This window comes from Fringilla coelebs (genome assembly GCF_963513975.1).
Source record: "Fringilla coelebs genome assembly, chromosome: 7".
Taxonomy (NCBI): domain Eukaryota; kingdom Metazoa; phylum Chordata; class Aves; order Passeriformes; family Fringillidae; genus Fringilla; species Fringilla coelebs.
The window spans coordinates 23,681,342-23,825,520 of record NC_140035.1 but is presented as its reverse complement, the minus strand read 5'-3'; the positions used below and the strand labels follow the sequence as shown (position 1 = coordinate 23,825,520).

The following is a 144,179-nucleotide window of genomic DNA, read 5'->3' as shown; positions in this document are numbered from 1 at the left end:
ATTAGGAGTCAGTGTGGATCCCAACATCCTGCTGCTTCTGAAGAGGTCAGTACTCTAAAAAACCCCAAACCCAAACCCCTGCACGTCTCAAAGAGCTCAGCAATCAATTAAAATTATGGAAAGCAACTGTTACTGCCTAGCATGTGCTAGAACAATTGTTTCCCAACGCTCTCAATCTGTTTTTCCAAGACCAGCACATGAAGTATGGAGACATCTGGATAGCTCCAGGTCAGTATGGTTGTGGATACAAATCCAACAGCAAAACCACCTTCTGCTCTGCAAAAGGACAGGCCTCTGGGCACAACCTGAAGCAACCAGACCAGAAGCCTTGCACATTTCTCCCACTCCTGTAGTTTTCATTCTCTTCCCATCCCTTCCTTATCTCCTTTTTGGTTCTTCTTCCTAACTCTGATACAGACATAAAGCAAAGAGTAAGGGTAAATCAGATGCTTCTGGATGTGGTGAAAATTTTGAAAATGCTCAGCCTCTGTCAATGTTGTCATTATGTAAGTATTGGATGTCATGTGCAGAGAAGAGTTTTCACAAGTAGAAATACCAAGAAACAGGGGGAAAAAAGCCCCACAAATAAAACTGAAGGGCGTGAGTGTGTCTGGAACAACAAAGTGCCTGACATTTTGGGGCTGTGCCCTTCCTGTGGCTTACTGTACCTCCAGCAGCTCTTTCATTCCAGACCTGTAGTTGTAGCATCCATCACAGGAGACTGGTCACAGGGTTGAGGGGACTTTAATTCAGATATATTAACTACCCGTTTTAAAGACTGGTCGAGTTACACAGAACAAGAGAGATAAAAACTGCAGAGGAACATCCAAACAGATTATCATGACCATCCAAGGTGACACACTGATTTTTTATACAAGTTTTCAAATTACCACATTTCTCCTTTATTCTTTCTACATGAACATCATGTTGCTACAAAATTTGTTGAAACATCATGTTGAAACAAAATTTTTAAATGAGAGTTAAATCTGGGTCTAGTAAAAGGAGGAGTTTCGTTAACCACGGGATCTTTTTCATTGCTTGTTTTGTCTTTGAATTATTTATGACCTTTAAAAATGTCTATTTCTCAGTTGACTCAATTTACTTACCCTCTAAATGGCTATGGACCTTATTACGCCTAAGAATGTTTTTGTAGCCAGTTTGAGCTGTGCAGGGCTATTGAAATTTTGAACCCACATTTCAGATCCTCAAGTGTTTTCAAGAAGAAATGCTAAGGAATAGTTTAGGTAGAATAGAAGGTGAACAGGTAGACTATTAAAATTTGGTAGGGCTTCATTAGAGATGAGGGAGAAGATATAGAGTAAAACTCAAGAAAGAGCAGGGAAGAAGAAAAATTCATTATATTGTGCTTTAAAGAGCAGTGATATGAAGGGGTACCCACAGCTACACACGTGCACCAGGATGGGGCTTGGTTTATTTTTCAGTGACAAGGATTATCTGAAATGAGCAGCCCAAAGGATCTCCTGCTGCTCAGCTGTAGCACAGCTACAACTGCCCTGTTTCATTAGGCAGCTGCTGAATTAGAAATTGTTCTACCCAAGGGTGGCCGTGGTTTCTACACACTGCACTGGATGTAAAGCAGCCTTCCAAGCAGCCCTTCCAAACCTCCTTTTAAATTTGCATTGTTTTGTACAATTCTTTGTTTTGTTTCTCCCTACAATGGAAAGAGGGTTAAAGAACCCCCTCCTTGATAAAACTAACATTTTTAATAAGGTAAATGAAAAGGAAAAAATAAATCCCACCAACCAAAAAACAAAAGCCACACCCCTTTTCTCTGCTTTTTCCAATCAAAAAGACAAGTGTGATGTTAGCTGGATTTAAATAAAAGTACTGCTGTGGTTTCCCCCCCATAGCTCATCTTCATCTAAATGAAGAGATGGTTTGCAGTCAGACATCCCAAAAGGAGCATTAAGGCAAATGCAGTACGTTAGATTTAGATTTTAAAAGGTGTGTCCAAGGCAGAGTGGCACAGCAGTGCACACCAACAGGGACTTCCAGAGGGCCCTGGGGACAGGACAGACACTGCTCTCACCCCCTGGCAGGCCCCCTGTTCAAATCCTGGGCCAGCAGTGACTGACTGACAGGGCACTGACCACCCAGGCTCTTTCTTAAGGGTGCTGATGCCTTTCCCTGGTTCGTGGGATCAGTAGCAAAGCTTTGATCAGCAGAAAGCTTGGCCCATCCTTCACCCCTGGAGAGGCAGGGCTGGAGCAGGTTGGGAAGGCAGGATGCAGGAGCAGGCTGTCAGGGCTGCTGTTTGGGAAAAGGGAAGTGCAATGCCACGGGAAGGAGCTCACTTCTTTCATGCTGTAGTAGAGAAGTTCGAATTCCTGACCTTTGAAGAGACATCCATCTGGAGACGTTTTATTTTCACACGGATGAAACAACCCCAAGGAATAACCTTGCCTTTTATCCCTCAAGAAAATTTCAAGCTTAGTTAGCAACAGTTATTTCTATGGTAACAGACAGATATAAACACAGGATTATAATTTTCAACAAAGGATCAAGAAAAGGAAGAAATAGGACTTGAAAAGGGAAGTGTCTGGAAGACCTGAAAAAGAAGGTAGAAAGTTACTAATTTTCTTAAAATGCATATTTCTTTTTGCTCTCAGCAGGACTCTTTTTGGTAGAAAATTTGAATTAGAAAGGGAAAATGGCACAGGTCTGTACGCTGTTTTTTGCTGCAGGCATAAAGGAGTCCAATAGCTGCAGTCACTGGTACTTGGGACAGAGCATGACAGAGTGCCTTGCTTGGAGGGCACTCCTGCTCACAAACTTGACTCTATGCTAGAGAGCACATAGATAGAGATGGAATCTAAAGCACACACACATGGAAATTTAGAATTCTCACAGACACTTCTGCACACTAAATGCAGATGAGCAGGTAACTCTAGTGTTGTCCATCCAAAACTGGTGTTTGAGGAAGAGCACAGATGATACCTTCTGGAGTTTACTTTGCTGTGAGCAAAGCCACCACTCCCAAATGTGACCACTAATAACACAACAGCAGCAATTCTTTGGCTGCTTGTCCCAGCCTACAGAGCTGCAAAAAGCATCACCCAGTGCTGAACCCAATTCTGTACAAGAAGCAGGTGTTCCTCTCTTGTTTCTCCCTCCCTTTTCATCAGCAGGGTCAGCCAAGGAGCAGCTGCCCCAAAGGGTGCCCAAGGGCCCATCTCCATCCCAGCCTGCCTGGGAGTGCACCAGGGGCTGTTTCAGGAGAGCTGACCCCCAGCTGCAGAGGCTGTGTCAAACACACAGGGCCAGGGCTCAGCTGCTACTCAGGCAGATTAATTAATTTTGTGCAGGTACACCCACACCATTCAAGCTGCAGTCACTTCTTTGGCTTGCTCTGCAGCAGACATCTCACAGGAACATCTGCCTCCTTGGGGCCCAGCCGGAGGAAGAAATGTTCCTTTGGTGGTTTGGGGTTTTTTAAATCACCACCCTCCTTTATCCTAGACACATAGTTCTGCAAGAGGCAGGGAAAGACGGAAGGGAAAGGCCAGCCTGCACAGCCTGGCAGCGGATCTGAGGCACAGGGTGATTAGCAGAGGGCGCTGGGAAGAGATGGGTACCTGGGAAGCTCCAGGCAAGCAAAACATGAGCCAGGCCATAAAGAGAACTTGGAGCACTCATAGCTAATCCAGGGCATGCCAAGGGAGTGAAGGTCATTCCTCCTGAGACACGAGCAATGAGGTCAGAAAACCTTTTCATTTGTAGAGCCAGGAGGGCAGAGATGCCCAGCCCTCTGAAGAACAGTGCAGGAACATCTGCTGCAGGCAGAGGGCTGACCAGCCCTGGACAGCTTGTCAGAAAGCCAACCACAATGATAGCCATGAAATAATTGAATAATACTGCCTGGAATCAAAGTGGAAAAACCATTTAGCATCTTCTGAAGCTTAAAGTAACTATTTCTTCTCAAAGCCAAGGAGGATTGAACGAAGCACATAGAGAAGACAGGCCTAAAGGCAGGAAGGTCTCTGCATCCTTCAGCACCTTTGCCAAGAGAGATGCTGTGCCTCATTATTCGCTGGTAATATCCCAGGACTTGGAGCACCTTTTTGCTTTAAAAAACCCCAGTGAAAGTTCTCATTTTGCTATCCAGGCACAACAAGTTGCCTTTTGAAAGTCAGGTGTAGAAACCCTGCAATATCTTGCTCACAAGTCAGTGTCAGCAAAGAGCCAGGCAGAAGAGAATGACAGAGCCCAGAGTCATCTCTAACTTAACAATTCCCTGTGTGCCTGGAGTTACTCTCCTCACTTCTAAAACTTTAGAAACTAATCTGTCTCCTTGCACATGAATAATGCACCCAGAGACTGATTTACTGTACCACTGTCAATGGATCCACAGTGCTTTGCCTATTAAAACAATTCCAGTTGCTGTGAAGGGCATAAGAAAGGATGACTATTTCCAAATTGCTTTCCAAAGAAGTGGAATCTGTCATAATATTTAACCTTTCCTCTATTCTCCCACCGACAGGCACCCCTCCCCGCCCCACCCCGCCCTGGTTCCCACACCCCAGATATGAAGGCAGATAAGGAACCCCCCCCTCGCTGCTTCCTGATGGTGAGTCACGCTCTGAGTCAGCCTTTGTGTTCCAGGGAACCTGGAAGGCTTTGAAACCTGCTGTTGATTTTGGCAAAACTACCTCTCCTCACTTTGAGGGTGAAACGATTTACACTCCTCGGTTTGGGTCTGAAAATAGCTGCTGAGATGCAAACAGCGAGAGTATGGCCAAATATTTTCTTGTCCTTGCACTGCAGACGCAGAACCCTCCCTGCCCTGGGCCACAGCCACACTAAAGTGAGCCACAAAATAGCAGCTCAAGCCCTGGTGGTTCGAGGAGGATGCACCCACAGCTCCTCTTTGAGCACAGAAGGTGCCACTGCCCGTGACTCTGGACACAACCACCCCTACAGTGACTGGGCACCTTTCAGAGATGACCAGGAAAGGCATGGGATCCCTGCCTGCTGCTGCCCACAGCCAGGTGAGCTGATGCCAGTCCTGACACAGTGATCCTGACTCCTTCCTCCTCTGTGTTCTGGGTGCATCCCCAGCAGGGTCAGCCACTCTTCTGCAGCTCGTGTGGAGGGCTCTTGCTCCAGGAGATGCAGACAGAAGTGTCTTTTTATAGATGAGAGTTTGCCCCAGCTCAGTTGAGACACACCAGTAATGAGGGAAATTCTGGCAAAGACGCCTCTCAAGAATCCCTGTGTGTCTCTGCCTAGCCCTTCTCTGTCTCCACAGATCAGCACTTTGTAGTTATATTTCTCTTGTTCTTGGCAGAGAAAAGCTGCCATATTTTTATTAACATGTTTGAACATTGCATCAGCTGCTCGTCTCAAACATTCTTCCACTTCTGTGCCTACTTCTGTATCTGTGTTACAAAGCCTTTAATTAAATTAATTACACTTTAACATACATATTTTAATTTCCTTTTGCAATCTTATTTCAGACATCTTTTGATCTCTCATTGTAATTCCAAGCTACATTCCTTTCCTTCATGTTTGGTAAACACCTTTGCTTGAGCCAGATTTATTAGCATTTAAATTATTTTCTCACTCCAGGACTTGTCTGCTGTCCCTTCTTCCCACAGTATGGCAAGTCAGGCCATTTCTAGGTTAAACCCTAAATTCACTGGGAAGTCTTAAAGCATAAGTATGACTGCATAAAGAAAACAGAAAAAAAAATAATCTGTAAAAAGTACAAGAAGTTGCTACACTTCCTCTCCGAGTATAGCTATCGCTAAAGAAATTATTTCAAGGAAATTAGATCTAATATTCTTTAAGAGGGGTTTTGCATGATAAGGCAAAGAAACTTGAAACATGCCAAAGCACATGAGTACAGTTAAAATATCAGTTGTCACAGCAGTTTAAGTTTGCTTCAGTGAATGTTAAGAAAGGGTAATCCTTATGTGCTAAAACATAGGACAGGTTTTAACCTTAATTTTTAATTTGAGCATGAGAAACAGCAGCAGTACTATACTCTCTACACATCTCTGTGAAATAGTTTATTTTAAAATAATCTACCAAAAAACACAGCACTACAAAGCACTTTTAACTGATTTTTAAATTCTACATGTGTTTATTCAAAAATTTGACTACTTTTAAAAAATGACTGCCCACTTTAATAACCAAAGTGAAATATTTCAGCTAACCAGAGACGTCCTTTCCTCTTCCACAAGTCTGGTCCACCAAGTTAAGCACAAAAAAACCAAAAAAAACCCCAAAACCAACCAAAACTGTTAGCTCAGCTCTGCACATAAACAACTCCAACAAGTTATCAGGCATCAGAGCCTAAAAATTCAGGTACATGTTTCTTTGTTGGGACATTCAGATAAAAGTACCTTTGCAATACTTTGAAGTTTAATTTTCATTGGGTAAAGGACATATTTCACCACAATGAATAAAAAAAGGGTGTTCAAATTCCAGCTCTTCTGTAAGACTGCAGAGAAAGTCCTTGGTTTTCACATCAGGTGAATTCAAAGCTACCTGAGGGATAAGGGTCAGACCTACTGATGGCAGGCTAAAAGCTTCACTTGCTTTTACTTATCTCTGTATTTATTAAGGAAAGTCTACATGCAATAACGTCCTCATGGAGGGTAGAAGTAACAGCAGTTCACACCTTCACCTGGCTAGAAACAGCTCCATGAAACCACTTCACTGCCTCTGCTGACAAATTCTTGACTTAGAACTCAAGTGGATATTTTAGCTGAATTCATTTCCCAGCCCAAGACAGGCCACTTATGCTCACATTAATCAAAGTTAGCTCCCATTGGGCATTATATAAGCAACATTCAAACACACATTGTACAACTGGCTTTCCCAGGCAGACAAGTTCTTTTCTTGCTAAAGTTTTTATCTTGCTAACTTGTTTCTTATCCAAGAGGACAGTATTTTAGCAGGAACCTCACCTACATTCCTTCAAAATGCACCTGCTTTCCTCACTGCTGGTACTGTGTGAGTGCTGAGAACGTTGCACCACGCCTGGACTCTCTCCTGATACCAGCAGGGATCACAGACTGGTCCAGCTGAACCCCTCGAGGATAAACAAACAGAGCAGGATCTGCTGTTACAGGTCTGGGCTGCAATCACTCCCAAACCTGATTGCAAGCAGAAATCCTGTTCTTCTGCACTGCTTTTCCAATTTGTACCTCTAAAACCCCTCAAGTAATTCCCCATATGACGCTGATGCAGGGCAGCAAACAGCACATAAGACAATCCTTTGGGAGCCTCATAGCCATTTGTAGACTGAAATAGGATGGAGAAGCAACGCAGGAGCGACCAGAAGAAATACAACATCACTTCCCACAACAAACAAGCTCTTTCCTGTTTGGCCTGCTGCATCCAGTCCTATTTTCCTTATCCTCTGTGCAGGTTGCAAAAGCGTTCTCGAGACCCAGCGTATCTGATTTCACACAGGCACCTGTAAATGTAGGGCACTGATACTGGGTATCTGTTCTACTTCAGCAGTTCCAACTAACTCCAGAAAACCTTTCATTATAGAGACAGGACAAAAACAAACTTAGCAGGGCACTGGTGCTTCTATTTATGAAAGTGAACCACCATGGACTAGTATATGGTCCAACACATCATCGTATAAATCCAGATTTCATCTGAAAACAATGACATGCTTTTAAATTACTGGGCTCCTAAAGTCTAACTGCAATGATTCTGATGTTAACTTTTGATACAGAAAGTGGAGAAACAAATGGAAAAAATAATTGGAAGACTATTCAAGAATAGAAAAAAAGAACCACAAATAGTGAATAAAAATTTACAGTGAAAGGGAAGAATGGCAAAACTGGAAGCTGTCACAACAGGGAATTTCCCTAATGACAATGAATGCAAGAATGAGCTAGTAAGCAAGATCAACAAAAGTCAAGGTGACTCCTGTGAGTTTGAGGTTTTCACACTTCTGCCCAATGAAAGATTTTGGTCCTCGGAGCCCCAGGGCCACCTCAGAGGTTTTACCAAAACTCCTGCTGAGTACTTGCACATAACTACAGAGCAAAAAACTACCCCAAAACTGAAGGTCTTCTCAGTTACCCTGAGGAAATGTGCCTCAGCCCTATCCCTTGAAATACTGCACATTTTACCTGAGATATATCTAAAGTGAAGTGCTTAGGTGGGCGCACTTAAATCACTTGGAAAAGACAAGGAGAGTTCCCTACACTGCAGGCAGAGAGGAGAGGTGCTATTGCAAGAGGTTCCCTTACCCCAGAATATCTGTGACCCTCTCAGCCTGGCTGTTGGGATCCCTTCAGCACAGAGGGGAGCCAACTCATGGATAAGTAAAAAAGGTAATAAAATACAGATGTGGTTTTCCCAGCCCTCACTTCTCCTGCAGGAAAAAACACGAGTGGTATGGAAAGTGCCATAGTTCATACTGCTACATGCCCAAAGTGATTGTGCAGACTGTGGCTAGCATTGTCTGAAGATGCTGTTTACTGCATATTTCACAGGATTGTCAACAAGCATCTCTTCCAAGCTGAAAAAGCATCTGTGTCTAGAGAGTTCCCCAGTGCTGATGAGCAGCACTTCGTGTCATTGCATACTACTGATGTAAAACTGGCACCCATAAGCTTCTCAAACCTTTTGCACCAAAACATCAGAAATCCTCTTTTGGGGCCAGAGTCCATAAGCTCTGGGTGTCATTAAAACACAGCAATTATACTAATAGGCTCTGGCATAGATTCTTAATTTGCTGTGGGAAGGTAAGTCCTAACAAAAACCCCCATTCTTTGCTGCCATATGCAAGTTTCATATCTTTAAAAAAAAAACCAAAATTTGAGCAGAAGAAAGACCGACACCCATTCTTTCAGAACTTTCCCTCCATTATTTGCTGTATTCCATTGTTCAGAAACAATAGAGATGCTTACAAATATATTTTTATGCAAGCTCTTTGTGATAAAAATAACTCCTTTCACAATTCACACTGAAGGGCAGCAGGGTTCTTGCTTACCCTTCCAAACAAACCTGATGTATTTGAGCAGCTCTTGCTGCCCCACTGTCTTCCTCCCTCTCAACACTGACACAGAGGGAGATAACAGAGCTCAGGCAGTGAGCTTGCTGCCTCGTGTGCACACAGAGCAAACATGAAAAGTAGGTTGGTTGATGTTGAGGGTGAATTGAACCGATCCAGGCACTCCTTTCCAACGCCATTATTCATGACAAGCAGTACACATTATTGACCAGTGAACATACACTAATAATGTAATTAGCTTTCACCTAAACAATTAGCTCCTTGTCACTTCCCATCCAAGTTCAGGAGGTGGCACAGACTCAGGAGGACAAAGGGTTGCAAATAACAGGCACGGCTCTCTGCTGGAACTGCATTAACCCTCTGCAGGTGCATTTCTGGATGCAGCAAGCAGCCAAGCCCAGCCCACAGCAGTACCCAGAAGAAGACTACATTTCTACATTCATTAACATTTGCAAAGTTACTCATTAAATCCTGAGTCAAGCGCTGTGAACCAGTCTCATGCTTCAGCAGACAGATGATTTGTCAGCTCCTGTTCACTGGGATCCTAACACCACACAGAAAGCGAGCCACAGGTTTTGTATTCAGTGAAGGACTTTGCTCACCTTGCCAATTCCAGCTTTGCACTGGAGAAGGAGCCATCCTCCAGACTACTCTAATGCAAGTGGAGCACAACCTGGGACTCCTGGGCAGCTATCTCTAACTGGCATCGTGCAGGCCAATTCAGCTCCAAGGCCAAAAATTCCTGCTAAGTTTTCTATTAACAATTTAATTAGCATTTTTGAGTATGCTTCTCATGGAAATGTTTTATCAGAAAGTTATTCTGCCTTGATATAGCTGGGGGGAAAAAGCCACATCCTTAATTGGTAGAGCCATATCAATCACATCTCAGTGTATTCAGTCCAGATACTGTTACACTAGCTACACAGAACCTAGTTTGATCAGAGAACAGATTAAAATTGTTCTGAGAAAATGATTACTTGAGACTGACTCAAGAGAAGCTTTAGTAACATCCAGTAAATAAAAATCATCCTAGGCCATAGCACACCTTTTATTTACAGGCATTGTGTTATGAGACTGAGAGAGCCAGAAACCAACAGGTTTGGCACAAAAGAAACTCTATGCCTTAACCACAGAAGACAGGATGGGGAAGGCTCTTTGTTGCTCCTTGTTCAGCACTGACAGCACTCACACAGGAAATCCAGAGTCCAAAAAAATCCTTCCAGATTCAGAAAGGACACTGTCCCTCTCACCAGGGAGAACACACTGCAGAAAGGTACCCAGAGGCACATTCCTCAGTCTGCATGTGTTCCCTCACAGATGCTTTCATCCAGCAGCTGGGTACTCGGGTTCCTGGGCAGGTTGCACACAAAGGCGGTTTCTAATCCCACATGAATCACATCATCGCATCCTCGCCAATTCTTTTTGTTTTTTGAAACAGCAACAAAAAAAAGTCCTCCCAGACCCTTTCCTAAATCCCTGTTTCCCCACCTATAATCAGTTACTTGGAAGAGTACACTAGTGACAGCTCTTTGGCAACTCAAAGGATGGTTGAGCTGAAGAATTACAGTTTCTAACTTCCCCCTTTTCTACTGTAGACCCAAAGTCCTCATTGTTTTAATTTAGAGGAGAGATTAGTACCAACTGTGTTTTGCCTCTTATCTTTGCTAAACAAAAAGGTTATATAATGTTTCAGGAAATGAGTTCAAGTGAATACAACCATCTTTTTCACAGTACTAAATGCTTAAAAAAGAATCTGGTTTGTCCATTCTGGCGGCTTATGTTTATTCAAGACAGACAAGGCACAGGCAGTAAAAAAGCAAAAAAATCCCTGAGCTGTGCTACAAAAAGACCAGTTAAAAGTAATTTTCTGGTGTAAAATGGCTATAGCTCCGTAAAACTGCAAAAGCAGGTGTCACTTGGGCTAGTAACAATTTTTGTGATAGTGCTAGTCTACTGGCATGTCTGAGATGTTCACAAATTCATATTTTAGAGACAGAATTATTATTTCACAGGCATATTAAGGACAATGTTAAGAACACAAGTAACCTAAAAAGAATACTGATACACATGGCACAAATAGATCCTGCCATAGGGAAGATCTCAGGGTGTTTCAGGATGTATGACTAAGAGGCAAGATAGAAGTAAAGGCAGCACAATGAGAGCATTCCATACCATTGTTTTGAAATTAATGTTTATCAGTTTTCCATGAATCACCAACTGCACTTTAAATATCAGTGCTTGTATTCTTCAAGAGACTATAAATACACCCAGCTTTATTTGCCTGTTGCAGAGAAAGCTGTCAAAAGTGTGACTTCTGTTCCTAATATACAGCAACAATTGAGAGTTGACACAGGACTGCAAGAACGGGTTTTGCTTTTTTGAGATGTGAATGACAAAATACTGCTGTACACTGTCACATCCCTTTATGATGGACAAAAGCCTTAACAATCTGTTTGATAATAACTCACTTGATGGTTTTTTGACTAGACTTCTTTCCCTCTAATGACTCCAGTTCTACAAAAGGTCGCTGGTTATATTGGTTTGTGTTTTGTAACACTTGGTTACCTTGGAAGTTTAAATCTGCATGACTCCATTTCAGCTGGTGGGGCTTTAAACCCTTTTGTTGGCTTTTAACAAAGCTCAGCTGTCTTGTGCTTAGAGCTGCACTCAGGTGTTTCCTCCAAGTGAGCAGAGTGCACAGTTACACAGCAGAACCAAGCAAGTGACCGAGCCTTTCCTACACAATTTCTCACAGGGTGAAGAAGTGGGAAGAGTCAAACTGCTGAGAGCATAAACACACAGAGGAGCTGCTGAACAGCAGACTTCTGTCTCAAACACCAGGACCACTCACTTCCAGACTTCAAAGAAAACACAGAAACCCACGGTTTGGTCTTCACTAAGAAGGTTTTCCCTTGCAGTGTGATGAACCTGCAACCCACACAGCAACTATCTCATTCAAAGTTATCCAAGGATTTGGATTAATGTTTCTTTGTCAAACTTTTAAGCAGAAAGCAAACAATTCTGTGCACAAAAGAGCACAGTTATGGAACCTTTACATCCCAGCCCTAACAACAGGAAAAATTAAGAGCAGGGGAAATAGACATGGGGTTACATTTCTGGTGTTATCTGAGGTCTGCTGATAAATTTGTCTATTTTCTCAGCACTCTGAAGTGGCCCTTAACATGTTTCCCCAGTCAACCTGGCACACTGTAGAGCAAATCAATAACACCACTGCACTGCAATTGTTTGATGTAGGTCAGATCTTCAAAAACCTGGAGGATACTTTGAACAGTGATGAGAGAATACTGTGCCAGCCTGTGCCAGGGACAGGCACTGGAATCTAGGTGGAAATCAGGAAGGAGCTACAAGAAAACCCTACTGGATTGCAGATGTTTCTCTTCAGTGGATCAATACAATTTCCAAGGGATCAATTATTTTGAAGAAAAAGCAAAACACTGCATGCATACCACTGAGAAGAATGAGGTGGTAGTTGTATAATGCACATACCTAAAAGGCTTAAAGGAAAAAAGAAATTCAAAGGAAATATTTGCTCATTTTCTTTTAGATTACTTTATGGGGAAAATAGGTTATTAAACATTTTACAGCTGTGTTCTGTACCAAACTCTGTTTAGAGTTATATCAAGTCTATGTTTTGTGGAGACTGGTTGTATGTGTAATAAGAATGGCAGTTTGACAGTACAACTGCTTTTCATGGAATCCTGTGTGGATTAAGGTGGACTTTCTGAGCACTGACCAAGTGCCAACACTTCCAGGCTGCAGCTATCCCTGTTCCAGGAGATAAAGTACACAGATACCTTTCCTGCCCACTGTGGCTGCTGGAAAGTTGTGGGGTTTCTGCATTAGTCAGCACAAGCAGAACTTGTTTTTCTCATTAATTGCACCAGCAGGGTATGTAATAAGCAGCTGCCTCAGAGGAAATAGGAATGAGAAGGGATAATACAGAGGAAGAGTCCAGTGTAAAGAATACAGGGGTTCTGCTCCACCACCTTCATTCTCTTGCTGGCATTTGTGACCAGAAATAAAAATGTCAGTATGCCGACAGCCACGAACAGACTGGTGGGCTCCAGGACTCCCCAGGCACATTATTTAGCCCACAGATGAATAGTGAATGTGTGTTCCTGTCCCACAACTTTGCAGTCTCAGTGTAAAATCTGAGGCTATTGTTCAAGCACAGCCTTTGAGGAGGAGTTGCTAAGCTTAAGACAAGGACACAGATTCTGCCCAGAGAGATGCTTGAGCAGGGCAGTGCAGTCATGGTCCCCAAAGAGAAACACCCAAATGCAGACACAGGGGAGAGGGAAATATCTTCTCTCAGGGTTACCTGCTTTAACAGGAATTTGGTTTTCCCATTTCAGAAAAGAGAACATTTAGTATCTAGAACAGCCTAGTGAATAAGGGAACTGAAATTACCTCCTGCCTTGGTTGTTTTCTCCCCTTTCCTTCAGCTGCCCTACTATAGGAACTGCAGGAAATGGAAGGTTCTGCTTCATATGCATATATACTTCTATAAACAGTGCTATAAAATCCAGGCCCCTCACCCACATGCAAGAAATTTTTCCTTTATTTGAAATTAAAGCTTTTAAAAGAAATGTTAATGGGGAAAAAAAAAAACCATAACTTTCTCCTGGGAACCACAGAGTCTACTTATATATGAAAGTCAAGCACTAAATGCATTTTGTTGATGGTGTTAAGGTAAAAGTTTCAAAGAGAACTATCCAAATTAATTCAAGTGCATTAGACATCCAAATTCTAATGCAAGCCAGATGTGCTTTAGCTGTTTCAAATAAAAGAGCATAAGTATACTATTTAAGACCTAAAGTGCAAACTTTGTACCCATAAAGAAAGGGCATTTACTTGGGAAACAAAATTGTGAAGCTGTTCTCTACCTTACCATTTCTTTCCAAAACATTAGAGAGGTTTAACTTTCCTCCTTGGTAGGACAGCAGACGGTGCAAAGGCAGAAAACCATCAGGGCTGAGAGCAGCATTCTACAGCATCACCTCAGAAAGGGGCAATGATCTCTGGCTGTGCTTAAATAGGGCCCAGGCAGGGGGTGTGGGGTCACAGATGAGGCTGAGCAAGGTTGTTAAGCTGGAGCAAGGCACACACAGTTTGTGCTTGAAAAATCACACTCCACCTTTCCAGTTTTTCAGGGCATTTTCCCTGCTAATGTAGATGAGGATGCTGCTTTCCTTACCCTGGCAATAAAAGTCACTAGGAGGGAAATTTCCAAAGAGGCCAGAATGTTTTAGAAGTGTGAATCTTGATACTTGTCAGTGAAAGTTATATACCTTGATATATCACTTGTGTACATCCATAAATCTCATCTGGAGTGGAAAAGTTTTCCAGAAAGGAGGATGAGAGGAAGGAGCCTTAAGGCTATTTCTTTTCCCAGTGAAATCCCTCTGTCCTCTGTTGAGAACTCCAGATCCTATGCCAGTGGAACGAGCCCAGCTGAGCGCATCCGAGCAGGGCACACGCGCATCAGTGCGGCCACGGCAGCCAGGAGGAGTGAGGGTGAAGTGGCAGAAGGATTGGGAGGGAGAAGGAGTGAGGGTGAAGTGGCAGAAGGACTGGGAGGGAGCCAAGCAGGGAGGAAGAGGCACACTGTCCCCATGGGCAGTGCTGTGCACTACAGGGCAGCCTTGTGCCCCCTCACTGCTGGTTTTGCCCTGGCTTTGCTGGGCACAGTGCAGGGCTCCTGTGAGCAGGGGGTCCTGGGGCTGCCTCTGGAGTGTGGGGCATTCCTGGCCATAATGTCCTTTGCACTGCTAAAATAACACGTGCTGTTTCTTTTTAAAACTGCCCCTCTCTCACTGTGTTATTAAAATTATACCCGTGTCCCTTCAGTCTGTGGGTCAGTGGGTGAATCTGCTGTCAATTACCAAAGTGTGAATGAAATGAAGAACAAATGGTCTAACTTCATCAGCGTTGTTTTTCTCTTCTTCCCCCAGATAATAATACCTTAAAATAGAATGCCTTATTAACCACAGACCTGAAGGTTAATAAGTACATCAACAAAACAAATGTAGTAAATTAAAACAATGCATTAACATTCATTAGTATTTCACTGTTGATTCCCAAACATGCTGCTATTGCTATTGTGCTATTATCAGGCAATAATTGTTATGTCAAAAGATAGGACCCATATGGTTCAACCAGATCCTCTGGGAGCTTCTGCTGTATGAAAGTCAATCAAAAATACAATTCTATAAGGAAAGATGTGGACACGGGAGAGTTGCTGTCAGTATATGCAACCCATGTGAGAGGCCCTAGTGACTGTTTTAAATAAAAGTTTTTAAATCTAGGGAAAAAGAAGTGAGAGTTAGAAAACTATCAGTAAAATCAATAGGTTTGTTTAAAGTGTCTAAAACTCAAATGCCAGTCTTTGCCACACTGGATCCTGTTATGCCATCAGTAGAAAATACCCTCTAACACCTCAGAAAAATTCAAACTTTATATATATTTTTCTGCACAGAATAACCAGGCTGCTTTGAACAGCACTTATCCTCTGAAATACCCAAAATTTTTAGGTGAGACCTGAATAGAGAGAAGGTGGTGAACATAATGCACTGAAGATCCCAGGTGAAGTTGTCTGCCATCCAGCATTAAATCCTGCCTTATGACTCAGGTCCTTGTGCTAAACAATTATTCCACATAATTAATTTGTAACATGTCATAACATAGGAGATGGACAAATATCTGGGCTGCCTCTTCTCCTCCAGCTGCCCTCATCCTCAGGAATCTCCTGCCCATCCTGCTGAAGGAGTCAGGCCAAGCCAAAGCTGTTGTGCCTTGGGTTTCAGTGCCTTCTGACGCCCACCTGCGACCAGCGTGTCCAAAAGAGCTCCTGTGCCTTGTTCCCTGCACAGTGCTGTGGCACCTGCCTGTGGCCATCCCATCCTCACAGGGTTATTTGCCTCCTGCTCTCTGCAGCCTCACCATCTTCCTCTTCACCCTCAGCTTTGCCTCCTGACCTCTCCCTCTGCGGTTTCTCCCTGTGCCCAGAGCAGAGCCAGGCGGGGCTGCCCCGCTCTCTCCTCCCACGCCTCCAGCCCAGCCGCAGCCCGTGCAGCTTCCAGCAGCCCCCAGTGTCACCTCTGGCTGCCTTGTGCTGCCACAGAGGGCTTCTTCACATCCCTGCTGGGGATTCACAGCCTTTGGGGGGCCCTGCAAATGAACAGAAGCGATAACTGTAGCCTCTTGGAACAGCCCTCAGATTACATCACCGCACCGTGTTTGCACTTTCATGTCTCCTTCACGAGTTCATTATGAATTTCTGTGTGCTCCTGGGGTCAGTGTTTAATAGCAGGGGCTGCTGTGCCCAGCTCTATCTGGCTGTTCTATCTGGCAGTTTGTATTTACCAGGCACACACGGGCTGGGGAGGGTTGCGTAAGCTGGTTGCTATGGCAGGTTTCTATTCACCATCTGCTTGACTGAAAAAATATCTTTTTCAGTTAGCACGCTGGGTCTGGTGTTTGCATCTTTTGTTTCCTTCCAGATGCAATCTCAGAAACACAGGAGGGGCTGTGAGGCATTGGAGGGGAGGAAAGGCCTTTTGAAACAGCTCTTTTACCCAGCTAAAAAACACATTGTCCCCGCTTGGACACTGCAGGAAACTTAACGTCCTGAAAAGCCACTTTCCCTGTGCCCAGCTACTTTCCATGGCACTGCTTTATCCTAAAGGAGATAAAACTGCAAGTCTCTTTTTATATATACCTTCATCCTGTTTCTGGGCTGTTTTCCTAAGGAAATCAGGATCTGTGCTCACCATCACCTTTCTCTTCTCCTTCCCGAGCTGCTCTTGAGCCTCTGACTTATTTCTACCCTGTTTAGAAGAGAAGACATAAAATTAAGTTCCTGCATTTCATAGGAAAGGGGAGAGGCCTATTAATGACTCAATGAGAGATGTGATGCAAGAGTCCACCCCTTGCTGGAGACTCAAGAGGCCACTCTGGACTAGCATCTGTTCTGAATGCCCTGTTCACAAAAAATTGTTTTAAACGGAATTTGCAACTCAGCAGACACAAACACACACAAGTAAATCCATAGGAAACTGCTCATGGAACTGTTCTTTTCCAGAAGGTGTCTCTGGCTAGGAATACCAAGCAGAGGCAGAGACTGGACAAGCAGAACCTCCCTAGAAGGGCCAGGATGTGCAGCAGCAGCAGCAGCAGCCCGGGTGATGTGTGGTGAGATGTGTATCTCTGGAGGACACAAACCCAGAGTCCTCAGGGGTAAAGCTTTGGTTTTGCGCAGCAGCTTGAGGAAAGGCACGCTGGAAAATCCCAGGTGACCAGCCAGAGGAGCTGAGGTCAGGCTCACATCATGTAAGCCCCTGAAGCAGCCCCAGAACTGGGACTCACCCAACACCACAGACCCTGCACACAGAGGGGAGCAGCAGCAGTCAGGGCTGCTGATTGACTCCAGGGAGAGTTCCTGAGAGCAGCTTCCAGATGGCCAGGCTGCCTGAGACAGGGTGTACACACTGCCCCAGCCCCCTGCTCCAGCAGCACTGGGTGTTCCCCACACACCACCTCTTCCTCCCATTCAGCCTGGGAAAGGCAGTGCCACTGGTGCCTGGCAGCCTGCTGCTGGCTCAGGGGACTTGGCAGCTGTGCCAGCCCAGCCCCGGGAGGATGAAGCTAAACCAGCTCAGATGTGTTTTCTGGGAGAGAGCGGGACAGCTGTGGGGAGGAGAGATGCACACAATTCCCATGGTGGCCCAGGTGTTGGCCACATGACATCTGGTGAGATATCACCTGGAAGGTGCCCACCAAGGTGATGCACAAAAGGCTCCTGAGAGCCAGGCTGTGCTCTGCAGGAAGGAACCTTGGGCTGCCCACGGGGTGTAAGGCAGCCTCAGCTGTTCTTGAGCACATCCCACTGGCAGCTGTAATTCACTGCCACAAGTCCAGAAGGACAGACCAAATTGTGGTTTCTTCTCATGGGCTGTTCCCTCAGTCATGGCTCACTGTTATCTTGTTTTGTTGGGAGAAATATTGCATGCTTCAAGCACGGCACAGATAAAAGACTGAAACTTTTATTTTTAAGCTATAATAAACTAAATGTTTGGAGGAGGAAAGCCAAAGGTATTTGGCTTTACTCTCAGAGTGTATTGTTTTAAAGCAGAGCAGGCATACACCTCCTGCAGGATGCATAACCCAAAATTTGCTTTGAGGGTTGTAGCTTGTTTACAAGGTTCAGCCTGAGCCCAAAGCACAGAGAAAGCATCTGGCCACAATCCCTTTGTGCACTTTAGCAGCCTGCAAATGAGATCTAGCATTTATATGCATTTATAAAGAAAAATAATCAAAACAGCTTTCAAAGGAAAGTTTTCTCTCAAAAGCTTCTGGAAGCTCCTCAGCAGCACTCAGACTGTGCTCTGTGTCTCACAGGCTCCACTGACTGAAGCTGTAATATTACCTACCTCAGGAAGTCAGGTTTTAGCTTATAGGAGCACAGATAAGACAAAAGAAGGGTTTTTTACAAAAGTGAAATGGGAAAAGAATGGTGCTGCAGTTACTAGAGTAATGCTCTGTAGAGATTCCCATCTGCCTTGGCACGGTCTGGAGGAGGCAAACACTGTCATCTGAGCCTTCTGCACTTTAGTCAAGTACATTGCTTTACTTCCAGCTCTGGTTAGGAGCATTGTATTCAAGTAAGAGTGAAGTCTAGAGGAGCAGGACATTTTAACAGCACATTTCTCCTATTTATGTGGAATACTTTATTAAAATCAGTTCAGTCATTGATAGTGCTGAGGTTGTTGACCATGGTATGATCCATGGGGCTAGGCCAGAAATTACATTTAAGGGAAAAAACCTCAATAACAACCAGCAACATGAAAAAAAGACCTTATATCCCACAGGAATTCATTTTGCAGGAGGAAGAGGCTAGACCTTCAATCACAGTGAGGGTCTGTCAGCCAGCAGCTGCCAGAGCTGCTCCAACAGCTGAGGGTCTCTCTGACACACCCATACAGGCACAGGACCCCCACAGCATTTTCTTACACCTTCCATGGAAAGCTTGGAATGAAGTGGAATCTTAAACTTTGGCAGGGGGATCACAACCTAGAGATGTTTCTGGGCCACAGTGCCCAGGTATGCAGAAGGTCTAGAAAGGAGGATTTGGACACAGCTCTGCTTCCTGGGAGGATCATGCCACTGTATGCATCATCTGCCAGCCAGCAAAGCTTCCTCAGGGAGTGTTCATTTTGGCTCAGAATGGGATTATCCAATCCCCACTGTCTCCTTAATACAGTCTATATACTAGAGCATCTGACGTGGAAGAAGATTTTGTTCTTCCCTGTCAGTTTCTTCTTGTGAGTTAGCTGGGTGCTAACGCCAGCTTTTAATTCTGCAAGAAGACTTGCACCATAATAATACTGAATTTTTTTGTGTATAGAATATCACTGTGAGGTTCATGCTGAGGTCCTTCTCAAGCTCTTTCTTGGTCATCTTTATTTAAAGCTGAGAGCATACATTTTCTATTCAATAACTACTAAGTGGTGGTTTAAGGAAAGTTTTTCTTCACCCACAATGAATCATACATTTCAAAATGGGTTGAATCATTTTGGTTTTGCTATCTCAATTCTTTGTTCTCCAATAAAGACATATTTTTAATATATCTTTATATATACCTTCTCAAATCTAAAAGCATGCAATCTTTCCCAAAGATTACTTTGGGAAATGACCTACAAGTTACTGGTTTCATTGTGGACCGAAATAAGGGCTCAGGAAATGTTTGATGTTGGTTTTAAAGCAGATTTAAAATTAAAAAAATGTGTCACAGGTCTGAAGAAGAGTTCAGAAAAACCATTTCAATGTCAGACAGACTACATTTTATTCTCTCCATTCCCAGAAGAGTGAGGGTTTCTCTATAATTTTCAGGAGAAAATCACACGTAATATAATCCCTTGGTAAAAAGGACAGACAACATAGTGCAAAGGAAAACAAGCTTTATTCCCCAGGTGAAGATTAAACAATTTTTTTTTTCTCTTAGAAAACATATCCAATCTTCAAATATTAAGAAAAATAGGGAATAATAGCTACAACAAAAGTAAACCAAGAAAACAAATAAAGGTGCAAATATATTTTTCTTCTGAGGAAAAAAAAGTAAAATTCTGTTCAAATCATGAAGGGATTTTCCAGCCTTTTTCCTTCCTTTTTTTTTTTCTTTTGAGAGCTGGAGTATATGGTGTATGGCGGTATATGTTCCAATTTCTCCCATTCTTAGCTAGACAATGGCATCTCCTTCCTTTTTTTTTCCTTTTGGCACATTATTTCCTCCTTCTGCCCCAAATCCAAAGTCAGCACATAACACGAGCCTTTGTGGAGCAGCACGTTGTGACAAGCAAACTCACTTTTACCTGTCAAGACCAATGATGTAGGAAGCTCACATGTTAAAAAGCAATAAAATGTGTCCAAAACTGATCCCATATGTTTTGAGGCTTCCTCCATGCAGAACCACCAAACAAGAACATATTTTCCTGCCTAAGCAGACAATTTTTCCACATCAGCTTAGTGTCCCTGTTGTTTCAGCAGGACCACATTCATTGTGCTCTTATTTCTTCCGTCTGTGTATGTTCACTGCAATTTGTCAGCTGCAGAATTGGTTTTTTGGAGCCTGAAACCTGAGCACCTCCCAGGAAGCCTGTAATAGCAGTCAGGCTCTGGGTCATGCTTATCATGTGTGGACCACCATTGCTTGGGGTCTTTAATACTGATTAACCAACCAAATAATAAATTGGATTGAGAGGGAAATCTTCGGGGAAGGAAAGAACAGATTCAATTTAATTACAACAACGTATCTTGATTATTTCTTGTATTAATGCTAAGATTCTGCCCTTAAACAAGTAATCTTTGTCCTAATAATTAAGGTCATTTGTCCCTATGGGTTATTTCCTGTCTGAAACAGAGTCTAGAGCTGTGCAAAGGTGGTGGCCTGAGCCTGTGGCAGTGGGAGCAGAGACAGCTTTTCATCACAGCCATGCAGGAATTCACCTCCTTCCCAAGAGAAAACCCTTGCTGGGATCATGCCAGGATGACCAGCAGTGCCTTCTTTAATGCCACAAACACCTGTGAGGAGTCTCAGGGGAATGGCAGTGGCATGCCAAGTTTCTCCAGGAAAACCTGGAGAGCCTCAGAGTAAAGCAGTGCAGTCCTGCAGTTCCCCTGGCAGCCATGGACTTGCAGATGAACCCCAGAAAAGGCTGGAACAAGCCAAAGTCCAGCTGCACTGTCCTCTGGTGTGTTTGACTATTCTGGTCTCTCAGGCTGAAACACCCAACAACACCAGCCTCCCCTCTGCCTTCCCTGGGACGAGGATCCGCATGGGCCAGCGCCTGGAAAACACATCCCAGGTTTGGGGGGCTCCCATAGAGCCTGCATGCTGCTCCATAGATAGCTGGGCACACCTCAGCTGTCCTCGCTCCTTCATGGTCCTTTTTGGAGCTTCCCCTCCGTGCTGATGCTGATAATCACAGGACCTTGCCTGTGTTTGCACTTCACTTGAATGATGCTGATGCATTCTGAAAGGAAACTGCGCCATAAATGCAGTCGTGTTGCTGCTGTTATTCCAGTTCTTATTATTCACTTAAGAACTGCTGAGAAATGGGTTGTAGCTCCTCAGGAATGTGAATAAAGTTTTTTCTCTGGGACCTCGACGGCGGCCCAAGCATATCGGCAAATGGAGGAGAGGAGTAAACGAGTCGCAGCAGAAAAATATAAACCTGTTGGCTGCAGCACCACCAAGTGTCAGCGTTGAAAACACCACATGTCGGGAAAGTGTCCAATTTCTACAGGAACGCAGGGGCAAATATTTTTAACCAGCTCCTTGGCATCTAAATGAAAACAGTTTAATTTTGAAAATTTTTGAAAATCAATTTTGAAAACTGTCAGTGTCAAAGAAACCTCTAAGGCTTCTTCCAGGTGCCCAGATCCATTATGATCTGCCAAGGTAATAGCAGTATTTTCAGAAAATAAAATATATTTCCAATTAACAAGGGAATCGTTTAAATAGAAATTTAGATTTAAAACTTCTCAACAATTTAAACGGGTGGGTGTTTGTTAACCATATACACACAAGCACACCTCCAAGTTCTCAGCTGTTGCCATAAGCTGCAAGGTGTGCAGGAGTCACTGCCTTCAGCACGGGTGGTGGTCTGCTTTGTGTTACAGGGACAGACACAGCACATGGCCAGTGGAGGCCCCTTCAGAGAAAATCCTTCTCTTTTCTGAGGGTGTTGTGTTATCCTACTCGTGTCAGGGATGCAGCTTGTAGCTGTAACTCCCCCCTCGGCTGGAGAGAGCCTGAATGCACCTGCTGGTCGTGCATCACCTCCTCCGGCCACACGCTGACCTGCCGGGGTGTTCCCTCCGGGCTCTGGGTCACAGGAGATGGAGCACGGCCAGTGGCTCCAGGGGAGAGGTACCTGCCTCTGCCCTGTCAGCAGCTCTCAGGGACTGCAGATTGGTGACACCACTGCTTTGATTTTTCAGGGTATAGTAAGCAAAAAATATAACTGATGAGTTTTTTTTATTTCCAAGCATTGTTAGATTCTCAGTCCCTTACTGCTAGCATTTATCTAAGGTGCCTTATCATAACCATCCTTCCCAAACAAACCAAAGTATCCTTCTACTCCTTTGAGCTTGTTAAATTGAAATCTTCAGCAGGAATGAAGAGACATGCTAAAACAAAGAAACTTTCACAGCCCATCTATTTCCATGGCACGTTTTGGAAGCAAAGCACAGTCTATTGTTTCATGATTTTCATTTCCTAATTTGTCTTGCCTGGCTGCAGCTTCACACTGCTGTTCATGCCAGCGCCAGTCCTGCACACTCCCCTGCTGAGCATCTCTTACTTGGCAGAGTGGGAGAAGGCAGAGCATCATGTTACCACAGCCAGTGCTGGGCTGGGGACTGCTCTGCCTGCCACAGGGGACACCCCTGTCCTTCTGATTAATTATGTCACCTTCTGAAACGGGACAGAGCCTCCCGAGTCTCTTGTCCAAGTCTGAAAACATTATCGTAGCTCATGGCAATGGAAAGGAGAGCATTGAGGGCAAACCCATCTCAAAATGCTGTGGCCAAGCAAGATGAGCTGGAAACCGCTGCAGTCAGCACTTTTCTTGGGGTGTCCGCCCCTTGGATGGCCACAGGAGCCTGGAAATCCCCAGCACCCGCTGATCTTTGTGCGTGTGTGCTTTCTGGATGTGGATTCCCCGTCCTGCTTTTCAGAGACAGGTTCAGGCTGGATGTGTCAGCAGCTTCCTGGCTGAGAGGCGGGGGGAGAGTTCTCTCTCCTTTAACTTCTGATACTCCTTATCATACCCATCCCGATCGTGATTTGCTTCAAACACAACCCCATTCGCGTTCCCTCCTCCAACAGACGCCAGCGTTCTCGGTGATTCGCACCAGGACCAGCCCCCGCAGCCGCAGCAGCCGCCCCGCGGGGCGCGGAGTCACAGCGAGCCCTGCGGCTCACGGCCACTGCGGCGTCCTGGGGACCGGGCACCACCTGCTGCCCGAAACATCACAACCATCATTAAAACCATCATTACAGATCCCCAGCTAACTGCAACAGGCGTCGTCTAATCGTCTGAAGTAACCTGCAAATCTTAACTTGCTTCTGCAGAATTTCAAACCTTTGCACTAGCCCTTACCAAAGCCCAGAAGCTCATGGCTACTTCGAAGTATATCACATCTATCAGCACTAGCCCTGTGTGCACTTTGAAATGTGTGGTACTGCTCTCTACTTTGGAATAGAGCCTTTAAATTGATAAAATAGACTGTTGCTAAAATTACTCCAAAACTAAAAATATCACATAAGCTTCTCCTAACTTCCTAACTGGGTATTTATTTGTATGGCTACCCAAAACCAAATCTTGACCCTAACTTCCAGGAGAGCTATCCAAAATTTCAGGTGAAACCTTCATTTTGTACTACACTTTCTCCTCTCTGAAGAGACCTTGCAAGAACACACAAACCTGATCCTGCAGTCCTAGCTGTCTCATATTCCCCTAAAGCCTTCACAAAAGCAAAGTGACGCCACTCCTGCCTGAAAATTAAGAATAAGGCACCAGGTTCATGAGGCCAGTCCCAAATGATCTCACGCAACTTTGCCCAACACTGCAGGGGAGATCCATCTATAAGCCCTACTGCCCTAACTTGTGCTACACTTACTTTTGGACTTCTAGAAAACTCAAGATCATCTACAAGTCCTACAAAATAGAAATACAACATTCAAAGCCAGCCTTGGACTTGCCTCAGAGTATCCTACAGACTGTAAAGAGAAATGTGCTTGTCAGTATTTCAAGTCCCCTTAATTCTACCTGTAAGTGCAAGCCCATAAAAGGGAAGACGAGGCTTAGGTGGAAATTAATAATAAAGGTATTCAATTATTTTCCTATGTGACTGTTTGGGGGGAACATCTCAAGTCACCACAGGAAACTGCTACTGATTTTCCAGAACTTGTCCTGAACTGCTCTGTTGCTCAGGTAATTTGAATGAGACCACTATATATTTCCACACCTATTTTCCCCTCGCTACAGGCAGCCTTACCTTACATATAACGGGTAAGATGTCTCCAAAATACATTTTCCTAAACCTAAACTGAGTGTTAACTGTCAGCCTACGGGTGCCCAAAAACTTATGGCTGCTCCGAGTTTGACAAGACATTAACACAGGGCTATATCAATCCCATGGTTTTGCAAATCCAGCAGAAATCCTGCTGCTGCAACTCTTGCTTTCCCAGATCCTAAACTGAATCTTAACCTCAAACTCTCCTTTTGTTTTATGAAACCTCAAATTTTACAAATAAATTGCTTCTCAGGGCCAGTTTCCTGCTTAACTCCGAGAAAGTTGCAGAGGGAAAAAAAACCCCTGTCCCAAACTTGAGCTTTCCAATTCTCTCCGTGCTCAAATTTACAGGTTAAACGCGTCCCAAACCCGGTTCTTCGGATCTTCTCTGACGTGGTCCAGCCGCCAGGCAGTGAGCTGGCAGGAAGGGAAGGGCTCGGAGACCCGAAAGGCGGAGGGGGCCGGCCGGAGGAGCCTCCCCCGGGGCGGCGAGTCCGCCCAGCCCGGGAGGGGGAGCTGCGCGTCCGTTCTGCCCCGCTCCCCGCCCGTTCTGCCCCGGCTCCTCTCCCGTTCTGCCCCGGCTCCTCTCCCGTTCTGCCCCGCTCCCCTCCCTCCTTTCTCCGGCTCCCCTCCCGTCCTTTCCCCGGCTCCTCTCTCGTTCTGCCCCGGCTCCTCTCCCGTTCTGCCCCGGCTCCTCTCCCGTTCTGCCCAGCTCCGCGCCCGTTCTGCTCCGGCTCCTCTCCCGTTCTGCCCAGCTCCCCTCCCGTTCTGCCCCGCTCCCCGCCCGTTCTGCCCCGGCTCCTCTCCCGTCCTTTCCCCGGCTCCTCTCCCGTTCCTGCCCCGGCTCTGCGCCCGTTCTGCCCCGGCTCCTCTCCCGTTCCTGCCCTGCCTCCTCTCCCGTTTCTGCCCCGGCTCCTCTCCCGTTCTGCCCCGGCTCCTCTCCCGTTCTGCCCCGGCTCCTCTCCCGTTCTGCCCAGCTCCCCTCCCGTTCTGCCCCGCTCCCCGCCCGTTCTGCTCCGGCTCCTCTCCCGTTCTGCCCCGCTCCCCGCCCGTTCTGCCCCGGCTCCTCTCCCGTCCTTTCCCCGGCTCCTCTCCCGTTCCTGCCCTGGCTCCGCGCCCGTTCTGCCCCGGCTCCTCTCCCGTTCCTGCCCCGGCTCCGCGCCCGTTCCTGCCCCGGCTCCTCTCCCGTTCCTGCCCTGCCTCCTCTCCCGTTTCTGCCCTGCCTCCTCTCCCGTTTCTGTCCCGGCTCCTCTCCCGTTCTGCCTCGGCTCCTCTCCCGTTCCTGCCCCGGCTCCCCTCCCTCCTTTCCCCGGCTCCTCTCCCATTCCTGCCCGGCTCCTCTCCCATTCCTGCCCGACTCCGCGCCCCTTCTGCCCCGGCTCCTCTCCCGTCCTTTCCCCGGCTCCTCTCCCGTCCTTTCCCCGGCTCCTCTCCCGTCTCTTCCCCGGCTCCTCTCCCTCTCCTGTCCCGGCTCCCCTCCCTCCTTTCTCCGGCTCCTCTCCCGTCCTTTCCCCGGCTCCTCTCCCGTCCCTTCCCCGGCTCCTCTCCCTCTCCTGTCCCGGCTCCGCGCCCGCCGGCCCCGCATCGCTCCCGGCAGGCGGCTGCAGCAGCCGGAGCCCCAGTTCAAGCACACCGCAATTATCTAAATCCTGTTCTCACCGCTCCATGTCGGTTCATGCCTCTGCAGTAATTAGCTGCGGTGCACGAAGCGCTGCGGGCCGAGGGTTAGAGATCAGCAGCCTGTCCCTGTCCCTGCGCAGTCAGCCAGTGGCACAGCTGAGTGCGACCAGGAGTAAAGCAGCAGGTGAATAATACCGAAAATAAAAATTTCAGTTTAGAACTACCCGAAAAATGAAGGGAAATATAGAGAGGGAAACGGAAACCTATGCAATTTGCACACAATGATAGCAAAGATACAAACTGTGATATTGAAATGTGAGGAAAACACAAATTCTTTTAAAAATATGACACTGATCATTTTCAAGATGCACACTATATGAAATACAAAATGCCGAAGTGATTTACTAAGCTCTACATTCAGGTCCAACACCATAACTAAATACTAAAACCACAGGCAAAAATAATATTTTAAAAATCCTAGAAAATGAAAACTGAATTTGAAATGTGTTTAAGTATTTCATCGAGGCATACATAAATTAACATATTTTAAATAAAGCCAAGAAGAAAGCTAGAAGATATCTTCCCGGAGCACAGAGAAAACCCCAAACAATAATAGGTAGCACAGAAAAAATGAGTAACAGATGGACCAACTGGAGGATTGTGCTTAATGTAATTAACATTAGCACTTACTGGTAACGGTTAATGGTCCTGTACCATCACACCTCCCAAAACAAAGCCTGATCAGGGACGCATCAAAAGACACGAAGTGAACCCTGGGGCGTAAGTGCCATTTAGATCGTGTTGAAGACATTTTCATCAATCTTCACGCGAAGTAACAGCTACTGGAGAGAAAGAGATTGTGAGCAAGTTTCCCTCTTGTATTCTCTACATTTCCTTAAGCAATTAGACTTTTCCCCAAAAACTTTATATATGGCTAATTTCTTCTCATGTCTGTGCTGCTAAATCTGAAAGATTTACACCTCTTGAGCTGTCATTCAATAGTGGGAACCTATCTGAAAGCGCTGTTCTGCATTTTGAGAGAGGAGTATGAATTCACTGAAATTCTTCAAGAATCCAAAGAAAGATTTAGTATGTACCAGCTAAGTGTTTAAAAGGTGGAAATGGTCATGTCACTAGAAAATCCTTTGCAATTTTTTATTAAAGTTTGAAAAAAGTTCCCACATTAAGTTGCTAAAGTGCCTTTTTTTCAGTCACAATTATAGTTCTATTCAAAATAACTTCTAATGAACTGATTGATCATTCAGAAAACAGGTGTTATAAATAATAATTATATGAGAAAGACCCTTTTTGCTCATAGGACCTTGTATTTGAAAGCTTATCAGTGTTGTAGGACTTAGAACTGCAATGAGCTTCGCTAGGCAAACCCAGATGGCATTCACTAGGTACTGTGGTTGGTTTCCTTTTCTTCCTCTTCTTCATCATGTTTGAGAAAAAATTGAAGAAAACCAAAGTCTGAAGTCCTTCCTTAAAGCAAATACTACGGAGGAGGGATACCTTTCGAAGTATTTCGCGCTCACAAGCGCAGAGCCGGTTTGTGAATGCGCGTTTTTGCCTTCTCGGGTCTGTCTGCAGGACAGGTTCTTCAGTGCCATCTTCTGGCGGGCACGGCCGGCGGGAGGACCGGCTGCGGAGCCGAACCGCACGCAGGGCTGAGATGAAATGTCAAAATAGAGATTTATTTCTGCCAACTTATTCAACAGAATGACACAGCCTAGCGGCAGATAATTTTTTTTTTTGTCTATTAATGATATAATTTGTATCTTGCTTTCAAATCCTCCTGTACACACATATATACTTATATATGAAATATATATTATATATATATATATATATATATATATATATATATATGAAATTACTTATATGAAAATAAATGGAGCATACAGAACATTACTGCTTCATGTCTAGAATATGGGAGAAGGATTTTTTTTTTCCAAATAAATGCAAATGTGAAGATAGGGGTTTGTTTGTTTGTTTGTTTGTTTGTTTGTTTTGAGGTTGTTTTGTTGGGTTTTTTTTGGAGGGAAGTTAGCTTTCTTATTTTCATCATCTAATATTGAGTACACAATAAAAGGACATCCCCATCTTCTCTCCCACAAAAACCAGGCAATTTTTGCAAAGGAGAAGAGGGTCACTGTCATTATCATGACTTTATTGCTGACTTTACAGCAACCCCTCTGCGCCATTTTCAATTATATATGTGCTGAGCTGGACTGAGGGCAGAGGTGGAGAAAAACAAATTTGTGCTCAGACATTTCTGCAATTCCAGAGCAGGACAGGGCACCCCCAGACAGAACCCTGCAGCTGTGTGAGCGTGGCATTGTGTCTGGAAGACAGGCAGAGGGGCCTGTTGAGGATACAGCAGTAACTGCTGTCAGTTTCCACGGCCCCTGCAGATCATGGAGCACAGCAGTACCTCTCTGCACATTTTAATTGTGCAAGGCAATTGGCAGCTGGTGTAAGTTGGAGATATTCCTCATCTTCTCTAATTTATTTTGCAAGTTGATTGGGAATGCAGGAGGCAAATGAGCACAGAAATGGCTCTAAGTTACCTTGTTCCACGTCCTCCCCCACTCCTCCCACTCATCTGCACAGCACTGCCCCCATGGCCATCCATCTCTCCCCCACAGCAGTGATACACACAAATGAACTTCTAGCAGGTGCTCCATTTCTTCTCTGTTGCCTGTAGAAAGCAAAATATCCAATCAATTATTTTTTGCTTCCTTTAATATTCTAATGTCTGTATGTCACTAAAGGCTTGTTCTCAATCTCTTGCAAACTACCTCGCTGTAATGGTCAAGAATATTATCTCTGGTTTGCATTTCAATGCAAAGAAATGAAGATATGTTCTCTTTTCTCTAACTGGAAATGAAACAAAGCAAAGTCTTGCTTAAGTTGCCTTTAGCATAAAGTCCATTTAACAATTTCAATCCTTTGTAAAAAGAATTCATATAAAATCCAAAATCTTTTTCTCAAACAAATGTTAGCCCTAAGGTTGTTAGAAGAAACTTCTGATGGTTGATGCATGAAGTCCTGTGCCACTAGAGATGGACACTGAATGCCTCCTTCTCTGAGTCTGATGTGGACTCTTGTCTGTTTCTTCCCAAATATTGCTGTGAATCCTTTTACAGAATTCCCTCCAACCTGATCTTAGAGAACATAAGTATTTGGCTGGATATTTTCTTGCTAGTTTGGTGGCTGACTTAAACAGTTCTATTGGCCAGATAAACAAAAGCTGCCATCTCTTCAAACTGAAAATGTAGATCTAAGGAGGATTGTGTGTCTGCTCTTCAGAGTGAACGAGCACAGGTGACTCACTGGGGTTAACTTGGAGTGACAATGAAACATGTTGCAGATGGACAGTGCTATGGGAAGGATGGGCTTAAGCCACCCAGGGAGACTTCAGCTTCACTGAAAACCTCTCAGAGATCATTTTTTCAGAGATCCAAACTAGGATAGGCAGGACTTCTCTTCTGCCATTCCTCCAAAACTAAAAATGAGGAAAAGGACCAAGTACTGTAAATGTAATGTGACCCCATACTGGGCCAGATCAAAGGTTCATCTAGCCTGGTAATGATGTTTTCAGCAGATCCATCCCAGATAGTTTAACCAGGAGCAGAAAACAGGGCAGTGTCACCAGTCTTGATGGCTCAATGCAGAACCAACCACATTGCAGCAGAAAAAGTGTGGGTCTCCATCTACTCCTTTTCCCCCTCTCTCTCTGTCCTTTTTCTCTCCTGCTGTGCGCTTCTGCTTCTTATCCTGCATGTGTGAAGGTGTTTGTCAGGTCTTCTATCAGCCAATGTAGCCAGTTCAGTGACAAAAGAGTTTCCTAGACTGAGCCTCAGGGACACCAGATCTGTTTCAGAGGATGGAGCAGATTACACCAAGAGCAAAGGGAAGAGAGAAATAGAAAAGCAGGCAGAGGGAGCGAGCCTTCCCCTGCTGAGCAGCATCAGGCTGTTACATTTCCCCAGCTGCACAGGTGACACACTGCCCTGCAGTGATCACTGAGCCCTCGAGGGCTGCATGCACCGACACTGCCACACTGGGGTTCATTTCCTCAGTCCTTGTCCCGAGGGAGGGAATACAGCAGGGCTGCCAGCCACTGGCCAGGCTGACTCCTCACTACTGCTCCCTCCTGTTCACAGCACCTACTGAATGAGCTGTCCCAAACTTTCAACAGAAAATTTGAAATCAAGGTGATCCAGGAAACTTATAAATACTTGTGGATCTATAGTAGAGGAAATAGACTATAAATTACTTGAGATAGAGTAAACTTGACTCCAACTGAAACTGCCAACCCTTTTCAATAATAAATCATTTTAGAGGTACAAATCTATCAGAGGTAGAGATCATGTGAACCTTGACACCCCACCCCCCCCCCCCCCCAGTTTAAAAAAAAAACAAACAAAAACAAATAACCTGCTGACAGTTGCTTCTCAATTCTGGACAACTGCAACCTTTAAATTAATTTTGGAAAGAATATGTAGGCATTCCCTTTACTGATAGTTTTACAGAGCATCAGTCTATCTTGGGATGACATGGATACAGAAGAACAACATAGGATGCTTTGAAATAGATCTTTAAAAAATACATCTTAATGTTCTACTCTGTTTTTCTGCTTCCACTAACACTTTTTAAAAGTTGGTTTTAAAAATGCTAGATCTTATTCTCCAGTGTCTTGTCATTAGTTTTGAGGTTTTTTGTGTTGCCAAAAAGATTCTGTAAATACCACAGCATGAAGTCTGAGGATAAACATACAGAAATACAAAAATCATAGATTTCTTCTCCACTGTTTCACTTAGGAAAGTGTCAACTACAGATCTGCAAGACACCTGAAGAGTGACCAGGTGAGAATTCCCCACTCCTGTTGGAAGGAGAGGTTTAACACTCTCTTTCAGCAGTGACCCCACTCTGCAAAGCAGTGGAGAGCAGGGTTATTTCTCTTGTTCAAGTGAACATAAACAACTGGATGCTCTAGCAAACTGACAATAGACTACTAAGAAAGGGCCAGATGCAGATGTGTCCATTTGCAAGGGTGAAGAGGGACAAAAAGAGTAAATATTTATATTATCATAGTGGTATGTAACTGGAGCTCAGCTGCAGAGAAAACAGTGATTTACAAGCGTGTTCCTCCTCTCTTGGGAATCCACATAAACCAAGCAAAGGTTCAGCACTGAGAAAAAAACCTCTGACAGAAGGACTAAGCCAGATGAGAGAGCTACAGGTTTTTAGGACATACTGGGCATGCATCTCGGCTCAGATGATGATTTGCAAAGAGAAATGTTTCCCTGGGCATGAGTCATCACAAATTAACAGGAAAGATCTACCTGGTACACAAGAGAAGTGAGTGTGCACTGTGGCACACAACTTCAGCCCCAGCACTCCAGAAACAGTCCCACCCAGAGCTTTGGGCTACAGCTCATCATTAAGGACGTCTCTCTGCAAGATTGCTCCAGCCAGAACATCCCTAAGTGTTGCATCACTGCCTGCCCATGCCAGAACTCCACTGCAGCCAGCCTTTTTCCAAAAGGTGCCTGACAGGCTGCAGTTTGGAGACCATTCCTCACCTACTGCTTTTTTTATCCACACTCCTCCCAGAGTCACTTAGAGTCACAGCCATCAGTTCTCTGACACTGAGCACCTCAACAAGGCCTGCATCTTCCCTCCTGAAAGATCACAGGAAGTTCATTTTGCACAAGAACTTGCAATAAAATATTTTGGGGTTTGGACATATTTTTGATCCTCGTGGACGTTTGAAAGCCCTTGGAATATGATTGCAGTTTATTTATGTCTAGGTTATGCTTGGTTTCAGCCCTAGAGCCTTGATATAACCATACCTCCTGTAGGTGAATTTTAAGATTGCCCCCAGACAATGAAGGGCAATAAAATCACACTCTGCAGGAAGTGATATAAGAACAAAAATGCTTTTTTGGATGACAAGATACCATCTTTTCTGTGAAACTTTGCAGTGACAGAGGTCAAACAAAGCGTGCTATCTAACGCTTATCCTGTCCTTTGTGGATTAGAGGTTGAGACACCTCCTCAAGAAACAAAGAAGAACATCATGTCAGTGTAGTTTTGGGATAATCACACTCATAGCTGGGATAGTTAATGTCCCAGGAGCATCTCTGAAAAGCAGTCACATGTGGTGACACACACTCTTAGACATTTGACGCAATGTTGTGAGCTAACAGTGACAGTCATGGGGGTAAAAGGGAGCGGTAACAGGAACGGCAATCTCTTAAAATGTGGTGATGTGTATAACTCAGAATATCCTCATATACACCTAAAGTGCTTAGCAAGAGTTTCAGCTGTGGAAGTTGCACTGTACTGTGATGGGAAATGATTCTCCATCGTGCCCAGCTCACTGAGGAGCGCTTAAAGCACAGATCCAGGTGTGAACTCAGTCCAAGAGGTAAAAACAAAGCCGCATTACGTAATAAGATTTAATGATTATTTGAATCTCTTTTTCCATCCCTGTGGATCATTGATTTAACCTTTCTTGTTTTGTTCTCAGGATATTGCTTAAACAAGTAACCGTGTTCTGAGATTAATCAGGACCCTTTTTGTGCATAACCCTTTAAGAGCGTTTTGGATTTAACTTTCTTCAATAAAGGAACACTAACAGAAGCAATAGCTTTGCTAGAAAGTGCAAAATGTTAGCAAAATGTTCAGATTGGATGGCCATAGGGAACAAACACATAAGCTTTTATGTGCACAGCCTGGGGTTCAACTGCTATTTTCTCTCAGAGGAAAACAAAAGCAGACCTTTTAAAGCCACCACTAAGGAGATTTCTATTTAGAGAATATGCAATAACTCATATTGAGACAAGATTTTAATCTCAGCAAAGCTTTGGATAATCTGCTGGCACCTGTGTTTGATGCTCTTCCACCCCATTGCACTGCTTAGACTGAGGCCAAAGGCCAGATCCTGCAAGTGTGTTTGTGGCAACAGTACTGCTTATGTGAGGGAGAGTTTTAGCAGAAAAGAAACAAAGACTGGTCAGGATCCGCCCTTGAAAGTATCACCTGCAAGGAAATGACACCAGTGCCATCATCTTTTATATTCCTCTGGAGCCTCGTATTCTTTTTAACAAGCACTGCACCAACTGACATTGTTTGTTGTGGCAAATATCATACCAATGCCTTGTGCTGCCTTGCTTGAGGGCACAGAGTACAGACCACTCAGTCTGAGGGAACCAGGAGAAAGGTAATATCTAGGATGATTTTAGAAAGAATTGGGAAAGATTTTTTACAGGTAGATCTCAGCTGCTGGAGGCTGTGCATCAGCCTGTGTGTGATCTAGGGAGAAAATTATGGGGTTTCAGGATACAAGCAAGAGGGGATGGGTTTGGTACTGTGTAGATACCATTAGAGATGCTGTGGAGTCCTGTTGCTGCAGAGGCCTCTGTATCCAACTGAGATGTGAGTTCCAGTTAACAAGTGTGATGTTTGTACAGATTCAGCCTCTGCAGCTCAAGGAAAGAGAAAGAAATGTACAAAATAAAAATGGGCTTGAGTTTAATAATTTGGGCACACAGTGAATGATGCTGTTAAGGAGGATAATGTGGCTGGGCATAGGAAAGAAAAGAAAAAAATCTACATTGATGTGTCTTACATAGATACATGTATCTTTCATTCCATTAAAAATGAGCATTATTCATTTGAAAGGGTTAAAAATAACATCAGATTTCTCTCCTTCTTTGATTCTGTGATTCATGTGTCCCATTTTAAAGTCTACACCCTGTGAAGAGGAGTGCATTATCAAGGAAAGAGCCTTGCCAGGGACAGAAGGTAATTTCCCGTAGCAGGTGCGTACAGCAGGTGGTACACAGTGTACCTGCAACGAAAAGGTAGATTTAGGCTAAGATTTTATTTAATATGGAAAACTTATTGCATCCTGAGCCACTACTGGGGATGTGCCAAAAATCGTGTCTGCAGCATGATTTATTACGTGAAAATACCACCGAACTAATCAGTGGAGTTACTAATTAATACAAATCTGCATTTTTGCATAAGCAATTAGTGCAAAGAGAGTGCAATGAAAGAGGAAGTTTGACTCATTTAATCTCAGTGTCTATTCAAGCGGAAAGACCCACTAGGGCAAGGCACTAGGATCTACGTTTGGATTTTTTTTTCCTTTTGATTAGTTAAAGGAACTAAAAGGTCAAATTATCAATATTTAATTCAAATGGAAATGCATTTGTTCAAGAGGAAAGAAAACACTTTATTTAAACAAGGTGGGACTCTGGGGGTAAATGCCTGGATCAAAAATAATTAGGTTTTGCAGTTACAACAGCATCTAAATCCCTTCTGATAAGAATCCTTTTTCCTAATAACAGAGGTGGTTTGACACCGATAGCAGAGTGCTGACGCTATTTAAACTGTAGCTCAGGAGGTAGCCGGCCTACCAATACAATTTAGACATTTGCTTTAATGGTACGTACTTCTCTGATTTGGTTTTTATTTTTAATCAATTTGAATTATATTTTAAATCTATTGTGATTTCATAATTGTGTGCACTTGACTAAAAGAGCAATTTAAAAAGCTGATAATTAAACCTTGGTGGTGATGTATTTTCCATTAACTAAATAGAAGTTTACATTTATAGTATTAAAATAACAACAGCATTTATCTAGCAGGGGAAGGCTCAATAAAATTAATACACTGAGTTTTAGGGGGGGAAAGAGCCGGAAAGGCACCTTAATCAGCAGTACCAATTTTGGAGCCCAGATGTACATTGTATCCTAGAGAGACGCTGCGAAGTGCGGAGCGGTCTCACCCCGCACCGAACCGAACCGAACCGAACCGGCGCGGCTCTTCGGGGCGTTGTTCTCCCGCGGTGATTCCCGAGCCACGGCAGCCGGGGCAGGCTGGCCACAGCTCGGGGGGATCCGGGCGCTGGGGCTGCCCTGTCCTCCCGTCCCCTCCTCTCGCCGCAGCCTCCGGAGATGAGCGAGCGGGGCAGCACCGCGGGCAAACCCAAGCCGGCCCTTCCCGAGCCCGATCCCCGCGCTGGCGGCGGATCCAGCCCCGCGCTGCGATGCGGTGGGGTGGGACAGAAGGACAGGGACAGCGGGGAGAGACGTTTTCCTTTCTCTGTTTTTTATTCAGGATAACCTTCTTGTTTTGTGCCGGTGCCTCTCTGGAGAGGGAGAACGGGAAACCTGGCAGCGAAAGGAGAGAGCCCGAGCGGCCCGGGCTACCCGGGCAGTAAATCACTCGCTCAATTATAAGCGCGGCTTCCTCTCTCCAATAGCTCCAAGCTATTTGGGGAGGCATCTTTTCCCCGCACTCTCGCAGGTGCAATATGAATCAATTATCTTAATTAAGATAATGCCGCAAACCCAAGAGATTTCATCGGGAGCGGATTTCGCGCTCCGGACAACTGTAAGGCGTTTCCGCAGCGCTGCCTCCCCCGCAACAAACCCCCCCTCCCGCCCGGCTGGGACAGGGTTCGGCCCCAGCGGCGACCCGCGGAGGGGCCGCGCTCGCCGCCGCCGCAGCGGGGCCCCGGCGGCCCCGGGAGCACCGCCCGCCAGGGCCGGGAGGCGGCAGCTGAGGCGGGAGCGGGGACGGCCGGGCCGGACGGAGCTTTGTTGGGACGCGTGCGGTTCGCGTGCCGCGCCGCGGGAGGAGGGGAGGGGGGCGGGAAGCCAGCTAGGGAGGGAGGGAGGGAGGGCAGAAAGGAAAAAGAAAAGGAAAAGGGAAGGAAAAGAAAAAAAAAATAAAGAAAATAAAGAAAAAGAAAAAGAAAGGGAAAAGGAAAAGACAAAAGGAAAAATAATTAAAAATCATTAAAAAACAATAGAGAGAGAAAAGAAAATCAAAGGATTCGGGAGGAAAAATAAACAGAAGCTGAATTAGAAGCCAGATGGAGAAGGAGGAGTCTGTAGGTCAGGGAGAAAAAAACAGGCACGCTTGGAGCGATAAAATCAAGCGGCTGGGGGAAGAGGAGAAACAGGGAAGGTGGGAAACTGGAGCCGTTGAGCCAGGGGACGGCCCGAGTAGGGGAGGCAGAGCCGGCTGCCTGCGAGACCGGGAGGAGAAGCAGTGCCGAAGCAGCGGGAAGAGCGGGAAGAATGAAGGAGGAGCGGCAGAGAGCCCCAGGCGTCCCCTGAGCGCAGCGCTCGTCCCCGGCCCCGACGGCGGCGCCGGAGCAGCGCCTCGTACCTGTGGGCCCGGCTCCTCCACGGCCACCGGGTACCCTCGCCAATCTCCGACTGGGACGGGACGAGTCGGGCCCGGAGGGCTTAAGCCCCTCTGTCCGACTGCCTGCTTCTTTATTTGTCCCTCTAGCTACCTGCCAATCGCCAACGTGTTGATTTTATCTTGCTCCCAGGGAAGATGACTGTGTTCATCACACTCAGAAGCACACGAGCACCCCAAAGTTGTCACCACTCCCCGAGATCCAGTTTTCTGCCAATGTCCTTCTGCCAATATTTTTGCCAAGTGTTTCCCTAGTACCCCACATTCCCGGGTGTATTCCCAGACAGACCCATTCAAAGGGACATTTTCCAGCAACCGAGACAGGGTTAGACCAGACCCATCTCTCTCCCGCGCTCTCTGAGCCTGTTCGAACCCCCAAAACGCGTCCGTTCCAGCAGCGCGGCCGCGCCAGCAGCTCCCGTTAATGGGGTCGCGCTCTCTCGGGGGCTGCCGGCCCGGCGGGAAGCCCGGCCCAGACGCGCAGGGTACGAGCATGGTCCGGACCCTGGCCCGGGGCGCCTCTGTGACCGGAGAAGGCTCGCCAGGGCAGGGGCTATCCATCGGTGAGTCGGCGCCGGCGCTTCCCTCCACTCTGTGCCCCAGGGAAGGGCCGCAGCCGCCGGTGACCGGAGGGTGCCCCGCTCCAGCCCCACCCGCCGGACCTGGTGGCACACACCGCGCTGCTGGCCCTCGCTTCCCACAGAGAACCGGCCAGATTTGGCATAACAAAAAGTAGCCGGTTGCCCTCTGTATTTGATTACCGGGGAGGCGAACATCCCCGGAGTCCCCTCCTGCTGCCCCGGGCTATGTAGGTCACCAACAGGAGAGAAACATTTTAGAAATAACCCGACCTGGAAAATTATCTTCCAAATCCATCTCCTCAGGGAGGAATGATTTGTTCCGCATTTAAAGCCTCAAGAGGTAAAAATAATTTTATTTTTATTGAATAAATATCCGGATAATGCGTGCCGGTAGCATAGCCGTCTTGCGAGGGGGCTATCTCCCTCCTTAAAGCGCATCCCTAAGGTTTGGCGGCGTTTGCAAACTCCGCCGAGACGTTCAAAGACTCTAAAGCCGCCCCACTCGGCGTCTTTCTTCCAAACTTTCCGTTAACCGGCAGCGTTCCCACCGAAAACCCGGGAAAAGCGAGCCGGCCTTTACTCCAGGCGTTAGGACAGAGCGGCAGGTGTGTGTGTGTGTATGTATGTGTGTGTATGTGTGTGTGTGTGTGTGCGTGTGCGTGTGCCACAACAGCTCCGGGACGTCCGTTTTCCCCAGCACCGCCGAAAACCGGGGAAAGAGGAGGGGGCCTGTGGCGGCCAGAGAGCGGCAAGGACTGGGACCGGGAGTCTCGGGGGGCCGGAGGCTCGCGTTAGGAGATGTAAGGGGGGGGGCTGCGGGGACCCTCGGTGGCCGCACCCCAGAACAATGGGAACAATGCGGCTCCGCGGGCCGGCGGCTCGGCGGTGGCGGGCGCGGTGCGGCGCGGTGGCAGCGGCCGGCGCTGGCGGTGGCGCTGGCGGTGGCGGTGCGGTGACAGATGGCGCGGCCCGCGGGTCAGCGCGGGCGTGGCGGCTCCGCGGGCGGGCGCGCGGCCGCATACAAATAAGGGGCGTCACGTGGGGGGGGCGCCGCGCGCCTGACGTGGGCGGCCATATGGCGCGTGCCACCGGGCGGGGCGGGGCGCGGGGCGGGGCGCAGGCGCGCGGGGCGCGGGGCGCGGCGGCCGCGCGGTGCCCGGGTCCCGGTGCCGGCCCCCCGCCGCGCATCCTCCGTCCCGCTATATAACGGGGGGAGCCCGGCGCTGGGCAACCTCGGGAAAAAAACACCACACGCACACACGCGCGGCGCCCTCGCACGGAGAGCTGTGCCGGGGTTATGAGACCGTCACCGCGCAGGAGAGGCTGAGCGACGGAGGTAACGGGAAACCGTGTTTTACCTCCGCGGGAAAAGGGTTCGCGGCGGCTGCCGGGGTGGGAGAGGACCCTGCGACGTCGGGGCGGACGGGATATGCCGGGACGGCTTCAGGTTTTATTGTCGCTTGCGGTCGTTCCTGCTGGTGTGTGCGGGCGCACCTGTATCCATCTATACACACGTACGTGTGTGTATACATATATAGATGTATATACAGATGTAAATGTGTATGTGCGTCCGTGCACACATTAAATATGTATATGTGCGTCCGTTTGTACAGACGCATATTATATATGTTAGTGTGCTTCCACCGATGCACCTCCGAACTTTCGGCTCCCTTTCCTCCTCGGAGCGCGATCGCCGCGGTTCCAGCGCAGGCTGTGCCTCGGCGGCCGTGGGGCATTGTTTCTTCCCGGTGTGTCCGACACTAGCGGGGAGCGGTCGCAACCCCACACGGGAAGCGGGGAACCGATGCTCTTTGCAACAGAGGGGACGACGGAGACGGGAAGCCGGGGCCAGTCCCGCACCTGTTACCGCAGAGGCAGGGGCAGGGCAGGGGCCTCGCAGCCCCGCCGCGGGCACCCAGTGACAGTCCTGCGGACCAAGGCGGCACCGGGGAGCAGGTGCTCGGCGCCCGCTGGGGCGGCACAAACCCCACGCAAGGAGGCAGCAAGGGGGAACCGCGAAGAGCGAAGAGCGGTGGGGACAGGCGTCACAGGCGCCATCCGTCCCTGCAGGTGCCCTGTGTGTGCGTGTGTCCTCCTTCCCTTTTCCACTATTCGTTAAAAATGTTTGAGGATTTTTTCGAAGCAAAACAAAACAAAACAACCCACGCTTGGTCCACTTGCGTCGTGCCGCCCGGGCTGGCTCCCGCACGCATAATCTGCTTATATTCCCCGCTAATATCGGCGAGTTACATAATGGTATTTGAACATATGTCAACTTAATTACAAGGCAGAAACGCGGAGACAATTAAAAGTTTGCCCTGGCACGGTGGGGAATCCAGGGCTTCCCTCGGGAGGGGGCGGCGGGACCGGGGAGCGAAGCGCGGGCAACTTCTCCCCGCGGGTGGCCACGGTCGCTGCTCCTGGTGCTGACACGTCTCTTTTCTGTCTCCTCCGCCATGCAGAGGCTCACCATGACCAAGTCGTACAGCGAGAGCGGGCTGATGGGCGAGCCCCAGCCGCAGGGCCCCCCGAGCTGGACGGACGAGTGCCTCAGCTCCCAGGACGAGGAGCACGAGGTGGACAAGAAGGAGGAAGACCTGGAGGGTCTGCACGCCGAGGCCGAGGAGGACTCCCTGCGGAACGGAGAGGAGGAGGACGAGGAGGACGACTTGGACGAAGAGGAGGAGGAAGAGGAGGAGGAGGAAGACGACGACCAGAAGCCCAAGAGGCGGGGCCCCAAGAAGAAGAAGATGACCAAGGCGCGCATGGAGCGGTTCAAGCTGCGGCGCATGAAGGCCAACGCCCGGGAGCGCAACCGCATGCACGGGCTGAACGCGGCCCTGGACAACCTGCGCAAGGTGGTGCCCTGCTACTCCAAGACGCAGAAGCTCTCCAAGATCGAGACCCTGCGCCTGGCCAAGAACTACATCTGGGCGCTCTCCGAGATCCTCCGCTCGGGCAAGAGCCCGGACCTGGTGTCCTTCGTGCAGACCCTCTGCAAGGGCCTGTCGCAGCCCACCACCAACTTGGTGGCCGGCTGCCTGCAGCTCAACCCGCGGACTTTCCTCCCCGAGCAGAGCCAGGAGGTGCCGCCGCACGTGGCGGCGGCGGCGGCGGCGGCGGGCGCGCCCTTCCCGGCGCATCCCTACCCCTACCAGTCGCCGGGCCTGCCCAGCCCGCCCTACGGCACCATGGACAGCTCCCACCTCTTCCACCTCAAGCCGCCGCACGCCTACGGCGCCGCGCTGGAGCCCTTCTTCGAGAGCGGGCTGGCGGAGGGCGCCAGCCCCGCCTTCGACGGGCCGCTCAGCCCGCCCCTCAGCGTGAACGGCAACTTCTCCTTCAAGCACGAGCCGGCCGCCGACTTCGACAAGAGCTACGCCTTCTCCATGCACTACCCCGCCGCCGCCGCCGCCGCGCTGGCCGCCGCGCCCGCCCACGCCGCCATCTTCCCGCCCGCCGCCTCCCGCTGCGAGATCCCGGTGGACGGGCTGGCGCCCTACGAGGGCCACCCGCACCACGAGCGCGTCCTCAGCGCCCAGCTCAACGCCATCTTCCACGACTGAGCCTCCCCGCGCCGCAGGCAGGGCCGGGGAGCCGCGCCCCGCCGCCCGCCACCGCCTTGTTTACAGCGGGCGGCCCGGCGGGTCCCGCCGCCGCCTCGGGGCCCCGCGGCCCCCGCTCACCCGCTGTCTTTGCTTCCGCTCCTCGGAGCGACGCTGTAAATTGGGGTAGGGGCATTGGGATCGCGTCAATTACCTGATCGGGATAACAAAATCACAAGCAATAATTAGGATCTATGCAATTTTTAAACTAGCGATGGGCCAATTACAAAATATATATGAAATCTATATTTTTCAACCAACGTTTTACTACTTGTTACCTTTCCCATGCTGAATTATTTTGTTGTGATTTTGTACAGAATTTTTAATGACTTTTTATAACGTGAATTTCCTATTTTAAACCATGCAGCTTCATCAATTTTTATACATATTGGAAAGGTAGAATTATATCTAATTTATACAAAATGATTTAACTAATTTAAACCAGCAGAAAAGTGCTTAGAGAAGTTATGTTGCCTTAGCACTTCTTTCCTTTTCAAATAGATGAAGAAGAAAAAAAAATGCACAATCCAGGCAATTTCTTTCCTATCCAAGTATCTTTTTTCATTCTTTTTCTTTTTTCTTTATTTCTTTTTCCTTTACCCCGTACAATAAGAACCAGATCCCCTAGGTCTTGAGAAGATATTAAGAACGATAGAATTATTTTCTATTAAAACATATCATTTCAACACATTACTTGCACAAACTTGTATATAAAGATTATAAGCAAATGCCAACACCCTTTTTAAATCGAAAGCTGCTTGACTATCACATACAATTTGCACTGTTTCTTTTTAGTCTTTGAACCCCTTGGCATTCCGTGGTTTTTGGTTTGTTGGATTTTTTTGTTTGTTTTGGTTTTTTTTGGTTTTTTTTTTAAGATAACTTGAAGATGTTAATGTTTCCAGGCGCTATAAATGCATGATTTTATACATGTTCACACAATCCGTGGTTGTCATATGCTCATCTTATAAATCTGAACCGAAATCTAATCAGGTTGTTAAAGTCGGGCTATATACCTATTGTAGTCGATTAGTACGGTAGCTTGAAACAAATTCAAACCATTTAATCCGTAATTAGAACAATAGCTATTGCATGTACAATGCAGTCCAGAATAAGTGCTGTTTGAAATGTAACGCTGGTTCAACTGGAATCAATCTGTACTGTAATTTTGTTTGTAATCCTGTATATTATGGTGTAATGCACACTGGGATTTTAGGAAAAAACATCCATCCTTTGGCAACAACATAGTATTGAACATTTGGTCGAATGTTGCATTTTTCCTTAAATGTGATTTTTTTTTTTTCTTAGTGTAAGTAATTCCTATGGGATTATTGTTTTATTCGGATAGCTCATGAAAGGTGCAACACTTATTATTTGTAGAATAAAATTGGTCTAAAAAAAGGACACGGACTCTTTACTTACCTTGAGAAGTACTCGGGCCGGGAGGGCGGGGGCGTTCGTTTGTTTGCAGCGAACCCGGCTATTTGCAATGCTGATTTGTTGAACGAGGGGAACGGGGTCGAACCGCAGCTCGCCTGGGAGCTGCGGCTGCCGGCGCGGGCAGTGCCGGGCTCCCGCACCCGCCCGGGCAGCTCAGCCCGGCCAGCCCCGGCCCGCGGGGTGTCCCCGGCCCGCGGGGTGTCCCCGGCCAGCCCCGGCCCGCGGGGTGTCCCCGGCCAGCCCCGGCCCGCGGGGTGTCCCCGGCCAGCCCCGGCCGGGAGCCGCACCCCGGGAGCGGGCGCTTCGGCCCCGGCGCGGCGGCAGCAGGTGCGCCTTCCCCCCGCAAGGCAAACCTGGACCCGCGTTATCGATTCATCGTCCTTTCCTCTTCCCAGAAGGGAAACGTATTCCTTTAATCTTCACTGATTATTCTGAGGCTTAAGAAACCCGGAGACACAGCCTGCAGGAGAGCAATTCCCCTAATGACCAGGAACAATTATCAACAGGTCTTTGCCTCCGACCATCAGAAACAGATTTAAGACGTTACCTGAAATACTTTACATGAAGCCTGTCACAAAGCGGAGGTATTTCATAAATATTTCAGCTAAACCCAGCAGAAAGTAAACAAGCTTTCCTATGGATGAGGGCATTTTTTTCCCCAGGAGAAATCAAGCTTCTGGCGTCTATTTTAAAGGTGTTTGTAGCTACGGAAATCCAACGTGTAAGCATGGCAAACCTTTCCTAGCAGTTCAGCAGCCCCTGCTGCCAGGCTTCCCCGTTAAAAACATGCTAAAATTTAATTGTGATGCCGGCTGACGCATTTTGCAGCATCTCCCTGCATTTCGCCAGAGCCTGCAGCTCCATACTCGAAAACTGTTGCTGAATCTGAAATGAAAGAACGCAAAAGGCAACTTTTCAAGTACCCATTAACCTTTCCCAGTCAGTGGCAATACAGGTAAGTGTGCCCTAGGTAACCAGAGGGAGATAAATGAATGATGATTTTTCAGATAAAATTGAAAAAGCTGACCCAGGCTTGCTTGCCTTTTGGTTATGCACCTTCTTCCTAAATACAAGGATTCTTCTAGTCAGTCAAGGGGCAACTCACATGCCACCATCTTTTATTCAAAGGCAGGCACAGATGTTCCTTCTGCAGGGGAGGTTTTAATTTATGAAAATGATATTGTTTATGCATGAATGCACTCTGCATAACACACAGTACTTCCATCTGATGAGAGAAATACCACAGAACCAGTGCCAATGTCAGGAACATATTCTGCAAATTTAGTCGCTTAAATGTTTAATGAATATTTGGAAGGCATTTCCAAAGCACAAGAAACCTTTTCAATTACCTTTTCTCTTTCCACTGTTGACAACAAAACTCAACTCTTCCAGCCAATGCAACCTACTTAAAAGGTCTATCTAGGCTATCTCAATACTTGCTACTGTGATACTTCAGAGAAAATAATGTTTTAATGCTATGAGCAATCTAATAAGGAAAATTAATTAGGCATTTTGGTAACTAGAGGCTCTAATTTACAAATCACTGGCGAGTTTTCTTATTTCAATTAGTTTTGGGTGTTTTTTTCCCTATCACCACCCTTATAAAATACTGGAGACCTTCCCCCCTCCCCCGCTTTGCTGATGCTTCTGATGTCTCCATGATATTTCTTTCATATTATTAACATCAAGCCAAATGTTGAAATTTCTGCTCATGACTCCCACAGGAAGGTCTATCAAGGTCTCTTTTAATGGAAAGAATTACTCACTCTGTTCCTGTCCTATGAACATATCTCTAATTAACTAAGGCTGTAGTGGGATTATCCAACTTCCGCATGCACAGAAAACTCTGGGGTTGGTTTGTACCCACACTCACACTGGGTCAGCCAGCACAGGCCTAAAACTCTATTTTTAGGGCTGATTGTTACCAATGGCCTTTCCCTTCTTCTTTATGACATACTTCTGACAGCAGAAATTGCTCTGCCACCATGCAGGCTTGAAGTTAAATCTGCAGCTACAGTACACAAGAAACAGTCACGACTTGCAGCTGATCCCTTCTTGGTGTTCTGGAACAACAGAAGGGGATCTGTGGAGGTTGTGGACCCATTGTTGGCTGTGACAGACACAGCTGAGGAGTCTGAAATGGTGGAATTCCAGGTTACATCCACAAGATGCCTGGCAGACTGAACCCTCTGGTTTTACCCAGCCCAAATGAAAAATGTGCCTGAACAACATCAGACCTTGGCCCAGTGCACTCAGGAGGAGTCTCCAGGTGAAGGGAAATCGATTCAAGGAGAATCAAGATTCCTGAATTCACCAGAAAAAAACAGTGAGCTTCTTTCTCCAAAAGATACTGTTACAGAATATTAATAAACTAATATGGAAAAGCAACATGCAATTCCAGGGGTAATAAGGATTAATAGAAATAATTCTAAACTAAGTACTGAGGGCAAGAAAAACAATTCTATCTTCCGTAACAGTAAAGAAATCTCACAATTATTTCAATATTGTAACTGACTAAAACTAGATCCACCATGACCTTATCAATTGCTTTTAACATATTAAAAACATGAGTCTCTTTTTTAAAAAATGCAATACTTCTGGTCAGAGAACCATCCTGTTAAATAGTTTTAAAAATTACAGAGTTACATTTCATTCTCTTTTATATAAATAAAAGGTACCTTAAGATTAAAAAAATCAAACAAACCCACTCATTTCTCACTGATTTCTATTGAGGAAGAACAGAAATGAAACTTGGAGTTCTGCCTGGTGCTGTATCAGGGAAAATATGCAGAAATTGGTCTTTGTTTTCATTGACCAAGATGGGTTGTATGGTAATTATTTCAGAAATTATAAATGGTCTACACTCTTTCCTTAGCTGAAAATCCCACATTGTAAAAAATCCTTGAAAAACATAGTACGTAAATACATACAGAAACAGTGAGCTGAAGATCTACAAATACACTAATATCTACATAAGTGTTTTTTAAATAATTCATATATGTATTTAACAAACTGTCAGAAGCTATGCAATACAAAATTAAAACTGACAATGCTCTCAAAGCATTCTCTTAAGTATTTAGGTTGCCTACAGGGTATGTAAAACATAGAATATCAGCCCTAGTTTTCAGTTCCCTAGCTTGTAGTAGTTTGCAGCATAGAGTTCACTGAATTCTGCATGCAATAAAATAGAAACAACTAGTATTTACATGTTTACCAACACTGTGACAGAGCAATAGATTCAGAGGGAAAAAAATTACCTTAAAAAATAGCATACCAACCTTCATGCAAAGAAAAGACAGTATACTCTGATCAACACATTCTCATTTCATACTCTTCCTATTATCACATTTTTCTCTATTATTCTGATTAAGATTAATTTCAATTCATGGGGGTATCAGCAATGGCTGCAACTTCAGACTGCATTTCTGCAGTTTCTTTTTCCTGCATAATAATTTCACTGTTCTCTTTGCAAAGGTTTGTCCATTTCCTTACCTACTTTTCTTTCTCTGTTCTTTAAGGCTTTCCTTCTTTTGAAAATTTGAAGATGTTTAGCAATAGTAATGCTCTCTTCTACTGACCATTTATACCATTTTCCTTCAGAATAATTTGTGGCTTTGCTTATGGTACAAAAAATTTGGTGCTCTGCTTAATGCCACTTTTTCATGGTAGACAGAAAACAGAGCTGAATTAATATTAAGAGTTACAAAAGGTTATTTTCTAAAGTAGAAATGTAAGAAGGGAACATACTTAGGAGAGCTAATATCTGTGAATGAACAGCTGAAGTATAACTGACTATACACAAAACCCCCATTTTATAAACACACACTGTAGCCAGAAAAACATACAAGCCAAGGGTATGCTGCCAACTTCAGGTTTCTCCAGAAAGAAATCTCCATTAGCTACAGAAAACAAGTTAGCTACCAGAAATATTCAGTCAAAAGCTCTGGAATGGGGATAAGATATTTTCCTCAGTGTCCCCTCATTGCTTCTGGTCTAAATTCCTGTTCCTTAACTTGAACACCACACTTCTTATGAATACAAGTCTGGCCTACTTACCTCATTGCATTTTTACAGACACCTTTTTTGAGGTGTGAGGACATATTTTCCAATAGCAAGCTTTACCTGCTTGCTGTACTTCAGTTAACACTAGCTGTACTTCCCTCACTCACTATTTCTGTCACAGGTCTACCTCTTTTTTCACTTCACAAGGTTCTTCTGGAAAAGAGTTCTGAGGCTCTCACTACTTCTAAGCATCTAGAGAGCAAGGGATGAGTTCCAGAAGCACTGTTAGTTAAGGAGAGCTTAGCTCCTTTCCTTGTGTCCTACTACCTCTTCTCTTGGTCCATAGGATGCTTCCCTCTCCTAGGCCATCTGTGCTCAAGGCCAGCATCCTGACCTGGGACAAAACCTCCCCTGGGTCCAGACTGCTGAGAACAAACTCTAAGACACCACAAGGGAGATGTCCCCTCCCTCATGCAAGATCTGTGATTTGGAAGAGGCTCTTAAGTGTGGTGTCTGCCTTCATCTTATTGCAGCCCTGTCTGTGCCATATCCAGGTCCTGACCCACAAACTCGATATTCTTGTCTGACTTTGGACCTGCCTTGATAACACAAGCCTCCCTGGTGGTGGCTGGGCTGGTGCTGACACTTGCTACTGTCACCTGACCTGACCCAGTGACTCTGCTTTTCAGCTTGATGCTGCACCTACCTTGATACAAGGGGTTTCTCTGGCTATCTGGGCTCTTGTTGAACTTTGCTACACACAGTTCTGTTTACCTTGGTCAGGTATATGGGATCCTACCTGACTTGAATCACTCTAAACCTCATTTCCTTTTTGAAGCAGCCTGCTTCTACTGTTCTTCAGAATTCCTCCTCTTGTTCTTCTGGCTGCCAGGCCCATGGAGCCACTACTGAGTCTTAAAAACCTTGAGCATCCCCACCTACAACCCCCTCACCGACCCTACACATGAGCCTGGAGCTCTCTTCAAGTTCCTTCTGGGACTACAACTTTTTCAATTCCAGATGCTGTGTGATGCTGGTCTGCAGCTCAGCCACAATCCAAATCTGGCTCTGAACCCTGCTGATGCAGACCTGCCTCATCATTGTAAACCTGGCTGATGATTTGGGTCTTTGATGGAGTCTAACACCCTCCCCAGGTTTCCTTTCTCAGGTACAGTTGCATGTAGGCTCAGTGCTCCATGCTGCTTGAATGCCTACAATTCCTACTGATTGTCTTGCATTTTCTTTCTCTGACACAAGAACAGAAGATACCATATTAGATCATCAATACACACAACCATGTCTTACAAGAAAGTTAAAGGGAGTTTTATGTGTGAGAATTCCAGACACAGCCTAGAAAAATTGATAAAATTATACTGTTGGACTATTCATGCATTTCCAAATTCAATGTGCAAATCTGAAATTTGAGATAACTAAAAAAAAGAGGCTGTTAGAATAGACTTGTTTGGATAGATTTGTTTGGAATCTTTCCCCCCAGGAAAAAAGTGTCTGTCTCAGATTTACAAAGAATTGTGGGCATTGAGGATTTGTGAACAGCAGCAAAACACAATGAACAGACTTTTACGGTTTTTGTTACTATGTAGAGTTCTCTTACTATTTTATGTTTTTTATCTAATTCATTTAGTACCTTAACTGTTACTGATTTAATAGACTTTTCAAGTAATGCCTATAAGAAGGTGTTAGAAGTTTTAATTACATCAGTCAAAGGATATTACAAGTCTCTTAGGAACTGCAGTAGTTTTCTACTGGTGGTACTGAAAACACTAATATTTTAGGATTCTAAGCCAGTTATCAATTTACCCTTTCCTCTACCTTAGGAGAAATTATCTGGTGATAATATATAATGTACACTATGCGGTATAGGCTAATAAATTGCCCCAGAAACAAATACAAATGACTGCAGGGAATTATAGAGGGCATATGGCCTCAAAAGAGATTTGACTGTATCTAGCTTCATATTATGCTCTATCTTCCAGTTAATGATTTAGCTTCCCTTTTGAATGACATCAGTGCAAACACATTAAAGATCACTGACACCCAATAACAGGCACAAATTGAATTGTTTCATCTACTGCTGTATCAGAATGGTGAATGTTAAGGTAAGGTTGTTTGGCTCACAGTTTTTCCTGCCTCATCTTTTTTTTTTTTTTTGCTTAAAGATATTTTGCACAAAACTTCTATACTCTACACATAAAGTCTCTCATTCACAGAGCAAATGTAAAGTAGTCTTCCTCCCTTGCATTCAAGCTTTGAGGATGAGGGATGACTACGCAATCCTTCTGGGTATTCCTTCCGCACTGGCCCACTTGATAGCGGATCTGTTCTGTACGAGTCAGTAGCAAACTCCGAGTCACTGTTCTGCTTGAATGCAATGTTTTGCATTCTTATGAATAAAGGGTACAGCTGGATGATGCCTCCACCTGGGTTTATGGCAATAATCTGTTTTGCAGCAGGAATGCCAACGTGGTATTTACATTAAGGTTATGTCAGAGTCACAACTTGTGAAAGACTCAGCCTTTTTTGTATGGAAGGGCTATTAGAACTTTACGTTGTAGTTTCCTGAAGCTAAGTAATAGCAATATTGTTAATGATAACAGAAAAGTGGAAGACGTGGGACTCTGACGAGGAAAAATTAATTTCTGTAGTGGGAGCGTTCCTTTCTTGGAGAAGTAACCGAGGAGAGCACAGCGCTCAGATGCCCGAGCGCCTTCGGGCCGCGGTTCCCCGCGGGCAGCGCACCTGAGGCGGGTCCGGCCGATGCCGCCCTGCGCAGCCGAGCCCCCCTGTCCCGCCGCTGCACGGGCGCTGTCCCGGCCCCGGCCGAGGACGCGGCCCCGGCTCCGGCCCGGGCCGGGCGCCCTCCCGCCGGCCCCCGGGCGGTCCAGCCCCGCCTGCGGGGCGGGGCGGGCGCTGCTCGGCCCGGCGGGCCGCGGGCGGTGCGGCGGGGCCGGAGCGGAGCGGGGGTGCTGCTGCCGCCATGCCGGGCGCTGCCGCCCCGCTCCCCCGCCCGCAGGGCCGCGCCCGGGCCGCGCCCCAGGAGCGGCGGCGGAGGGTGGCCCCGCTGGCCGCGGCCCCGCCGGCCCGGGCGGGGGACGAGCCGCTCCTCAGGGGCATCTTCGAGATCGGCAAGAGGAGCTGCGACGTGGTTCTGAGCGCCCGGCGGCTCCGCTGGAGCCCCATCCTGCCCGAGAGCCCCACAGGTGGGACGGGGCAGGGCGGGGCAGGGGTGTCCGCTCCGGGCCGGGGCGTGCGGCGCGGCCCGCGGCGAGCGGGGAGAGGCGGCCGGGGCTCTCCGGGCAGCGCGGGGCAGAGTCACCCTAAACCGGGATTGCAGTAAAGTGCTTAAAGGCAGTGCTGTCGGGCACCTCTGTTCCCTTCGAGGTTACTTTGCTGACTGAAAAGAAAAATTGTTTATAACGCTTTGAGTGTCTTGTACCTGAACCAGTTCTCTCTGGCAAGAGTCTTGTCTTCTTGGTGGGTCACACCAAAGGGACAGAAGGTAGAGAGGATGTTTTTATGGCCTCTTTAGCCCCAGGCAGAGCAGTAAGAGGATTTGATTTTGTTTCTGCGGCATCAACTTTTCCCGGCTTATACTCTTTGGCAGGCATATAAACTAGAGCACAGAGAGGAGAGTATGGTTTTGCGGGATGTGCCTGAGTTTTGTGATGAGGCTTCTGTTGCAGGTCGTCGTTGCTCTAAGGTGTTCACACGGCAACACGCTGAGAAAGCGTGGTTACAGGATTTGATCAAGTGAAACAAATTATATACAAAAGTTTAAGAAGCAAAGGAATGCTGCTTGAACATATCCAAATAGATATTTTTCCCCTAGAAACTGTGGAAACATATATGTAGTTGTAAAACTGCATACACACTCCTAAACGTCCTTGTTTATTTCAGTGACCTCCCAGTGTTTACATGAAAGAGAAATCAAAGTTGTATTCAGGAATGCAGTTTCCAGGCAGCATGTTTGCCTTCTGGAATGGCATGGTTAGCTTGTCCAGGCTTAAAATACCGCGTTTATTTTAGAAGTTCCTGTAGGAAAGATCTCATCTCCATAGAGTCAGCATTTAGAGAAGTAAAGTAGTCAGACACTGGCAGGCAAAGTCATTATGGTTCATTTAATGTAACCATGTTGGGGTACCAGAGCTACTGAAACTGAACAAGTGCACAGTCATGCCCTGCTGCTGTGTCCTCTCCTCTGCACAGAGTAACCGTGCTAATGCAGTGCTGCACTCACACTGAAATACCTGCTTTTTAGCCAGACTGCTGAGTTCTGATCGCCTCCACATGCGGTGTGGGGCACAGCCCTTCCTCTTGGGGAGCCAGCCTGGGTGCCTTAAGAAATGCTGCTGGTGCTGGAGGCTCTCTTCCTTCTCATTTGGGGCTATCTACAGGTCTTGGTGTATGTGATCTGTAGTGTGATTTATTAATTATTTAGTTCTGAGTGTCACTTTATGTTCTGCCTCCTTTAATGTAGGTTGAATTGCCATATATCAGGAAATAGGGTCTGTAAATGTCTTGTAATTGTCATCACTGAAGGATATTAAGGTGCAGACAGGAAGAATAAATTCTGGCGTATATTGCATCCAGAGATGGGGAGTATATTCTGTGGTTTGGGATTTGTGTGGTTTTGGCTTTTTTTTTTTTTTTTTTTTTGTTTTTTTTTGTTTTTGTTTGGCTGGTTTGGTTTGTTTGTTTTCCTAGGAAAAATTCATCCCTCTCAGTTGCTACTTTCATACAGACATCAGGAACTTTTCATAGCTCCTGAAAGGTAATGATGTACATATGCAGTGCCTATAGTCAGACCTATAGCAGATGGCAGGACTTCAGGAGTCCTATGGAAAGCAGCACTGACAAACTGCTGCCAGTTTTATCAGGATTTGGGCTTTTACTGTGCATGTATTAAATATATGCTGAAACTTCTTTCTTGGAAAATTTGGTTTAATACTATTTAATACTATGTGGCATTGAGCTGCTGAATGGTTTAATTTTTGAGACGCTACAGTTGCAGCAGTCAAACACAGATTCTGGAGCTTGAATGTTTTTTCTTTCCTTCATTCTTGGCTCCCAGCAGCACTTACCCTGGAGTGTTCTGTACTGGTGCTGGCAGGAGCCATCTGTGGTAGGGTCTCATTCGTAGAGAAGTACAGCAGTGGAGTGTTCAGAGATGGCTAAAGGCTCTCTGGACAAGTCTTTCCACTGGGATTTGGCTTATGCGTGTTCTCTCCAACCCAAAAGCTTCCTAATGTAGTTTGCCTGAGGCTCTAAGAGGTCAAGCCAGGTCTTCACGCTTTGCAAGTGCTGCTGAATGTCTCTTCCCTGGACTCATATGTAGCAATTCTTCCTATTTTAGGGAAAGGTCTTTCTTCTACAGCAATTGCTACAGTCTGTCAAAATCAGAGAACTATAAGGTAGTTGCTTTGTTCCCTTTTTCCTAACCTCCCATCCCCCATAGTTCTCCAGATGAATTCCTGTCTTACTGAAGTTGTTGTTTGTCATCTGCAGCTCTGCGGTTCCGATTGTTTGTTCTTACACGTGGTAGTTTGTGCAGCCTTGGCTCCTCCAGCTTCCACCAGAGCTCAAAGCTGCAGCTCAAAGTCCCCAAGCAGGGGGCATCTGCTGTGCCTGGGCCCACTCATGTCACAGGGATGTAGGTGTGGTTCTGCTCCTCTGTGCGGTTCCCAGGGGGCTCTAGGCAGCCTGGTTATCAGGAGGACTTCCTTCTTTACTCTGTCCTGGAGTTCTGCAGCTTCCATCTCCAAGAGGTTTTTGGCTACCCATGCTTGCTGATGACTTTTGATGGCTTCCTTTGTTGTTCACTCTACAGCAAAGTTCCTACCTCTGAAACAAGCATGACCCATTATGAATTTTGTGTGTTATTTTTTATCACAAAGCTTATGGCAGAAGTGAGTCTTGGGCAGGCGACTGGCTGTGGAGCCTGAGGGAGTGAATGTGTCAGGTGGGAATGTGGACAAGTGTGAGGCACAGCTCAGCTGGCCCCTTGGAAAGGCTGCAGCTCCAGCCTGGGTGTGCAGCTCAGCTGAGCCTGTTCTCCTCCCAGGAGGCAGAACCCCTTGACCCATAGCTGGTTGCTTGCTTTTAACTGTGCACTGAGTGCCTCAATGAGACACAGAGTTCACAGGCAGTAGTTGGTAGTTTTTTTCTCTAGCTTCTTTTTATGTGGCATTTCTATGCTATAATCACGGAAATTTTAAAAAAGGCGAGATTTCTGTATTGATATTCCAGCCCTGAACTGTGGAGGTTCTCATATTGAGTGCTGCTTCAAAACTGTAGCAGAGACAGCTATCTTAAGTACAGATTTGAATATTATATATGATTTTTCTAAGTTCCCAGAAGATCATTTGTATCTTCTTTATACATATTTTTTTTTTGTTGGTAAATAAAGACTTTAATTCTGATAATTTTTAAAGCCTCAAGCATATTTTTGAAGTTTGCCACTGAGTTTCCTGATTAACAATAATTGCAGTTTTTCAGCAGGCTTCTGATAGGTAGGAAGTGTAACAAAACTGGCAATTTCCAGTGCTTTACCAGTAGGTGAAGCCTGGAGGATTTTGATCATCCTGAAAAACTTTATAAGTGTAATTTCTTGTGTGTGTATGTACTGTACTAAACTGAATATGAAGTTATTCTCTGACTGACAGCTTGTGGGCTGGGCTATTTGGATAATAATAGTAATAATTTGGATAAAGCTAGCTTTTGAAGTATAGGTAATTGAACATAATTTCTAAATTAAATAACAAACAAGAAAGTAAGATCTTGGAGGAATCCAGAGGTTAACGTACTGTTGAATATATATTTCACAATGAATAAAATAAAAAATATCTATTTTTATAATGAATTTAAACTAATCAATATATTAAGTATACTATTCTTAAATATAGTATGCTATAGTTCTTGTTGCTATTAATCTAAAATTTAGATTTACAGATATTCTATGTAAGTGCAGCAATAAGGAAAAAGAATCACTGATGTATTTCAACAGTGAAAGAGTCAGCAATAAAGGACTTAAAATTAATTCCGAGTGCATAGTGGCCTGTTGCCAAGGCTATTTAGGAACAGATGTGGCTGAAATAGATACCAATAGTCTGTTTGGGATCTCTAAAGTAAGACATCTGTCAGTCTATCGGTCAGTCAGGAATAATGGAAATGGAAACTGGCTGTTACAAAATGTGAATTACTGAAGTTCCAAGAGGACCAAATTCAAAGCTTATGATTTTAGTTCTGACATGTAGAGAACATATTTTCTCTAACTGGCTTATCTGTTACCCAAAAAGAAAAACTGTTTTTAAGGAAGAGACATAAGAAATATGAAGTGTAACTGAAAGTGAGGTGTTCATGTGCCACATGAATATATGTCTTTAAGATGTAAATTGAAGGAAGAAAGCATGCAGTTTTAAACAATCCCATGGTGTCTGAACTTATAAGACACTCAAATCTTTTCCCAGGAAGTCTGTAAAATTAATGTCATTTAGAAAAATGCTGCACGAAGCTGCAAAATAATTTACTAATCTACAATTTATTGTGTAATTTAAAAATATATATGGAAATAGGATACACTAATTAAAGGAGTCTTTAAATTTGTTCTTTATTTTAGGGGACTTTTGAACATAATATCTTGACTGTCCATGTAGTATTTTTTTCCTTTATCAGAAGATCAGTTCATGTGTTTGTGGCACAACTTAGGTTGTTTCATTCTTTCTGTTCTTTCTTGTATTTCACACATTTATGCATCTCTGCTTACACTGAAAAGGGCTAACATCCTCTGGAGATCTAACAGGGCCTTTTATATGCATTTTAATTCTCTTCCTCCAAAGAGAGAGATCAGATATGTAAATCTTTGCTCCAGGAAAAAAGTTTCTGTGCTAGTTCTTGAAAATTGTATTTGTGTGTTCAGGTTTGCATACACATTAAGTTCTGCCTGTGTTAGCGAGTTGGATTCTGATGCTATGGGAATTTGAAATGATAGGATTTATTTAGCTTTCATGGAAAGTAAGCCTTCTTTATGGCCTATTTAATGCAAAACTTTCTGTTGATGAATTTGTGGTTTGTTTTATCTTAAAGCTCTTGTAGGCCATAAACTCAGCAAGTTTTAGGCTTGGATAAGGGTGATGGGTTTTGCTTTTGTGGTTGAGTTTCTTTCCTTTGTTTCTCCTGTAGTACCGTGTAATAATTAGGTCTTTGCCATGTCCTGTTATTACAGATAAGGGTGTGCTTGTCTTTATTCCTCTCCTCTTCCTGCCTGGGGAGCGAGGCTGGTGCCTGGCTGGGTGCTTGGCACAGTGTGTTGTGCATCATGGGCCAGTTGGCACACCAGGAACAAGCCAGGCGTGGCTGGTGCTGGGCTTTGGCTGCTGGGCAGGGGGATTGAAGAGAGATAGGTGGGGATCAGGGCCAGTCAGGAGTGCTGTGGTGGGGGTGAGCTGATGTATTATGGAAGCGTAGGGGGTTTGAGGCAGTGCCTGGTGCGTGTGCGGGAGTGGAGGGGACACTGGAGCTGTTGCTGGGCAGACAGGGAGACATGCAGGGTGATGGTGTGGTGTGAGGGGGGTGTGTGATACAGGGTGGGGAACCACTGGAGAGTTAGAGGAGACATCAAGAGGTAATGAGGAGTAGAATGTGAATTAATTTTAAAAAAAAGGTATCAAGGTTCTGTAATTTTCTTGTTCGCGGAGTAGTTGACAAGACATGACTATGCCTTTTGGGCAAAGGTGTGCAAGAGTCAATTGATGGTCCTGCTTATAGAGCATGATGGAGATAATCCAAAGGTGTACATTAAAAAGAAGTTGATATTCTAACCAATCTTTGATGCTCATGCTAGTGATATTTTCATATCCACAATGGTGCTGTAACCCTGAGTCCCTTTCTCAGTGTAAATTATTGTTCTTTTTAAATTATTAAAGCATATGCAGTCAAATCCCTTTTTGAAGTAGGGGTATGCAATCAAATCTCTTATCTCAGTTTCTTAATTATCCTGGTTTTTGGCCCTTCAGAAACACTAATTTTTTAGCCCCTCTTTCAGATCCTAGATGCTCTTGTATTCGTTCTTTGATTGTCATTTTACCATATCATCCCTGAATCTGTACCCCTCTATTATGCACCTTTGTCTTTTTCTATTGCATCAAATGCTGCCTACTTATCTTAAGTGTAATTAATCGGAAGATGCATGAAAATGAATTTTTTTCTGCAGTTGCAAAATAGAAATAAAAGCAGGGAAGTCTGTCATTTGCTCTTGTTGGAATCAATAAAACTAAACTTAGAGAAACAATTTTCCTCTCCTTGTAAACATGAGTACAATTTTCCTCTCCTTGTAATGTAACTATGTGTGTCACAGAAGCAGCAGGTGAATAATAGATACTGTTGCAATTATGTAAAACCCAAATAAATAGATATTGGATAGAAGAAATCCCTTTTTGTTTGCTGTTTCATTTAGGTATATCTGGCTACATTATGCACTGCCTTTAGAAGGAAGTTTTTATTCAGTACATGCAGTTCTCCAAAGGTATTTTTATCCTACTAAGACAATTTATGAAAAACTTAAGTGACTGAAAATCTGAGAACATAACCTGAAGAACAGTGGTCTGTGTACCTTAACATTTGTGGGTTGTGGAACTAATGTTTTCCTTTTGAGGAAATCAGTGGTCCTGGTTTTTATGACTTATGTTGTAACAGTATGTGCAGACAAAAAACCATAATGTGTTGAGTATCTGATACATGTATTACCATATTGCCATAAGGAACTGCTATTATGTTAGACACCAACTGATTTCGTGATAGTGTTGGATTTCTCTCACATATGCTTATGTTTTTGTACAGATGATCCTTTAGGAACATCTGCTAGTTTTGTGGTGGTATCTGCTGTTTCCTTTCAAAATTTGACCTTTTTGTCATTTAGTGCTGTGACTGCTATAGAATTGTGTTTTACCAGGATCCTTTTAAATTGATTCCTGTCTCATAGACATTAGCTGTCAATTTTTTGGGTTGTATTTTTTTTTTAACCTTTTAAACTGCTGACTTAAAATAAGTGACTAGAATGTCTTCCTTTCAATTGTTCAGGTTGTTTCAAAAATACTGGTGTCTGTGGGCTAAAGGTGTGGATGGTACATCTCAAACTATTTCTCTAGGGAAGTAGTTTTGGAACTCTTGTCCTGCAATTTAGGAGCCCTTCCCCCTTTAGTTGAAGAGCAGATTTGAACAGTAAAACCAGGTGTTATAAAAATATTGAAATTGTAAGCCTGAATTTTTGTGTGAGATTTGATATCTGGTAGCCAACCTGTAAGGGATTTGATGAAGCACAATTCACTTATGTGTAAGATCTGGTGGAACTTCCTCCTTTCCCAGTTTCTCACTTAGTCGTGAAGGTCATATATTAAATCACTGACAACAATTTTTTCAATGACTTGGTGTAACTCACAGGTCTCTAGTCCAGCATGTGGCTATTTCTCACCTGTGTGCTTCAAGTTTAAACAAATGGTCAGTTCATTAACAGCATTCAGTGCTGAACTCAGAATTTCCTGGCTTTTGCCTGTTTGAGCAACGTCAGATGGCAGTTAGTTGGATGCTTTTCAGTACTGAATAGTTGCTGTAGTTGTCAGTTTATTTGAACTGTGACAATATATCTGTTCTGCCAGTCCATACACTCAAGTGAATATAGGAAAGTATTCTTTGTGAGGGTCTCAAAATGCAAAGCAACAGATGTTATGTACTGCACAATTATAGGTAGCCTGGAAACAGATCTTTACACAGTGCAGGCAGTCTTGGAAAAACAAAATTTGACACGTGAATGATCAAGTTAAGGGTAACAGCGATAAATCCTTATGACTAAATATAATGCTGTTTTGCACATACTGATCTGAGTTTGGGTAATTAAGTGCTTATTGTTATGTCACCCTCCTGTCATTTGACAAAAGTTTAAAAATTATCTCGTAGTTATATTTTTCTGTGTTGTTTTAGTACAGCATAGTAGAAATAGAATAAATATTCTCACTTAAAAATAACATATGAAAATGGCTTTTGAAAAAAGCCTATGAAATTCTAAGGAGTGAAAATTCTTGTAAATAAATTGCTAACAGTAAGTAGAAAAAAAAAACCAACAAGATGACTCGCTGTGTTTCTGTGTGAAAATAGCACATCTTTGCTTGGCTGATCTGTTGACTGTTCTGAAGATGGTTCAAAATGAGATTGCTCTTGTCCAAGTCCTCTCCCTTCTCTCCTGTTTGTTGCATGGCCTTTTGGAGACTTGTCAAAATGCTCTGTCAAGAAAGGTACTGAAAGATTTCACACTTGGATGGTTTTGGGTTTCCCAAAGGCCTGCTCTGTCACATCTATGTAATTTAACTTGGAGTGAGGTGATTAGCTAGGGATCACAACTATCATGGTGCCAGTGAATAATACACTAACAGTTAGATGGCTATAGATGGTGGCAACTCATGTCAACAAAAAACTTTGAACAGATTTGTGATTTCATTCCATGGGTTCTGCAGCTGACATTCTCTGGTAAAGCTAAGTGTATTGTATGTTACCATGACTGGGAAAAGATTGTATACACATGACTGTTTTTAATTTGGAATTGTTTTTATTTAAGGAAAAAGAATATGCTGAGTATTTAATGTCAAATGTAATGTTTCTTGGAAACTTGACTGCAACACACTCGTTAAACAGGGCTAGTAGTAACTGGAGTTGGTTTGGAAAACCATGCTTAGCAGGAAAATAAGTACCTGATCAATGTTTGTTTATTCTTTTAACTGTAGTACAAGTGAAAATTAAATAAGAGGTTTTTTTTTTTTTTTAGGATTTGCATTTTCTGAGTAGTTAATTATTTAAAATATGATGGAAAAGAGCAGGTGGTGGTTTTGAAATTTTGTCCCTAGGTCTCACTTGTTTTATGGAAATGGTTTGGGGAAGGTACATACAGAAATTCAGTACTGAACTTACAATGATTTATATGTATATGAATGTTTGTCTTGCTTAAAGCAGATACTGGTTTTTTCATTAGCATTCAGCAATATTGATTTTATGTGGGAGCAGAGCAATAAAGTAAGTTCTTTCCTACAGCCTAACTTCAATGCCATGGCAGTTTTACAGATTTGACTAGGCAACAGGACAGTGAGTCCAAGAGTAGAAATAATTACATATAATGTAATTATTAGTATATTGATCTCTTACGTGAATGCCATCAGCTTGGAATAAAGATCAGAGCTGTAGCTGTACCATTCCTAATGTGTATGATTATAGGTTTATCATGTGGAAAATGTCATCTGTCACTTAAACAGTTGTTAGGATTATTATGGAAAGGATAATTAGAATGTAAGTAGAGGCTAAAGCAGATGTTTGTATGCTCTATAAACCAGCAGTTATTTAACCACATCTTGGATACTGTGTGCAGTTCTGGTGTCCTCTGCAAAGGCAATGTGGGACTGGAGAAGGTTCAGGGGGTGACAATGGGTAAAGGTACATAATGGCTTCTGGATGAGAGTGCCAGACTAGGCTGGCACTTTTTGGTCTGAAAGGAAGGTACTTGGGATGGGGTCTGGACCAAGCTGGTGGCAGTTTTGCAACATAAGAAATGTGGTGCCTATAATAAGGCTGAGCGGAACCAGGCTGAAAACCAAATGAATAGATAAAAGAAATGTAAAACTTACTGCCAAAGGATTGTTAATGCTAAAAGATTTTGTGGATTCAAATAGATATGGAAGGCCTCATTTTACTGCTCTTAAGTGTGTAGAAACCACAGTCAGTTCAGGGTGTCCCAAATGAAAACAGGTGGGGAATGGAAAAGTACTAGTGGGAAACAGAATAATGTTCCTTTATTCCTTCTCTTCTCTTAGCATCTGCTTATGGCTATGGTTTGATATAAGATACTGGGACAGATGGACGTCTTCTCTCTCCTGGTATTGCTGCTCTTACATACCAGAAACCAGTTAAATTATATTTAAATGATATTTTGAGTAAAAGCACACACATCACTAGTCTGCAATTCCACCAGTGTCTGCAGTGCCAAGCCAGATTTAATGATAAAATTTGAACTTCACTTTGCCTAGCCTTCCATTCGCAAGGTACTTCTTTTTATTGGTGGAACGATACAGTTTAAAGAAAGTATGATTTTTGCCTAACAAAATACCAAGGGTTCATTTTATTAAATGCTGGTTAAGAATTAAAGTGCAGTAGCAGACTGTATAGGAAACCTGAATTTCTTAGCCTTAATTCCCTTGAAAATATTGTTCATATGACTACTTCTAATTATTATAGTATTGGGTTTTTTAATTTATTTATTTTTGTTGTGGAGAAGGGAAGGTAAATTCCATAGACATAGTTAGACTTGTAGGATAAGAGTCTGAAACAATTGCAAATGTTTTAGTTTGATCAGCTTCAGAATAGGGAAAAAGTGTAACTTCAATATGCTTTGATGGTATTTTTCCATAAATATATTTATGGAAAATTTTATATTTATTTTTAAATTTATTTATGGAAAATTTTATATTTATTTATCCATAAATATATTTGAGAAGATTTCTGATGTTCACAGAAGAAAACCCTTAATATAAAACATCTATTTCTGTTTGTTATGTCAGCACTGAAAGATGTGTGCCAAGATATCAATACTGATTATTTCTTGAACACAGGTGGTGATAATTTTCTTGCACTAATTCACTTTATGGTAAGTGAAAGATTATTGTATGATTTGTAATGTGTGGCTGGATATGTGTAAGAACTAATATTTGTTAAATTTACTTTTAAACGAGAGAAAGAGGTTTAATATTGTGATAGAGGAAAACATGCATGGAATAGTTACAGTAACACATTGTGCAAGTACATGCTCAAGAGTTTGAAGACGCATCTCTCTGTTGCTGTGTGGGTGCTCTGAATGGGAATTGCTCCCTGACTCTGCAACCATATGCAGGATTGTGATGCTGTGAGTAAAATTTGTAGGATCTGCAAGTAAGATACTTACTTCAGCCTCATAGTGGTAATCCCTGTGCATATTGGTGAAATGCTAGCATTTAAAAGCTTGGGGGAGTAAAAATTTGTGTGTATTATGGGAGATTTGAAGTGCATCTTTGTCATCTGACATGTTTATGCAACAGTGAAGACTGATCAGAAACTGGCTTGTTTGTTTGTTGTTATATGTCAATCAGTAATCTTCCTGTTTGATTGTAATACTTAGTACCAGGATTAGAAATAGATATTTGAATGTGAAGTGCACATGAAGTTGCAATACTGGAGATAGGAGGAGTTGTGGTAGATACCAAAGAACTTGGTTAAAGTACATTGGAGAGGTTTGTTGGAAGTCTTTGGTGCATGCCAGGATGGAAAGCAGACATTGTGGAGCATTTTGGGGTGGGGTTTTTTGACAAGTGGCTCTGTTTTAAAGCAGTCAGAAAATAGGTAGGTTTCTGTATATACACTTAGTATACTAATTTAGAATGATATAAAAGTGCAAGTTACCTCTATACTTAATTTTGAATTTCATGATACTCAATGTTGATGTTTTATTAATAAAGCATTTATGAATTCTGCATATTGTCTGAAATGCATTAACTTATCCTACTTTATGCACTGATTATGTCACAATTCAAAATGGAGATCTCCAGATTTTTGAGAATCTCATGAAAATTTCAAACAATATTTTAAATGACTCATTACCATTTATTACTGTAATTTTTGAATAGTATAACAACATGAAATATTAAAACAACTCTAAGGGCTTCACCTGATAATTTTGAGTGTATTTTAATTTTCAAAATAGCATTATATATAATTTTTATAGACTAACCAGATATTCCCTAGAATTATTTTTTCTGCTAAACATTTTATAGACTGTTGATAGACATGTCTGATGCAATGGACCAAAATTTAAATTAGCTCAAAGATATTTTATTTCTTATCTCCAATTTTTGTTTGACACGGGTGTGTTGCAGTGTGTGTGCAACAGTTCTGCTTCTCCATGCAGTGAGTCTGCCCTGAGCTCAGTGCAGATCCACGGGCACAGGTGGGTGTTCTGGTGGCACCACGCAGGGAAACACATGGCACTACACAACATGGGGCAAAGAGCACGCAGTTGGAATTCAAAATCATTCTATGGATACCTTGGAAATTTGTGCTTGTTCATGTACGGGTTGTAATTTCTGAAAAGGGGGTGCGTGTTGTTGTATTTAACATTTGTGAGACAGACAGCACTCTAATGTAGCTGTCCTTACTTTGTGCAGAGAGGAGCTATTGTATGAGCTTGTTTATGTCAATATTTTAATAATTTATCTTTATAACTGCTTTTGACTATATTTATAGTAACATTGGCACCCTGTGTACAGAAGATAAAATCAGTGCTGAAAGGAAACTTGCATCCATCTGGAAGCAATAAACTTTTCTAAAAGACTGCACAGTGTTACTTAATCCTGTGATTTCTCACTGTGAGTGAAATTAAGGTTTGGTTCAGTTGTGTCACATCATATTGGTATCAAATCTTTTGTGAGAGCTATGTCATAGTGTTAAGCTACAAAAAAATATTAAAATTTATGACAGTCTTAGATTGTAATTTCCTCAGTCACAGAATTATGCATCATTGCAAATGGAGTCAATTCTATATAATAAAAATAATTGTAATACCAGAAAGCTTCTGGAGTGTTGCATTTTGCAAGCCTTCTCTTTATATGAAGTGCTAATTTGTATACTGCACAACTGACTAAGGACACCTTAAATTTGGTGTGGCGTTCTAAGTAATTTTTCTATTGTACATCTATCATGTCGTTGAACTTGTATTTTTGTTATGACAAGATATTTTATAAAGTTAGAGAAATGTGAAGTTCATAAGGAGAAAGGGGGAAAAAAATCTATTTTATAAAGATCATCTAATACAATTCTGGGTTTTTTTTGGCGCTTCTTTTTTAAGTTTGTTACAAGTGTCACATACATGAACAAAACAGGATTCACTCACCCCTGCAGGCAAAGTGGTGTAGCCTGCATTCTTCCTGTTCCTAAGTGGCAACTGAGAACTGGGTGAGGGAAGGGTTTTGTGCTTGTCAGAGGATTCTGGTGGTGCTATTGCTGTCTTTTGCCCTTGGGCTAGTGCAGGAGATGCAGATACAATGATACAAAGGATAGCAGAGTTTCCTTCATAAATCTCAGAAAAAAAAAATAGACCAGAGATCAATGAGGATAAAGCCAAACATGTAGAAATTGTGGATGAGGTCATCTAGCAGCTGATAGCTATTCTTTGATAACTAAAAGCATGACTTGCTAGGGTACGTGAATTATCAACAGTTTACAGAAGGAAATTGACTTGTGTTTAGAACAGGCTGCTTGTTCTTTTTTCATGAAGAAAATGTTTCTTGAAAACCTTTTCCAGAAGAGACTAAAATTTAGATATTTGAGACATAATGATTTCCCTGAACACTGATATTCAACAATATGGATGGTTTCTAAATCTGTATTTGAGGCTGAGGCAGATCTGGTGCCAGTAAGACTCCAAGTAAAAGTAATTGTTAACTTGCATTAATCAAACTCAGTAATATTATGTGGCCATAAGAGGTAATTTGTTTCTCCACTTCCCCTTATTTTCATAAATGACAGAAGTAATTGCTGTGATTGTAACATAAATTAGTAGGTACCAAACACTGTGTATGTGTGAGATGTTTCTGAGGAAATGTAAAATTAGGCTCATGTTTCCTCTTTGGGGATTCTTTAATATATTTCAGCTCTGCTAGCCCGCTCTGTTAAATCATGTAGGCTACTAGATACCAGTCTTCTCTTTATTTCAGAAATCTTTCTCAAAATAAATTCCATGTTATGATGGATGTATGGTAGGTCTGTGTAAGACCAGTCATTTTATCTGATACATGTGTTTTGCAGAGGTTTTGGGAAATGGTGGAAATCAGTGACACTTTTTACCATGTTGTTACTCTTAAGTTTCTGCCATAAGTCCTCTCACTTACTAAATGAAAAGCATCAAAGTTTAAGCCACTAAACGAAAGGTTTGCAGCTACTTGTCAAATCATATGAAATTAGGCAGTATGTGGGCCATATTCTTAATATAAAATGTAGAGCTTTCTATAGTACATTTCCAGTGACCTCTTTCTTGCTCTGGTGTTAATAAGAAAGTGTAATTATTAAAAGCAAAGCTTTTGCTTCATGCATCCTCTCAAATGCTTCAGGATGGGAATCAGTCTTTGTCTGCCTTGCTTCCTTTCAGCTTACCTTGTTGTTCTAGCATTACTCCCGATAGTTCTTAATGCTATTTTTGAACTCATCATCTCCCTCAAATGCGTTTGTAGAATGAAGGGGAAATTCTTCCTTAAGGTGAAGCTTTTGCTCTGGAACAGCATTAGGCCTTCTGCTAAAGCTACAATCACGCTTTTTTTTTTTTCCAGAGGTATTATTCAATAAGCTATCTGACTTCTTTTCAAACTGCCATTGTCAGTATGTTTTTCTAATGAAATTCTGCCATTAGCCTGTAGTTAACAAGCAAGGTACTTCACTGCTCTGTGTGAAGCTGAGTCAAGGCACTAATGAAAGCTTGATGGATAGATGTCTGATGACCCTCATTACAAGAGGAAAGGCTTTTCCATGGCCTGCTGACCAGGATGCAGTGTATGAGCATCACTCTGAGATGTGGTCGTGCTCAGAGGGGAAGTCCCCAAGCTTGGCCTTTCTCCACAAGGCCTCAGCTCCAGCAAAGCCAGCCTCTGAGCTGTACTAAACTGTGCTCTAACAGTATGGGATCCTCTTTTCTTTTGGTTCAGCCAGAACTAAGTAGTTTGGTTATGGTTGTTTGCCTATTGCTATCTTTTAAAGCTGTAGTGAAACTTAACCAAATTTTAAGTGCTTGAGTCTGATTCAGCTCAAGACTTCAAGGACTGCACCAAACGTTCCCTAAAGCTGCCCTTCTTTCAGTTGCTGTGGTAGGATGCTGTGCACAGGGGCTGTATGTGCAACAGCCCTATGGTTTGGCGGGGGTGTTCAGAAGCTTGAGGATTAGTTTTTAACAGATGTGGTGGAGAACAGGGACTGGAATCAGCTGGTTGTTGTGCCTTGAGGGAAAGAATCATTTGCAAAGTGGTGAGAGACAAGAGGGGAAGATGAAAGGTAGGAGGTTACAGTTTTAGATGGATTTACCCATGCTGTGAATATAGTAAAATTGTTTAGAAACAAGTGAAATTATTCTGTTATGTAATGTAAGTCTTTATCCCATGATTGAGATTTGCACTGGAAAATTACTTGTGTTTTTGGTAAGTATTGTGTTGAAAAATTGAGACCTGAAGTATAAATTTGTTTTGGAATTTTATTTTTAAAATATGTCCATATTGTTCATAAAATATTCTTTTTACAGGTAGCAATCTGTGATACTAGTTTAAAATAAGATTACTTCTTTGAGCTAGAATAGTGAATAACTCCTTGTCCAGTGAAACACAACTGAATGTGTCATTATTGTTTTGTAAAGTGGAATTTTATTCTGAGACTTATAATTTATTTTTTTAATGTGTAGGATGTCACTAGAGCTCTAAAGAATTGAGAAGCCATTGTGCATCTTTGCCAGTTCTTACTGACTCTTGTCGATCTGTGTGATCTTTGGGGAGTTAGCAATTGGAAGTGAAAATGCACAGCAGATTGGCTCAGGCCACATTGACTTCCTGCTGATGAAAGGAGACAGTCCCAATTCTTCCTTCTTCCCTGCTGTGAATTTTCTTAGCACTTTGTAGCATCTCTAGTTTTATAAGGAATTATGTTGAACTGACTGTACTAAACAATGTGTCAGAAGACTAAGCCAGGGGAAAAGAAAAGTGGGCAAGCTCTGTTACTTGAGGAGTTGACTTGACTCAGCTGTGTTCTGCCCAGAGCCAGACTTCAGGGAAAGGGCTGGACTGCACAGTCATGGCAGGGGAGTCGAGGGTGGGTGTCTGTATTGAGAGAGGGATTAGCAGAAAGGTATTGCATTTGCTTGGCAAAATACATCACTTCTCCCTAAGATTCTCTAGAGAAGGAGTATGAAAATGGGTTGTATTCCTGTCAGAGGTTTTTAAGCTCAGTTTTCTGCCCTGAAGGAATACAGCTGCTGCTGCAAGTGAATAGCTGCCATTAAAAGGTGAAGTGAGTTGCTGCACCCTGCTTTTTCTCTTCAGCTCTGCAGAAACTGAGATGCATCTTTTAGTCCCTTGTAAGACTTTCTGAGCTCCTTGCTGCTCCCAAGCAGGTCATCGCACATAGTCTGAGAAATGCATTTCTAGGTTAGGGCTTTGCTTGTGTTAAACTTCTCCTGTAACACCTTTTAAAAGGTATAGAGTAATGTAAAACTAATCTTCCAACAAAAACCAGCCCCTCCCCAACCTGGCCCTGGCTGTACCACCTTCTCAGCTTGCTGTTTGATACTTTTGGCAAACAGAAACTGGAATTTTGCTTTCTCTGCTTACAGAAGACAGTAAGAGGCATAGCATCAAATTTTGCCAGAAGTGTTGCATGACCTATCTTTTTGCAATAAGAAATCATTCAAAATTAATGTGTTTTGAAATAGCTTTTCTGTCTCCTGTTTATAGTAGTTAAAGAAGTGCTAAATAGCCAGAAAATCTTTACACTTTTTCTTGGCTTTTCTGGCAAGAAGGATCATATCTGCTTTTCTCACTGCCAGCCCTTCTTAATCGATAAGTAGCTGAAAACTGTAGAGGTTTTATGAATCAGCTGCATGCTGCTTTCTGTGCTTTGCTGATTTACAGTGAGGGAAAAATAGGCTAATAGGTGCTGGTTTATAGGCATTAGACATTATATTAAATATTCCTAAAAATAGATTTATAGACATACTGTAAAAATTAATTTATAATTCTATTTATTTTAATTTTGGGTTTATATTAATAAAGTTGTGTTTATTCTATGTCCTGAATGCTTATTTTGAAAGTAGTGTTCATACAGTATAGAATGGTCTGTGATCAGTTTTATAATAAATGTTTTACAATAAACCACTTCTTTAATATGTACTGATCACTTTATCTTCTTTTGTATGGTCTTGATGATTTTTAAAAATTTCTAATTATTTCTGTTAAGTTGTACTGCACTCAGCTATATCAATCAACTATTAAGGAAGTAAACTTTGAGAACACAGTGGGGCAGAGAGCCTAAAATGTGTAAAAAATTTATTTGTTCATTATAGTCAGGAGGACCAGGTATCTTGCCAAAGGTCACAGGAAGCATTTGTGACACTCTTTGCTTTGTGTCCAGTTCTTGTACTTAAATTATTGTTACATTTTATGTGTGTTTTCTGGTATTTTCCATGTACTCCAGATATTTGTTATGGAAATCAAGTCCTTAAGTACCACATCTAGATGCTGGGCTTCTGTGGTAAGGTAACAGTCCAAAAAGTGGTTCCTTGATGAAGTGCTGCTGTTTATATTTAAATAGCACATTTTCTTTAAACTGTTCTATTTTTCAGTTGTGCTGCTTTTTTCCTTTGTGTATATTTTCATAAATTTTGCTCTAAACATGCAGTATTTAACACCCTTAACTAATTAAAATTTGATTTACTGTTTACAATTAAACTCAGTTTGAGTGTATTAGTTCCTCATCTTTTAATTTAGCTCAGTATGGTTGATTCAGACATAATTTTTTTGTTAAATAAGAGATTTGGCTATCATAAATAGGAAAAAGGTAGGGTAGTCTCATTGCTTGAAATTAGTGAGATGATAAATAGGGGCATAAAACTTCCTAGAAATTCATCTATCCAGGCAGATTTTCTTTTTTTTCATGCTGTATTTGGAAAAAAAAAAAGTGGACATGTGCAGAAACTGTGAGTACAATTAGCGTCAAGCAGATAAATCCAACTCTAATCCTGTTTACGCTCTACATCAGACAGATGTGCTGAGATTGATTCAGACAAGCCCTTGGCTTATAGTAACTTTTTTTTTAAGTGCCATATATTCTGGTTTTGTTAGATCTTTGTTAAATGTTAAGTGCTGTTAGTTTTGCTCTTCCCTAACGCCTGTAACCTACTTTATGCAGGTTCCCTCTCTGCTTTCATGATGACAGGGCAGCCTGGTAGAAGAGATTATCTTTATTCCTTGTAATTAAATTGACTTTTTTTTTCAGAAGGTACAACAATGGGAAGTAGGTACTGAATTAAATAAATAGCATGATATCTAATAGATGTACACTTAAATCTCTTGCAAGAACAGATGGTACCCAATATCTTTGTGAGTAATGTGAGAGGACAGTTAATGTCCTGAAACTGCCCACAATAACCAATATGATACTAACGAGCCAATATGGCTTTCAAAGTTTAAAAAGTGTTTACTACAATATATACTTTATTGCAAAAGTAAGCTTGGTTGTTACCTCATTCTAGAAATATTTTATAAATACAGCTCATGACCTAAATTTTCTTTATCTTTGTGAGCTGTTTTATAAAATTTTACTGCATTTGAGATGGTCTTATTTTCAGTAAGCAGAGAAAACGAAAATTACAGAATGTGCCTGACATTTTATGCAGATTTCTTCACAACTTTAGGAAAAAATGGGCTGTCCTAATCCTACTAGCTAATTTAACATTTCCTCTAGAAATTAAAACTCAAGGATGATGGTTTTTTACAATTCAGCATTCCTGGAGTTTATATCCTTTTCCAGGATGCATCTGGAAATGTATTCCTGTAAAACCAACAGTCACATAATGGTTTTGAAAGTCTAGTTCTGCCTAGTAAGAATGTTTGATAGATACAAGCAAGTAAGTAACTGGCTGAAATAGCCATGAAAAGAAAATGCAGACCTTACCTGGCTTAAGACTAAATGTCATTTTATGAAAGCTAGTGGGGAATAAAAAGTGTTTTATCAGGCCTTCATTTTCCTTGACTTGTGCAGGATAAATAGACAAATGTTTGTAACATATGTGGTGCACATCCATAACATTGGCATAATAGAGTTCATGATATCCTCAGCAAAACTAAGAGTTAAATCCAAAAAATGATTTATTGTAATGAATTTAAAAAGCAAACCCACTTAGAATATTTGCATTGGTCTGGGGAAATGAGAATTGCAAGTCAGTTATTGCTACAGAATGGTGGTGGTTGTATTTCCTTTCTTCTAAAACATTGAGGTTGTGTGCTGGCATTTTCAGTGTACTGTATGTCTGACAGTGAGACTTTGTGAAAAAACCTAAGCAGACACCCTCAAAAATTATTTTCAAAAGTTAAAACAAGTCTTTAATGTAGATGTTAAACTATGTAATGTTCTAGGTAATTTGGGACATCACCAGTCAGTTTTTAATTTCAGGCCTACAAAGACTATTTACCCCTAAATGTTTTAGCAGGACAAATTTTGACAGAAATTAAGATCTTTGGTTTGGTAATCTTAGGGTACAATGTGAGTTTGTGTAACATAATAGTTCAAATGGAATCATAGAGTATTTCTTCCCCCTCAGTTCCCTCATTTTTCAAGGATACATTGACTGAAAATACTTTTACAGCAGTTGTTACAGTACTTTGGGATTTATGTTGGGGTTTTTAAAAAAGGTATTTAGGTGACTTTTCTCCTGTTTATTTGCTGTATACTTCTGAAAATGTGCACTACAGACAATTTCCTATTTACTGTCTCAATGCACAGTACTTTCAATTACTTGTCACAGTATTCCTGCTAAGAGTGGAATGATTTCAGTCCAGTTTTACACCTTAGTAGCTGATTTATGGAAGTATTAGGATGGTAGAGTATAACAAGTTGGGAAAAATATGTGGGAAGTATAACAAGGTCATGCTTCTATTTGTCACAGGTTATTTGTTAAAGGGCAGGAGAAAATGAATTGGTTGATAATTGTGAGAAGTCATATTGACTTGAGCTTTAGCTGTGTTAGCATGGCTGAGGAGAAGTCATCCAGGATTCCTGGATGATGATCACTGCATAGCATCCTTCCAGAAAAGATGTTGAAAAATGACAGTATCAAACTGTTACAAGAATTGAAAAAGTCATCCTTTTCCTGCCCAGAAAAAGGATATGACTTTCTGAAACCCTCAGCTTCATGTGGTGTAATGAAGTAGGGGGTGTTGTCCATCTTTCCCTTTCTGACAATTAAATTAATTTTTCCCAATGCTCCAGTACAGCATGTATCAACTATTCATCAAACAGAATCTGCTGCAGTTTTTGCAATTGAGAAACCAGAGTTGTTGCTACATTTGGGGAAGTTTTCTACTTTCTAGCATTTCTTGCCTTGGGCTGCAAAGGGACCTTTATCGATGTGCTGTATCAGATCTGCTGTAATTACGAAGAAAGCAGGAGAAATTTTCTTTCTGTGTCCAAAGAATCTGATACCTACAGGAAGGGTGATATTTTTCCTTCAGTTTGTGTATTTGACTTTGGTTTTGAGGAATCTGAATGCTGCTCAAGAGAGCAGAAAAAGGAGAAGCCTGTACCGTAGGGCCTCAGTGGATAAAGGCACTTGGAAATGAAGCGCTAGCATCTGCAGTCACAGCATCCATGCAAATAACAGCCCCAAGGTAATAAAACCTTCCCTTAGCTAACAAAAATCTCCCCTGGGATGAGGGTCTCAAACTGTGTGTGACAAGAACTTTTTTGAAACTGTTTTTCTTGTCTTCTAAACTGAATTCATAAATCAAAAATGAAAGCAAAGATGGGTAACAGAGTTTTGGCTTCTTTGTCTATTTTTCCTTGACTGTTTTCTGACACATTTCTGCTGTAAACGCAAAAAGTAATGGTTGCATCAAATGAAAAAATATAGTGAGCATATAGTCAGCTTGGGTCATAGCACACTTTCTGATCTATGATTTGCAAGTATGACTGCTATGATGGCTGTGATTTAGGTGAACAGAATAAAGAATTTGCTTTTTGAATCTGAATTCAAAAAAGTGTTTCTTAGAGTGTGACATTTTATTAATTTTTTTGAACACCAGAAAGCTGAGTAAATAACCTCTTTGAAATTGTTTTGTTTGTACAGCTGGATGTATGACAAAGTTGGTAAAAAAAAAGACGAATAACTGAGGGAAATGATGTACCATAAGTTTCAATGCAAGCATGAACAGATGCAAGAAGTGAACCTAGAAATGAAGCCCTAACAATACTTTTAGTTGTTACTCCAAATCACTGTAGTAATGCTTTTCTTTTTATTTTTTTCCCTTTACAGGAGATTCCAGCACGGCTTTACAGGCTCAAGAAGAGATTATTGAAATGAAGGATGTATTTTCAGTAAAACTGAAACGTCGACGTTTTGCAGGGCAGAAAAAAGGTGGTACTTTGTTGGGTATCACAATTTTTAAATGCTTGAATAAAGAAGAGAACAAGCTTACAGACTGTGCTGTCCATTTAAATAACTTAAGTGAAGACCATTGTCAGTCGTGGTTTAGACATCTGAAGGAAATTTTAAATGGTAAGCATTTAATAGAGGTTGCTGTCATGTTTATTTCTATTGGCAATACATGAGGCTGACTGAAGCTAAGATACATCTTGCCTGTGGAAATTAAAACACAGATATGAATCTTATTTCTGGCAAATATTTACTACTGAAGTTTTACATAGTCAAGTGTAAAATCTAGGAAAGTGACAATAATTGAGTAATGTATCTGTAAAAATGAAACAAATTGATGTTATTTTTGGAAGAGTTTTGGAAGCTACTGAAAAGAAGTGGTTTTCTTTATTCTGACTGAAGAGTCTTCAGTTCAGAAATCTGCTTCTGAAAGAAATAACATATTTAGCTGATATTTTCCCTTGAAATTGCATGACACCTGATGGTACTACAGTAGTTGCTCTTCTGGGAATTCTTCAGGAACTTTCTGGTGATGGTTTGGGAAATCCCACTTGAGACCTCCATATTTTTTAGGAGCCTAATGGGAGAGACTTTCCTTCTTCATAAATTCACAGGTGGCAGTGCCCTGTAGGACTTGTTGCTTAATTTGATACAAAATTTATTGACAATAGTGATGGGATGTAATCCTTTTCTTTAAAAATATCTTTCTGTTTTTGCCTAGGCTAATGCCAATTTCAGGATGCTTTGTTTAAACAATTGTAGGGTTGGTTGGTAGGGATTTTTTAGTTTTATTTTATGGAAGCTCTGTCTAAATTATGAAAAATAATATTCACTATATAGGGAAAAGAGCCCCACAAGAAATCCAAGCCTTTCACTGCAGTTTATTATTGAAAGGAACAGAATGTAGCACACTTTTGATTTAAATAACCAAAACTACATCCCTTCCTCAATACCAAGTTGATTTAACTCCAAAAGGTGCCTCTGTTTACAGATTATAGCAAATGAGTTTGTTCCAGAAGAAAAGCAGTCTATCTTGTGACACACTATTAGAACTCCAACTGAATTGTTAAGACAGAGCCAGATTATGGAATTCAAATCTTGTACATCTGCAGTGTTTGTAACAACACTTTGAATAAGAGTTTATGGTGTACTTCTACTAAAGGTTCACAAGCAGTTATTAAAGAAACAACATGAGTTATTAATGGTGCATTCTTGCATTGTTTACAGTATGCTTTTGATTTTCCTAATGAAGATGTGTATTAAAAAGTGCCTTCCCTTTTCCCCTTTGAAAGACTTTATCCTGAAATATCTCAATCTGCACAAGTGCCAGGATTCCTGTAGATCTCCAGCTACCCATAAAGGCAAGGACATTTGCATAAGGAGCAAATGTCTGTTTTGTTCCTAGATTACTCTCCATCTATCAGGAGCAATGATACCATATGTTCACAGAAAAAAAAAGCTGCAGTATCTCTAGCTCAGGTTGCCTTGACCTCGAGGTGCAGTCTGTGTTTTATAGCTTTGTAACTGGAAGCCACCTGGAAAAAAGTGTTCTGTGCAATGCTGTTTCAAGTTCTTGCTTCAGTCCTTCTCTAGAAGCTCAGACCTTGTACAGATGTTTTTTGAATCTCTGATGAGTACATTTTTTTTTCTCCTTGCCTTCTACTTCTAGGAATAAACAGGACTCAGAGAGATAAAAATAACCAAATGAAACCCTCATCATACCAGTTGCTAGTGTGTGTATTCTTCTAAGTCTAAACTAAAAGTTACAATGCAGCTGACTTCTGTTGATTTCTCAGTGGCTGACATTTGTGGGAAACAGAATGGGTTTTCATAGTTTTTGCTGCAGCCTTTTTCTTTCTTTTGGTAATAGTGCTGGAGTCATTCTTGTTAATAAACTCAAATTGGCTGCTTCTGGTTTTATCCTTCTGAAGAAGTAAATATTATTCCCTGCTCTCCCAGTCTGTCTGATCACAAAGTAATTTTTCATTAACAGCTGCATTATTTACATGAAGGATTTTTTATTGTTTCTGGGCTGGATCAAATTAAAAGCAGGTGATTTATCAAAGCAGAACATATATATATGTGTTCATATATTTGGTCAATAATGTTTAGACATTCTGACAAATGAGAGTACATGTTACTGACAGGTGTGTTTCCTCTGCAGATAAATTCAATTTCTACTTGTTTACCTTACTCTTTGACAAGTTTTTAGGTTTTTATGCATATACATTAATTAGGGAACAGCAATAGCAAGTTTTTTGGTGATAGTATGCGACAAAGTTTATCTGGAGGTTTCTAATGATTTTTTTTTCTGAAGTTTCATGCACACAGTTTCCTTTTTATAGTGTGATCTCTGTCTGGCATGACTGACACATGTCATGTCATAAATGGTTTTTCCCTGTTCATTTTTATTATCTTCACAGTGAGTGTCCTCTGTTGCTTTGACTTTGTGTTCAGAGTAGTTCAATTTAAAGTTTAACTGAGCTGTAATTTTTTATGAAGCCTGTTATCATGTAAATGAGCACACACAGAAATAAGTGTTTAGAATTTAGTTACAGTGACTGCTATTATGGTTCTTTCTCTGTGTGTGTGACAGGGGAGCAAAATAAATGTACTACCATCTTCCCATATTTGAGGAAGTTCTTATTTTCTTCCTGCTGTTGCTGCTGTTCCAGTGCATGCCAGCTAGACATGAAGAGCTTGCTCACTGATAGAGTGTTCCTGAAATCTGATCTGTACATCACATGTGTGTTAAACTGCTGTAAGATAACCACTGCCATCTTTATGCACCTCTGGAGCCTTGGCTCTGGGCTGGCTCCTGTAAGGCCCCAAAGGGCAGTTTAGACAGGGTCTAGTGTGCTGTTATCTTGTGTCAGCCCTGGTGCACACCCCACTCTCAGTGATCTCCATTTATACATCACATGTTTTCGTACAGGATTTACAGGAGTGGCATGTGGGGACACACTGTGTCAGTAGAATTCACTGTTTCATCTAAAATCCTCTGCACATGCAAATACATAGTGGTTCTGAAAGGGTTGAGGCAGGCTCAAAAATGAGAGAAAATCTACAGTTGTCAATGCTCATCAATTGTTTTTAACCAGATAAGACTTACTAACAGCTGATTTGAAAAAGCTTTACTTAAAAACTCTGTAAACTAAGAAAAGACAGTAAATGTGGTTAAGAATAAATGCTAAAGTAGCAGAAAAAGCACAAAGTGCATTTTATTTATCTGCTGTTCTGTAGTATCTATCACAGGGGGATTTGATATGAAAGCCTGAAACTTCATGCATGAAGTTTTAATTAAACCATTAATGTTAAACATTAACTTTGCTTAGTTAATATTAACAGTGGTGTCTCCATAGTTACATCAACAATTCTGTCTCATATTGTTAGTTTTTCTCACGTATAATATTCCTAATGTTGTATAAAGTATTTCTAAATGTAGGTGGTAATGACATGATTCCAGGCTCTTAACTTTTGTAACATAAACCCATTTTCCTGAGGCCGGGGCCTGAAAGCAGCACAGATGTATGTCTGAGCACAGCGTCTCTGCTGCCCTAGGAGCCTTTGTTTTCAGAACACCCTGATTGACCCACCACCCTTCATGGTTCACTGATTCACTTGATAGATCAAGTTTAAACTAGTGCATATTAGCACATTTGTTAGTACGAGGGGAACAGTTGGCCTTCCTGCTTTAGGCTGCTGGCTCGTTTCAAATGGAGCAGCCAGGGAAAACAATAACAGAATACCAGTTAGGGGAGCCCCAAAAGGCTGGCAGACTGGGATCAGTTGCACACAGTAGTCAATGACATTGATTCATTCATATAGATGTTGTTTAAAGACAATTAAAAGATTATTATTCAAAAACACTTTAAAGAAGCTTCACAATTATATTGTGTGAATGTTTAATCTTTGGCTGTTACAGGATATGCTTTCATTAAACTCAGTTGTTTGGTGCGTTCTAACGTGTCCAGCGCACACCAGGAATGATAAAAGTAATAAATTTTGTCACGATCATCCTTTCATTTCAGTTGGCAATTATTTGGCACAAATAAAATCACTTCAGTAGGGCAACGTGCCTGCTCAAATGTTTGTGAAAAATATTTCCGTCAATGAAATATTTTATCTCTCTAAAAAAGTAAATTGATATTCAAATAGTCATAAAGAGAATATTTTACTACTTTGATCCTGTGAATTCGTGAGGTTCTGGAAAATCTTGCAGGGATTTATGTATTAACTCTGATATGCTTTTCAGCAGTAGCCCAATATACATTATCATAAGTACAGTTGCTGGTTTAGAATGGTTTAATAAATTAATTTTTCTTAAAAAATTAAATTCAACCATTTCCTCAAAAATCCAGGATTTTTTCTCCACCAGCAGAAAAGTCTATTTTCTTTTTGCCTCCATAGGATTTCTTTTGAAACTTTATATTGCCACCTAGGGTTAAATTTTTACATCTCACGTGCAAAAACATTGAAGCGAGATAGTGATATTTGCTTTTCTCCCTTCAGTTTTCTCCTTATGTCTGTTACACAGAACTGTAACTCACACTGAATGGGTAACAGAAGTTTTGACACTTCATCTGCTTTCTCTACTTCTACAAACTGTACTTTCCTATTCTTTCCCTCTGCTTTGTCCATTGTACTCTTATATTTGTATGTTTGGGGGTGTGGTTTTGGTTTGTTTCTTGGAACTTTAAAGGTATACTCAGATACCCATAGCTCAAGTCAGTTTTAACAGGTTTTTAGCTCTGGGTGTTGGTGGGGGTTTGAGTGTTAGAAGGACCAGGTGATCACAGTTTCTTGTAAATAAGATAAGAAACATGACAGCACATTTATGAATTTGGTTAAATCTTTTCTCTTTTGAAGCAGGAGTCCTTATTCTTATAAGTTTTCCATTTGATTTTTAAACAGAAAATTTATAATTTGCCTGATGCTTCGGGCAAATGATAAAGTCACAGAAATTATTTTTTGGTCTTGATATTTTTATACCCTTTAAAGGACTGCAACAATACCAGTTAGTAGATTTCAATTAAGACATAATGACTTTATGATAATTATTTATATGTATTAATAGTCTTTGGGAGATTTTGTTTAGACTTCCTTGTTTGTGTTGTAATTCCTGTAAAAAGACATTCCACTGCAGTACATACCTGCAGTGCTCCTTTCTGTTTCCAGAGAATCAAGAAGTTGGAATGGACCTCTGGAGATGATCTGTTCTGGCTTCCTGCTCAGGGCAGGTGAGCTTCTAATGAAGATCACGTTGCTAAGAGCCGTGTCCAGATGAGTTTTGAAAATCTCTAAGGATGGACAAGGTCATCCATGGCTAGCTGCCCTCATTGTGAATGAAGGGTGTTTTTCTTTATTTCACACTGCAATATTGCTTGTGCCACTTGTGTCCGTGGCCTCTTTGTCCCTGCACTTTGCAGGAAGCCTGGCTTGGTAGTCTGTGGCTCGCACAGGAGATGCTCAAGGAAAGATTTTGGTAGATTTTGTCCTTGGGGCTGTCCAGGCCGGCTGCCACTGCCTCCTGCCCGCGGCCTGCTCCGGCCCCTGGCTCTAGGGGCAGCTCCGTGTCGGACCTGCTGCCCTTCATCTCTCTTGTGCTGCGGGCCTGCAAGTGGGGGCACTTCCTCAGCTTCAGGCTCAGGAGATGCTCAGAACAAAGCTGGAGTGACATCCTTTGCACTGCGGGCTGCCCTCTTGTTCCTGCAGCCCAGCGGGTCCTGCCCTTCCTGGCTGCCCTGGCACCGCTCCCTCACGTCGGCTCCGGTCCCTCGGGAGCTGCCAGTGCTCTCTGAGGGCTCCCTCCTGGAGCTGCCAGCGCTCTCTGAGGGCTCCCTCCTGGAGCTGCCTGCACTCTCTCTGAGGTGCCGGAGCTGCCAGCGCTCTCTGAGGTACTGTGGGCTGGAGCTGCCACTGCTCTCTGAGGGCTCCCTCCTGGAGCTGCCAGCACTTTCCGAGTGCTCCCTCCTGGAGCTGCCACTGCTCTCTGAAGTGCTCCTTCCTGGAGCTGCCAGCGCTCTCTGCGGTGCTGCCCTCTGGGCCCGCCCCATGCCGCCCTCGGAGGGTTCGGCTGGCTCTGGTGCTGGGCTTTGGGTTTGTCTTATCGAACATCGTCAGGCTTTGCTCAGACCTTTCTCGCAGCTGATCAGGGTCCTCATGAACAGCAGCCCAACCGTGCCACACATCCGCAGTCCTCACCGATAGTCCTTCCCTATTTTGTTTTTCCTCCTTTTTGAAAGAGATGCTTTTGAACACAGGTGCTTGTTACTGCAGGCATTCAGGATTCTCCAGGATTAATTTGCTGTGCAATGACTTGGCACTCTGTGCAACATTTTCACATAAACATGGTTATGCATTTTTTTTTTGTGTATGATTTTGCGGTTATAGCAGCAAGCTGATACAATAATTTCCTTCAGTATATTTAAGAACTCTTCTAAATTTTCTGACACAAACTGGATAAAGAGCTAGTTATTTTTTCAAGATTCTTTGATGTATTTAAATAAATGATAAATAAATGATATTATCTCTGTGACTTCAATAATTATGTTTTGATCTTAAGGAATACTTTCCTCTTTAATGTTGAAATAGTGCTTGGCTATAATTTCTTTGAGTAATTGTTCCTGTTCAATTGTTGAGGTAGAGTAAGTGGAATGGGCTGCAGGAAGTCCCTGCTGACACTCTGAAGGTACATGTGGCTGTAAAAATGGAAGTGGTATTCCTCATGGGGCAGGAAAATGCGCTTTCATTCTTAGCTCCCTGTGTAGTTCCTTTGGCTACTACTAATTTGGTTCTTGAATGTTGAAAGCGGTACACTTGCCAGGTATTCTGGCTTTTATTTGGCTAAGAAAGTGACAGTCTACCCTGATACCGAAACAAAATCTGGAATTGTTCAAATCAAGCGTTTTAAATAAACACCAAAAGAAGAGTAGTATTGCACACTACTGCTTGCTTCTTGTAGCAGAGAAGACTCACTGAACCATGGCCATTGTAGGGATTCTAGAAAGGGGAATTTGAAAAGTAATGGTATTGGTTTAGTATGAGTTATTTACTCTTCAACAAAATGCCATGTTTCAAATAATAAAATTACTTCATGGGATCCATGTGCGAGGTTCAGCTTGGCATAGCAGTATTTCTCAGTGTTATTTCCATGGAGTTTGTTATACTCCAAAGGCCTAAATGAACAATATTTCTCAGATTTCCAAATGATGCTGCCGATTTTCTATTTTTTTATGTTTTTGGACCTCTTTTGCAAACAGAAAATTTCATTTGGACTGTTTGATTTGCACTCTCAGAAAAGAAAAGTGTTGGATTGTTGTGTCAGTTTTGTTGGATGTTACTTTGGTATACCAGCTGGGAGGGAGTCATTCAATTCCAACAAGGATGCATTTTTATGTTTGGGCTTCTTTTCCTTTTTGGTGCCCAAACTTCACACTCACCTGAATCAGGGTTTAACTAGGCTGTGGCATATGCACTTTTTTTCTGGTTCCTACAGCTGTTTATAAGATGTACACACAAAATTAATTGATACTGTAATTTAAAGATAAGTAGTACACATGCAAGAAGAAATTGAGACATTTTTTAGACTGTAATTTACTTATCCTGTCAAAGTATTGTAATGGTTCTGATTTTGAAAAAGCATTTAAGCTGTAAAAAAATTCAGGTTGTGTGTAATCTTGAATGTTTTGTTTTCTTTTTAGGTTTTCAAAACAGACCTAAATCCTTGAAGGTGTTTGTTAATCCAAGCAGCCACAAAAGAGAAGCCACTAACATTTATTATGAAAAAGTTGCACCTCTTTTTAAACTTGCTGACATAAAAACTGATGTCACAGGTAAGTTGCTTCAGAAGTATAACTTAATCCTTGGTGAAGCATGCGAGACAATTTGAATTTACTGCTTATCCTTATTGCCTTTGACTGCAAGTACTGCATTTGGAGTTGATACAACATAATATATTTTTATTTTGTCCAAAAGCACTTTAGTAATTCTGTTATTGATTCAGTACTTTTCAGCTATTGCAATCAATTCTTTTTTCCTATGTCTGTTGTAACTGACTTGAAAAATTATCAGTCTCAGCTTAAACCAAGTATAGGAGATCTCTTGAAGTTTTTCCTTAAATTTCTTATGAAATGATGACTAGTTCAGGTTGCAGGCCAAAAATTATTTTGATGAAATCTGATTTGGCCATGAGAATATATTAGTGCAATAACGTAGATGAAAATTATCTTGCTAATTTTATTCTCTGAATCCATGTATTTTTAACTACTTAGCCCACAATTTAAAGTAAAATCAATTGAAGATTAAAGACACATTAGAAGAAATGTGAAAAAGATGGTCTGTATTAGAATTCTGTAGCAATAATTTCTTAACCACCCTGAACTGAGAGGGAATGCCAGCAGTTTATATAAATTTTAATTTTCACGGACATATTTTTCTACCTGAAAGGCATGGATCATAGTGTGAACTATGATCACTATGATCATAATGCTGTCCCATTAGAAATTGACTTAGCCTTGTTTGGTCACAATTTAAAAAAAAATTCAATACAAGTTGTGAATATAATTTGTAGAGGTTTCAAAAATATTTTTACTAGTGGAATAAAAACAGTTTTAGTTTATTTTTAATTATTTGTCTTTGAAATTTTAATAGGAAACTTCTGAGTCGAGCCAGAAAAATTTTTAATGGCCTATTCTTCAATTAAGGTTATTTTGGCAATGTTGAAATACTCCTGTGCTTATTAGCTGCCTAACACTCCTCCTACAGGCAAAATGAGAAAACTACATTGCAGTTTTCAATGCTAGTAGAGAACGAAATAATTAAGAATTATGTTTTTTTTTTTTTAAAAAAGAGGGTGGTGGTGGGGGATGAGTAAAAGTCCTGTCCACTGGTACCCTATTCTAATAAAACCAAACACTTTATTTCAAGTAAATTGACCTGGGTTTTTTACTCCCATAATTGTTTTGGATTTTGTGAAGTTGGAGTGTGCATCTTGTTGTTCCTGCTGTTTTGGAACACGGCCAATAGTTACAAAACTGGTGGTGTGAAAGTATCAGGTACTGAAATTGTGAAGGCTTTTGTACAATTTTTGCACTGAAGGTAGTTTACATTTAGACTTTTTCACATACACATCTATAAAATTCATTGAATGCCAAGTTAAAATTTGTTGAGCACAAAAATTTTATAGCAAATTTGAACCTCTGAAGTGGCCTCTAGTGCATATAAAATAAAAAGATTTTCAGGCTACTAAAAACACTTCCAAACATCAAAGATTGACAGTGGAGTGCTGAAAGATAGAGCTCTCCTCAGCCAGTCTTGTACATTGGCAGCTGTTGCTTCCTCTCTGATCAGGCTTTCCAGATCTTATTCTTCATTGTAGCTTCTCTTGGAATAAACCTCTTATGTGTTTAGAAGTTTGGAGTGGAAATATTTTCTCCTACCCAAAGACATATGGCAATCTAAAGACGTGTATGTAAATAAGTGAGTGCTGAAGTAACACTTACTTTTTCTAATGATTTAAAAATTTTGTAGCGTTTTCTTTTTTTTTTTTTTCCCAAATGGCTTTGTGTGTAACACTTTAATAATTTCAGTAAAAATTACCAAAGGTATTCTGGAGTGGATTGTGTTTTGCTGGGTTTTTGGGTTATTTTTGTTACGTGCAGTAAGAAAATCTCTGATGTGCTTAGAGCTCTGGAAAGTGTGAACTAGCAAATTTCAACTGAAGCAATACTTTGAATTGTGGCTAAGGTGAAACAATGGTTAAAATCTGGCCTCTTTTAAGAATTGGGCAATTTTTTTGCTGCAGCTGGGATGTGGCTGGGAGGATAAGAACAGTGACTCTTCCAAAAATTGAGTTCTACAAAAACTCACTTCGCTGTAGAGATACCTGCAAGTACTGGCAAACTGTGATAATTGGAGCTAGTATTTTAGAAATACAATAGTGTCTTGCAAAATCTTACACATATTTAAAGAAAAATAAATAAAGGAAACCCTGACAGAATCCTGGCTCGTCTCACTTCTCTTCCTAGTTTTGACCCTTTTGCTTCCATTTATGCACACTTACAACCTGGACTACAAATAACAGCCTTCCCTAAGTCCTATTTTTAGGGCAGAACCACAAAAGAAAGGAATGTTTGAGAGTTGGACAAATAGCACTAATTTATGGTAAATAGCATTGGCATATGGTAAATACCAACAGATAACTGGTGTTGGTGCTGGATGAGAAAAAGCTGTTATCACTAACAGTTAATCCCATTGATTTTAGTCTGTGGCAGGAATGCTGGTATGTTTAGGTGCCACATGGAAGCATCCCCTGTTCTGAAGTGTTGAACTAATTTTATATTGCTTTTTCTATGTGTAGAGGCCAAGCCCTAAGGCCAAGGCCAAACTCTGTTTTTGGAGTATGTGTGATTCTGTTCAAATGGAGATGCACCTTTGGTGTTCTTTCTTCAGGACCTTCATGCTGTTATCTGGCACTTAAGTTCAAAACATTATTGAAAAAGAAAATATTTCTAAATTATGCATTAGAAGTGGTCAAGAATAATCAAATAATATTTTTTTTGATAATGATTTTGACAAATATGAGATTTGGATCCTTTCCAAACAATGAAAGAGCTATCTTCCTATTACCAAAATCCATTGAGTAGGTTTTTTGTTCATTTGTTTTTCCCCCCTGAATTGGAACAGTGCCAAATATTCAAACACTTAGCTTTTTTTCCAGCTATCAGAATGATTTATACATGCCCTTCTGGAGGTTGTCAAGCCTGCAGAAAACTTTCTAGACATGGTCTTTTTATGTCTCTGTTGGATTTTTCTAGGTTCTTTTTCTACTTGAATTATTCTCTATAGGCTCTCACAAAGTTTTTCCTGAAAACCTCATTTTTTTTCACATGACAAGAATGCCTTTTTGTCATGATGTGTCAAAATAGGTCTTCTGTCATTTTCTCATCAAATTTTTAATTTCTTGTAATTCCCCAATCTTAAGCCTTGAGCAGTACTTCTATATAATTTCCAAACTTAAGCTATTAGATGCAAAGAGGATGGATTTGCTCTCAATCTGGCTAACATTAGTCATTTTTACTGCCTTTATTGACTTCTCTGTAGACATGAGCCCTCCTTATTTTCATGTCCTTGTTCTTTGAGTGAATTAATTCTGTAACAGTAAGCATAACTTACATTACATTAGGAAAGCACTGAGCATGTCTTCTGTTACAAAATAAATCTTATTTACTGTTCCATTTTAATTAGACTGTACTCATAACTTTCTAAATGTCATCGTGTTCATTTAAAAAGGCATGTAACCTGGTAACCAACTCTATTTTCATGGGAAGAGTTTCTTTCACAGCTAAGCAATGGTAAGATATTTGAACCTTTCTGCATTTTTGCATGATGCACACTTTTATTGGTCGTTTTTCAAACAGCCTACAGATATTGATAAAAGCCTTGTTCCTGTTGGCAATGCAAGGCTGAATATGGTGGCTTATATAATGTGCTTTGATATTCCAGAGAGGCCCTGCATGAGACTAAACTCTGTAAATAATTCCCAAAAGTTATTACAGTGATAGGTGTTTCTGCAGCAAAATGATAAATCTCTGCCTTCCATATAATGAAAACAATTCTATTTTTTTAATTAAGAATTTTCAAAACACCAAGCATTAGAACTTTGGTGGTACTGATTAGGGGATTTTCAACTTATAGGCAATATAAAGAATTTTTAGTGTGAAGTGTAGAAATTGTATCACCTTTGTTTTGATTTTGTTTTCCTTCTCATTTTTTGGGAGAAAAGATATATACACTCACTATGTCCACACACATACTTGTGTGTTTGTTTAAATAGGAAGAGACAGGGGTATTTTCAATTCTTGTAAGCAGCCTTTGAATAGTCTGTAGAAATACTGTTGGAACAGGTACAGCTATGGAATGATTGTTTTAGACATCAAGACTAATAATTTTAGCAGTGTTTAGGAACACTGGAGAAAAGCCTTGAACTATGTGAGCACCAGGGACAGACAAGCATGAAAGATTAATGTAATTTTGCATATAATGATGCACATTCTTACACAAAAAATCCATCTGCAAGTGTCATGTCAGTCAGCAAAAATCTTTGATGGGTGGCTGCAGCTGGGCTGTCTCTTCTGGCAAAGCTGCCCTAGAAAATGCTAAATGTAGTTATGATGCTTCGTGCCATCTGTAGTATGCCAGTTTATCCTGTCTTCACTGGCATTTACAGTACTATATAGGGTATCAGCAAACACAGAGACATCAATGTGGAGTGACAGATTCATTTCCTCCAGAGGCTATGAACTCTGGTGTATACTTGTGCCACCTTCCTCTGTGTGTTATATGCTGTTGTCACTGGTATTTGGCTTGATTTGATACTTCTGTGTTTAACTCCTCTTATTTTTGATTTAGCAATTTGCATATCCTAACACAAAGGCAATTAACTTTGATTGATCCTGAAGAAATTCTATCTTAACTGAGGATATGCTTATTTTCCTTAAGTTTACCAACTGTGTCAGTGCTAGAACTTGCATTTTGATGTGACAAACATCTTGAATTATCTGAATTTTAGTGCATGAAATAGCCATGTATCTGATAGCAGCTGTAATTTAGTGTTTGGCCTTTTAGCTAGCATAACTGTAAAATATAACTTCCCATTCTTTTAATGCATTAATGACTTAAAAAATAATCTGAATCGAATTATTCTGTGTTCCTTATGTTGGATGGACAAAATAGTTTAAAATTATCTAATCTGATTGATGTTTTCCACAGTAACTGAATATGAAGGACATGCTCTCTCAGTACTTAAAGAATGTGAACTGCAGGCATTTGATGGGTAAGTTGGTTAGTGACTATGAAGGTTAGTAAATCTCATTATGTTGTTTTTTATGTGTATTCCAATAAAAATTATGTCAGTGGGTATTTAATGAGTTACACTGTTTCTCATATATATGAAACCTGAGAAATTCAGTTCTCATGAAATACTTTGGTATTTATTAATTACTGACAATAGAAATGCATCTTGGATTCATAAATAATGACAAACATAAAGCCCTTTGAAATATGCTTCATGAGGGTTTCAATCTCTGTTTTTGTGCTATCCATATTTTTTTCTTAGGAACACTGAAAATTGAGGCACTTTATTAATTTGGCTTTTTTACCCCTGACTTGTGACTGAGCTTTGGTGACAAATAGAGAGACTGCATTTGTGATGCTGCTATCTCAGCTGGGTTTTCCTATCTGAATAGAGGCAGAAACAGACAATGCCCATACATACATTTCTTCCCTAGGCAGGAGCTTAAAGTATCAAGGATATTTAGAGTAGCCTGGGTTAGTCAGTCCTTAGTGAATTAAGAAAGTTGCATCTGATGGTTAAATAGATGTTTCTTTTTCTCAGAAAGATGTTTCTTTCTCTCTTTCTTCTTCAAGGTCTAAGTAAAATTTGTTTGCTCAAGACTTTCTACTCCTTATGCATGGCAGGCTCTCACTGATTAGCACTGGACTCCCAGGTGCCTGATGGTATCTCTATTTCCAGCCAAAAAGGCAACTCTGGATGATTAATGCTAAAATAGTAAAAATCAAAATCAGCAGCATTTTCATATTATTCCTTAGACTCTACCTAGCACTGCAAAATCAGAGGAAAATATATGTTTTCAAAGGTTTTAATAGCTAGAAGACAATCCACACAAGTCCTTCTTGTATACAAGAAGGTATACAGTTTTTCAGACTTCAAAGATTAACTGGTTTTGCTACTGTGACAGAGAATTTTAAGCCTGGGAATAAACAAAAAATGAGCCAAAAGAAAGGCAATGACTCCTGATTGCAAGCAGGAAGAAAATGTGCTTCAAACTTTTATATTCTATTCTTCAAGCTATATATTGTATTTTTTTTATTTAATGTGGCAGTGTTTAGCTAGATAGAGGAAATATTCCTAAAAATTAGAGAATAAAAATCAGCTTGGAAATAATAATAGAAACTGAAGAAAAATGTTAAAGGCAATGAGGTAATTGAATTTAAATATTTGATAACATTAATAACATCATGAGTGCTTTCTTAAAAAGATCTGCCTAGTTTTACCTGGTTGAATGCTTCGGCATAGTTTCACAACTGTATTCATACAGATTTTTGAAAAGAATATAATTTAGGTGAATTCTTCCCAAAGTAAATATGATGTTTCTGTCATAAATGCTTGGAATGCATTATTACTATTCTTATCATTAAAATATGCTTACTAATTTGGAGAATCACTGCAATATGTACTTAAATAAACAAAAACAAAAAGGAAAAAAAGGTTTGCTGTAACAGAGCTTTTAGAGACAAATGCATTCCTCTCTATAGCCACAGCAGGTGGGAGTTTAATTACGTGCTCCAGAAGCAGTGATTAAGTACCTTTGTGCAAAGGATTGCTGGCAGTAGGATTTTATACTTTGCTAAATCCCTCAACTACCTGCATAGTGTAGGAAAATAGCTGTTTTCAAGTGTTTTTTTATTTTATTGCAATATTTGGTGAGTTGTTATTGTAAGGGCGATTAAAAGGCATTGGAATGTTTGTATGGGTCAGCATTGAAAGATGTAAAGAGCTTTTCCACTGAGGCACTTAAACATGTGTTTGGTTCTTCCAGTTTATGTGCATGATGCATGGTAAGGTAAGAAAAACTTTGTAAGTTTTAAAGTTTTATTTCTATTCAGACAGAAAGCAGAAATAAGAATGCTTAAGGAGCATTCAGGTAATATTTACTGATCTGACAGTGAAACCCAAGCTTTTTGATAAAGAAAGAATATTTTCTAGCTTTTTAAAATATATTATGTATATGGTGTGGGTTAGCTGCCTTCCACTTGTTTGTTCAGCTATGGAAGAATTTGTTTTGAACCGTTTGGCATTTTTGTTTTGTAATAGGGTGGTGTGTGTTGGTGGAGATGGATCTGTCAGTGAAGTTGCTCATGGGCTACTGCTCAGAGCCCAGATAGATGCTGGGAAAGACACAGAATATGTATCAAAGCCTGTCAGAGCACCAGTGCCTCTTGGAGTAATACCAGCAGGTGAGAATGAAAGGTACTGTTACATTTTGTTAGTCATCTGTTTTTAGTCCCTCTGGCATGTTTTACAGTTTTGGCTACTAAAGGCAGTTCTTGATGCTAAAGCTTCAGTTATGTAAGGGAGCTATTGAATAAATGTCCTGAATTGGTGATTTATATTGATTACAAATGACTTGATTTTAAATTGTAATGATAATTTATAGTAATGGCACAGATGAGCTCTTTGCCTGAAGGAAGAAGCTGTGAAAGATTAAAACTAAAATAATTTTCAGCTGATCCATACAAGATCAAATTTCAGTCTTATTTCCTGACAGAAATGATACCAAATGAAAACTTTATTTTATAGATTTTCCTTATTTGCATCTCCAGTTTTCTTGGCAGAATTATCAGCTGGATTCATGCTTAGGGTGTATTTTAAAATGGTGTCCCAGAAATACATTGTGTGCATTATATTAAAAAAAAAAAGTGTGCAAAAAACTACTTTCTTCTTTACAGACATGAAAATCTGTCTCTTTTAAAAAGTCATCTTTCACTTTTATTAACTTTTATCTGGTGGTGTAGTTTTGTTTGTGTGTCCCTTCTCCTCAGTGTTTGTATTTGCCCTCCTTGGAGTGTAGCTGTGCCCAGCAGGAAGGCTTTAGCAAGAGCTGCTGTGGTTTAAGCCCAGCGAGCAGCCCAGCCCCACACAGCTGTTTGATCACTGCCCCACCTGTGTTGATGGGGGGAGAATTAGAAGGGTAAAAGCTGAAAAACTCTTGACTTGAGATAAAGACAGTTTAATAGGAAAAGGAAAAGCTGCATACACCAGCAATGCAGAACAAGGAATTCATTCCCTGCTTCCCATGTGTTCAGCCATCTCCAGGAGAGCAGGGCCTCCATCACACGTAACAGTGGCTTGGGAAGACAAATGCCATCACTTCCAATGTCCCACCCTTCCCCCCTTTGATGTACTGAGCATGGTGTCACATGGTCTGGAATATCCCTTTGGTCAGTTGGGCTCACCTGTCCTGGCTGTGTCTCCTCCCACCTTCCCAGGCACCCCCAACTTCCTCACCAGCATGGAAGTGAGAAAAAGAAGAAAGGGCCTTGGCTGTGTGTAAGCTCTGCTCAGCAATAGCAAAAACATCTTATTATCGACCCTGTATTCAGCCGAAATCCAAAACACAGCCCTATAGTAGCCTCTGGGAAGAAAATTAACTACCCCAGCCAAAACTAGCACAAATCAGTACAGTCAGGGTTGATTCTGGACTACTATACGAATCACTTCTCTTGAAAAGAAGAAAGGTATTTTTGCATGAACACTACTCTCCGGTGTGAATGTTTGCTAAGACTACTTGACATAGTTTCTCAGATGTTTTTAACTGGTAAGGAACACATTCCTGCAGCTAGTAAAACAGCAAATCACTGGTTTAAGTTTTCTACAAAATAAAGAGGAGCATCTCACTTCGAACTGAGCAAACAGATTTTAAAATGCTTTGGTTTGGTTTGCACATATAAAAGGACCATTAGTTGCTTGTAAAGGAGCAAGATTACATTAGCTTTCTCCCAGATTAAAAACCCTTGGTAAAAGAGGCAGCAATCTCAAAGACATGAGACAATGTATTTGAGTACAGAAGTTCTGTCATCCCTTACCAGCTCAGGTACTGTGAATATCTCGATGGTGCTGAGACAGAATCTCTGCAGCCCCTGACTCCATGTTGTGTATAGGTCACTGTGCCTCTCATTGCTGCCTTCTATCCTCAGTTTAAGACAGATATGTTGTGATCAGAAAGGACTTGTAAACCCAACAAAATTCCATAGGGTTTCTTACACAGAATGGCATAGATTTTGTGAAAGAGGATCAGAACAGTTTATAAAGTGATATTGTTAGAAAACCCTAATAGGTTCTTAAAAATAATCTGTTGTTTGTTTGATTTCCATATTCCTGATATTCCATGAGGTACTGAGTTAGGAAACAGGTGAGTATGATACTTGTTCTCATGAGGATGCAACTCTGTTCAGTTAACTTTTTTTCCCCCACCAGAAATCCGTTGTACAAAATTATTAGGATTTACCAGCCAAGTAGAATCAACAACTGAATTACAGGATAGTATTATGTGGGTGGCTTAAAATCTGGTTTTAGCCTCTATAATAAGTACTTAAGACAGCATTTTGAACTTTCAGTCTTCTTGATGGGAAGAAGATGCTTTTGAAACAATTTACCTCCTGAAGAGAGAGGTCCAGAGGGGAGTATGTTTTTACTGAAATACTCTACTGAGCTGCCTTATTGTGGTCCAAATCAAATGGATGAGATGTGGGGAAGCCTGCAGTTGTACTGCTGGCCATTAGCAAGAGTGTTTGTTGCTATGGGAACTACTGCTAAGAAACTGTATGGAGGGGGAAACAGAGAAAGGGGAGGGGGAACTGTGGAAGGACATTAAAAAAGCTATCCAGTTGTTACAGAACAAGAGACAATCTATATCTGATGCCTGCGAACCTTTTGATCCAAAGGGGTTCATATAAATAAATTCATAATTCCCAATTAATTCAGAAAATAAAATATTACTGAGGGACTGTTAATTTCTGTGAAATTTCAGGCAAAGAACCAAAATGTTGGTGCAGTTTTCATCAGAATTTTAGCTATGCTTGACTAGGAAGTCATTACATCACATTTATCTGTTTGGATGGGGGAGACATTAACAGCCTTATGAATATTCATGTCGTCTGGTTAATTAAGTTAATTGTACTGCAGAAGTGCTTGCACTTCCAAGGACAATTTTTTTCTCTACAATTTCTGTTTGGTACCTTCATCAGTCATGCTTTACATGACCTGCAGATACTCTGTTCTTACTGAGATGCTTTTGCACTTTTGGTGGGAAGGAGGTGGTAGGAAGTTGTTTGTAATGTCAGGAAATCCAGTTGATATTTTGAACAAGATTTCATTTTGGAGTAATAAAATCTTTGTTTCCGTAAAAAAATGCTAATGATAGAGATGCTGGAATTGTATGGATAAAACCTTTTCACATTAAACTGAGTAGCTGAAGTGAGAACTAAAAATGTGACTTACTAATGTGTGAGCAGTGCAAGTCATGGTCATCAAAGGTTTTTAGTTCTGAAGTAATATGATAGCATTCAGGGGAATAGTTGGTATTGGTAAATAATATCTTGAGCTTGCATTGGGGAAAAGAGATTGCTTGGGAGCATGAATAATGGCCTTAAACCATTATTGAATCACCATTTAAATAAGAAAGGCTTGGCTCCTTATTTTTGTATATTTTTCTACCTTGTTCATAGGCTGCATGTTTTGCGTTTGCTTGTTTGTTTTGGTTTGGATTATTTTGTCTGGCATCCTGCTTGTATAGGACTTAGTTAATAAGGCACATTATTCAGTCATTATTGGGATCAAAGCTGCTGGTAGGCATGGACTAAGTGGATTTTTTATAGAATATGATGGTGCTTGCTCCCAGAAAACTCTGCTTGGCCTAGTTCTTCAGTTTGTGGAAGGGTGGATGTGGTGCTTTTGTTTTTGAACACAGAATTTGTTTCATCTTCCTCAGAGTCCTCAAGGGTGGGATTTTGCCTTGTTTACTTCTGCAAATGTTAATGAGCTCCAAAGATTTAAGAGAAGGATGCAATTACTTGTGCCTATCCTGTTTAGTAGGAATGAGATTTAAGTCTCATTAAAGCCAGTTTGAAGATTGGTACTGACTTCAGCTGTGGTTGTTTGGTATCTTGCTGCCATCTGCATTGATAAATTACTCTTAAATCAGGATTGCAGCTTAAACTCATACCAAGCTTGATCTTCCAAACTATATTCCACCTTGTGCTCTTTAATTAGCTTGATCTTCAGGGAGAAGTAAAACACTGTTTTTTAGAATAACAACTGCCCTGTCTTGACTCACAGGAAGTGAGCATGGTTTGTCTGACTTGTAACGATCTGCTGCTTGTATGTGTGATTTCCTTTGTTTTGGAGACATACTCATAACAGTTGATAAGAGCTGTATAATGCTGATTGAAGGAAATATTTGTGTATGTTTTAATTACATCTTTAGCTACCTTCACTGCAAAGCAGAACTAGTTGGATCTGGAAGTTAAATCAAACATGAAGTCATTCAAACATGAAATATTGTCAAGTCATTCAAACATGGAATAGTGCTGAGCATATACTTGTAGTATTGTGGGAAGAATTGCTTTTTAGGTCAAATGTAGGGGTTTTTGTAGGTTTTGGGTATCTCTTACCTTAAAAGATGTACCTCACTTCCTTCATATAGCAGGAACACAGAGATCCTCTCTTTGATGTTATGGCAGCTTTCCATGAAGTTCTGAATTACTTTCAGAGGCTAAGGTGTTCTAAGGACTTAACAGGTGATCTTTGAGAGTCCAAGTTATACTAAAATTTTTTATGTAGAGAAATTATTGGAGAAAATCAAAGATATATTCCTGAATGAGAATGGTGTGATGCCTTTAGAGCTTTGTAATTATGTACATCAGTCTTTGCAAATTCAATATTTTTTTACACTCTGCATGACATAAAAGCAGAATTTGGAGATAAAATTTTTTTTTCAATCTGTTACATTATACTTTTAAACTGCTTATTTAAATATTGAGTGCCTGTTGCTTGACATGTGGTAGTCTTTTCGTTTCTTCCCTTCTTTCCCCTACTTTAGAAAGACAGGTAATTCTTCCATGAAACTTAAGGTAAATTTAACATCCAGAATTGTCTATTGCTGCTGTAGATTATTAAATAATTGAAACAAGAAAATTATTTGAAAATTTATATGAGCTCATTTTTATATGGAAACATTAGGTTCTAAACTGTTCTTATGTAATTTTTGTTCTTTTAGTTAAACTTTTCTTGAATTATTCATCTCTTAATCAGTGATATGAAGAAGTCAATATTCTGCCTGTTTGGTGGCAGGCCTTTATTTTTCTAGAGGTGAATTCTTTTGCTGCTTGGCTAAGTAATGCCAGAGATGAGAAAAATCAATTTGAAATTTTTTTAAAATTACACCTACTTAGGAAAGACACAACTCCTTCTTCATGATTTTAAAAATAAATTTATATTAAAAAGTCAGCTGATGCACAGCATTTTATGTCCTAGGTATTAAAGCAGAAGGGCAAAATTTACATATATATCTCCATGTTCCTTACCCAGGTAAAGTGCCTTGGCATATCAAAGGCCCAGCAGTCATGGGCCTTCAGAACTCTGCTTCTTTCTTTTGCAAACTGGCAGCTGATTTTCCACTGTCTTTTTCAACTCTGTACTGACATTGCTGGGTTTTGACTTTTTCTTCTATTTGCCACCTGATTTATTCACTCCCTTGTTTCAAATTCTGTTTTTCTCTTCTCGCTGGTGGCTGGTAGAATGACTGGCTGCCAGCATCCAGGCAGTGACAAATAAAAGTGAGATGGATCAGTTTTGGTGCACTGAGTGCAAGTCACCTCTTTGTCAGATGTCACATTCTGCCTTCCCTGTTTTTCAGTCATTGAGTTCTTACTTGTGAAGCTGATATGTACTAATTAATTTTATTCACTATTCCAAGAGTCTAAAATGTAGCCTGCAAGAAGCACAGCAGCTATCTTTGGCTAGATTAAATATAATTTGGCTTGAAAAATGTACAGTTTTACACTGTCTGGCTATTATTTTACCAGCCTAAAAGTATTCCCCAAATACATCTTATTAGATAATCTGTCTCCAGTTCCTTAGTACAGCACATGGGTATATATAAGAGGTGATGATTAAGGAGATGGTTTAAAAAAATCCAAGCAGGCAATATTTTGAAAAGCTTGTTTCTCCCACTGCCTTGTTTTTATGGCACTTATGAATGAATTTGCAGAGAAGATTTTATAGACCTCTGGAAGTTTTAAAGGTTTTAATTTAATACTGTTCAGCATTTCTGCTGTTAACAAGAGAATTTATGGGCAGGCTTTATCTTTTTGAAAATGCAGTAATTAAAAATGCTGTGTATATTTGTTCTGGTTATTCTGTATATCTCATGGTTTTTTTCAGCTTTTTTTTTTCACTTTTACAGGTACTACAAATATTTTGGCCCATACACTCTATGGTATTAAACATGCAGTGACAGCGACATTGCACATTGTAATGGGTAAATAATTTTACATTCACTACCAGAGTATAAATAATAAAGCAGTGTGTAGAAGTTTGTCATAGCCAGTTGCTCAGTAAAGACATAACATTTTGCTCTGTCGCTGTAACCTATATTGTAAGGCTTTTAAACCCAAATGATTCAATCCTGGTTTTAGCTCCAGGTGCATTTCTGTTAAATACTAACAGTTTCTATAAGAAAGCTTTATTCATGGAAAAGCTGTATAATTTGCCACTGGGTCTGCACAATAAATGGGTTTTGAATGTGAAAATATAATTATGCTAAAAGGGAAAGATAGGTTGCTAGTGCAAATCTTATTTTTGGGTCTTAGAAATAGCAAATACTTTGTCAGAAAATGTTAATTTCACTCTCAAAGCAGTCTTTTTTTAGAACATTTATTTTAAATTTTAAAAAGAGGAAAAAGATTAAGGTCCCTCTTGAGTATCTCTTCTCTTGGTCTTGCAGTCTGCAGCGGAAGAGCCTTTGCTCTATTTCTCAAGCCAGAATATAAAACCTTTTACAGGCAAAATCTAAGCCTGTCTTACTTTAAAAATCAGAGACACTGAATGCAGTGGAAGATGCCCAGGGTGTATTAAAAAAAGTGTATATATCCTATCTTGAATAGAATTATATGTTTATATTTTATAACTGTAAACATTAATACATTTAAAACCTATGTTTAAGAGTTCCCATATATCCCATATAATGTGCAGTCATTACATATATTTGGTGAAATAGTTGCAGAGATTTATGCAAATATTAGCAATATTTCATTTTCCTTGATTCAACTTGTTGAAAATGTGCAAAAAAGTAATATTCAGACCCTTTGCAGCCTTATGAAGTAGCTAAATGTTTTACCAAAGCTTTAACATTTTCAAGCATCTGAAGTTACTACTTTGATAGAGTCTTAATTTTATCTAGATTGATTCTGGTTTTGGATTAGTAAAATTCACTTCCTTAGGAGAGAGCAGTCTGGAGGGGTTTTTTCCCCCAGCTGAAGTAGATGAAAAAGAAATGGTAAGTTGTGTATCATTTTAAATATAGATTCTCTTCTCTTCTCTTCTCTTCTCTTCTCTTCTCTTCTCTTCTCTTCTCTTCTCTTCTCTTCTCTCTCTCTTCTCTTCTCTTCCTCTCTTCTCTTCTCTTCTTCTTCTCTTCTCTCTCTTCTCTTCTCTCTCTTCTCTTCTCTTCTCTTCTCTTCTCCTTCCTCTTTCTCTTCTCTTCCTTCTCTTTCTTCTCTTCTCTTCTCTTCTCTTCTCTCTTCTCTTCTCTTCTCTTCTCTTCTCCTTCTCTTCTCTTCTCTTCTCTTCTCTTCTCTTCTCTTCTCTTCTCTTTCTCTTCTCTTCTCTTCTCTTCTCTCTCTTCTCTTCTCTTCTCTTCTCTTCTCTTCTCTTCTCTTCTCTTTCTCTCTCTTCTCTTCTCTTCTCTTCTTCTTCTTCTCTTCTCTTCTCTTCTCTTCTCTTCTCTTCTCTTCTCTTCTCTTCTCTTCTCTTCTCTTCTCTTCTCTTCTCTTCTCTTCTCTCCTTCTCTTCCTCTTCTCTTTCTTCTCTTCTCTTCTCTTCTCTTCTCTTCCTCTCTATGAAACTTTAGGGACACATCCAAGCAGTAGATGTGTGTACCTTCAGCACTGCAAGCAAGCTGCTGCGCTTTGGGGTTCTCGGCCATGTTTGGGTTTGGGGCGAGGACGCTGGCTTTGGCAGAGAAGCACCGCTGGATGCCCTCCAGCCAGAGGAAGGATTTTGCTTTCATCAAAACCCTGGCAGATCTCAAGTATGCCAAGACATGTTATGTTTTTCTAGTGTTTCTTATTTTCTTGAGGAAAGGGAAATAATAAAGCCAGAGAGAGCAGTAGTTTATCTTAATTGCAGACAGATTTAACTCAGATGTGGTGTATCTTACAAGATAAAGAGGAGATAAATTCTGTACATTCAGAATCTCCTAAAAATCATCTTAACTTTGATAAAAGTGTGCCTAACAGTCAGAATACTGGTTTACATCCTAGTAAATGTCATTACTTTTCTAGGCCAGAGGAATGTGAATTATCATTTCTCCCTCTACAAATTCCACAGGAAGACACTCCTGAGAAGGACAGGTAAGTAAAACTGACTCAAGCAATTCCAAAGTTACAGAAATGTGTCTTTGAAGAATAAAATTGTACACATTCTTTACTTTGTTCAAGTTTAATCAACAGGTGATACAATCTGAAAAAATATTTATTTTGACAACTGCAAACTTGTACATATTGTAAAGTGTTTCCTGTGGACTGTTATAGAGAATCTTATTACAAGGCAGTTTTCCACTCAGTATTATTGATTTTTTCAGTTCCAGTAATGTGCTACTTTTTTATAAATTATGTGTTGCTTAAATGTGCAAATGACTTCAATTTTTTTTTTTTTTCCTTTTAGAAAGAAAAAAGAGAGAATGAAAAAAGGTGAGTTTTTGCCTTCAGGATTTTTTAAAAGTGAACCATGGCTGATTAACTGGAGTAATATAGAATTACTCTGTTATATTTAGGTAGCAAGGATCAATGGCAGAAAACTCAGGGTCACTTCCTGAATGTGAGCATTATGGCAATCCCTTGTCTGTGTTCAATGGCACCAAGAGGCTTGGCACCTAATACGAGGTCAGTATGGGTTTAGAGAATTAGTCATGTCTATAAATTCTGACATCTTACCTTAAGACCTTGGCTTTTCCGAGAATATCAGCCTATGTTTAGGTAGTCTAGTCCCTCTGGACTGGGGGAGGGAGCATAGACTGCAGCAGACTCGATAATCCCAGCAATTGTAATCAGTTTTTGGATCAGGCAAATAAGGTCAAGCAGTCTAACTAGAATTATGAGTGGATAATTGCTGTGATTAAATTAGTTGGCAAGTCTGACTTAAGTAGTAGTCATGGAGCAGTCATCTGTCATAGGATTTGGCTTTATGGGGAAACTTCACCCTTGGATTTAATTTTATTTTTTCAAATATAAAAGTGACCCTTTTCTTTTTCTCTACAGCCAGCAAAAATGAAATATGAGTCTCTCTCATGTTATTAAGGGCTAAAGTTCACACTTGTCTTTCTCTTACTATTATTTTTTTGTTTGGTTTCCCTCAGAACTTGAGAAATGAACCTTCTACATGCAGGGTTTGGGGAAACAAAGGAGTATGTAACCTGGTTGTTGACATTGACTCATTCTGCCTTTAGCTCCTTGTTGAGCACCTGCTTTGTGCTGACCAAAGCAGTTCTTAGGTGGTAAATATTTGTACCTGTTGTATCCAGTTGGCAATTGAGCAGAATAGCAAGTACAGACTTTGTAGTTGTATGCAAAGTACAAAATGCTGCCTCAAAAAAGAATCCAGAGACTCGTGTGTGCATGAATGTGTACCAAAAAAACCCGACACTCAGTGAAATTAATGGAATGAGTCTCTTTTCTTTCATTAGATTGTCACTAGGTCAAATTGGAGAAGAATTGATGAGGTGTTTTTCTTCAAAATTACTGGCTTATTTAGTAGAATTTGACTTCTTGGAAACAATGTAGAACCAAATTATTTATGATTAAACTCTTAATGAGAAGTTTTCTTTGCTCCCAGGATCCTGCTAATCTCACAGTCCTCAAGATAGGGCTCAGATGCTGTCCCATCTTAGGAACTTTGTTCTGCATTTAGTGTTTTTATTTTCCAGTCAGTTGGAAAATTCTGATGAGAATTTTAGCTTTGCTTTCTCTTTCTATCTGTTCTTCCCCATTTCTCAGTGACAGGGAATTTTGTGACATCTCCATGCAGTTATTGCAGGTTTGAATGAGCTAGTTTCTCTCCCAGTGTAGCTGCTCAGTGGATCTCCCTATTTTTTTGGTAAGAATACCCCTTGTTCTTTCATCTCTTTTTAAAAATAATCTAGCAGTGTGGTCAGCTAGTAGAGTAGGAAGGGTAGACTCAAACAGGAACTTCCTTTGTCATAGTGAATAACATATTGACTGCGAGTCTTTTCAATATGGGAAACAAAAACATGGCACTGATGGTTAGAGACTCCAGACCCACTATGGAAGGAACTCGTGTAGGTTTCTTCTCTCTCTCCTGTTTTCCCAAGAGGTTTCTGCCATGTGAAGACATTTGAAGTGGGGTGCAAGCTTTGGCTGCTGCCTGTAACACCAGTTACACAGGTCTAAATTTGCAGAAATGTGTCCAGATATATTTAACTGTCTATGCTGTGTGAGCCCTGTGGGATGTCTTTTTCACAGCATAGGTGTTGTGCTTCACTGCAGATGGGGCTTTTTAGAGAACTAATGAGAATTCTTAGTCATTTCTAAAGATGAAAGGCCTCAGTGCTGAATGCCCAGTAGTCTGCTGTGCCCTTTTATTGAAACAAGTATGATAAGGAAGCAACTTTTTAAATGTCATCATCACTCTTTCCTGAATCAGCAAAGTACTGCTGTGCCAGGTGACTTGCTTAATGTTTATGTAACAATTACCCTCCCAGACAGTGCTGTTGCCACGGTCTGAGAACATTCCTGATGCAGCTGTCCAGGGGCTATCTGAACTATCCCTTTCAGGGCTGGTAGGCTGGATGTAATTTTGTTAAACACTCTTAAGATATTTTTCTAACATTGATGCCGAATGAATAAATAAATATATGTATGCATATGTGTGCAGAAGATAGGAAATATGCCATTTCTCTCCAGAAGGCAGTCTCAGCTGGGGTTGCCATGTTCATCAGATACTCTTGTTGAACACTGATCTGTCTCTATAACTCAAATGGGACTCAGGCATGGTTGCATGGATATTCCAGTTGCTAGTTTCTGTGCCCAGGTACATTCCATTAAGGAATGGGGGAGCTGACACTGGCTCACAGTCTGACCCCAGTTCTCAAAGATGCAAAAGTACCCATGGAGACTGGATACTGAGAGCCACTGAGCATCTGCACTGTGGGGGCTCTTCTTGTTTAATCTCTAGTACATGACTGTTTTATCTTGTAAAAAATTCTTAGTCCTTAATTTTATTTTGTTTTGTGAAGTGTATAAATAGAACTGTACTGAGAACTGCTATGAGAGTGGGAGTTGGAGATGGCAGCCTTTGTTAGGGCAGCATGGGTGTTGGTGGAGGGGTGGGGGAACCCATCTGCACTGGGTCTGTGCTGGGGGGGCTTCCATGCACCATGGCACTGTTTTCTGGGTACAGCTCTGCCTCGAGGCACTTATGGTAACTGTTACTTGTTGCTGGAGAGAAGAGTAAAAAGAGAAGTTTGTGATCCCTAATGTTTAAAAACCATCTGTTAAGTAGAAAAGCAAGCTTTTCTTAGATTATATGTATTGTATTCAAGAAATTATGGCTATTGATAAAGAACTAAAAGTTATTTTTACAATGTATGTTATAAATATATTGATGCTGAATAACTTCAGTGCATAATTTATATTGATCTATGGGGTGGGGGTCAGCAAAAAGATTTGGAAAACTATTGAGACTATCCTATTAATTTACTCTTGTAGGCTTTTAAAAATTTTTCTTTCTAATCTAGGCTATTGAAGAGCTTGCTATACTTCCAAATTAATGATGAAAGATAATTATCTTTTTGGTCTGCTTTTCAGGTTGAACAATGGAAGCATGGCTCTTATTGTTGTACAAAATACTTCTCGAACAGAGTTTATAAAGCATCTGAAAAGATATACCACTGCAAAAAATCAGGTACTGTTAATTTTTTTTCTGGTGATTATAAAAAGAACAGTTAATCGTGAAAGTAGACAAGCTGCAAGAGTTAATGTTAGCATCCTCGTAAGGAGACTTAGCTTCCTGTCAGAATACATTAGCCCCTTTTTAGCTGATTTTTTTTTCTTTTTTTAAATCACTAGACTAATACAGATTAGCCTATTTCAGTCCATCTGTTGTGGTTTAAATTGTGTTTGTGTTGTACCATAGTTTTATGGGTGTAAAGCTCGTTCCACCACAATAAGGAAATGTGTCTAAATTTTGTGTAGTACAGAGATGAAAAATGCAGAACTGTGGGGGCATCACACAACTCTGTCAGAATTTGGTAAAGTTGGTAATTTCAGCAGGTCATGGCATGCTGTGCTGGTAGCAGTGGGTTGTGAGTATTGATTTTTTGGCAGGTATGCATCCCATCTAGTTACAATGCTTGCAGAACTGTATTTCAAAATTGTAGTCATAATTCTGTCATGGAAGAGAAGAATGAAGCATTCAAACGCAGATCTTATTGCTGTCTAAAGCCCCACTGCATGGCCCAAGCACACTGGTACTCATTCAGGTGTTCTGCAATTATGTGAAATCACTTGAACAGGAAGGTTTGGGTTCGAATTCATCTACAGCCAGGGAGTTTGGGGGAGAGATGGGTGAGAATTCCAGATCACAGCCCTGTGGCTGAATTGAGGAAATAGCTTAAGCTTTCCAGTTACGCTCTTGGAGGAATGACTTGCTTTTCTCTCTGCCTTTGTAGTTACAAATCAGACAAGGAGATGTGGGCCCTCCTTTAAGCTTAAGACAACCATTTACTAGAATTCTAACTAGCCTGTTTTAGGTCAAGATGACTGGTAATGATGAACAGAGCACAGGAAACAATCTGCTTGGACTTTCACATATTCTGAAAGTATTTGGTATGTGCAAAATATACCCCCTTACCTGCAGGCTGAGTCCAGTACAGGAATACAAATGGAATACTATTTTTTTTTTTCTGAGGCACTATTTAGGATATAAAGAGCACGTTAATCTATAAGCACTAGCTGGAATATATAATGGCTCATGTGGTCAAAGCTTCAGTTAAATGTTCCTACTTAGAACAAAAAATGTGCCAGCTTTTTGATTTCAAGTAACCCATTTTGTTTCAAGCTTGTATCTTTTATTTTCATTTGCTGTCTGTATTTGTTTTAGTTCAATTTTCCCTTTGTTGAGACCTACACAGTTCGAGAAGTGAAAGTACAACCAAGGCTTAAAAGCAGCCCTTATGCCAAGGAAAATGTGTGTCTGAGTGCAGAAGGAAACTACCCTTGGAATATAGATGGAGACTTAATGAAGGAAGCATCAGAAGTTCATGTCCTGTAAGGTTCAGTATCCCATTGAGGGACCACATACCCATAAGAGATAGAGATGAGTGCTGCAATCTCAGATGTGTTACATCTCTGTTGAGCACAGATGGCACCAGAGTCAGGTGTTCTAAATGCCCCTACATAGAAGTGCTTGCACTGCAGGCTCTGGCCCTTCCACCATCATTTGGGCCTCTGCCTCGGCTGCCTTGTGTTCATCTTTGGAAAGGTTTGTTATAACTCGCATGGCCTTTTCATTCTGGTGCTTCATCAGCTTCCACTCCAGTTCTCTTCTTTCTTGTTACTTTACTACTTCTTGTTTCTTCTTTCCTGCTACTTTACCCTTCCATTTCTTGGAGAACAGATGTATATAATGGGTCTCCATGAGAAGCTCCTTTTGGGACAAGGATTCCTACTTGGAAAGCAGCATGTATAAGGTTAAGAAAAACGTGTAATTCTTCAATTGTGGAAAACTTAATGCTGCTTGAGAATAGTCTCCATATTCAGCATCTAGGAATGAGACTACAAATACATAGGAAATGGGAGGATTATCAGTGGAATTAAGTGGGCAGCAGCTCATTTTTCTGCAATGCACACAGGATTAGTTGAAGGCACACAGCTCAGAGTAAGTCTGGTATGTAAAATAAAAGGCAGATCATGTTGTAGGGTACAAAATTTATTCTTCTAAAGATGAACTGATAGGAATTGTCAAAATGTAGTTCACCCCGATTTATTTCCATAGAAAAGCTTGTACATATTCATTTTCCTTGCCAACCTCAAAAGCAGCACACCCATTGCAAGAGTTGATGACACCTGATTGATGAAGTTTGACTTCCTTGCTTCACAGGGTGCATCCTCAACTTATTGATCTCTATGGAGTGAACACTGATGATCTGGAGAGTTCCCAAGTGACGTGCAACTGCATATAGAAGGGACACACTGGAAATTCTGTAATAAGGAATCCTGTTCTCACCCCTATGCACAGCTTTCCAAGGTCTGGACTTGTCCTGATGTCAGTTGTAGCAGAAGCTTAATTGGTAAGGGTTAGGGTTTGTTCTAATTCTAGGTTTAAATTGTTATTAAATTATATATTTTTAGCAGGTTCTGTTTAACTGCATTGAAGGTCTTAGGCTTTAAAAAGAAAAAGTGAAAAATTATTGTATTGGTCTCTTACAAATTTGGGGGTTGAGATGTGTCCATCAGAATAGAAGAATTTTTTTTCCATTAGTCTAATTTTTTTAGATTGAGATACTTCTAAGTCTGCTGCTGCTGCAGCATGTTGTCAGGTAACTCAGTTCAGCACAGGGAAGAACCATTACCTCTGCTCACCAGCTCTAACTGAAGGATGGTGGCAAAATAAAAATGTATGCATTTATTTTTCTAATCAATTACTTCTATTTCTAGTTATGATTTTTTAATGTTGCCTTAATATATTTCTCTCAAAATGTTTCTAGTCAAATAACATGAAAGAATATATTGATGTCCTCTATGGCTTTCCTTTGTTAAAATATATTTTAAAAACTGCTCTTTGTATAAAATTAATATTTTCCTCTGTCTTAGAATTGAAACATTATTCAGCATAGTTTTTGTTGTTGCTGAGACTAAGGTTGTGATAAATAATTCAAGAGTTGACTTAATTTTTATAATTATATTGTAGGGCATAAAAATAATTTTTGAGCATTTGTTTTTTTGGTAATTTACTTAATATTGAAGACAATTATTTCAGAGGACAGCAAATTACGACTATATTTTTTCTGGGAACTGGCTTCCTTTGAGACGAAAAGTAGCAACCAAGTTTTGCCATTTGCAGGACCATGGATAAGGAATGTTTTCCTGGTCACTGCTCCAGGAATCAGAAGGCAGTGCACAAATGAAAGCTGCATTGGGTCAGGGCAAGAGTGAGCCGGTTTTGGTGCTTTCTTCAGGAGGCAGTTGAGTGTAATGTGAAATCCAGTCTTTGTATGATGTTGCTAAATCAAGGGCTTAAGTCTTTGGAAGAGATCTATAGCTACTATGATTTTAAATAGTTGTAAAAATTCTTATGTGTGATAAATACACAGGACTCAGCACTGCAGGTGAGGATTTGGCTCCTAAACCCAAGCTGTTGCCTGCTGTCCAAGTCACAGGGAGCAGTCTCCACTTAAAATTCATACTCTATCCCATCAAGTATTTTTAACATGCTAAGGCAATTCAAACTAAGCTTCTTTAAATTGTTTTAAAAGGCATTCCAGCAACATTCAGTAGATTTAACTTATTTATTAAATGAAATTTAACAAAAGAATTGAATTTGCAGAACAAACAGCATTCATCTGTTTAACTTGATTGGGGCTTTTTTTAATAAAATGCAGTTGAGTAATACTTTATAATCTTGCCACCAAGAGGACATTGTACATTCATTTTTTGTCAACCTGGTTTATAAAAGCCTCATAACTTTGCTTCATATCTTAAGAAAAGGCAGCCAACATATACATGTTAACAATCAAACCTGAATAGAAAGTGTACAATTTCCAAGGCATCATTATCACATGTACTGACTTATGTAAACTATTTCAAACATAAATAAAATGCTTTTGTTTCACTTCCTTGCATTGTTTGTACTCAAAAGAACATGAATGCTTCTTCCAGTATTTGAGGTATATTTTTCACAGTATGCTGTAATGTCAAGCTAATTTCTGTTCAAAGGTTTTTTTGGTTAAAGTGCAAAAATTCACTAAAGCCATTTGGAAGGTAAGCATTTTGGTACAGTTTTCACACAGATTTGCAAGAAAGTATTCCATTCTTGACATACTTTATTTTGACTTTTTAAAAAAATATATGCACATTCATTTGTCCTTGCACTGTAGATATTAGAGGAAAACATACTTTGGAGTGATCCACATCTTTGGCATCAAATGAAGTGAAAGGAAGATACAAAATAGTCCCAAATACATTTGAAATCTGTGGGCAACATGGCTTTAATGGCACCAAGCACTCGAGTAGCAGAAGTGCTTGCTGAAGGCACTTGCTGTGGGTGTGAGTTTCAGGCTAGCTCCCAGAGGATGGAGGGTGCAGCTTTGAAGCCTTTGTACAGGTGACATTCCATCCCCGGTGCGTTCACAAAGACATCCGAGCACAGCCGCACTCTGTCCTTCTGCCGCAATAAATTCTGTCACTGAAGAAGCTCAACGTTCTCCAGCTGCTCGGGGGAGCAAAGGAAGGTTTGTTTCCCTTGTGGCTTGTGCTGTTTCACCAAAGCTAGGTGGCAGTGCAAACTTAGCTAGCTGAAGAAACTTCCTGGAGTACAGAGCAGTGGTTTGATCCACGTTTCTGGTGAGTCCTTTGGCTGCTGAGGGTGCCTGTTTGGATGGTATTTATCTGACACCTTCCAAGAACCCAAGCTGCCTCTCCAAGTGACTTCCTTATTAAGTAATTTCTAAAGTACTTCATCTAAAGATAAAATATGGCCCATTATGGGTGGCAGTTGGAGTCTTTTGGGTATATGTGTCTCTCTGTTTTGGCAGCTGAGGCCTATCTTTTTTTTCAGGTTCTGGAAGAATGCCAGCACTAAATCCTATATTAAGTACTATAGAAAAATCTTCAAATAAATATAAATAAATACTTGCTTTAAAAAAAGCCCACATAGAAATAATTCATTGGAAAAGTCCAAAACCTTATGGCAGCACTGTCTGAGGAAAGGATGAAACAACTAATTCTATCATGCTTGCAAGTACCATGTTATGGATGGCTACAAATTATAATCTCCAATACTTTAATCTTTCTACAGCTGCATGTCCAGGCTACCCCACACAACTCCCTACTCTGAATTCACCCTTGGCCTTCCTGGTTCTGGCTTGCCTGTTTGTCTAAGTACCTTCAGTGATGTGGCTGTGCCTGTGAAGCCAAAGCTTACGAGGTTACCTGCAGAAGCCCAGAGCTTCTGAGAGCTGTTTTCTATGTCTGTGTGTCCTACTTACAGTCCTATGGGTTTGAGCTAATTTACCCTTGGTAAAATGCCAGACAAAGATGAGAGAGGATTTCTTCTGGAATGCCTGATCAAAATATTACTGAAACTTTAAAAATAATATAATAACTCATGCTAATGTGTTTGAGATCTTACTTTCCAGGATTGGCCAAAATTATTACTTTCTACAAATACTTCCTTTTGGTAAGTAATTCTTCTTCTCTTTATCTTTAGTGTTCTTCTGTCTGAAACCAGATATATATATACACACACACATATATATATATATATATGGCATTTCAAATATTACTGGGCGACTTCAGAACTAACTGGTTTACCATTTTCATATTAGAACAGTACTGTAAGGTGTATCCTCCATACAGTTCAAGGAAATAAAGCATGTTTTGTAAGAGCAAGTAAGCTCAAGACTTAGGTTTCTTGTTGCTGATGTTTCTCCTGTGAATTAATCTGAATTTTAATTTCTTCATTTTAAAATCAAATGTTTATTTGCCATCTTAGTCATTTTTGTTCCCACTTTTAAAACTCCAGCTGTCTCTTCTGTTCTCGTCTTCAGGGACCTGTTTGTATTTCCTTTTGAAGAAGCCAATCTGAAATACATAATTTGGAATCTGTTGTCAGCAAATCTTTGTCATCAAATCTAAACCATAAATGATTAATTAAAATAAAAATGCCTATGTATGGCATTTATGAAGTAGGGTATTTGCCAGTGCTTTGTCATACCAAGTAATCAAGTGTTACTTATCAATCAAAAAAGTAGGTTTGCTTTTCCTTCTTTTAGTTTTTGGGAGGCTAATGCTCTCCTGTATGGAGTAAAGACTTGGGCTTATGAACTTTAACAGTCCACAGAATCCAGTATTTTGAAAAATAAGGTAATAAAATTTATTTCTACATGTCCATGTAAAAATGATGGATGGAGAAAGTCTCCATGTAGGTAAAGAAGTTAACAATCTCTTAATCTCTTGTCAGAGGATCTGCATGCTTATTAGTTTTCTCTTTTACTTAGGCACAGAATTTTTTTTGTATTTATGTTGCAGTTTGAAATCTTAAACATTTTATACTGGTATGAAACCAAGCTTTAAACTATCAGTCATCATGTGTCAAGTGATATTAAATGTGGAGCACCATTGCACAAAAATGATCCATTTGATATCATTAAAATACATAAAGCATTTGCAAACATAAGATACCATATAAAACCTTGTAAAGGGATTTGTGGTGTTGAGCAACAGAAAATGTAGAACATGCAGAAGATGAAATGAAATTAAATGAAAAAATGGAGAAATTCTTTTGAAGAACCCCAAGTTACAGGAGGAATTATTTTTCTTTAGAAAGGATGTATCATAATAAAATGTTATTTATTCTTTAACCCAGATCCAAAAATCCTCCAACAGTATGAATTCCTGACTTGAAGCAATTAAGGAATACTAAAACCTACCTTCCATAATATAAATGAAAGAACCAATAACAAGGTAACACCAACTATTAAGCCAAGGGAAATAATTAGCACTGTAACATGGTATTTTGGCTTTTGGTGGTGCACTCCTTCCAAATAGACCTGAAAAACAGAAAATAAGCTTAGTGCTAACTGTTGGGGTTTTTTCCCTAATAGATACTAAAAAAATCTAGGAAAATTAATTAATTTTAAAAGTTATTAACACTATATTCTTTGCTGGTGTATAGGTATGTACAGAATTGTGCAATATTAATTGCTGTTACTTTTCTACTTTAACATGTTCATCACAAATTCATAAAAGAATTCTTACATATGCAACTTGCTTGTCCTTATGCAGTTCAATAACTTTTGCACTTTTTTCTGGCCAGGCTGTTGCTTTTACTTCAAACTTCAATACTGATGCATCATCCTGATTAAAAAAAAATAAATTAAAAAAAATCTATCTTTTAAAAAACAACTTTAACACACTGATTCCTGCCCAGCAAAAATGATAATACAGCTGCTGACATAACCAGAATCTCACACAAACACATAATGGTGCCTTTTCTGAGCACAAAACAAATTAGTACCAGAAGCTGGAATGAAGCCAGGTTGGATTTTACTTAAGTCCACATCCATGCTGCTTTTCTTAGAAAAATACAATTATGAGTTGAAATTAAATCCCCATCCTACATAACCCAGCCAGAATAGGCAAAGTAATACATACCATAAATATAAAGTGACAAACTAAAATACATATTTCTGTTTTTCATACATCACCTTGAGCCTTAGCATTGGCAACATCAAATAGGTTAAAACCTAGAAGATTTAGATTTAATCATCTTTGAATCATGTTTCACTGTTAGAAAACAAATACTAATACCTTGAATTTATATAAAGGGAATACTGCAAATATGCCTTGAAATATTCCCATCAAGTATGAAAAATTTATGTGTTACCATTTGTAGAAGTAAAGGAGTAGCCTCCAGATGCAATTGAACAGTTGCTTCTTTTCCACTTTCCATGTTTCCCAGCTTGCAATGTATTTGTAAGCAAAGGCTGTCATTTTTCATGCAGTACTGTACAAGGGAGGGAAAGATTAAAACATAACTTTATCAGCTATATAATCTTAGCCTTAAAGACAATAGGAACTGACTAAAACAAAAGGATTCAGGTTTATTCTTGAAAACTCAAAGTATAACTTGAGTTGTCATCCATCACTGTCATTCCAGAGGTGCTAAAGGTACAGTAACAGGAGACCAACCATAATTGTTACACAAAACACATGTCATTTTTATTAAAAATTCAGTTATTTTAAGACTGAAAAAGAACAAGTGTCATAATTTGTTTATACATCTAGGGTTTATTTTTACACTGTTATTTCAAATTAGCTTTTATCAATAATGATGAATGACAATAACTCTTTGTTATCCAGTGCAAACAGGGTAATTGGTTGATCCTTACATTTGTACACTGACGACTAGCACCACTTCACACAGCTTTGGAGAAGACAAAAACCCAAGGCTGTACATGATTATGTTTATTATATCTTTAACATGATCCTTTATCCAAGACTACCATGCTGAATACTGGTTGGACATTCTAGTGCAGGCTGTATCTCAGTCATTGGCTGATATTTCCTATAATGTGCTTACTTAAAACCCCCAAATTAGCAGTTTTTAAAAATAGGCAGGGGTTCTTTTGGTTTGTTTTTATTTTTTAAGATGGCAGATTAAATAATGTTGTACTTTATCAAAGACAAGGTGCAGGAAACAGACTTCCATGAGGACAAAGCCTCAGCAATAAAATAGCAGTTGTGGTTTGGACTGTGGAGTGGAGTGCCTGATCTCCAGCAGGTCTGTGAGCAGGAACAGAGGGATGAGCTGGAACAGGCCACACATGTATGGCACTCTCCCAGCCTCCTGCACAGTTTTAATTGCTTCCCAGCCAAATATGACTACCACATATTTTGTAATTCTTGACTTTCATTAACTTGTGTAATCTTCCTTGGAATTCAGTTATTTTTAACATTTGGTGTTTTTTTTTTACCTAGCTCCTGTTAGTTATGTTCAATGGCACTGTTTTGCTGAGGAAAAGACAATGAATATTTGATCTGCATACTTCATGTAATTAAAATGAAGCCTGTTTTCCCCTGATGCATCATTTTCTGTTTGTTACTGAATTTCCTCTGCCATTCTGCTTGCCCACTCATTCAGTTCCATACCCCTCTGGCAGTTTTCTGTAGGTGCCTGTCATCCACCCTGACTTCAGCAATGTGTCATTAATCAACTTTCTCAGCTCAGTTCTCACCCCTTTCACTAAAGTCACTTATGACTACCCTGAACTTACCACAGGTCCCACCACACATCCTTGGAAGGTGGCTCTGTCACTTCATTATATAAGATACACTCTTTTCTTAAGGCTTATTCATACAGTCATTTCCCACTGATGCCAAAAGACAGACCTTACCATGTGCCTCTTAGTAGGCTTTGAAAAGAAAGTGATGACATCCTTTAATATGTTTTCATTTTTTTCTGTTGCAGTACAGTCTCTGGGATATTTATTATAGGAGCAGTGTCCAGCTGTTGTCTGAAAAGAAATATAACATCATTATTAAAAATGTTAATTTTATTTCCAGAATTCTGAAAAAACGTGGGGCTGAAGATGATCCTGTTCTAGTTCACTCTGCTTCACCATGGATAGCAAATCCAACACAGACTGAGGACCTAGCTGACTTTGTTCTGCTTCTCTTTTTCATAGAGTTCATACAGCTACTAATACATTAAGTAGCCCTTGCTTACCTTGATGTCCAATGGGTTGAATAATTTGAAGTCCCTGGGTGGAAAAGCATTTGGTATCGTTATTTCCAAGCTGGTGTTTGGAGACATGCTTGGTCCTACACTGATAACCTTGTGGGGAAGAGTTGAAGAGTTCAACAGTTAAAACTTGGAGGGCAGCTATTCAGGGAACAAAACTGCACATATATAAATACATATAACTGCACAGAACGGGGTAGCAGCTGCTCTGTGTGCTGTCACCAAAGTGGATTGTGCTAGGAGTGTTAACATCTTGTTCATTCATTCTGTGGGCTTACTGAGCCCTTCCCTTCTCCAAAGCTGGTGAGTAAGTAGTGCTAATCTGTGATGAGTACCTGAGGTCATGCAGACTGCCTGCCAGGAGAGTATGCAAAAGGAACTCGGAGAGATTTGTGTCCAAACTCCTGCTTTTAATCCACTGAGGACAAGTTTCATGCTACAGGTATTCTTACAAGAAGCTCCTAACTCCTTTTTCTTACCATAATTCCTTTTGAAGTGTTTCTGAAAGGAAGAAGTGGCAACTCAGAACTGCTCTACCATTTTCAATCCTGCTTGTGTTAGGGAATTTATCTCTGATCACTCAGTGGAAGATTTGTCAGGCCAAAAAGTTTTCTAAGAGGGATTAACAGCAACTCCCCATCACTAATGCACAAAAATTACTCATGGTGCCCTTGTACTTTTAAAATTTTCCTTACTGACTGTCTAGACTATCATTAGATGCACTAAACATTAACCTTCAAAACAAGGATGACAGAGTTTACAAAGGAAAACTCTTACATGGAAAGTGAAGTTGATATTTTCCTTCATACATGTCACTGCTGAATCTTTCTCTTCTGCTCCATAAACAAATGAGGTAGGTGACACAAACCTACAAAGGTTTAGAAACTGTTAACAAACAGAATTCCTAAATATCATTAGCATAACTTTCTGCTTTATGCTACCTCCAGTAAGACTGGTTGTAAGAAAACACCCAAGTTTGCTTTAAAGTAAATCTAGGAACATAGAGTAGAAATCATCTGCCTTTGGAATAGAAACCCTCTACATTTGTACTCTTTCCTCTGAAAAAAGCAGATGAATCATAAAAAGTCACAAATCCTCACCAAAGGTACGCTCCATGAATGCCCCACAATAAACCCAGATCACGGTTCATATTAAGCAAGAAATCTGAGGATCTGCTATGCTCTGATTAAAGACATCTTTCTGGAAAAAATATTCTACTTTTTAAAACATGTTAGTCTGTTTAGAGACAAGTTTGAAGCACCACAGATACCAATGGCCTCACCTCACAGTACTGGAAAAAAACTCCTACAAGTGTCTAAGTCAGAGCCCAGGACAGCTGTGCCAACTCAGTCCCAGGATTTTTTAGCTATGTCACACTTCTGCTTAAAAGCTCAGTGAATTTAGAACAGTGACAAGAACTTAGAACAGAAGAAGAATTTAGACTCAGAAGAATTTAGAACAGTTGTGTGATGTGCAGGTAATACCAATAGGGGACTCACCCATGAGTATTTAACTCGATCTCATATTTTAGAGGTATAGGTAAAGTCAATGTGTTATCCAGCAACATGTTCCCATCTTCATTTTTACTACAAAAATGCAAAGAGAAAAATCTGTATTGAAGGCACCATCATAAGCTACACACTATTTCTGTAAAAAAAACTAAGCAGACCTTTCAGCTTATTAAAATAAAAATATTTAATTGGCAACAACTGTCAGGCATTAATGCCCCCCACATATTTTACAGGCAGAAACCTACTAATTATTTAAATATCTATCACCTATTTTTTTGGTAGTTTCTCTTGCTCTATTTGATTTGTAGCAAATTTACTTCCTTGTAATCCTGCTTTGCTAAGCCTTTTCAGTTATCTGTATTCCAAAGCTAGCAGTATTTTTCATTGAGCAATTTTTATTAGACTTTACCAGGTAGCATTAATGATGATGTTGAGGTCCTCATCTGCTCTGGTTAACGAGCTTGCATCCAAGAGGAAACTATAATCCAGCTGTAGAACAAATAAAATTTTCCTAATATGAAATGATAGTGTAAGTTGACACAGTTTCAATGCAAATATTTTATTATTTAGTATATTTTCATTAGAATTCCCTGCCCTAAAAAATTCAGAACTAAGGTTTTTTGTGCTTTTTATGTCTTCTAGTCCCTTTCTATTGACCTAACACATATGCCCATAGCATTAGTCAGCCCACTTGTCTAGGAGCCAAGCACAATCAGTCAATGCACAATACAAACACTGTTGGCCCTTAATGAATTATTCCAGGGAGTGTTTAAGCAATTAATTTAAAAGTAGCAGGAGAGATACAGATACCAACATGATAAGAGATGTTAGCTGGGAATGAAGATGAGATTTTTTCCCCCTATGAAATCCTCATAACATATTTAGGGTGTTCCTAAAGATAGGAACTCCATTTACAGCTTACCTTTGAGTTGTGATCCACGTATAAATGGCCAACACTGCACTCAAGTGTCACTGCATTAGTTTCTTTATCTAATACTGCACAATGTATCTGTTTTTCTTCCTAAAATAAAGGACAAGTTACTAATGATTAAAATACAAAGGTGGGTTTTTTTTTTTTCAGACACTTAAAATTACATGCACGCACTAAAATTTATAAATATATAACACACTAATATTTAAAAATATAAAATTTATATTTTCCTGAGCCAGGTGTTTGTTACTTCACTTATGCCAACATCCAGGACACCTATGACCACTTTAACATAACAGGTTATATTGATTATTGTATCAGCTACTTCATCTGCTTCTTGCTTTTACCGAAGCTAAGACCCACCCACGTTAAAAGCCAACTCACAAAGGTGGATCTGGGGATTCTACATGGAGAACAGTTATTTTTAAAAGGTGAAAGAGAGCACAATTAGGTTTATGATTTTTTATAAGCTTGTGTATTTGGGGAATATTCTATGAGATCTTTGTGATCACTGAAAACATGACCATCAGCCAAAAAGCCAGCTGTAACATCCTGAAAATAATTTAAAACTTTTTAAAAATTATTTATTTTAGTTGTTACTGAAATTATGTAAATCATCTGTATTGATTAAATCGCACTTAATTTAGGTAGCTAGAAGTCTAAGAATCTAAAAATTGATGTTTTGGCAGCTTTTGATGAAGGGTCATAGGTTCAGTATCTAAAGAAACTCAACAATTGATAAACATTATTTGAAAAACTCCAGGCTGAAAAAGAAAAAAAATCAAAGAATTACTGTTTGAGATTTTTTTTTTTTCCTTACCAATTCTAAAACTCGAATGTAATAAAGACCTTTAGGGATCTGAACATGGAGGAGAGTTTCATATGCATCATCTCCAACATTAAGCAGAGAAATGTTCAACAATAAAGTCTTCACACTTCCAACACCAAGGAACGTTTTCTTATCATGAGGCCTATAAAAAGAATTATAATGTAAATGGAAAGTAATTTTAGAAACAGCCTGTAGGCAAAGCTGCTCTTTTAGGTAGTTTCAGTTGGTTCTGATAAGGCTCAGCTGGAGATGTTAGGGAAGGCTTTGCTCAGTTCTGTTACTAAGGTATGAGACCAGTTATGTGATGGTCACCCCTTAAAGCCTGAAGTGGTTAATGAGGGAGCAAGGGAATTGTCATCAGTCCAGTTGTGCTCCTGGCCTTTACAAAGCAGTCCTTTCCTTTACAGGCCAGAATAGCAATGTATCACTGCTACAGTACTTTCAGACATTATTTCAACATTCACTCTCTGCACTCAAGATGTGGGACTGAGTTAATATGAAGAGGGGCATAGTGAACATGTCTCTCTTATGATCTATGTAATGTTCTGTATTCATGTTACAAGTACAGAGTAAACTTCAGCTTGACATTAAAGTTTAATTAAGACTTGCAGAAAGGGTGCCTAGAAATAGACATTTATCAGATATTCTGGCTCGAAACCAAAGCATTAGTCACTGAACACCTTTGGGAAAGAAGCTGGCACTTACAAAAGCAACAGAAGGCAAAAGCACTGCATAAGCAGATAGGTTCCAAGACAAAAGCAAATTAAAGAAAAACACAATGTTAACATTTTGGTAGCTTGTCAAGTTTAGGTTAAATTGGAACGTTGTTTTAGCACTTATATACCCACCACTCACTCCTCTTACCCACGTTAAAGCCGAGCTCATTAACAATATGCTGTCACAAAGATGCCTCCCAGCTTAACACACAAGTACACAAAAGCACCAGGTGCACATCTGGGACTACAACAAAGCTGAACTAGAGCTTTTCCCTGGTAATCATATTTCATTCTTCATTAAAAAATGCATGATGCAGACTAGAAACTTACAGAGCAGGCCAAAATCTAAGCAATTGAAACAAAACATGATAGTGTATACATGAAGACTTGCTACTCAGTAAATAAAGCGTTACATTGCCATCCCTATTTGATTTCATTCTTTTAAAGCCAAAGGTGTTTGCTCTGCTCTTCAAGGATAATGAATGCATTCTGTCAAGACAAAATAAATTATCACTTCACAGCTAACCAGTTTTTAATCGAGATTCTAGGGGCACAAGGTAATTTAAGGTGATACTTCACACTTTATCAAGATATTTAGACTATTTATTTACACTGCAAATCTGCTACTGGGCCTAATGTCAAGCAGATATATTGTAATCTGTTTTTCTTTCTTAGAGCTTGGAAATGCTTACAAAACTGCATTTCTAATGTCACAAATGAAAATGCAGCACAACCATTCTTTCTGAGAAGTTTATGAGTGTTTAAATAAAATAACCATCCAGCCTAAGAAAATTAAAGGACTTAAGACTCATGCTACAGGCCACAAGTTGAAGTGGGCAGAAAGATACTCATCTTACTCTGAAATCTATGAAGATGACAGCTTGTGCTCAGGATCACAGAGGTGGGATTAATCTGCATTAGGTGACTGTCAGCATCTTTTGATGCCATTTTAGGTTGTTCAACCTAGTATTTTGATTTAAGTAGAATCTAGAATCAACTTTAATAGTGATGAGTGACCCAAGAAAATCCAAGTTACATGTGAAATATCTAAATAGCTGAGATTCACAACAGCTACAATTCCTCTTTTCCTCACCTTTGAAATATATTCCTTATGTATTCCTTTGAAATATAATAATCAAAAAAGAAAAACGTTGTAATGATAAAATACAACTTAAAACAATTAAGTGTCTCTTTTATATAAGAATATTATATCTTCAGTTTTATACTGCTGATTGAGACTTCATACAGTGCAAGTACACTATATCCAGAAAGAGCAGCAGAAATAACCAATAGCTTGTCAATTTTACAATTTTAGTTATGATGTCAGCATATTGAGTATGCATTGTGCAGTGTTATCTTAGCCCAGTTATATATGAAGTGTAGAACACAAATTTATGGTTTTTAAAATTGTATTTTTTGAGCTGTAAAATCTTCTAGTTATGCAGTAGCAATTCTTCAATCATACAGATTTCTGGTACATTTTCTAGAAGATTTATGATTTACAAAAGATCAAAACACAAAATATCTTTGTTCTTTGATCTTTGAACAAAAGATCAAAGAATAATTTAAATAAAATCTTACTAATTCTTGTCCAAAAAAATGAAAGCTACATTATACTTACTTTAGAAAAACAACTTTTCCAGAAACTCTCAAGTCAGCTGAACAATTTTCTTGGGAGCAAAATCTTGCAAAAATAAACTGTAAAAGCCAAAATAAAAAAAATTTAAAAAGGCACTTCAGAGTCTTATGCTTCCAATAGTGAGTAACAGTATTTCCAGAGAAAGAAACCCATCACCTAGTAACTAAGCACCAGGAAGAGTCTAATAGCTCTTACTGCTAACATACAATTCAATCAGGCTATGATTTTCCATTTTCCAAACACATTCTGTGCATCCAGAGTAACAGTGAAGAGGCTTTCCAGACTCAGTCTGTCACAGTGAAACCTGTGGGTGTATGTTCAGACAATTTTTACAGCACTACACCAGGAGGGCAGAACGTTTTAGAAGATCCAGAACTGATGTCTGTGCAGTGTCTCCTGTAATACAGCACATTAATTTTGCAAGAGTTTAATTACACAAGCCTGACTTATCCTACTGTTAGAAAGGTTTGATGAGAGCAGAGACACCATGAGTTGCAGGTGTCCATGTCTTGGTTATCAGCAATGTTATAGAGCCCATTTCTGTCACTGTATTCAACATCACCCTTTCTTTCTTTCTTTCTTTGTATCTCTGATGTTTCTAAAAATTTTGAATGAAAATGAGAAGTCAAAGCATGTCATTTAAAAGAAGCTCTTACATGTCTTGGGAGTTCTGATGGCCAACTGTATCTCAGTTACAGAAATCACAGAGAAACTGAGTTGGAAGGGACCCATCAGGATCATTGAGTCCACTCCTGGCCCTGCACAGGACATCCCCAAGAGTCACAGCCTGTGCCTGAGAGCATTGTCCAAACACTTCTGGAACTCAGGCCTGGTGCTCTGACCACTTTTCTGGGGAGCCAACCATTGTGAAAAGTTAAAAATTCAGCACATTCTGACTTTCACTAAAGTCAAAGTCTCTTAATAAGTTGGGATTTTTTGGGAAAAAAGGTTAATTTCATAATTACTAAAGGATAAAGTATATACTCTTTCTTTCCCCTCACAGACTTGAAAACCTGCAGCACCTTTACAGAATTAATATCAATACTTCAAGCAATATCAACACTTCAAGATTAATACCAACATGATATTGTGTATTTAACACAGAAATAATTTTAAAGTACAATTTTATATTGGAAAGTGATTCATACTGTGTACTTGAATGGATATTTCAAAGAGTGAAATTCATATATGGGTTCTGAGATGTATAGTACTATTTATGCTGGCAAGTTCTGTGCACATTCCTTCTTTATTTTTAAATCATAATACAGATGGTATACAAGTTCTGCAAAGATTATTTTTTTAGCAAAAAATGAGGCATTTTTTTAGTATTCTGGTTTATTAATTAATATCAAGATATAATCCCTAGGTGTAGGTCTGGAAAATGCATTCTTTTGCATGCTATGAATCCGTGAAGCTTTTTTTAACTGGAGATTAAAACATGAATATCTACTCACTGCATTGGAAAAAAAGAGAACTCATACACTAACCTTGCTTTTTATAACATCTTTTTCTTTCCTGCGTTGGAGAACAGGCTGAAGTGGTGAAAATTCTTGAACATTTCTTTTCTGTAGAATATGATGCCCCAGATGATAACTCGCTTCAACATGTACAGGAGTCAAGATATCCCTTACATCTTTCTACGAAAATTGGAAACCTAATGAGTTAATCATATAAGACAAAACATGTATGCTTATGTTTTAAAGTTACAAGGTTGCCCAGAACTCCCTATAACAGCAAAACCTATTTTTCACATGTAAAATAATTTCTTATTGCTAATATACTTTTCCAGACATCTTTGTTGCTGAAGGAGGCAATCAGGAATACATAAAAGCATAATATGTTCAATGACAGTGTCAGTCATTTCAGAATGGATGATTCTTCTATGATAAGAAATCTTACTGAAGAGCAAGCCTACTTCTGTCAATAATCCTGCCTCACACACCTATGCAAGGCTGCACTGCCCAGGTAGAAAAATAGGCTAAGTTGGCTGAAATGAAGAAAGGTAACCAGTGGAATGAGACCAGAGAAACCCAGTGGGTATTTACATACAAAATCAAAAGGAGTTCTCCCACAGTACAACCAAATCAGCTTGTGACTGCATTTTATTTTTCTTCCCCTTTATTTCCCATTCTGTATTAAGAAGATTGAACTCCCCAATAAATGACTATTTTGCACATGAAGCCTTGCCTGCGTGGGAATGTTCAGATCAGAGCCCCAACTACCTACTTGTGAAAACTGAACAGCTTGAAGCACTAACAGTAGCAACCTGATTAAATTACTCCCTAAGTGTAGGGGATAGACATACACTGATTGTCCTTCCACATGGCCACTGTTTTAATTCTTATCTGCAAGCTTGTGTTGGCCAAATCACATATTATCTAATTTGTAATAATTTTCCACAAGGTCTTCTCTGCATCTGCTTTATATTACTTTCATTGTACTAATTAGCTATTAATTAGCCTTTACTCAAAATACATAAAATTTATATTGTCTCTTGCAAGGGCTGCACTTGACAGACATTCACACTTAACTTTAGGAGCTTTATACAAGTACAGAAACCTCAGTGGGTGGAAGGAGATGCTTATAATGCTATTAATTAAGAATTGAAGAGAAAAGTGAATTCTATGGAGGAAAAAACCCCTAATGATGAATTATAGAAAGTGATGAGAAAAATCAATTCCTTCCTCCTACACAAATACCTGCTAAAGCTGGTACAGCAATCTGTACAAGGTCAGCTGTCAATCACATCTCCATTAGTTTACCAAACTCTGATAAAATAAGTGGCAATTTGCCATTGCTCCTGTGAGCAACATTCACTTAGGTGCAACTATCAGTTGAGATGCATCTGGGAAATTTTCCAGTAGGTAACATAAGCTTTCCTTTCTACCCTGAAGCTTTATGATGAAGAATTGGCTTCTAATCATGTCACAAACAAAAAATAAGGGAAATCAAGGAAGAAGAAAAATACACTGAAGAATAGTTCCCTGCAGGATTTTTTTGTAGCTGTAGAAAATAAAATTTATTTTCCAGCCTATTTGCAGGATCAACTGCGTCAGTCACCTTGATAGATGTTTGTTTCAAAAGGTCACAGAATTGCTACCTTGAGGATTTCAAAGAAAACGTTAGGCAAACTAGTCCATTATTTTATTGCCCTTATTTCCCCTTACATCTAAATAGTCCCTTTCTTCCCTCCTAGATAAGGTCTGACAGGAGAGAAATCTGTTTTTTCTGAGTTTAATAAAATGTGGCTCCTTTGTGTCCACTGATTTTTATTGTTTGTTGTGGTTTAGGATTTCCAAGTTTTTCCAAAATTTTTGTTTTGGAGGACAAGCTTCTAAGATGTTTGATAGAATAAAAGTGATTAATCTTTTCTTACTAATTGAATGGCGTTAAAAATATTATATCCTTGTTCTGATTACAGGTTTTATTCCCTTTTCAAGACAAGTCCTCATTCATCTTCCAGAGGGACAGGTCATGCACGAGTGCTCTTCCTACCCCATTCCCACCTTCAGACTATGGGTGAGAGTGCTGCATTCCTAAAAGGGAAGAAATCAAGCAAGCCCAAGCAATGCTCTTCTTCAAACCCTGCTAGCCTTTGGCTCCTTGCAGCAAATTCACAATGCACATCACACTATAAACCCTGAACTACAGACTTTTCTAGCAATCATCTTCATTTCACTTCCTATGGCTCAAGAATAAGTTCTTTCCTTTTTAGCTGAGTCTACTTTATCTTCTCACAATAAAAACAAAAGCAAAACCATACACATGTTCTTTGATATAGTTACAGATGACAAAACATAAAAATTACAAGTTTTAAGACTTTGCATTAAGGAGCACACAAGAAAGTTCCATCAGAAATGTTCAGCAGAATATGAATGCTGTATTCATGGTTGCTCCAAAACAACCTCAATCTATATATGATCTGTCATCCATAAAAATGAAACAATTTCAAGAATGTTCAAGGTCCAACCTAATCAATGTGGTTATTATTATTATTATACATCTCACCAATGTAAGAGGTAGCAGACCTACTGACTTCTTAGAGAAAGCATCAGAATGAAAACATATTAACTGTGGAAGTTCTGAATACAAATATTTTACTTCCAAAATTATGAGATGCAATTATAAACAGAATAGCTTCTTTTGCAGCAGGTCTGCTTTTCAAAGGAGAACAAAGGATTTACAAGACAACACATACTGAAAACTACATTACCCTCATAAATGCTGAATGATCTTTGCAGGCAGTAATATTGCTGTAAATCTTTACTTTTCCTGAGATTGTATCATGTGTTCCATTGGAGGAAAAATAAAATCTTGCTTGTGTATCCTCTTTTCTGTTCACGTCAACGCTCAGATTATAAAGCAACACTACAAAATAAAACCCAGGGAAAATAAAGATTATAAATCTTTAAGTGTTGCAATCTTAATGAGTTTATGGTAGAAACTACAATTTCTGACTCACTTCCATAAGTATATTTTGTAAGATCCATTTTAAAATGCTCTGCTTAAAAACACTGACATAAATCCATACTAGGATAAACTTCTAGTACCCTGAAAATTGCTTCATGGCTGTTCCTCAGTACATGCATTTATATCAGGGATAGTTTATCAAGTTGTATTTATATTTTCTACCCAAATCTATTTATAGAAAACCCACTTCAGTTATTTACAGGGCTGACAGTAACTTACAACAAACACTTAAGTCAACTAACACTGACAAATATTGTTTAACTTCACAGTTTTTTCTATTTAAGTTAGCATGAATTGCTATGGTAACAAGTTGCAAACAAGTTTCAGAGCATTAGAGATCTATTAGTTCTAATTTTTTGCCAAGGGGTAGGTTGTCTACAATTTCTACTAGTACTTTTTTAAATTAAAAAGTCTTGTACACAAAGTCCAGCAAGGGTAACCCAGTCTGACTGCTCATCTTTCAAAATGAATATGAGTTTCAAAAGTTCTGACAAAGATCAAAAGACACATAACTTTACAGTTCATCACTGCATGTGTTCTCTGTAACATGCTCCCTAAGGTCATTGTCTGTTCTCACCCAGAAGAGTTGAGCAATTTAATTTTATATACCATGTACTTGCGGGGCTGTTTGCAGTTTACAAATAGCACATGACAAGTAGGTTAAAAGCACTCAGGCAATACAGTCAAATTTAGACAGCAAATTATGTTAAATTAATTCACCATGAATATTCCCTCTGAAAGACACCACTTCTAGCAATACCAGTTTTTTGCCAAAAGCAAAATATGCATTCTATAAAATACAAGATTTATTTTTCAGTAATTTTGGTGGGACTCCTTCTCTTTCACAAAGTGCCCCACGATGGTATGATCAGCTGCTTGAGCTGGTTTGTGAAGGAATGTTTTCTCTCTATTGCTAAGTGGAAGGCAGCATCCTCCAGCAGTCCCATCTGGTTTGGTCCATGCCTGAGAAGATTGCTGTTAGAGGACATCTACATATCCCCCTTTTAATGCTGCTGTCTCTCCAAGTAACTCCAGCAGTTCTAGCAGGGATGTGCTGTTATTCCAAATTGAACAGAAGTGTAATGGCCTGATGTTATAGGGTAATCATGATATAAAATAGGTATCCATGATATAAAAAAGGTGTCCATGTTTTCAGCTTTTCATTTGATACTGAAGTCAGATTATTGGTCTATTAAATACCAGCAGCATTATTCTGTAAATAGGTGCATTTAAAATCAATACATATAGTGGATTATTTTTCCAGTAGCTTACCAATATAACCAGGTACCTCTCGTCCTCTATAGGCAAAGCATATCTTCAAATTCATACAGGTGGCAGGCTGCTCATTTTCCATGCAGTCTAAATTAGTTCGATTTATTGAATTAGAATGTTTCAAAGAAGCTTCAACAATTATCACTGGTTTTGTTCTAAGAATAGAAAAGAGTAACATAAATAATGTTCAGATACAGCTTACAGAATCTCTGCAAAAACTAACCATCCCTGACAATCTATTTTCATATTTTAGAATTATAATTTTAAAGTTATCTGCATTTTTTATTTTTACATCAAAAAGTAACAAAATTACATTTTCATTTTTTCAACGTGTCTACTGAAATGTTTCATTTGTAGAGGCTTCTAGAGCCTAATGAGTGAAGATACCAAGAATATAATGAGGTTAAATTAAACTGCTGAGTTTTAATAAATTCCACTAAAAAAATAGAGATAAATTGTACAGTCTTCAAAAGTACTGAAACGTAGCAATCTCACCTCAGCACCACAGCAGAATCAGAGAAAAATGCACCAACTGCTACATCTGCACAAAAAGAATGTATTAATAAGCATAATTTGTCAACAGGAATTACTTAGGTACAAGCACTTTATAGCATATTCACCTTTTGGTGAATATTAAGACACCATTTGCCCTTTATTTACAAGAAGGGATATTCAAAGACAGCTCCTCAAATACTTGTGCACTGTCCACAAATGCTGCATGCTAATTTGCTGGACTTGCAGATACTGATAATGTGATGATTGGACTTCTATTCTACACTTAAGTGGCTGATAGTGAAGGACAACTCAGCTAAGTAGGAGATACTTGCCTTCTTCTCCTTCCAGATATTCATGCACATGCACATCCAGATATTGCTATACATGCACATACATACTGGGTTTTATTTGTATAACTGATTTGCTTATGTCTATTATATGTATGAGATTATACATAGACACAGAGAGAGAGAGAAAAGTATTTCCTTTATTCCAAATGAACTGAAACCTATTCATGCAAGAAGAAAAGAAACAGAGACAGTACACATACCTCTCAAATGAGGTATTGTGAGGCAAAAGTGAATTGTCAGATGACTAAATGATACAAGGGTCTGAGGATGTGACTGCCAGATTAGTAACCAACACTGACCTGTGAGCAGTAACCTGCCCTTTAGGCCAGCATTACAAAATAACCTGGATAACGTTTCTGTGCACAGAGCCAGAACACACAACATGGCAACTTTGTGCTTTTACACCCCCAAGAGCAGGACAGACATACCTGACCTGACCTAAGACTTATCTGCAAAATGTCAAAATGTTTTGATGATATGTATAAAGCAATTCATAGATACTTGGCACCAAGTTAGCACTACTTTGTCATGGCCACAAGAACTCCACAATGGTCTTAGCTCAATGCCATGAGCCCTAAGTGAGGATAAAGTATTGTTCACTCAGACTGAGAGTCAAGGAGCCCATGACTCCTGTCAGAATCCAGACACTGGGAAGGCCAGCAATATATTTAACTTAGCACACTAGTCTGGACAACAAACATGCTTCCAGTGCCCAAAGCAGCTCATTGTGACATTTGTAGTTGAGAAGTCTGCTTTAAAAATATAAATCACATTTCTCTTCCCCTTGTGCACTATGATCTCACTATTACATTGTTCTCAGTCCTTAAATAATAGTTAGGTGACCGTGAAAACTGACTGCCTGGCCTCAGCTTTACCTCTTCTTTTTTCTTCCCAAAATATGAGATGTGACATGCCATCTCAATAACAGATTCTGCTTCTGTTAAAAGTATGAAGTAGCACAGTAGGGTTGTTCCCGATGAATTTCTATTCTTTCAAAAATTAAAAATAAACAAAATTGCTTAATTTACCTTGATAACCATTGTTATCTACATCAATGCCACTTGATATGGATTGTCCAAACATGCTTAAAGAATTGCTGACTTCTTTTCCTTGTATTCTCTGAGGAGAAAAATGTAAGAAAAAAATTATTCTTGGAAAGCTTATCTCTGAGTTACAATTTCCAATGAAAAATATTAGCAGGACAGTCCTGCTGCTGAGCTTAAATCCCATTAACCTTTTTTAAAGCTCCCAAAACAATTTTTTTCTCTCTTACAGGTTATATTATGACTGGAAATCACACATCACATAAAAATTTTCTGAAGTCTTTTAATATACTTCAGATGGTCAGACTGCTAAATGAAAGGAAAACCTCTCAGATTTAAACTTGGGGTTTTTCTGGATTAGTATTTTGCATTGAAAAAGTGTACCTGTGAAAATGATGGTGTTATTCCATCTTTCCTGCCATTGTATATATAAATAGCCCCTTTTAGATTATCTTCTTGTGGAGCCCCAATTGCCACATCTGTGGAAAAACAATTCAGCAATGATCATGGACTAGGAAATATGACCCCTGAACAGCTGAAGAAATGCAAATCTTGATGCATGCAATGCCAGACCAGATTTACTTGCCTGAATTCAAAGGCAGTGTTGAACACAGATATAAAGCAAACAGAAACAATGCAAACCAGCTCAGCAATCTGATTCTACCTTAATTGCTATGTGTGAAAAGCAACAATCACATACTGCCACTTTGTTAAAGACTAAGTCTGTTTCTAGCAATGCTAATTTTGACCCTTAAGAGGTTAAAAGGTTACCAAGAAAGACAGTAAAATTATCATGATCTTTAAAAAAAGAGGAAAAAACAAGCTTTATATTTATGGAACAGTGATGATTTTCCTGCTCTTCCCACATGGATTAAGTCACTGAAACACGAGTACTCTTATTACAGTGCCCAAAAGGAACCATTTATTTTTCTATGAAGCATCCATAACAGTTAATAATAAGCTTGGAAAGGCATTTAACAAGGAAATGAAGGTAACTGGTTGGTACAAAGGAATATGTTTTATGCCTAGATGACCTAATCCCAGAAGGCTGTGGCAACTCATAACAAACTGAATTAACCAATCCACCCTCAACAGCCCTTACCAAAAACTGTCATGGTTCAAATAGCCAGAAGCTGGTAACCAAGCAGTGGAGGGAGGGATTATGTACACCATCTTGAGATGATGTACACCATCTTGAAAGTCACTATTAATAACTGGGAACTTGCATTTACAAATAAGCAAAAACTGAACTATCTGCAAATCAGAAATACTTTATGCTGCACTGAACCAAAATCACAAAAAACCCAAAGCCCTTGACTTTGGTTTTACAGAGCAATTCTCTGATTGAATCCACATTGACTGAGTCCATACCATGGTGACTAAACCACATAAAACTCATTATACATCTCTCTGCTGGTGAGATGAAAATGGGACAGTCAAGTTGTGCCTCTTACAATTACAAATGCATTCTTGAGGTCAGATTCTACACCAACACACACACCCCATTATCTTTACAGGGCTGAAACTGATGGTTTAGATCATTGAAGAAGTTGGCTCTGCTCTGCTTTTTAATTACTACAGAAAAATGCTTTATATTACCCAATTTCTCTTTATATTTTGTTTCCAGCCTTTTTCTTACAATTTCTTTTTCTTACTGCCACTCTCCATATGACATCCACTTTTTAGTTCAGTATTTCCACAGCAGTCTCTCAACATGAAGGCTACTTTCAATACCCCCATGTATCAAGTACTTACTGGTGACCAAGAAGCAGATTTTGACTCCATTTTTATTTATGATTGTTACAAAATGGCCAAATTGTTCCCCAATCTTCCTCTCATATATTTAACACAGGATTAGTGATTCCATTTGAGGTCCAGCACCAAAAGTTACAGATTATGTTATCACTTTATGCTCTCTATTAGACAGAACCTAGTCCCTTGGTATTAAACATCAATGACCATGAAGCATCTGCTTTTTAAGTCAGAAAACAGTTAGTCAGAAAAGTCCCAAACCAAAAGAATTCTCAGACCTCCATAATCCTCCTGTTTATCATGACATTCCACTGATCGGAGAGAATGAAACCCAACAGGTTTTCTCTGTATTCTTACCTTCAAAGCCATCATTATCTATGTCTCCTAGATTGGCTATGGCCTCTCCAAACCTTGCTGCATACGAGTCACTCCCGCTGAGCTCTACGTTCAGCTCTACCATCTTTGCTTCCTGAAGGAAAACAGAGTCAATGGCACACTAATGGAATATTCCTCAAAATGTTAAACTGCCTTGCATACCAATATATAACCCCACCAAACTTCCTGATGTAGAAGCAAGCATTTTCAAATACATTTTATGGTACTTAGTGTAAGAATAGTAAAGCGATTACACTTCCACTTCTGAACCTTAGAAAGAATAAAAAGAAGCCTATTCTAATGCATGATCTGTCCAGTCATGTCAATTGCAAAACTGAGGAGTGCCAGTCTCTTTCCTGACTGGTACCAGTAACTGCATGCAAATGTTTCATTCCTGGTTTGCTTCTGAGGGGCTTGGTAAGCTGCTCTTCAGATGGCAGTTCAGTGGGAAGCACAGGAGTGGAGGAGAGCTTGGAAAGGGCTGCAGTGGCAGGCTGTCACCACCTACGGCTCCTAGGAAACGAACCCAGTCTGCCTGCAGTTCTGCACTGGTGGGAGTAACTGTGTACAGCTGACACTGCAGCCTTTGGGGGCGTGCTGTGCACTCCTGCTGGGGCACTCATCACAGCCCTACTGCTGCTTTTTCCATATCTGGAAATATGGGATAAGAAGAGAGGAAAACTCTTCCTCTTAGCCTGTTAAACCAAAACGGCTGTCTTGCCATGTGTTTTTAAGAGAAAATACTTACAGAACCTGAATTAATATAGACATAAACTCTTCCCTCTTCTCTGATGGTACTTTGCATTGGAGCACCAACCAGTAAGTCTGAGAAGCCATCTGAATTCAGGTCCACAGCGCAAACTGCAGCTCCAAAGTAAGAACCAAGCTGCGTGCAGACAAGAAATCGTTATTGTTTTTGACTTTTGATGAAGATGCACTAGAAGTTATAAGGTGCAGAAAAGTAACAGGATAGATTTACCTTTTTACCCTTTAGTTCAAAGAGAATATTTAGTTGCCTCTCATTGCTAAAAATATATGCCTAAAAGGAAAAGAAAATACAAGCAGAAATCAGCAAACTGTAATCTGGAACACTTCCCAGTGCTTTCTCTACAGCAGGTGCTAGAGAATCAGCAAAGCAATGCTCAATATCACAAAGTACAGCTAGCTCCTGTTTCCTACCTGCACCTTTCTTGAACATCATAGTTCACATCAGTGTTATCCAGACTGCCTACCCTAATTCCTTATTCAACTTTTCCCCCATGAGAAGTTGTATCTGATACTTGTCTTTACTATATTAATCTAGATTGGAAGATCATGGGTGTTTTTATGGGGATACAGTCTTTAAGCCAATATTATAGACAATTCCTTACTTTACCAGTCTGCTCCTGCTGGGGAGCCCCTCCAATTATTTCTATGCTGGATGGTGTCAGAAAATGTCCAGCTCCAACAGAGTATCCTGCAAATCAGAAATGCACTATTCAATACTTGGAAATGCCTTGTAACAAAGAAAGAATGGGAGTATGCCTTATAAAAACTGTCAACACCATAAATTATCATGAGTCTGACATTCAGACCTCATGAAAGTCAGCAATGAAAACAGAATAGAAAGTTTTTGAAGTAAAAGGTCACTACAGACAGTAAGTTCCATCAAATAGGAAAAAGTGTCAGAAACACTCATTTCTTCCCAAGAACTCAATTATCTGCCATACTTCAAAACACAATAAAATAAATTGCAAACACCTTCTGTTAATGCATATTCTGCAATTGTTCAGTGAGTTCATACTATTAATACAAATAAATATTATCCAAGTACATGCACTGGAATGTGGAAATAATTGATTCAATTGTTACTCTTTGAATATTATAACTGGATTGAAGGAAAATTAAATGTAGTGCTACTTCTACGTGCACATACGCACACAGAGCCCCATGGACACACACATGAAAATGTTAGGAACAAATTGCAAAAGCCTCATTAAGCAATAAGAAAACATTACATCAGCTTTAGTAAATAAACCTACATTACAAAGCATTTCTGTATGTGGAGAGAGATCTTAAACAGGACCATATTTTGGTGCAGACATCCAAACACAAAATTGCAAAACAAAGGCTAACACCTTGACCTGTAGCTGCACAAGTCATCCTTACTCTTTCCAGAGTATGTTACAGCTCAGACTACAAGAGAGATATTCCACTACTCTTGCATTTACTGAATGACTGCTGATGTTCACAGCATGCAGAGAAAATAGAAAAATCATCTTGGATAGATGAGAACAAGCTTTGAATCTTTTGTCAGTGAACATAACTGCCTAGAATTCAAGTTCTCATTAAACCACCTTTTTCTTTTCATATTTTATTCTAAAAGAGATGAACAGAGCAATTTATCACTTGAAGGTCAACACCAAACTTTTATTTACTCAACAAAAAATTAAGGATGAACCTTAATTTACCTCCTCTGACATTTACTTTCTAGTTATTTTTGTTTTGCTCAAGTGTAAACATTACTAATTCTTAAGGACTTAAAAAAAAGCCAAACGAACACAACAATTACAGTAATCACATAGTTCTCATTTTTTTTTAATGGTGTTAAAATGCTTGGCAGGGGAAATCACATAACTGACCCTTTAAAGGCATAGAGAAACAAAATTTTATTTCCAACTCCACAGTTTTCTCCTTTTTACCATCACTTCAGTTTTTCAGTTTTCTGAAATGTTACTTGCCCTTCTCAGATTTCAAAAAGGAACTGTCTTCTACTTTATGATTTCTTTAAGGCAGTTTAAGTGCCTAAGGTTAATTTTTCATCAGGGCCAGCTGATTTGAAAGACTGAATAACTTTGAAAATTCCTTTTATAGAAGTCATCTATCTACTACTCTCCAAGAGACTCTGAAGTAGTCAAGAATATATGACCTCATATTACAAATGTCTAATTTCCTTCTTTCTTTCAGTTGTCTGGTACATGAACACCCTTGCTTCTTCCAACTTATGGAAAATGCTACAATACAGCTACACTTCCTGTAGTCTCTAGTTTCTTAATTATTATTCTTTAACAGTTTAATGAAAAAACATAAATAAAGATGTCTTCGTCCCTACCAGTGGAAGAACAGAGTAAGCAGATCATGGGATCTACTCCGATGCTTGAATTACACTCTGGTCACAATATACTTCCAGCACTTAGTAGGGACAATTTTATTCATTACTTAAGGGAGCAACAAACTCAGACTTCTAAAAAAATAATTTGGTAACAGTATTAACACTGAACAGATTTTTGTCTTCAATAATTACAAAGATGGGACAGATGCTGAGGGAGGGAAGGAAGGTACCTTTAAAACCTTTCAACCACACTATGGGGTTTCAACCCCATTATGAGGGAAAGGAGTAGAGGTTAAAGTAGCATGAAACTGCAAAATTCCAGGTTTATCACAGCTGCTACTGTAAAGACATACAGATGAGTTAATGGTGCCCTTCTTCACTTTCCTGTAGAAGGGCAAGTTCAGAAGACATATGGCTCTGCTGAGCCAACATGCACCACATCACTAGAGTGAAGCAAATACCAGCTGACCTCAGGTCCTGGATGGCCAAGGCAACTAACAGAGACGACATATGTGTGGAAAGGCCTTCCCTAACCTCTCCCCAACACAGTCCTTATGCAGGTTTTTACCCATTTGCCTGGATCTGGCTTCTGACTGTCAATGATTTGACTCATTTATTACAGAAATTCTCATTCTTGTACTTGTAGAAGCAGAAATCTGGAATGAACTTTTTTGCCTAGAGAGGTGCAGTACTTCTGCTGATTACTATTGGAAAACTGGAGCTTCCCATTCTCTGAAGCTCTTCTGTCCTGCGTGCCTGATCTCCCTTTACCAGCCAGTCTCTCTTCTGCTGGACTTTCCTACAGAGTCACTGTGGCCTTTGCAGGCCCAGAACTGAATTCTGAAGTCTTAGTTCGCTATGTTGCACAATAGCTGTTTCATAACATCTGCCAACTTCCTATTGTCAGAGGAGTGGAATCAGAAACAGGAAATGTTATCCACGTGAACCGGAACTTCGAATGGGAAAATGCAAAACCCAATGGTCACAAGCAAGAATATTCTTGCTAAGGAATTCAGGAAGGACAGATGAACTTTTCTTGGTGTAGTGAGAACTCTGAAGCTGCTGCTGTTTTTTTTTGGCATAAACCTTTCCAAACTGTAGCACTAAATTCAGCTAGTTATTTGGATATAGGTACACGAGGAGAACTTCATGGCCTTGGTTACAGACATTCATAAATGAGGTCTGCCTTCTCACATATCCAAACTAAGACATGTTTGGAATAAAAAAGAAAAAACCAAAAACAACCAACATTGGAGGAAAGTTTGTTTCTAAAGGTCACAGCATACTTCCCCTTATTGACAATACAATTAAGACTTGCCTGCAGCTTTCACTGTAAAAATCTTTTCATATTTCTGTTATTTGTGAAACAACTGTCTTTTTCTGTAAAGCTCTTGGCAGCATTGCAGACTTGAACGAAATGAAAACCATTGCTAATCAGAAGCATCCCTACCTTCTAAATCAAAAAATGGTAAAAAGTGAGTGGTGAGATGATAAGAATAGAAATCCGCTGTTTGAGAAGTTTCCTCATAAAAAGAACAGAGAGCAAGCCTTATAACTGAATAATATTTAACAAAATCAGAATACATCTTTAGAACTGTTGCTTCTGGGGTTAATAGTGAAAAAACTCAAAAGCCCTGTGCACTCTCCTCAAGACCAGCTATTTAGCTAATATTTTAGTAAAGTGTTAAATCCTTTACCTAGATAACTGCCAAATTTCACTTGGTTATTTGAATCTGTGTAGGAGTGGATTGTATTTGTAGTTGTGTTGTATACAAACACAGAACCAGTCCAATAGAATGATCCAGGGGCTCCCATTATAATTAAATCCTAAAAGAAAAGTAAAATAAAGCCATGTTATTCACACTGAAATATTCACGAAAATAAGCAAAACAAGTAAAATGCTCTTCTTTAGATCTCCTGTGGATTCTAGGAAATGCTACTGGAGATGCATCTGGCTCAGCACTGGGGTTTACCACTAAATTGCAGATGATATTTTCCTGACTTCACAAAAATACCATTATTAAAAGCTTTAAACTGTAACAATAAAATACAGCAATTCAGGATAGTCTCTTCTCAAAAGAGTTTTTTTGAAATTACAATCTTAGGGTGGAATGGAGATTAAATAATATAGAGTAATTACTCTATAAAGCAAGAAGGAAAGCATTATAAATGTTACATCAAACATATCAAAGAGAATAATAAAATTTCATCCTCTGCTATATCCATGTCCTTTTTCCAGATGAAAAATAACTTTGGATTTAGTAAGGTACAAAAGTATTCTTGGGAATAAAAATTAAGGCCTTACTTGGGAATTATCATGCAAGTAATAGGAAGATTCAATTAAAAATAAATTAAAAATTGATTTTTCCCTCCCACAATAAAATACAGCATTGATGTTTGCATTTACACATCCCCTTTTAGATATTATACATAAAATTAAGTATATAAACAGAGACACTTTTGGTATGTTTAATACACACCTCAATGTAAAAACTAGATATTCCAGCCTGACATGACCCATGGTTTTCTCCAAACTTTCGTGCATGATCTGAGAATGGGCAAGAAATATTAAAAAGGATGAGAAGCATGTACTTACAGAGTTTTGTCACCAGGCTTTCAACAGAAGTTGACACAACTTATGAAAAAACAAACAAACAAACACCTCCCCCAAAAAGTTGGTTTTCAATTCTGAAATAAAACTAAAAACAGTTGTTTCTACTATATAGCCTTAAGTGCAATATACTATTGTAACAAACTCAAAACACTATGTATCACTTGATTACACCTGCCTTTGAAATATTGTGACTTTAAAGGCTATACTTTCAAAATTGTTCCATGAACGAAACGGCCAAATAGTTTGAGCACCGCATCTGGATACTCTTCCACTACAGGCATACTCTGACAGGCTCTTGTATCTTGATTGAACTTGCCCTGTGCTCCATGGGTGCCATGAAGGGTTTGTGTTATGGCAGTCTCAGACATCCTGCTTTCAGCCTAGCAGTGTTTTCCTGCAATTCTTTGCTGACTGCCTGCCATCAGGGTTCCCTTCATTCCATACATAAATTTGTACACTTTAAGTCTCCAAAGATAAAAAAACATTATTTCACCACCCCTTGTAAGAGTCTCCAAAGCCAGCAGGGACATTTGATGCATTACTCTGCACAGAAAGATCAGATTGTCAGCTGATCCTTGCATTGGCAAGGCACAGGGGCACGAGATCATTCTCCTGGATGTGTGGTAGATAAGAATGGGAAAGCATGGATGGAATCATTTGACAGAGTCACGTCTTGACCCTTATTCTCCTCCTGAAGTTCTCTGAGGAAGAACCCCTCATGCCACAGCAGCAGCCTTAGCAGAAGGTAAGTAAGGGACAAGGACACTGTGACAGGCGCTGCAGCACCTTTGTATCAAAGGCTAAGGAGCAGATGGTAACAATCACTTGCAGGTATTTCTGCTGCTTTGCTGTGAGACTCTCCAGAGCAATGACAAGAGTAAAGGAAGGAGGGATGTCCTCTACTGGCCTGGTTTTGAGAAGCACACATACTTCAGCAATGCAATCTGGGAAAAAACTACTCTGACGCCCCATTCCAATTTTTTTTTTTGCCTTTTGAAAGAAGGTTTTCTTTGACATGATAAACATCTTTACATCACAAACTGAGCTCATATCATCAGCACTCAGCCTCCAAGCCTTTGGCTGCAGAACACCTACTCAGAACAACACAGGCTTTTCACAAACTCTGCACCATTCAATTGTGTATCTCACCCTTCCCTACAAAAGGACTCAATCCTTTTGCTTACCTATATAGCATGGGCATATTCTTCTGCTCAGCTCAGTTCGAAAATCAGGAGGGATGGCAAAACAAACGCCATGTGGCAGTTTGTGCTCATTTTTGACGTAAAACACATTTTTCCATCTATGTCCACAAGCCTATGGATATAAAACAAACACAGCATTCGACATGGAAGCCTAAGAAAGCTGGATTCTGTCTGACAAACCGGCCCAGTAGTTAATACATACAACAATAGATCCGCCCTCCTTTGGTTGCCTCGACAAGCTGACACCCAGCCACTGATTATCCCGCTCTTCCAAACACGTCTTCCCACAGCGCTCACCACTGGGATGGCCTAGGAGACAAAGACCAGTGCTCTGAACAGAGGGACAAGGTGAAGAACAATGTGGTGGGTAACAGGAGAATCCAACAACAATGGGGGTACAATGCAGCCATTTGGGGGTGGTGGATCTGACCTCTGTCTCTGTCTTATACAGGTCATCTAGACTTTTTACATTGTTCTTGAGCAAAGCTATAATTGTGGGTAGCCAAAGGGAACATACTGGCTCTGAATGCGATAGGCTGGCAGGGAGGATGGGCTTCTCCATCCTTACTCTGATAGGAAGTGACAGTACACTCAATTCTGGTGAAGGGCTGTCCCTGTAAGTGCTCTTCAGCCTAAACCTTTGTAAGAAACACAACTGCCACCTCTACTGGGGATTGCACATAATTACCTATGCACATCCTGCATTCTTCTTTCACCATTGCAATTATTCAATAGCAGCTCTTAGTGTTAGTTCTTGAATAGAGTTATTTTTTTAAAACCTTGAGAAAACACTGAAATATCTTCTAGCTCTGCCCCATAGCTTAAAAGGCTACAGTACTGCCAAGTTAGCAAATATTTGCTTTCTTCTGGAAAGTAGTAGTGAGGAGTACTTCCACAGTAAGGAGATGCAATACATTTATTCTAAGTTGTATAAAGGAAGTTTTTAAAATATTTGTATGGATAAGCATTAATCAAATTGTTGAATTGGTATTTTCTATGCATCAGCATGATAGTTTATGAAAAAACTTCTTATAAAATAAGGAAACACATTAGGTCATTTGAAGAAACTCTTTTGCATAATTTTTAAAGCTTTCTCAGATTGAATACAGCTACAGGTAAACCTGCATGGTTCAAACAAAAATGTCTGAGATTTAAGGGTTAATTTAGTTACCCAGAAGAGGATGTCAGTACAGACCACAGAATACTAATGCTGATGGGACGTTGTTTGCACAGAAAAAAGCCCCATAAATCACACCCCACACCTTCTCACCCCTCACCCCACCAAAAAGCCTGCAAAAATTAACCAACAAAACACCTGTGCTGAGAGCAGAACTGGCATTTATTACTGTCCAATGCATTAGAGAGTTTAAATGAATACACAGATTATCCGATTGGCTAATGTCAGAGATGTGAACTTCCATGTACTGAATATATACTGCTTTTCAGAAACAAGAGTGGAATTTAGTTTTGGAACTGAATTTTGGAGTTATGCAATGGAAAACTTCTCACTTCCAAAGGGGGACATTTCCATAGTTTGAATTATAAGGCACATTATAAGGCCATGAATTATAAGGCACATTAATCTGATTGAAATATCCTCAGAAAAGAAAACACCGTTACACTCCCATGTGTAAGAATTAGTCCTCCTTTAAATTGCACAAGGCACTTCTGGGAATTCCCTTCCAGCAATGAGTTCCATCCTCTTCTAACAATGACTTACCTGGGACTAGCTTTATGTGGATTTGCAGAAAATGGAAGATGTAGAGAACACCAGGGCTATAAATTTAGACCCCAAGAGACTGAGACTTTTTATCAGTAAATCAAATGAAATCAGACAATGATGATGTGAGAGATGAGTAAGTTCAGTCTGTCTCAGTGCTTCCTTCCTGTGCCTCTCTCAGAGCTTTGTAACAAGAAAAAGCACCACCATTCTTTGACACTCATTGGATTTCATTCCCCTTTTCCTTTGCTCCAGTGTATTTGATTCAGGATTATTTTGGCCCTCTGCTGACATGCTACCTTATGTTTCCTCTCTTTCTCTGACTGGCAAGTATTCAACCACCTTGAAATTACAGACTTTTGTGGGAGAGAGAATCAAGAACTTGACATCCCAGACACCCTGATGAGTCCCTGCTCAGGGTATGACATTATAAAAGCTTTATCAAATGAGAAAATGCAGTATTCTGCACAAGAAACAGAGCAGCACTGCATAAGCTCAAGAGGACATGGCAGCTTGGTTGCCTCAGGGAAAAGGAGCACGTGCTGTCATAAAGTCACTGAGAAATAAGTAATTGCCCACGCCTGTGTACATTACACAGCTGGAAGATACACTTCTGCTACAATCCCCTCTGAACACATCCACAGAAACAATGCAACTGCGCACAAATATGGTCATAACTTATAAAGCCACTTCTGCTTTTGGCCTCAAGGATCGTAATACAGATGTTTGCAATGTCATCTGAGAAACCAGTTTTATATAACTTGCTCCAATGTTTTCCATGCCCAACAGCCTCTCATCACCCACTTTATCCTCCCATAACTCCTCTGGTCCCATTGCTAACTGATGAAAATGATGCAGTCTGCTGCAAGGGCAATAAGCCTTCTGATATCCTGCTCCTGGGTGTCATGGCTTTAGAGTCTATTTTTACTCACCCAGGAATTACTTTCAGTTTTCACAGATCTGATGGGTTTTATCCCTCTTACGTCCCTCAATGACTTCAACCCAAAACATTTTAAATGATACCTGGTTCCCTCCTTCTGTAACAGACCTAGGTCCAGAAGATACCATGTTCCTTGGAATAGTATGGCTATTTGAAAGAGGTCACTTGCAAGGTATGAGCAGTGCAAGCAAAACAAAAAAGCCACACTACCAAAACTCAAACCTACTGAAATCAAAGTTGAACGGACACAGCTCTGCCTTTGGGGAAAACCATAACTGTTCACTTTTCCATTGTAATGATTCAGCTGGGGGAGCTAGAGGGCAATTTGTTCACAGGTTAATTGTAGCAGAGACTTAAAGGAAAGGAGCAAGACTGAAACTGCAGGCAGAGCTCTCTGGCCTTATGTTAAACAGTATGCAGTGCATTTACTGCATTCATTTGTAGCTAAAACTAATTTTTTCTTTAGACTGGATGGCAAATTGCACAAATTATTTCCTATATACTTTAGCCAGTCAATCACTGTTTCAAATCTGACAGCAGTGCTATTTCTGTAATATTTCATATGTCCAAAATTCAATAGGTCAAAACATATAAAAAAATTCGTGTAAATTCCTCTGCAATAATCTGTGACTACCCCAAACTGATGTGGGCAAGGATTTGAAACTCAAGACTGGATGGACACTTAGTGCTTCAACCTGAAGCACTGTATTTTGTACTCCTGCCTGAAGTTTGATTACAAGCATGTAACATAAGCCATTATTTAAAAATACTCCAAATACAAATAAATCTGCAGTCTAGAACACTTGACACCATAAACAGAAGTAGTAGAACTCAAAAAGAGACTTAAAACTCTTCTATTCATCAATCAGAGAGAGATTTAAAAGCACCAATGAGAGACTAGGAAGACGAAGCCTTGCTAGTGTCTCTCATTGCTCTTTTCAGCTCTTAAACCAACCCAGGGCCTGCAACATCTTGAAGAACATTAAAATTCTTTAAAGTATGTCTGGATGAGTTATCCCAGATACTGTGATGGCTGCAGCATAAGACTGCCCCTAGCAGCTCTTGTGCTGCTGAGGAAGCAGACAGGAACTTGTGACATATCAAAATACAACAGCAGTTTTGTGTGATCAGAGGCTTCATAATGGTTCAAAAATCCTTCATTAATTATTTATGGCAGTTTCAAGGCTACTTTAGCGAAAAGGAGTGACAAAATATTTTAACATATTTATGTCTCCAAGTAATTCACATCCATTTATTACTGAAGCCCAAAATTTGGAAAGCCATTTCTGTTGCCTGTAATCACCTCTACTTTTTTATGACTAACAATTAGAAACTTACCATCTCAAAGATGTTTTTACCAGAACAAAATGCAAATTCAACTATTTAAGAGCAAGATAGAAACACTTATTTCTCATTGTCCCTGTTCAGCAGTGCAATATATTGCACATTTTTATATATACACATTTTTATATATACACATTTTTATATATACACATTTATATATATATACACATTTTTCTAAGGAAATTCCCTATTCTATGAGATCAGGACCCAAACTTGAATGAGTTACACGAGAGATAATTAAGTTCAGCTTTGTAATTGCAAGTTCCCCTGCATATTTCTCTGACCTCAGATACTATGCCACTTCATTCACATCCCATGTTCCACAGCTGCCTTTGGCTTCTTCATTGACCTCAATGACCTGTTTTACAATACAGCACTTCTTTTCAGCTTCTATTTAACTTCAGAACTACTACGACAAACCTTAGTGATGCAAAGATGTCATCTTTGCAGTAATGAAAACCTAGGATGCAAAAATGTGGTAAAACTATTGTTTTTAAAAGTATGTTGTGTAACCTGCAGCCTTCAATCCTGGCAATAGAGGCCATGTTAAGCTGAGCCTTTGGAACTACATAAACTTTTTCATATATCTGTTGCCTCATTTCACTTAGAATCCCTTGAGCTATTGAAGAGCAACCCAACATATTATTTCTTTAGAGATTTTGTTTCTCCATTGGCTAAATGAGCAAACTGAGAGGCGCTGCAGATGTTTGTAGTTTTCAAAGAACCTGAAACTTTCAACCCTTTCTTGTCTTCCCTCACACAGTAAAGGACTATTTTTACCACCAATCTAGGAACAGGGATTCATTGACTCTTAGCATATGTTACTTCATCACTTTAGTTGACCTCTTAGACTTTTTGCAAGCCTCCTCATAAGAATCAGGCAGAAAAAAAAAAAAGGTCTTTGTTGTGTACAACTTTTTAATAGATATAGAATTGGAATGAAATTACTCAAAAACCCCCAAAATACTACTTGGGCTGGAATAAATTTAATTTCCATTCTTTCTAGCAGCAACTGCTTGTCTTTTTCTTATAGGACTACACGTAAAACACCACTGAAGTACCTTAGGTTTTTGTAGCCCAGTTACAAAATTAAACTCATATACTTATTTGTAGCAAAAAAAAAAAAAAAAAGGATAGAACCCATCAGTTCTAAGTTTTATACACAGACATGTAGAGAAATAATTGTTTTAGTACTTTTTTGGTTACAGAATGCTGTAACCAAACAGAGCTCCGCCCTGACAGCCACCAGTTCATGGTGTGCTATTGCTTTCAAATATTTTGATAGCCCTTTTCCCGCGCTTCCCCTTACTGGGTGGTGTGCTCATAACGGATGGGATACTCTTGATCGGAGGGAGGGTGGCAGAGTACAAGTTGAGGAAGATTCTCTCCATAGCACCATAGTATATGAATAGCATAGCGTGAGCAGCACCGTATGCAAATGAAACAGGAAAAGAACCCAAAGCAATTCACACATGTTCATGGCAACCCAGTGCAAAGCCTTCCCTTTTTTAACAAGTATCAAACTCTTACAAGTTGAGTAAGTTCAGCCAGTTACATCTCCTAAGTATGGAGACTGCGGAGATAGAGAGAAACGAAGTTAAACGCAGGACCCATAAAAACTGATTCAGTCAAAAATAACTTCGTTCGCCTGAAACTCCAATAAATCTGCAAGCAGGGGTAACCCATCAGCAAGACAACTGCGGTTCAGAGTTACTTTAGGGTGGCTTCTACGAAGAGAAGGCTTTGCAGAAGAAAACACAATTTAGGCACATACTTCCACCCTCCCATCCCTGAGCTTATTGCATTCACCCACTGCCCTGAAAGCTGTACCAGCCCTCCGCAGAGCAAACTCAGACCGAAACTCTCACGGGGCTTTTGACTCAGAGGCTGAAAGGTGCGAAACAGCTGTGGGAACAACATCTGTCACACCAAAGTTCCCCAAATCAAGCTTTGGTGCATGTTTTCTCTCGATGCCGCCGCTACAGTCCTTGGGCAAAAAAGCTGATCTCGCCATTCGGCCAGAGGCAGAGCACTCTGCGGTTTACGGCGGAAGGGCCCAGCACGCCGCGCAGGGCAGCGGAGCGGAGCGGCGGAGGGCAGCGGGTAGCCCCCGTCCCCGTCCACCGCCCCGCGCCGGGGTCTCCCCGCCCACGCCCCGCCGCCGACTCACCCAGCTGGAGCTGCTCGCACTCTCCGCTGGAGCTCCCCCCGATCCGGCACCGGAATATGGCCCCGGGGTTGATCACCGACTCGTTGGCGGGCCAGCTGGCCCGGGGCGCGCCCGCCACCAGCCTGCGGGGCAGAGACGGCAGCGTGAGCAGCCGCGGCCAGGACAAGGCACGACGGGCCCCCGCGGGGGCGGCCGGGCCGGGGACTCACCATCGCTCCTGGCCGTGGCGGTGCAGGAGAACCGAGTACCCGAAGAGGGTCCCGTTGCCCCCGCGGAAGAGCAGCGCGTGCTGCGTGTCCAGGTTGTAGGGCCGCGCCGTCGGCAGGCACTGCCACAGCAGGAGCAGCGGGGCGGCCCAGCCCGCAGCGCCCCGCGCCCTCCCGCAGCTCCGCATGGCTCCGGCCGACCGGCAGCGCACCGACGCCGGCTTCCCGCCTCTCCGCTCAGCCAGAGGAGAGGGCAGGGCAGCGCCGCGCCCCGCCCTGCCCTGCCCTGCCCTGCCCCGCCCTGGGTCGCCCTCCCCGCAGCCCGGGCTGGGGGTGTCCCCGCGAACGGGGGAGTCACACGGCCACGCCGCCGCCTCCCCCCGCGCGGCCGCAGCCCCTCTCCCTGCTCCGGCGGCGGGGGTCGGGTTTCTCCCCGCCCCGTCCGCGCCCGCGGGGACGCTGCGGAAGCGACGTGGCCCCCGTGTCCACGGGCAGTGCACGGCTCCGTGGGACTCAGCCATCCCGACACCGGCGGAGCAGAGAGGGCCGCGTCCCCCTCGCTTCGCCTCGACGCACTTGGCCGGCTGGGCCGGCAAAGGGGAAAGGAGATCCTGGAAACTTATCCTAAAATCTCCGCCGGGCAGCGGGCGGGCAGCTCTACCCAAGCACCGGACCGTGTTCTGAGAAAGGAAGTGTGGAGAAGATTGAGTTTTCCTTTTAGATTTAGGAAGAAATCCCAGTCCCCCTGTGTTGAAAGCCTTCCCCACCGTCGCTGTGCGGAGGGGGTCTTGCCTGCTGTCTCCCGGTGGGGGGTATTTGATTCCTGAAACCAGTGCCGCACAAGCGGAGCACAGGGCGCCTGGCCTGCCCATGTTGCGCAAGACTGCTCGCCTGCTGATGCCTCCTTCCTTTCTCGTGTGATGTAGTCAAAACAGCACCCCATTGCTTTTTTTTTACATTTTAGAGTAACTTTTTCACATTCCTGTTCAGTTCTTCAGTTGCTGACAAAGTTAGCAGCCATGCCTCCAGACAGTAAAGCAACAAAGGAAAATGAGCATTGTGCAAGAGATCTGGTATTTGGCAGACCTTGTAAGGGCTCCCTTGATCTTGGTGAGGAGCTTTTCTCTGTGTGTTTTCAGCAATCAGTTGCTGACTCGTGATTTAGCTCATACTGGGTTGTGTTTATCCTGAAATCAAGGCTTTTACTTCTCTCTGCAAACCTTGCCTCTGAAATCGTTTGAATACCAGGGCTTCCCTGGTGCTATAATAATCCCTGTATATGGATAACCTATGTATAATGGTATTTTGAATCTGAGAAACGAGAACAGAAGAACTTGTAAATGAAAATTTTAGTTACAAAGATTACTGCATCTGGAATAAAATTCAGTATGATTGTAACTATCAAATATTATACACATTAGAAGTAACAGTGAGATTTCCCTAATGGAAATTTGGAACATGTCATTTTAAGCTTCTTGGAAAAATACCCCCCCTTCATTTCCATTAAGTTAGTGGAAATGTGGAAAGTTTCACAGTTCTGCAAAATGCTGAGCAACTACCAGAGCAAGGAACTGAGGCAATGCAGAGTGAAACATGTCATCCTGACCACATGCAGATGTGTAGTTTCTGGAATGAGATCAGCACAGTGGAAGATCTGAAAGCCAGTCAGCAGTGTATCTTTTTTTAAGTCCACATCTCTTGAGCCATCAGAGGGCTTCTCCGGATGACACTGATGTGGAGCAGTGGCTGTTTCGTGCAAAGGAGTCAAACAGCTTCTCAGCTGCTATTCATCTTCCTTCCAATTACTGACATCAAAGGAGTTAAAACAATCAACAGCAGCTGTGAATCTGCATTTCTACTACTCAAGAAGTTTTCACCCTCATTTTCAAAGCAGCAAAACAAGCATGATTCAAAACTGAAATGCTAAATTGTGGTTTAGTTGGTGAAAAATTGTAACGTGGTTGTACCACCATGATGCAGGAGTCACGCTGAGATGGTGGCCAGGTTCCTAGCTGACAGGAAAAGGTAGATTGTAAAGTTGTGGGATTCAACTATTGGCGCATACATAGCTGCTTATCAGCTATGATATGAAATTGAGACTCTACATCACCTGTCAGGAGGAAATGTGTGTGTTGTCTCCTAGGCTCTGCTAGAGTGGATGTGATCATGATCCACCAGGCATCAATGATATCAGTGCAATATAAATTACTGGAGAGTCAGAAATCCATACTTTGAGAAATATTGGCAGGTTTCAGTCCCATTCAGGTACCAGGCAGAGAGCAGAATAAATGCAGCTGACAATGTGGAGTAATAGAGAGAGAACTTGAGTTTTATTAGGAATTAAGAGAATTTGCAGAAAAGGTGGAACCAATACTGGAAGCCAAGTACCTGTATTTATGAATCAAATATTAGTTATGTATCAGTTTATATCTAAGTTATCCTGAAATAAAAAAAAGTTTTCCCCAAAACGTCTTGCTGCTATTCATTCGCAACAGCACATCCACAGTCCTCTGTGGGTTAATAACTAGAAGCAAAATATCACAGTGACTTGCTCTTGTGCTTGAATTTGGTTCACCATCTAAGGCAATTTCAGAGGAGCCAGTGGGATGATTTGTTAATTATATTAGTCTGCAGTTTGGCAGCATTTTTTACAGCAGATGTGTGCATTTCATCTGACTGTCCTCATCTCTTGCTGCTTGTTCTTGAGTCATACTGCTGCCCCTGTTACACTGATACTGTTCAGTGTCTGAGCAGTGAAACACATCAGAGAAGTGATCTGAGTTTAAAATAACTCAGCAAAACCCCCAAACCTAGATCAGATATGTAGTTTTTATATTGTGTGGCTGGCCAGTTGTATTGGTTGTATTTATAGGATGGTTTAAAGTGATGCTGCAGCTTTAGGAGCTTTCTCAGGTAACAGCCTTAACTTTCTAGAAGTAGCAAGTCTACAAAGTTAAATCCTACACATCTAACTTAAAATGAATCAGTTTCTTTCCCTTCTCACCAGTGCTGGTGAGAAGAACATAAAGAAAATTACTGAATGAAGAAGATCCTGATTCTGAATGTATGTCAGCTTTCTTCTTTGGAACATATAATTTTTGGTTCCCTAAGTTGGAAGGCATTTGTATTAAATTAAGTCCTATGTATGGGCTGGTGTTGGGTAACTGATCACATGACTGTTTTTGCTGTGTTATAAATACATGAAGGCATGTGTTGCTAAAAATCTTCATGGATATGGCTGCTTTCAGCTGTCCCTGGTCTCCTGTGTGTCGTGTAAGCCTACTACTGCATATGGAAGAGTGTCTCTAAATCTACTCTGAATTAGAAATAAAAACAATCAGTGGTTAAGTTCTTGCTCCTAATTAGAAAGACATGAAAGTTTAATTTTTAAATTGTCAAAGTACTTAAATAGTGCTATTTCAAATTTGAAGTCTCTAAACCTTTCTGATTTACTGAAACATGTAAAACCTATGTTTTATTTTTATGTAAGTTTCTCCTCCACCACCCCCCAACGATGGCAGTGGCCCACAAAGTCTATTATTCCTATGCTGTCATCTGAGAAATTATAGAAGGCAAATACACTCTTACCTCTAAGGCTGTCTTCAAGAAACTTCATCTTCCCTCTGCTGTAAGATACATGTGAGCTCTCATGAAGAGGTTGTATTGTCCACTGACAAGTATAATTAAGCACAGATGTCTGAGGCACCAAAAAGAAACAAATGTTAGCAAGGATCCTAATTTTATCATTTTGCATATGATCTCTTTAGAGATCTTAATTTCATTTAGAATCAGTTAAAGAGAAACAATCTTTTAATTTAATCAGGTTATAATATATTTACACTCATATGATGTCCTTTTAGGAAATTTGTTAAGGAGGTTTTTTCTTCCCTTGAAAAATTGTGCTGCTGAAGTAAAGACTGATCTGCCAAAAGAGCTTTCCAGTATTTAAACATACAATAATGTCATACAGACAATGACTATGGCAACCTGACTAGAAGAAGCAAACAAAAGACAATTACAGTTAGCAACAGCTTAACTAATAACTGCATTTTGATTTACAGATAGGTAGGACTGGAAATTAATCATTATATATATATGTGTGATTGATGCATTGCATATAATTTTTTATTTCTTAAAATTTTGTCAAAGATTCTTGAATTGCAAGATCAGACATGACTAAATAACCGGTTCTGAGCAAAATTGTAGCAGTAACTTCTTTTCCCATCCCAAAGGAGTTGCTGAACTTTTGAAACTTTCCCATCTGAAATTCAAACAAAGAGTGTTTTCATGCACCATTTCTGTGTCTTTCTTTGTTAAAGTCTGGTTCAGCACAGTTGCAGCATTTTTCCATTATTATCAGTTTTTAAAACAAATATTTTAGTTAGATCTAATCTTTTTGAGATAAAAAGGAAATAATGTATGTTCAGAGAATTTCAACATAAAAAATGTAATTTTTTTCCCAAAAATTAATAATTTATTTAAATCAACACTTTCCCATAATTAATTTTCCATAATTAATTAATACTTCAATGCATTCATCTCTACACAGTAAAAAAATGTGACCATTTATTGATATTGTTTCTTTTTTTTTTCATGTTTCTATTTTTTTCATATTTCTATTTTTTCATAGGTTCCACATGTGTTCTGATGAGATTGGATGCAATGGGAATAGAACAGAATCTGAAAAAACCTTTCCTAGATTTATTTCTTAGCTGCAAAGCAATTTTAAGTCAGACATTGGTCTGTTGAATCTGCTAAGCAAAATAAACTGGAGCACAAGGCAAAAGCACAGTCTTGGTTATTTAAACAAGTAGATATTAGATTTGCTGAAAAGAAGGATCAGTTCTGTACTCAGGTATGAATTAATTTGGCACTTATCATTGATGTTAGTTTCAATTTGCATCAGTGTTTAAGTATGTGCATATGTCAATACAATGACAGTGTTATGTTATACAGGACTGCCTTAATTGCTTTTATTTTCCAGAGGTTTCCATATAAGAACTCTTAAATGACTGAATATTTTGAGAGGAATGTAAGGTTCTTTGTTGACTCTCTCATTTATTTTAAGAGTTTTTTTAAAATAATTTCTAACAAAGAATAGGCATGGTCAATGATCAGTGCAAGTTGGGCAATTAATAGTTTGAAACTGAGTCAAATGATGCTGAGGCTGAAAGCCTTTGGCCCTATAGAAAAACGAAGCACTATGAAAACAGCCCCCAAATTAGAAAGGGTGGATGTGTGTGGACCGTGTTCTTCCAGCAGTGACAACAGCTAATATTTCAGATAGAAAAAATATCTCACAAGACCTCTTTATTTCTTAAAAATAATCCACCAAAAACCAAAACTGAAACAGTTGTTGGAAAAGAACTGTTGAAAGGAAACATCTGGAGGAAATGCCATTCCAATTTCAGTCTTGTGTTCAGTATACCATAACATGCATTTTTCAAGATGTGATACTGTGCTTCATCAGACAACATCACAATGAGATCATACCTCTGAATATGGACTCCAGGTCACCTTTATGAAGGATGGTAATCATTATGTCTGATTCTGCTTCCTGAGAGAGTATATTAAAAATATTTCTCATCCACTGGTCATTTCTTTGATGCTAGCATGAAATTCTATATATGCACAAAATGATTTCTGCACAAACTCCTAATCTATGTGAGGATGGAAGCAGGTGTCTCGAAAGAGGAGCCAGCCCTGAGGGTTCAAGAGAGTTGCAGAGAAAAGTCTAAGACAAACCACAGCTGAATCCAGAACAACAATATGATAAGAAGCAATTATGGTAGAGGGCAGTGAAAACTGGGTGATTTTATATAGCCATATGAACAACGTGACACTTTTGGAATTCTTCAGAAGAGAAAATAAAAGATTTTGAAAATGAAAATTTTCCTAGATTGTTATGTTTCTTATGTATATATATAAATATTGCTCTAGTACTAATTTCATGGATCCTCTTAGTATGATTCCAAAACCCATTTATTCCCCATACTGTATGTGCATGATGTTATTAACCTCTTTAAAAATTAGGGAAAACAAAAATTTTCTGGCAAGCTATCAGAGCTCTAGCTGTTAAAATGTCAACTTAAAATGCCCTTAGTACTGGCATTACACTTGTAAGTAGTCATTTGCCAGCTGTGTATCTGTGATTTCACAGTTATCAGGTCCAATAAAAGTTTAGACCCTGACAACTTAAACATTAAGAATTTTTGTTGACTTGAAGGAACAAGACCAAATCTGTATCATTGTAACGTAATTTGAAAGAGAATTTTTTTTCAAGTTACACTTGCATTAAAGGAAAATGTAGTAGTATTGAGATTAGGCAGACAACAAAGTATGTAGAGGATATACTACTAAGAGTTCATCCACTAACAGGTAAACTTAGTAATTCCTGTTATTTTGCCAAAGTAGGCTGTGTCTATGTGCCTGGTTTTTTTCTCTGTCTGTATAATGGGCACTATAAACCGTGTTATATGTTGTTGCCAGAAAACTTGTAATGAAATAAACCAATGAGATGCTGTTTTACTTTACAAAGTTTCTCTGAGTTGTCCTTGCTCTGTTTTAGAGTACTGCATGTAGTAGCTTTAATATTTTCTTTTTTAGGATTGATTTTGATGTCCTAATTCTCAGTTTATTTCTGAAATGTTTCAATTGTAGCTGGATGTATTTGAAATGTATGTGGCCTTTTGTGCACTTGTAAAATCTATAGACTTATTGCCCAGTAGACATGTATAAACCATGCACATTTGTATTTTAGTCTCATATTCTAAGGGCTATGTCTTCTGTTGCAAAATGGGCCTGAGAATTCATAGCATACTCATGCTTTTCCTTTCACTTTTTCTAAAAATTTACACATTCTAGATACATTGGGATCAGGTCTGAAAAATGTTATTCCCCCTTTTCAGTGAGTGCTTACTATACTTGAGCAGGTGCATTGCAATATATCTGGTCTGAGAAGAGAATACCCTGAGTATTTTTTCTTCAAAGAATATTGATATTCAGCTTTTGTGGCTAAAATACACCACTCCCAAAGCAATCGTGTGTTACAGCAACAGAATAAATATTGTGTGTATTTAGTGTGTTACAGCAACACAATAAATAAGATACCTTAACAAACTTCAGCAGAGGAGTCTTCCCATAAAAACAATATATTACAATTCAGAGATGCCAGCGATTTCCTAAGGAAGGAATAGGATCTCTATTTTTCTTTTCTTTTAATGAAACAGTACTTCCAGAAGTCAAGGAAAGGCCGTGTATGTGTCTTGCACATAAGTGGTAGTTTGCATCCAGCTACGCTAGTTGGTCTGTGTCTTTGAGGGGAGGTCTGTACAGACACACAGAGCAGTTACTCCCTGCATACACATTTTTAAAGGAGCGGAAAGCACAGTGAAACTGGCTGTTTGATAACCCCAGGGAGACAATCACTCATGTCCTGCAGGACCATGCAGGTGTGCGCTCAGCTGTAGCACGGCTCTGAATTTTAGTGAACTGAAAGTTCAGCTCATACATGAGCTCCTGGTTAGAGACTCAGTGACTGAAGTTGTACCAGTTTCCAGCTCTGGCTGGGAGCTGGTCCCCAGCTGTGTTTGTTTTCCTCCAGCTGCTGCACTGGGCACCTCAGGGCTTGGCCATGTCCGCCGCGTGTTCCCTGTGTCTCCCCCATCTTGTCCCGAGGCCAAAGAGGCTCGGCCGAATCCACGACGCCTGGCAGGGAAGGTGTTGTGCCTTCAGCCTTGAGGGATTGCTGGCAGGTCCTTTAGGGCTTCCCTGGCAGGCCAGGGGCACCAGGGCAGCTGCAGGCGCCCTGTGGGAGAGGCTGGTGGCCGCCCTGCACTGCACGCAGCTGGTTCCTGCCGGTTCCAGCCAGTTCCGGCCGGTTCCAGCCAGTTTGGGCTGGTTCCAGTCAGCTCCGGCCGGTTCCAGCCACTTCAGGCTGGTGCCAGTCAGCTCCGGATGGTTCCAGCCAGTTCCGGCCAGTTCCAGCCAGTTCCGGCCGGTTCCAGCCGGGTCCCTCAGGAGCTCCTGAGGGCTGCGCCAGGCAGCCATTTTGCGGACGCGTCTGACAGTCCCTGACAAAGGACAAAGCTCTGCTCAGGTGGTGAGGTGTGACAGGAAAAGAGTGAGGGACAACCCTGCAAGCACCAGGGGTAGGGCAGGAGTGGGAAAGGCGCCACAGGTGCCAGAGCAGAGCTCGTCTGCGGCCTGCAAAGACGATACGCCATTAAAGGCACCCAGGCCGCGGCTCCTCCAGGACCCCATCCTGGTCCAGTGAATACAGCCTGGAGGAGCTCCTGATTGTGGAGGGCCCATTCTGTAGCAAGCTTTCCTGAAAAAAGCTGTGGCCCTGGAGAGCTCACACTGGTGCAGAGCTTTCCTGACAAGAACTGTGGCCGTGGACTGCCCATGCTGGAGCTGGTTCCCCTGACAGGAGCCATGGCCCTGTAGAGCACCCATCGTAGCAAGTGACAGGCATTGCACCCATGCTGGAGCAGGTTCTCATGACAGTCCCTATGGCCCTGAGGAGGCTACGCTGGAGCAGCTTCTCCTGATAAGAACTGAGACCCATGGAGAGGAACTTCAGCCCATGGACAGGATCTACACTGGAGCTGGGGAAAATGTGAGAAGGAGGGAGAGGCAGGAAGGGGCTGTCATGTACTCATAGTAACCTCACACTCCCCATCCCCTCTGCGCCTCTTGGATATGGCTGGGGGATAATAGGGGACCTCAGAATGAAAGAGTCAAGAGGAGTGGGTGACAGAAGCGTTGGTGTTGGGGAAGGTGGTGTTTTAATTTGGCTCCAAATCTATTAAAACTGGCATGAA

General features: G+C 40.7%; 3 protein-coding genes across 3 annotated transcripts; 2 read left to right on the top strand and 1 right to left on the bottom strand.

The window, feature by feature from the left end:
• Positions 1–39,500: 39,500 nt before the first annotated feature.
• Positions 39,501–40,610, top strand: NEUROD1 (neuronal differentiation 1; the record flags this gene model as incomplete). The annotated part of the gene is made up of 1 exon (XM_084208982.1): positions 39,501–40,610. One exon carries the CDS (start codon positions 39,501–39,503, stop codon positions 40,608–40,610), a length of 1,110 nt encoding a protein of 369 aa, XP_084065108.1.
• Positions 40,611–49,086: 8,476 nt separating this feature from the next.
• On the top strand, positions 49,087–99,404 carry CERKL (CERK like autophagy regulator; the record flags this gene model as incomplete). Its single annotated transcript, XM_084209057.1, is given in 15 exon segments — positions 49,087–49,309; positions 70,225–70,467; positions 78,048–78,179; positions 83,116–83,179; positions 85,241–85,383; positions 91,392–91,466; positions 92,428–92,483; positions 93,057–93,116; positions 93,118–93,236; positions 93,490–93,558; positions 93,872–93,897; positions 93,981–94,089; positions 97,030–97,126; positions 98,324–98,490; positions 99,323–99,404. Coding segments are annotated over 15 exon segments (1,665 nt in total).
• Positions 99,405–100,756: 1,352 nt separating this feature from the next.
• ITGA4 (integrin subunit alpha 4) lies at positions 100,757–135,542 on the bottom strand (the record flags this gene model as incomplete). Its single annotated transcript, XM_084209056.1, has 28 exons — positions 100,757–103,023; positions 103,872–103,991; positions 104,200–104,298; positions 104,828–104,947; positions 106,338–106,457; positions 106,670–106,777; positions 107,462–107,552; positions 108,184–108,270; positions 108,605–108,684; positions 109,118–109,216; positions 109,947–110,097; positions 112,293–112,369; positions 113,798–113,947; positions 116,524–116,678; positions 118,053–118,207; positions 118,548–118,593; positions 119,926–120,016; positions 120,325–120,419; positions 122,050–122,161; positions 122,816–122,953; positions 123,047–123,106; positions 123,438–123,523; positions 126,856–126,985; positions 127,639–127,706; positions 128,957–129,086; positions 129,177–129,283; positions 135,149–135,270; positions 135,358–135,542. 28 exons carry the CDS (start codon positions 135,540–135,542, stop codon positions 102,931–102,933), a joined length of 3,075 nt encoding a protein of 1,024 aa, XP_084065182.1. The 3' UTR covers positions 100,757–102,930.
• Between the last annotated feature and the right edge of the window lie 8,637 nt (positions 135,543–144,179).